At 50.7% G+C, this 144,179-nt stretch overlaps 2 protein-coding genes across 3 annotated transcripts; one reads left to right on the plus strand and one right to left on the minus strand.

Annotated features, from left to right (window-relative positions):
- Positions 1-1,672: 1,672 nt before the first annotated feature.
- LOC144487658 (maestro heat-like repeat-containing protein family member 1) lies at positions 1,673-83,155 on the minus strand. 2 transcript variants are annotated; one of them, XM_078205739.1, is made up of 27 exons: positions 83,108-83,155; positions 79,878-80,177; positions 63,460-63,605; positions 62,233-62,364; positions 61,313-61,475; positions 58,825-58,923; positions 55,219-55,370; positions 52,919-53,059; positions 50,998-51,090; positions 46,455-46,533; positions 41,499-41,612; positions 40,924-40,997; positions 37,532-37,654; positions 36,463-36,573; positions 33,618-33,762; positions 29,698-29,735; positions 29,176-29,317; positions 23,883-23,935; positions 23,589-23,702; positions 22,274-22,393; positions 21,569-21,691; positions 16,612-16,758; positions 12,063-12,185; positions 7,939-8,018; positions 2,072-2,207; positions 1,841-1,936; positions 1,673-1,726 (listed from the first exon to the last, which is right to left on the minus strand). In XM_078205739.1, exons 2-27 carry the CDS (start codon positions 79,897-79,899, stop codon positions 1,688-1,690), a joined length of 2,805 nt encoding a protein of 934 aa, XP_078061865.1. In that variant the 5' UTR covers positions 79,900-80,177; positions 83,108-83,155; the 3' UTR covers positions 1,673-1,687. The 2 variants fall into 2 exon arrangements, with proteins under 2 accessions (XP_078061865.1, XP_078061864.1); XM_078205738.1 differs by lacking the exon at positions 83,108-83,155 and adding an exon at positions 14,210-14,236 and having other exon boundaries at positions 79,878-80,040.
- Positions 83,156-88,493: 5,338 nt separating this feature from the next.
- On the plus strand, positions 88,494-115,029 carry LOC144487659 (testis-specific serine/threonine-protein kinase 5-like; the record flags this gene model as incomplete). The annotated part of the gene is made up of 6 exons (XM_078205742.1): positions 88,494-88,694; positions 96,358-96,465; positions 98,147-98,349; positions 105,769-105,824; positions 113,860-113,989; positions 114,914-115,029. Coding segments are annotated over exons 1-6 (814 nt in total), but the record flags the coding sequence as incomplete, so codon positions are not given.
- Positions 115,030-144,179: the final 29,150 nt, after the last annotated feature.

The following is a 144,179-nucleotide window of genomic DNA, read 5'->3' on the forward strand; positions in this document are numbered from 1 at the left end:
AATTTCAGTACAGGTACGATGGGGGTAGCCCATTCTGAAATCTATACTGGCCAAATGTTTACGTTCTGCCTTGACTTTTTGATGCAAGGCACAAGGCACTGGGTGAACTCTGTGAAACTCTGGGCTGTCATCTGGATCCGTGTAAATTTTATCCTCGACTCCTCAAACTCTGCTTCATTCATTTTGAAAAATCTTGGGGCTTTTAAAAAAAACTTCTTGTAAACTACCATCAGATATCCTGAAGGTGTCGAGCAAATGTAATTTTATTTGACATAACTAATCTCGTCCCATGGGACTGGGCCCCTGGCCTTTTTGTGACAATGATCGGTAGTTGAGTAGACTGATGCTGTTCAGTGTTTTCTCCGTATATGTGGCCAGTTTAGCTGGTGTTTTATTTCACTTTCAAGGTTGAAATCTGCCTCGAGGTTATTTAAATGTTTGCTCCCCTGTGCTGGTGACAGAAGCACTGGTATCTACTTCCATGCCCAATGCACACCCATTTACCCAGAGTACCATTGCTATAGCATCTGATTTTACTCCCTCTAGATTATGTTCTGGAGTCCAGGCTTCGTTTTGTTTAAGCCAGGTGAATTCTGGCTCGGGTGTGGCCTTTCCAATTGCAGCCAAAGCAAAGAAAATCCCGGAATTTACATTTTCCTGGGGGAGATCTCCCCCGCACCTGTAACATTCAGCAGAAATTCTGGTTTGTTGATCAAATTTCTGTGTCTCTGGCCCCTGCCTTGCTTGTTGAATTTCTGTTCTGTCCTGTGCACTCAACTCTGTCCTCCCAACTTGCCAAAGTTTTTGCACCATAGCTGATTCACCGCACCTGTATGCACACACTATAACTCGAGAGCGCCTCTCTCTGCACTCTCAATCGCCTGAGCTATTTCCATGGCTTCCGCTAAGGAAATCTTATCTTCTGCCAGCAGCTTTCCCACACGCCCCAAACCAATCTGTCTCGCAGCAGGTCATTCAGTGATGGTCCAAATTCACATGGCTCTGCCAATTTTCTTGCCGTGTATGTTGCAATCACCTCTCCTGGATTCCTTAGAGTAGAGTTAAACTTAAAACGCTGCATGATGATAGACTGTCTGGGGATACAACAATCCTTTAACCAAGTTACGAGCTGGTCAAAGGACTTGTGCCGGAATTTTACGCCTCACCCACCTGAGGCTCCTAAGATCCCGCCCGCGGCCAACAGAGAATGCCGTTCTGCGAGCCTCGGAATCAGGGCGAGCGTGCCGGTAAAAGTCCGGCTTTGGTATCCAGAGTTTCTGGGGATGTTAAATTTCTAATGAGATTATATGCCTGAGGTCCACATACTGAAAACAGAATGACCTTTTGTTGCTTATCTTCACGTGTAATTTCATTGGCGGAAAAAGAAATAACGGAGTTTTTCAATACACTGAACCCAGCATCGAGTCTTTGGGTCAAAAAGATTGATTTTCCCAAAAAGGGGCAGGATGTTCTATACAGAATAGGCTGGACCTTTCTCCCCTCAAGTCCAGGACTACAGTCCCATTTACCTCGTCGCCAGTGTAATAACAGTGAGGCAAGTAAAAAATAACAGAACTGTTTATCTGAACCAAATGTGTACAAGAGACAAGGAGGATAATAACCACCTTACTCCTCAACTCCTGGGGGGCCAGCGCTCAACAGCCACTCCGCGCTCTCGAACCCGTGCTCAACCACTGCGTTGCATACTCTGCTGCATTACCACGTGCTGAGTGTCAGAAATCACAAATTATTCCCCTTTCCTCAGTGGATGGGACAGGAATCTTCATTCCGGACCCAGTACGTTCGATTTCAGCGTCTCCCACCCTCCTCCGTGCTTTACCTTAAAGACCACCTGGAGGCCGTCTGGACTGATGTCCTGGATGAGGATCTGTTTCAGAAGCTCCTGCAGTGCACACAGCGTCTCCATGTAGAGGATCTGACAAGAGAAAGCAACACAGGTTAAAGTTCACCTTCTGCTGGCTCACTGACCCTCCGAGCCCCGGGATCAGAGAACAGGGCCAAGCCTGCTCAGACTGAGCGGTCCACAGAACTGCCCGCTATCTCCAGTTACCTCTCTCTCCTTCACATCCATACCGCTCTCCTCTTTACTCTTGTCAATTCCCAGAGGCGGAAGTCCAAACACGCTGTCCAGGCAGGTTTTAATCAGCTCAAACATGTCAGCCTCACTCAGTACAGGATCCAGCTTCCTGAACCTCAGGTCAAGGAGAACGGGAGTGATGGATTAGGGTGGCACGGTGGTTAGTGCTGCTGCCTCACAGCGCCAGGGACCCAGGTTCACTGTCTGTGTGGAGTTTGCACATTCTCCCCATGTCTGCGTGGGTTTCCTCAGGTTTCCTCCCACAATGGAGTTTAACTTAGACAAATTGGGAGTTTAATTTAGACAAATGCGAGGTAATGCATTTTGGTAGATTGAACCAGAGCAGGACTTACTCAGTTAATGGTAGGGCGTTGGGAAGAGTTACAGAATGGTAGGGTGTTGGGGAGAGTTACCGAACAAAGAGATCTAGGGGTACATGTTCATAGCTCCTTGAAAGTGGAGTCACAGGTGGACAGAGTGGTGAAGAAGGCATTCGGCATGCTTGGTTTCATCGGTCAGAACATTGAATACAGGAGTTGGGACGTCTTGTTGAAGTTGTACAAGACATTGGTAAGGCCACACTTGGAATACTATGTGCAATTCTGGTCACCCTATTATAAAAAGGATATTATTAAACTAGAAAGAGTGCAGAAAAGATTTACTAGGATGCTACCGGGACTTGTTGGATTGAGTTATAAGGAGAATAGACTGGGACGTTTTTCTCTGGAGCGTAGGGGGCTGAGGGGTGACCTTATAGAGGTCTATAAAATAATGAGGGGCATAGACAAGATAGATAGTCAATATCTTTTCCCAAAGGTAGGGGAGTCTAAAACTAGAGGGCATAGGTTTAAGGTGAGAGGGGAGAGATATAAAAGTGTCCAGAGGGGCAATTATTTCAGGGATTAGCTTAGGGGATTTAAATAAAAAGGGCAACATGGACAAGTTGGGCTGAAGGGCCTGTTTCCATGCTGTAAACCTCTATGATTCTCTGACTCTAATCCGAAAGATGTGTAATTTGGGTAGACTGACCATGGGGTTACAGGGATGGGGGGGCGGGTCCTGGATGGGATTCTCTTTCCGAAAGTCAGTGCGGACTCGATGGGCCGGGTGGCCTCCTTCTGCACCGTAGGGATTCTGTGATAGCATCCGGAATGGGAAAGGAGAAAAGAGCTCATTCTGAAGCATTAGGAAAATAAAAGCAGTTTTAATGGATTTATTTACATAGTTTGAGGTGGGTTTAATTTAATGTTTGTGTGCCTGGAAGGGACCTATAGCTAGATTCATGCTGGACAAGGGTGTTTGTATGTGTGGGGGTTGGTTAAGTCTCAACTGGGATTCTGTTGTGCTTAGAAAGTGTTAGGGCTTGACAAACAAATCTGGTAGCAGAGTGTTGCTTAGCAATGGGGTATTGGTTAGGAACAGGTGACTCACTTCCCAGGAGGGAGAACTTTCTTAGTTTTACCTAGAAGCCAGGGCAGTTACAGCCAAATCACAGAGCAGTGAACAGCTCTTAACTCTACCTGAAGAAGCTGGACAGAACAAAGAACAGTACAGCACAGGAAACAGGCCCTTCGGCCCTCCAAGCCTGTGCCGCTCCTTGGTCCAACTAGACCAATCGTTTGTATCCCTCCATTCCCAGGCTGCTCATGTGACTATCCAGGTAAGTCTTAACGATGTCAGTGTGCCTGCCTCCACCACCCTACTTGGCAGCGCATTCCAGGCCCCCACCACCCTCTGTGTAAAAAAACATCCCTTTGATGTCTGAGTTATACTTCGCCCCTCTCAGCTTGAGCCCGTGACCCCTCGTGATCGTCACTTCCGACCTGGGAAAAAGTTTCCCACTGTTCACCCTATCTATACCCTTCATAATCTTGTACACCTCTATTAGATCTCCCCTCATTCTCCGTCTTTCCAAGGAGAACAACCCCAGTCTACCCAATCTCTCCTCATAGCTAAGACCCTCCATACCAGGCAACATCCTGGTAAACCTTCTCTGCACTCTCTCCAACGCCTCCACGTCCTTCTGGTAGTGCGGCGACCAGAACTGGACGCAGTACTCCAAATGTGGCCTAACCAGCGTTCTATACAGCTGCATCATCAGACTCCAGCTTTTATACTCTATACCCCGTCCTATAAAGGCAAGCATACCATATGCCTTCTTCACCACCTTCTCCACCTGTGTTGCCACCTTCAAGGATTTGTGGACCTGCACACCTAGGTCCCTCTGTGTTTCTATACTCCTGATGACTCTGCCATTTATTGTATAACTCCTCCCTACATTATTTCTTCCAAAATGCATCACTTCGCATTTATCCGGATTAAACTCCATCTGCCACCTCTCCGCCCAACTTTCCAGCCTATCTATATCCTGCTGTATTGCCCGACAATGCTCTTCGCTATCCGCAATTCCAGCCATCTTCGTGTCATCCGCAAACTTGCTGATTACACCAGTTACACCTTCTTCCAAATCATTTATATATATCACAAATAGCAGAGGTCCTAGTACAGAGCCCTGCGGAACACCACTGGTCACAGACCTCCAGCCAGAAAAAGACCCTTCGACCACTACCCTCTGTCTCCTATGGCCAAGCCAGTTCTCCACCCATCTAGCCACTTCTCCTTGTATCCCATGAGCCTTAACCTTCTTAACCAACCTGCCATGTGGGACTTTGTCAAATGCCTTACTGAAATCCATATAGACGACATCCACGGCCCTTCCTTCATCAACCGTTTTTGTCACTTCCTCAAAAAACTCCACCAAATTTGTAAGGCACGATCTCCCTCTTACAAAACCATGCTGTCTGTCACTAATGAGATTGTTCCGTTCTAAATGCACATACATCCTGTCTCTAAGAATCCTCTCCAAGGGAGTTGCAAAAGATGCAGGTTTCCTAAAGAACAAGATACAGTCCAGATAACCAGGGAATTGGGATATAGAGTTTCTTAAAAGGTCTGGAGTTAAACAAAACACAGGAAACTCGGGACAAGAACAGTGGGGCAGCATGGTGGCACAGTGGTTAGCACTGCTGCCTCACAGCACCAAGGACCCAGGTTCAATTCCCGGCTTGGGTCACTGTGTGGAGTTTGCACATTCTCTGTGTGTCTGCGTGGGTTTCCTCCAGGTGCTCCGGTTTCCTCCCTTGGTCCAAAAGATGTGCTGGTTAGGTACATTGGCCATGCTAAATTCTCCCTCAGTGTACCCGAACAGGCGCCAGAATGTGGCGACTAGGGGATTTTCACAGCAACTTCATTGCAGTGTTAATGTATGCCTATTTGTGACACTAATAAAAAAACTTTAAACTTTAAAAGTAAAGTCACAGAGTTGAAAAGGTGAGAGAGGCCAGAAAGATATCTGCAGTAGTGCTAAGGTCTGAGAGACATTATTTGAAGTAATCGAGTGAATCAGTGACTGGATCGCGGAGAGTTCGTGCAGAAGCCTTTGAAACAAAAAAAATCCGGAAAGGGATTGCTGTAAAATCCCGGAGTGGATTCACTGGTAAAAGTGGAGCGGAAGTTTTGTTCAAAAGAGTGATTTGGAAAACCTCAACATGAATTTCGGAATGCAGAGCACTAAGGGAAAGCATTATTGGGGGAAGATTTTAAAGCGTGCTTTTGGGAGTGGTCTTTGGAAACTTATGTGACAATCATCTGGGGAATTCTGAGGAGGGATCCACAGGCATTCACATGGGATTGCAGAGTGAACAAAGAACAAAGAAAATTACAGCACAGGAACAGGCCCTTCGGCCCTCCAAGCCTGCACCGACCATGCTGCCCGACTTAACTAAAACCACCTACCCTTCCGGAGACCATATCCCTCCATTCCCATCCTATTCATGTACTTGTCAAGATGCCCCTTAAAAGTCACTACCGCATCCGCTTCCACTACCTCCCCCAGCAACGGGTTCCAGGCACCCACCACCCTGTATAAAAAATCTGCCTCGTATATCTCTTTTAAATCTTGCCCCTCACACCTTAAACCTATGCCCCCCCCCCCCCCCCCCGCCGAGTAATTGACTCTTCCACCCTGGGAAAAAGCTTCTGACTATCCACTCTGTCCATGCCTCTCATAATCTTGTAGACTTCTATCAGGTCGCCCCTCAACCTCCATCGCTCCAGTGAGGACAAACCAAGTTTCTCCTCATAGCTAATGTCCTCCATACCAGGCAACATCCTGGTAAATCTTTTCTGTACCCTCTCCAAAGCCTCCACAATGTTCTGCTAGTGTGGTGACCAGAATTGAACACTATATTCCAAGTGCGGCCTCACTAAGGTTCTATAAAGCTGCAACATGATTTGCCAATTTTTAAACTCAATACCCCGGCCAATGAAGGCAAGCATGCCGTATGCCTTCTTGACTACCTTCTCCACCTGCATTGCCACTTTCAGTCACCTGTGTACCTGTACATCCAGATTCCTTTTGCCTATCAATACTCTGAAGGGTTCTGCCATTTACTGTATATTTCTTATCTGTATTAGACCTTCCAAAATGCATTACCTCACATTTGTCCGGATTAAGCTCCATCTGCCATCTCTCCGCCCAAGTCTCCACTATATCCTGCTGTATCCTCTGATGGTCCTCATCGCTATCCACAAATCCACCAGCCTTTGTGACTTCTGCAAACTTACTGATCAAACCAGTCACATTTTCCTCCAAATCATTTATATATATATTACAAACAGCAAAGGTCCTAGCACTGATCCGTGAGGAACACCACTTGTCACAGCCCTCCATTCAGAAATGCACCCTTCCACTGCTACCCTCTGTCTTCTTTGACCGAGCCAGTTTTGTATCCACCTTGCTAACTCACCTCTGATCCCATGCGACTTCACCTTCTGCACCAGTCTGCCATGAGGGACCTTGTCAAAGGCCTTACTGAAGTCCATGTAGACAACATCCACTGCCCTACCCTCATCAACCATCTTCGTCACTTCCTCGAAAAACTCGATCAAGTTCGTGAGACACGACCTCCCCTTCACAAAACCATGTTGCCTCTCACTAATACGTCCACTTATTTCCAAGTGGGAATAAATCCTGTCTCGAAGAATCCTCTCCAATAATTTCCCTACCACTGATGTAAGGCTCACCGGCCTGTAATTATCTGGATTATTCTTGCTACCCTCCTTAAACAAAGGAACAACATTGGCTATTTTCCAATCCTCTGGGATCTCCCCCGTAGCCAGTGAGGATACAGTGGAGAGTGTATTTAAACACAAGCATCTTGTGTGTGTCATAGGGACTGTATATGTCAATGGAACCACTATAGCTTCAAATGTACTTTGCCATCGCTGTTAATCTTAAAATCTGTGTGCATTTGTTAAACTGAGGAGGCGAGTAAAGGAGTATTATATGATAATCCACTTTTCCACATATTTAAGAGGCGGCTGAATATAGCACTTTGGGCAAATGGGATCAAAGGTTATGGGGAGAAAGCAGGATTAGGCTATTGAGTTGGATGATCAGCCATGACGGTAAAGAATGGCGGAGCAGGCTCAAAGGGCCGAATGGCCTCCTCCTATCTTCTATGTTTCATTAAACGTTTTCTGTTGTTGTGAAAAAATAATTAACTGGGATAACAAAACTCCACCACATTGGGAAGCCGATATTACCCAAGTGGAACATTAGTGATGTTTCAGCCTGGGCGGGGGCTGGGGAGGGGTGTGAGGGACGCACCCAAACCCCACCATCCAAACCCCACCATCCAAACCACAAATCCCCTCCGGTCACCAATCCCTCCCAAACCGGGCCAAATTCCATTGCCTCTGGTCCAAAGCCCAATGACCCCCACGATACAAATCCCAAATCCCCCCCCCCCCACCAATTTCCAGAGTTGAAAGGATACAGCAGATGGGAGCAGGTGATCATGGCCTGCTGTCGGATAGGCGTTCGCAAAACATCCATCGTCTCCAACTTGATCAAATCCTGCATTGGAAAGCAAGGTGGAAAAGATTAACATAGCAACAGGCAGAATCGTCTAACCAGCGAGCGCGCGGCGCACCGTGTGACACGCGGCGAGTGCACTCCATACTGTTTAACACACGGTGAGTGCCGTCTGTACTGCAGGGACCAGGCTAAAGCAGGATGAGCAGCTAGGGGCTAAATTAAAAAGCAGAAACTCAAAGGTCACAATCTCTGGATACTGCCCAAGCCAAACTGCTGCTGGATAAATCCGGTCACAAGGTTAAATGCGAGGCTAGGTCAGTGTGGGAGGAATGGGATTTGATTCATTGGGAACTGCAGCAGGGCTGGACACAGTGGGAGTTGTATCACTGCGATGGTGTTCACTTGAACCGTGCTGGGACCAGTCCTCTGCCGAAGGATGAAGCTAGCGTGGTGGAGAGGGCTTTAACAGAAGAGTGGGAGCAAGGAATGTATAGCTTGGGAAGATGTAATATATTAAATAGAGCAGGCAAGGCCTAAGAGCCACGAAGGGACAGAGAGCCGGAGAGTGTCTCAGCAGGAAAGAGCAGACACTGCAAAATAAGTAAAAATACAGAACCACAAACACTGACTGAATTCATGCAGCATTCATAATAAAACAAATAAATTGACAGTGCAACTAGATAGAAATAGAGATGATCTGACAGGCAACTCAGAGACATAGCTGCAGGGTGAGAGAGATTGCAACCTGATTACCAAAGGGGACACAGCATTGAGGAAGGACAGGAAACTAGGAGAAGATGGAGGGGTGGCTCTGTTAATTAATAATGGTATCAGTGCAATAGAGAGTGAGAGAGAGAGGACTTTAGTTCTGGAGATCGAAAGGAGATGAGAAATCGTAAAAGAAAGAAGTCATAAATTCATAAGATATAGGAGCAGAATTAGGCCATTCGGCCCATCGAGTCCGCTCCGCCATTCGATCTTGGCTGATGTGCTCCTCATCCCCATTTTCTGCCTTCTCCCCATAACCCTTCAACCCATTACCAATTAAAATTCTGTCTAACTCCTCCTTAAATTTACTCACTGTCCCAGCATCCACCGCACTTTGGGGCAGCGAATTCCACAGATTCACAACCTTTGGGAGAAGTAGTTTCTCCGCAACTCTGCTTTAAATTTGCTGCCCTTTATCCCAAGACTATGACCTCTCGTCCTAGAAGGCCCAGTGGGAGTGGTCTACAGGCCCCTCAACAGTAACTACAAGCTAGCAAAAAGTGTACAGGAAGAAATATTGGGGCTTGTGATGAAGAGCTGGCAGAGTTCAAGGGTGACTTTAATCTACATATAAACTGGAAAAATCAGATTGGCAGTAGTAGCCTGGATGAGAAGTTTATAGGATGTTTTTGAGATAGTTTCTTAGAGCAGCACATTCTGGAACCATCCAGGGGGCAGCTTATATTATATTTGGTATTGTGTAATATTACAGGATTAAGGAGCAGTACGGTGGCACAGTGGTTAGCATTGCTGCCTCACAGCGCCAGGGACCCGGGTTCAATTCCCGGCTTGGGTCACTGTCTGTGTGGAGTTTGCACGTTCTCCCCGTGTCTGCGTGGGTTTCCTCCGGGTGCTCCGGTTTCCTCCCACAGTCCAAAGATGTGCGGGTTAGGTTGATTAGCCGTGCAAAATTGAGCCCAGTGTCAGGGGATTAGCAAGGTAAATATGTAGGGTTACGGGGATGGGGTCTGGGTGGGATTGTGGCCGGTCCAGACTCGATGGGCCGAATGGCCCCTTTCTGCACTGTAAGATTCTATTCTATGAATTAATGACCTCAGAAGAAAGACATCCTTAGAAAGCAGCAACCACAATATGATTGAATTTTATATTCAGGTTGAAAGGGAAAAGAATGGGTCTAAAGCTAGTATTTTAAATGAGGACAACTATGTGGGCATGAGAGCTGGAGTTAACTGAAGTGAACTGAGATACTGGGCTAGGGGATCGATCAATAGAGAAACAGTGACCTCGAAGAGGACTTTTCAGAATTGGTGCATTCCCACCATGTGATCTTCAGGTTAGATCACCACCAATTAACTCTCCTCCTCAAAGGGGATGTTCATCTGGGACTATAGCGACTTTATCTTCATTCCAACTATAAAGAGAAGCTCGAAAGGGACAGACCCACCATCAGGAGTTAACTAAAGAAGTTAAGCAAAGCAGCAAACTTATGGAAAAGGATATAACTGTTCAAAGGTGAACAGCAGGTCAGATGATTGGTCAGAATGTGAGGAACGGCAGAGAATGACTAAAATGTTAATAAGGAGGAAGAAATTAGAGTGGGAGAGGAAGCTCACTGAAAACGTAAAAACAGATAGCAAGAGTTTCCACAGGAATTTTTAAAAAAAGACTGAATGCTGGTTCTCTCGAGAGTGGGAATAGGAAGTTAATGGTGGATAATAAGGAAATGGTGGATGAATTAAACAAATATTTTGTTTCTGTTTTCAGTACAGAGGATACAAAAACATTGCAGTAATAAAGTATAAAGTAAGGCTGCACTAAAATAACACTGCAATGAAGTTACTGTGAAAATCCCCGAGTCGCCACACTCCGGCACCTGTTCAGGTACACGGAGGGAGAATTTAGCACGGCCAATACACCTAACCTCCGACTGTGGGAGGAAACCGGAGCACCCGGAGGAAACAGACACGGTGAGAACATCCAAACTCCACACAGACAGTGAATCCAAGCCGGGAATCAAACCCGGGTCCCTGGCGCTGTGAGGCAGCAGAGCTAACCACTGTGCCACCATGCCGCCCACATGGCTAGGGAAGCGATAATGAGCAAACTGATGGAACTGTGGCTGACACATCTCCAGGTCCTCATTCTTGGAATTTAAAAGAGGTGGAATTCTCGGAAGGAGTGATATACACTGAGGGTAAAAGGGAACAGGTGGATGTACTGTACTTGGCATATGATAAGGTGACACATTAAAGGCTATTGGATACAGGTACACCATTTAGGACGGTGAGGAGACATTTCTTCACCCAAAGAGTGGTGAGTCTGTGGAATTCATTACCACAGGAAGTAGTTGATGCCAAAACACTGAATGTATTGAAGAGGCGGCTGGATATAACACTTGGGGCGAATGGGATCAAAGGTTATGGGGAGAAAGCAGGATTAGGCTATTGAGTTGGATGATCAGCCGTGATCGTGATGAATGGCGGAGCAGGCTCGAAGGGCCGAATGGCCTCCTCCTGCTCCTATCGTCTATGTTTCTATTCAGGAAAATAAAGGCTCCTGGTATAGATGGTAACGTATTAGTATGAATAGAAGATTGGCTGGTTGGCAGAAAACAGTGTGCATAAATGGGTCACTTTCTGATTGGCAGAACGTGACGAGTGGAATCCCCAGGGTCTGTGCCTCAACCTTTTACAATTTAACTCAATGACGTGGATAAGGGGAGTGAAGTCTTGGTAGATAGATAAATGTGCAGATGACACACAAAGACAGGTAGGAAAGTATACAGTGAAGAGGAGATAGGGAGATTGCAGATGGATAGAGATAGGCTGAGTGAGTGAGAAAATTTTAACAGATGGAGTACAATGTGGGAAAATGTCTCCGCCTCAGAAGGCAGTGGAGGTGGGAGTCACTGGATATTTTCAAGGCAGAGGTAGATAGATTCTTGTTAGGTAAGGGGATCAAAGGTTACCGGGGGGGTAGAAGGGAACCTGGAATCCGAAACACAAACAGGTGAGACATGATCTTATTAAATGGCGGAGCAGACTCGAGGGGCCGAATGGCCGAATCCTGCTCTTAATTCATATGTATGTTTTGATGAGGAAGTCGGGAGAGGAGCAGCGAGTGGGAGGAAAGCAGAAAGCGTTACTCAGTCAGAAAGAGGATTTTTAGGCCAATTAGGTTAAGGTGTCAATGTAAAATTTCTGTTTCACTGATGGGAAAGTCCTTTCCGATTTACACATCCTCCTGCCTGCAGTCAGGAGCCCATTAGCAGCTGTTAATGAGGGAGTGCCAGATAACGCAGCATCGCAAAGCCCTGCATCTCCAATAACTCTCACACACTCGCTCCTCACTCACCTGCATGTACATCAGCAGCTCCCCCTTGCGACTGAAGTTAAAGGAATGGTTGTTTTCGTTGGCACAGATCGCCCTGGCAACCAGCGAGATGGTCTTCATCAGACTGAGTTTAATGGTCAGGTCCTGATGCAGCAGAAAGATCACAACCGGGAGGTCAATAAACACCAGCCAATGGTTAGTGCAGCAGCCATGGAGTTACCAGCAGGAGAGACGGGTTAGTGAGGCGAGTGGGAGAGTCAGCGAGAGCTCGGCGCAGTAAATATCACCGGAACGGGGTGCCCAGACCGGCAGGACGGCACTTCCAGCTCAAAGGGGAAACACAGAAAGTCGGGGTGAAGATCCCATTCCCGAGGCTCATGGAATTCAGGCCAACACTTCCGTACAGCACTGAGGGAGCGCCGCACTGTCAGAGGGTCAGCGCTGAGGGAGCACCGCACCGTCAGAGGGTCAGTGCTGAGGGAGTGCTGCACTGTCAGAGGGTCAGTGCTGAGGGAGTGCTGCAGTCAGAGGGTCAGTGCTGAGGGAGTGCTGCACTGTCAGAGGGTCAGCGCTGAGGGAGCGCCGCACTGTCAGAGGGTCAGTGCTGAGGGAGTGCTGCACTGTCAGAGGGTCAGCGCTGAGGGAGCGCCGCACTGTCAGAGGGTCAGTACTGAGGGAGTGCCGCACTGTCAGAGGGTCAGTACTGAGGGAGTGCCGCACTGTCAGAGGGTCAGTGCTGTGGGAGTGCCGCACTGTCAGAGGGTCAGTGCTGAGGGAGCGCCGCACTGTCAGAGGGTCAGTACTGAGGGAGTGCTGCACTGTCAGAGGGTCAGCACTGGGGCAGTGCTGCACTGTCAGAGGGTCAGCACTGAGGGAGTGCCGCACTGTCAGAGGGTCAGTGCTGAGGGAGTTCTGCACTGTCAGAGGGTGAGCGCAGAGGGAGCGCCGCACCGTCAGAGGGTCAGTGCTGAGGGAGTGCCGCACCGTCAGAGGGTCAGTACTGAGGGAGTGCCGCACTGTCAGAGGGTCAGTACTGAGGGAGTGCCGCACTGTCAGAGGGTCAGTGCTGAGGGAGTGCCGCACTGTCAGAGGGTCAGTACTGAGGGAGTGCCGTGCCGTCAGAAGTGTGTTTTCTGAATGAAACTTTTATCAATAATCAACACCAGTACCTTAGCTGGTTTAAGACAGTGCTGATTGCGGGATCTGGCTGTGTACCCCATATTCCAACAGTGACTACATTTCAAAAAGGATTTTATTGGTTGTAAGGTGCTCTAGGACATCCTGAGGTTCTGAAGGGCGCTATATAAATGTAATCTAACAAAACAAAATGCTTATTTCGAACACCTCTGTAAAATCCTCCCATTAACTTTCAGTGCTCCAAGGGAACAATCCCATTGCCTTGGCTTTAGACGGTTAAGGAGCTGGTGGTGGTGGGGGGTGGGGGGGCGGTTGGGGCACAATGGACCAAATGGCCTCTTGTCCAAGACTCAATGAGATCAGGGAATGGGAGTGAAACACGGACACATCCTTCTTACCAGGAGGAGTCAAGAATCATGGTGCAAAGTTTGGGGGGGGGGGGTGGAATAACGATGGGTGAGAGGCACCAGTCACAGCTGTTTGGCCTCCCACTATGCCTTCGAAAAAGGGACCAAATGGCCTCCACCTGCCCCTTTAACTTCTGAGGGGCTGAATGGTGTCCTGGGCCTTATGGGAATAGGGCCTGGATGGGATTGTTTTCAGTGGAGACTCAATGGGCAGAATGGCCTCCTCCTACACTGTCGGGCTTCTATGATTCCCGCCATCATCCCAGGCACTGACGGAGGTTCTCTTAGAATGCGATTGGGTAGGGGACGAGACCAGTGGACACCTTGTTTTGTATTTCCAGAATGTTCTGTTCTGAATTTTGACCCTTCATGCAGATTCGGTAATGATCACACAGGGGTCATGGGTCAGGCGGATGCACCACAGGGGTCATGGGTCAGGCGGATGCTCTGAGTGCAGCAGTACACACTGAGCTCACAGAATTCCAATTGGACAGAGCCCGGGATTTTACACACAGATTAGCTAGATTGAGAAAGAGACAGAGAGACCGATATCCTCCACCGAGTGAGGTCAGGAGAGGAGGAGAGAGAGAGAGCAAACAGGTCAGGTCAGGTCATATCCTTTACCTTGGTCTCAACTTTAATCCCCAGAACCTGTGAGATAAGTGAAAGCAAATCAGAAAATCCCCAAACAACATTTCCTCACAACCCGATAACTAAATAACCTAACACTCAGATCCCCATCAAACACTCCCAGGACAGGTACAGCACGGGGTTAGATACAGAGTAAAGCTCCCTCTACACTGTCCCCATCAAACACTCCCAGGACAGGTACAGCACGGGGTTAGATACAGAGTAAAGCTCCCTCTACACTGTCCCCCATCAAACACTCCCAGGACAGGTACAGCACGGGGTTAGATACAGAGTAAAGCTCCCTCTACACTGTCCCCATCAAACACTCCCAGGACAGGTACAGCACGGGGTTAGATACAGAGTAAAGCTCCCTCTACTCTGTCCCCATCAAACACTCCCAGGACAGGGACAGCACAGGGTTAGATACAGAGTAAAGCTCCCTCTACACTGTTGCCATCCGTTTTTTAAATCATGGTTGATCATCAAATTCAATATCCTGATCCCCGCCCACTTCCCCCCATATCCCTTGATGCGTTTCGCCCCAAGAGCTATATCTAATTTCTTCTTGAAATCACACAACGTTTTGGCCTCAACTACATTCTGTGGCAGTGAATTCCACACATTCACCACCCTCTGGGTGAAGAAATTTCTCCTCACCTCAGTTCTGGAAGGTTTACCCCTTATCCTCAAACTATGACCCCGAGTTCTTAACTCCCCCACCACTGGAAACATTCTGAATCTACCCTGTCTAACCCTGTTAGAATTTTGTAAGTTTCTATGAGATCCCCTCTCACTCTTCTAAACTCCAGAGAATATAATCCGAACCGGCTTAATCTCTCCACATTTGACAGACTTGTCATCCTAGGAATCAGCCTGGTAAATCTTCGCTGTACTCCCTCTATAGCAAGGACATCCTTCCTCAGATAAGGACACCAAAACTGCACACAATACTCCAGGTGTGGCCTCACCAACACCCTATACAATTGCAGCAAAACATCCCTATCCCTATACTCAAATCCTCTCGCTATGAAGGCCAACATACCATTTGTCTTTTTTACTGCCTCCTGTACTTGCGCGCTACTTTCAGCGACTGATGGACGAAGACACCAAGGTCTTACTAAGTATCCACCCTCTCTCAATTTACACACATTCAAGTAACAATCTGTCTTCCTTTTATTGCTACCAAATTGGATAACCGTACATTTATCCACATTATACTGCCTCTGACATGCAGATGCCCACACACACAGCCTGTCCAAATCATGCTGAAGCATCTCTGTATCCTCCTCATAGCTCATCCTCCCACCCAACTTTGTATCATATGCAAATTTGGAGATAATACATTCAGTTCCCTCTTCCAAATCATTAATATATAACGTGAACAGTTAAGGGTACTAGCATAGATCTCTGCCGAATCCCACTAGTCACTGACTGCCAATCAGAAAACGATCAACTTATGTCAACTCTTTGCTCCTATCTGCTAACCAGCTTTCTATCCATCTCAAGACAGTACCTGCAATCCCATGTGCTTTAACTTTATATAGTGATCTGTTATGTGAGACCTTGTCGAAAGCCTTCTGAAAGTCTAAATAAACCACATCCACTGGTTCTCCTCAATCAACTCTAGTTACATCCTCAAAAAATTCTAATCAAATTATATACAGAGTAAAGCTCCCTCTACAGTGTCCCCGTCAAACACTCCCAGGACAGGTACAGCACGGGGTTAGATAGAGAGTAAAGCTCCCTCTACACTGTCCCCATCAAACACTCCCAGGACAGGTACAGCACGGGGTTAGATAGAGAGTAAAGCTCCCTCTACACTGTCCCCATCAAACACTCCCAGGACAGGTACAGCACGGGGTTAGATACAGAGTAAAGCTCCCTCTACACTGTCCCCATCAAACACTCCCAGGACAGGTACAGCATGGGGTTATTTTTTTTAAATTCATTCATGGGACATGGGCTTTGCTGGCTGGGCCAGCATTTATTGCCCATCCCTAGTTACCCTTGAAGCTGAGTGCCTTGCTTAGGTATTTCAGAGGGTATTTAATAGTCACCCACATTGCTGTGGCTCTGGAGTCACATGTAGGCCAGACCAGGTAAGGAAAGCAGATTTCCTTCCCTCAAGGACATTAGTGAACCAGATGGGTTTTTTTGACAATGCTTTGCATTGGGACATCTCCAGCCTGACAGTCACTGTGTGGACAGGGACCGCAAGACCTCTGGTCACCTGCAACAATCAGAATCTCCAGCAATAATCCTGCCCAAGAATGGGAAAAATCCTTCCCCTCTCTCTCCCTGCCCAAAGTCTCCCAACCGGATCAGCTCATCAAGTCTGGGCGAAGGGATTGTGCGGAGTTGGTCTCACACGCTTTGTGGTCCTCCCAGCTTCCTACCTTAGTATTGAAGTGGTTGAGGACTGGTTTGATGACATCTTTTTCAATCCGAGCTAGAATCAGTTCCTCAGGAGCGTAGAGTGTCAGGAACCCGTAACAAAGGATCAATGTACTCTTCGCTTTCTCCACATCAACATCCGACTTGTCCTGAGGATCCAATCAAAGGAGCAGTTCCATTACATAGCGGGTCAGCGGGGCTGCACTTCCTGCTCAGAGGCCCAGCCCCCCTCCCCCCCACCGAGGCAGGCTCAGCCCCCCCGAGGGAGGGTCCACGCCGAGGGAGTGCTGCAGTGTTGAAAAGTTGGTACTTTGGGAGCGCTGCACTGTCAGGGGGCAGCGCTGAGGTTGAAGAGCGCTCAGAGGGAGAGAGCGTGTGATTATTGTGCACATTGATACCAATCACATTGGGAGGTAGAGGGATGGGGTCCATTTCGCAGAGTTCCGGGAGGGAGGAAATTGACAACCAAGATCTGGGAAGCAGTAATGGGTGGCTTCCCGCTGCTACCTTACGCGAGTGAGCACTGAACTCAAGAGGATACAGCAGCAAAACGTGCGGCTGCAGAGATGGTGCAGGAAGGAGGCTTTAAGGTTGCTGGCTCACTGAGCAGCTCTGGGGGAAATGGGACCCCATACAGATTGGGTGGATTGTACCTGAATAAATAGTTCCCGGGGGAGGGGAGGGGCAAGTTCCTCGTGTTTTGGGGCGAGGGGTGGAGATAGGGCAGAATGGGGAGGGGGCAGTACCAGGCCATTTGGTGTTGTCGGAGGGACAGCGGTGACACGGGATTTGGGAGTGCCACAGGAGGTGAGGGAGTTGTGGACATCTGGCTCGCTGAGCTGAGAGATTGGGACTCTTAACTGCAGAGTTTTTACATGAACAAAGACCCACCCACTTTTCACCTGGGGATATCAGCCCTCAAAGATGGGTCAGTTATGCCATACTCGCCAGGTGAGGATTTAAAGGGACCTCACCCCATGAGCCAGAGTTCTGCGGCAGCCATTATGTCCTCAGAGTTCATAAGCCACAGTTTGGGGAAGCCCTGATTAAAAATGCGAAAGTTTACGCTGGATGTAATGTCCTAACTACGTTAAGAGTTTGTGGGTTTTAACAAAAAGATGTGGATTGCACACGTACATTCAAACTAACAACAACGGATTTGTTCCGAGATCTCTGGCCTGTACAGAGTACAAACTGAAACTAAAACAGCCTGTGCAACACCCTAATGACATCACCATCCAATCATCAGCTCTTAAAGCAATCTGCAACCACTTACATATATAATATCCCTCCCCCTTTACTTCTGTGGTCATGATGACAAATCACTATAATGTTATACACAGAATCAATGATACTCTAGTCACATTACCATGCATCATTAATCATTATACTCTGTCAATAAGAAAGTCAATCAGGAGGATGTATAATTCTCTTTGCTTGTATATGCCATTCTGGAATTTGGCTGTCCTGGACCCTAGTAGTACGATTTGAAACTCCAGTAGATAACTCTTCTCTTGGAACTAATTCTGCATCATTCTCACACGGTATAATAGCAAAGACACAATCATCAGGCAACTCAGATTCAACTAAGTCTTTGTAGTAGTATTCACAACACAAGGGACTAAAGAAATTGGTACATCTGGAGATGATTTGGAGAAATAATTTTGAGATTACTACAATTGGTCAGCATGGCATCATCAATCTAGTTCCTCTTTGGTTTGAACCAGGTAAGAAAATGGACTTGTTTTTGCTAAAACTATGGCTGGTACCCATTTCTCACTCTTGGCACAATTATGCGCTAACACTCGAACTCCTTGTTGAAATGAGTGTTGTTTTGTCCTCACTTCTCGTCTAACAATTTGAGATTGTTGTTGACACTATCTATGAAGTTTCCAGAGGTAATAACAAATCGAATGTAGCTCTCAACTTTCTCTTTAAGAGTAATATTGCAGGTGAACTTTGGGTAGTCACGAGTAGTGTTTCTAAAAGATACCAACTTGATGACAAACATTGTTCTTTTGAAACTTTAAAAGAATGTTTCGAGGATTGTACAATTCTTTCAGCTGATCCACTGGTTGATGGATGAGAAGGTGTAGATGACTATTAGGCTTCATCTTAAGTTTCACTTGAACTCCCTTCATTGGTGCAAGTGTCTCTTCAAATATACTCTTGTATTTGTCCAGAAGGTGTGGGGCATGATTGGCATTGACAAACCTGTTGACAGTACTCCAGTTAAGTTTCATCTTCTCCAACCACCATCTTCCAAACGTGGTCCACGGGAAATTACCACAGACCACATGGAGAGGCAACTCCGCTGTCCATTCACTCAACTCTACATTGTGCCATTAAAAGATTACATTGTGGTCAATCTTGTCTGTTATATGTCCTCAAAATCACACCAGCTCATTTTAAAGGAAGATGTTGGTATGTACTCTCAGGAATTAGAGACAGCAACACCAGTATCAAACTCCACCCTAATAGATTGTCCATTGAACTTCAGAATCACCCAGAATCTATGTTAGTCATGGCTAAGACATTCAGTTGAAGCTCTTCATTGTATCTCTGGACATTCTTTTCTTCTATGTTGTAAATTCTTTCTTGAAGGTACCCAAATTCCTCTTCTGAATATTCTTCTCAGGGGAAACTGGTCTAGCCCAACAAGCTTTTGCAATGTGACCCAGTTTGCCACAATTCTTGCAGTGACTATCCTTGCTCCAGCATTCACTCGCTGAATGGTCCACATTGGCACATCATTGACGTGCCGGTTGCTGTGTTGACCTCTTATGGGCAGTTCCCAACTTGTGGATCTTCATTCCTGCACCAAACCTCTTTAGCACCCAGTTCCATCGACACTGCGATTTCTACAGCTGTCTTTAAAGTCAAAGCATGTTCAGTCAGCAAACTTCTTTGGATAGTCTCATTTTGAAGACCACAAACTAGACGATCCCGAAGAGTATCTTCTAATGATTCAAACTCACAATAGTGTGCTAGCCATTTTTGAAAATTCATTTGAAGGACACAGGTGTTGCTGGCGGGCCAGCATTTATTGCCCATCCCTAGTTGCCCTTGGAGGGCAGTTGAGAGTCAACCACATTGTTGTGGCTCTGGAGTCACATGTAGGCCAGACCGGGTAAGGATGGCAGATTTCTTTCCCTAAAGGACATTAGTGAACCAGATGGGTTTTTCCAACAATCGACAATGGTTTCATGGTCATCAGCAGATTGTTAATTCCAGATTTTTAAAATTGAATTCAAATTCCACCACCTGCCGTGGCAGGATTCGAACCCGTGTCCCCAGAACATTAGCTGAGTTTCTGGATTAATAGTCTAGTGATAAAGCCACTAGGCCATCGCCTCCCCCTAGTTGGAGGTTGCCACAAACTGAACAATGTTTTCGCCTTCCACTGGATTCCTTTGCTGGAACCTGAACCGTTCTGCGATAATCACTGGCTTTGGAGAGTAATCTCATCAAGGATCTTTGTGAAGTCTTTGTCATATTTGGTTTCTGGCTTTGTTGTAAGAACCAAGCACTGGAGCAAATTGTGCTGAGAAAAGCTGGAACAAGCAACTCATTCGCAATCTTATTCGCTTGTACAAAGTACTGAAGCCGCACAGGAACTCCAACCTTTTCATTTTCTTCATTGAGGGGACTCAGAGATCCTCATCAATGCATCATTTCTCTGTGGACACTGGCAACTCGAGACTGCTCAGTATATATTTTTTAAATCACTGTCTTCCCAGTGCTCCCTGGAGAACATTAATTTGATGCATTTTTTTTCAAATGGCCCGAGTCATACAGTAAAGCATTCCTCTTTTCAAATACGCCAGACACTTCCTGGGATCTCACCCTTCCCTGATCAGAAAAAAAAACTCTTAAAACCACACAGAGCTTTTCCTTACTAGATCTTCCTCCATTGGTACTTCAATCCTGTCGTTGCTTCTCCCCAACCTTCCAATATGCAAAGTGTAAGGAACCGCAATGTTTCTATTTTCTACTTAGGATCTTTTCTCGATGAAACAAAATCCCGACTTGTCGCCAGTATTCTTCTTGTAATGTCCTATGTTCGTGATTGTGGGTTTTAAGCAAAAGAAAACGTGTAGTTTACACACAGACTGTGTAAGAGCTCTTGCCTGTACAGAGGACAAATTGAAACGAAATCAGCAGCCTGTGCAACACCCTAACGACATCACCATTAAAGCAATCTGCAACCACTTAAATATATGACACTGGAAAATGCAGGAGGTCTGGCAACCTCCGCAGAGAGAAAGAGTTAAAGTTTCGAACCTGGTCACTCTCCTTCAGAGCTCAGAACCATTATCTCAGAATCTTCACCATGCAGAAGGAGGCCATTTGGCCCATCAAGTCTGTTCTGGCTCTCTGAAAGAGCATTCTGCCTTGTTTCACTCCCCTGCCTTATCCTCCGTAACCCTGCACATTCTGTCTTTTCAGATAGCAATCCCACTCGCTTTCTAATACCTCAATCAAACCTGCCTCCTCCACCCTGTCAGGAGGTTTGTTCCAGACTCCACCACCCTCTGGGCAAAAACATTTTCCTGACATCACTTCTACTCCTTTTACCCATTCCATTCTTTTAAATCTATACCCTCTAGTTCTTGATGATCACTTGAGGGGGATCAGTTTCTCATTATTTACCCTGTCAATACTCTGATGTGATGGGCTCAATGGCTTTTTCTATAATTCAATTGGCTTGCCTGCGTGTGCGTGCATGGGGGGGGAGGGGGGGGTGTATTGGGAGGAGTTGCATAGCTTGTCAAATCCGAGCTATGACCCAGTTGTGCGAGTTCCTGGTTTGGGGGCCCGGGGATGTTTGGGGTCCTGGCTGATGCCTTTGGGGGTGGGGGGGTTATATGATAGGAACAGGAAGATGGCAGGCTGGTGCAGGAATAGCCAGGTGCAATGAATAGAAAGCTCCCAGCCCTGAGCTCAGGCTGCCCTTACCTTGAGAAGCTGGAAGAGGCTGGGTGACTTCTTCAAGATGTCGGACTTGCCAAAGTCCTCCAGCTTCGCCAGTGTATCGTCCAGGTGAGTCTTAGCACAGAATCCAATGCAGATGGCGACCCCCTACAGCAAGAAACCAAACTCTATCAGATACAGCAAACTGGCATTTCTATCAGGCCCATCTCAGTCTGGGCACATCACAGCCACTGGGCAGCACGGTGGCACAGTGGTTAGCATGTTGCTTCACAGTGCCAGACACCTGGGTTCAATTCCAGCCTCAGGTGACTGTGCGGAGTCTGCACGTTCTCCCCGTGTCTGCGTGGGTTTCCTTCAGGTGCTCCGGTTTCCTCCCACATCCCTCCAGGCTCCCGAGTCACTCACTATCCTGACTTGAAAATATATCGCCGTTCCTTCACTGTCGCTGGGTCAATATCCTGGAACTCCCTCCCTAACAGCACTGTGGGTGTACCAACACCAATAGGCAGCTCACCACCACCTTCTCAAGGTGAGGGATGCAGAATAAATGTTGGTCTGGCTAGGAACAACCACACCGTCCAGCCCCGACTGAGAGGCTGGATCGGATCGTGAAGGCTTTCATCCTGAACTGTGTCCCGGGTACTGCCCAGTGAGGGAGGATCTCCCTCTGCTACCCTGCACCCACCAAAACCACCAGCCTGCAGCAGACATTGCTCTGGGGTCTCTCACCTCTCTCTCCAGGGGTTCGGTGTGCCGTACTGTCTGCAGGATCTCCATCAGCTGTTTCCTCACCACATCGATATTCCGAGATTGCCGTAGTACCACACCGGCACACTTGTACAGGAAGCCCTGTCAGGGAGGGGAAGGAATCCATTAATAACTGACTGGAACCATGGCAACGCTCCCCCCTAAACACTATTGATCCCCCCCCCCCCTCAGAACTAACACCCAAACAGCCAAAGAGGAGTAAGTACCTCACCCTATAATCTGTAAACAGTGTGTCTGTGAAGTGGTGTGACCTGCTCTTCAGCAATCCTTGTTAAAAATAAATCCCTGACACTCAATCTAAAATCAACACACAATTTATTTATCTAACAGTGAACAAATTAACTAAACTATTAACAAACCGAATAAATCCCTTCTATTAACTATTCCCAAATAAAACAAGATTCTAATGGTACGCTGTTCAAATAAATACAATTCCCACTCATTAACAAAATAGAATTGAGTCATCTCTAAATTACAACCAGGTTTTGTATCTTCCGGAATATTCTGGGCCTTCTCTGTTGATTCTTCTGTCTGGAACTTCTTTCTTCTTTGGTACCTTTGCTATCTAGATGGTGCTTCTCTAAGACGTAGGTGAAGCTATGAGAGCCAGCGATTCTCTCTCTCTCAAGTTAAAGGCAAGGCATCGCAGGGAGCAATAAGGGTTGGACATGAGCCGAAAAAAAGTGGCAGAGCACGAAGAAAAGGGGACATGTCCTCTCTCTGTCCGACCCCAAAAATAACAGAGCTGTTCGCTCTGGCAGGTGTCAGTTGCTCTACTTCTTTGTCCCACTGCCCCCTCCTTTTATACCCATGATGACATATCAATATTTCCCACAATAGGATTGGTTCTGGGTTGTCAAAACCATCAGATTTAAATTTAATAGTTTTTGGTACCCAAGTGCCTGATTCAAATTGATTGGCTAAATTCAAAAGCCTGTTGTCTTGGTAACACTGCTGCTTGGCCTTTCGATATAAATGTTTCAGTTTGGGCTCTGTGTACTTGCATTTCTAAATCTCTAAGCACAGAAAAAGCAGCACCTTTTAACGGGACCATGCAAAGCTACCGCCCCCCCACCCCAACCCCGCCCCGAGTATAACACCAAATTCTAACTTCCTACCTCCCAATCTCCAATTACTCTACCCAACAATAGTGCACGAGGAGGGACACCTCCCGTAACAGAAATGGGCGCCGAGATAAATCCCGTGCTCCCAAGGGATGGGGATATCCAGAGACCGCCCGCTCCTCTCAGAGCTCCGCCTGCTCCCACAGTCTCACCTTCTCCTGGGGGTGGCTGTTGTAGCTGCTGAGGTGTTTGGTCATCTCCTCACTCAGTTGGCTGCTCCATATTTCATCGCTGAGATTTACGGCTTCGAGACTCTTGGACAGGAACTGGGAGGGGAGAAAGCACTCACTCACTATTAATGACCCGGGGGAGGGGGAGGGGGGGGGGGGGGGGGGGCGCATCGAGGTGGACAGAGCTTGGGAGAAATATCCCTGGGGATCAAACACACTGTCACCTCGATGACCTGCCACTGATATGTCCAAGTCAGAATTCGCTCACTCACTCACCAATAGCAGCCTGTCCTCCCACTGTCTCTGGGGTAAGGAATCCTCGGAATTCTCTGCAAAGAACAAACACTGGTCAGCAAAAGGCCGGAAAACGTCATTCGAGGGAACAGGGAATGGTCAGTCTGGAGGAAGTAGGAAAATGAGGAATGCTCATAAGTATCCAACAGTTTGTTACTGCCTCACAGCTCCCGATCTGGAACTCTCAAAACCTCCAGCCCTGACCCACCACCATCATTCACCCCAACCTCTGCCAACTCTCTCCCCAAACCGCGTCCCCTTGAGCTGCTCCACATATCAACATCCCAACAGCAGGAGGCCATTCGGCCCCTCAAGTCTATTCTGCCAATCAATGAGGGATCTGGGGGTACTGGAACATTAATCAGGAAAATTTAGTCTGCAGGAGCAGCGAGTGATTCGGAAGACAAATGGCATGTTGGTGTTTATTGTAAGGGAAATGGAATATAAAAGTAGGAAGTTTTACTGCAGCTGGACAGAGGTTTGGGCAGAGCACATCTGGAATAATGGGGGCAGTTTTGGTCTCCTTATTTAAGAAAGGATCTAACTGCGTTAGAAACAGTTGGGAGAAGAATTAGAGCAAGATATTGGGATCAGGGGCTTAGCTCATCAGGAAACGTTTGACAGGTTGGGTCTGTATTCAGTTTAGAAAAGTTCTTTTTCCATTTATGAAATCTGGGTGTCGCTGCCTGGTCAGCAATTATTGCCCATTTCTAATTTCCCTTGAGACGGGGAGGGTGAGCTGCCTTCTTGAGCCGCTGCAGTCCATGTGGTGTAGGTACACCCACAGTGCTGTTAGGGAGGGATTTTGACCCAGCAACAGTGACGGAACAGTGATATATTTCCAAGTCAGGATAGTGAGTGACTCGGAGGAGAATCTCCAGGTGGTGGTGTCCCCAGGTATCTGCTGCTATAGTCCTTCTAGATGGAAGTGGTCTGGAGCGCTGCACAAAGGCCGGCGGCGCGAGGTGAGAATTGCTTCACACTGACAGCTTCCACTTCACACTCCTCTGTCACTCCACGTCATTACCTGCCATGAGTGTGACAGCCATTTATACCAAGGCAACATTTGACAGAGTCTGGCACAAAGGAGCCTGAGCGAGACTGGAATCAATGGATATCAGGGGGCAAACACTCCACTGGTTGCAGTCATACCTGGTACATAGGAAGGTGGTTGTGGTTGTGGAGGGTCAGCCACCTCAGCTCCAGGACATCTCTGCAGGAGTCCCTCAGGGGAGTGTCCTAGGCCCAACCATCTTCAGCTGCTTCATCAATGACCTTCCCTCCATCATAACGTCAGGAATGGGGAAGTTCGCCACTGATGGCACAACGTTCAGCATCACTAATGATCCTCAAAGACCGATGCAGTCCATGTCCAAACGCAGTAAGGTCTGGACAATATCCAGTCTTAGGCTAACAAGTGGCAAGTATCATTCATGCCACACAAGTGCCAAGCAATGACCACCACCAACAAGAGACAACCTAACTGTAATGTCCCATCGTGGGTTTTTACAGGAAAAGATAGCTTGGCTTGCACACGGCGATTCAAACAAACACATAACAGGTTTTATTGAAGAGCTGCTCTTTGTTCTGCATTAGAATACAAAATGGAAAGCAAAACAGCACCCTGAGCATGCACCCTAATGGCATCAAATCATGTGATCAGCTCTTAAGGCAACCTGCAACCCTTTTAAATGTATAACACTAACCATCACCCCTTGACAACCTCCCTTGACATTCAATGTCATTACCATTGCTGAATCCATAATCAACATCCTGGGGGTTACCATTGACCAGGAACTAAACTCAGCCACAGTATTTATATGGCTAGTTATCAGAGTAGGTCGGAGGCTGGGAATACTGCGGCGAGTAACTCACCTCCGACTTCCCAAAGCCTGTCCACCATCCACAAATCAGGAGTGTGATGGAATACTCCCCCGCTTGCCTGGATGGGTGCAGCTCCAACAACACTCAAGAAGCTCGACACCATCCAGGACAAAGCAGCCCTGCTTGATTGACACCCAAACCAGCAAAAATCCACTCCCTCCACCACCGACACACAGTGGCAGCCGTGTGTACCATCTACGAGGTGCAGTAACTCCCCAAGGCTCCTTAGGCAGCACCTTCTAAACCCACAACCACTTCCATCTAGAAGGACAAGGGCAGCAGATACCTGGGAACACCACCACCTGGAGATTCCCCTCTGAGTCACTCACTATCGTGACTTGGAAATGTATCGGACACTCCTTCACTGTCGCCGGGTCAAAATCCTGGAACTCCCTCCCTGGGAGGTGTATGTACATCTCAGCATTTCAAGGCGGCAGCTCACCAGCACCTTCTTAAGGGGCAATTAGGGATGGGCAATAAATGGTGACCAGCCAGCGACACTCACATCCCATGATAATGAATTTTAAAGACGAATCGGATTAACGATGGAAAGATGTTGGCCAATTCAGAGAGAGAATTTCAACTGGATGTGCCCACAGAAAGCTCCAGCCTAGACAGCATGCCAGCTTTCTAACTAATGCCACCTCCACATTCTTCCATAGAACAAAGAAAATTACAGCACATCAACAGGCCCTTCGGCCCTCCAAGCCTGCACCGACCATGCTGCCTGACTTAACTAAATCCCCCCTACCCTTCCGGGACCATATCCCTCTATTCCCATCCTATTCATGTACTTGTCAAGATGCCCCTTAAAAGTCACTACCGTATCCGCTTCCACTATCTCCCCCGGCAACGAGTTCCAGGTAGCCACTACTCTGTGTAAAAAATCTGCCTCGTACATCTCCTTTAAACCTTGCCCCTCGCACCTTAAACCTGTGCCCCCTAGTAATTGACTCATTGCTATCCGCAAATCCACCAACCTTTGTCTCGTCTACAAACTTACTAATCAACCCAGTTACATTTTCCTCCAAATCATTTATATATATATATATATATATATATAAACAGCAAAGGTCCCAGCACTGATCCCTGAGGAACATCACTTGTCACAGCCCTCCATTCAGAAATGCACCCTTCCACTGCTACCCTCTGTCTTCTTTGACCAAGATGTGGAGATGCCGGCGTTGGACTGGGGTAAACACAGTAAGAAGTCTTACAACACCAGGTTAAAGTCCAACGGGTTTATTTGGTCGCAAAAGCCGCTAGCTTTCGGAACACCGTTCCTTCAACCTTCTTTGACCGAGCCAGTTTTGTATCCACCTTGCCAGCTCACCTCTGATCCCATGCGACTTCACCTTCTGCACCAGTCTGCCATGAGGGACCTTGTCAAAGGCCTTACTGAAGTCCATGTAGACAACATCCACTGCCCTACCCTCATCAATCATCTTCGTCACTTCCTCGAAAAACTCGATCAAGTTCGTGAGACACGACCTCCCCTTCACAAAATCATGTTGCCTCTCACTAATATGTCCACTTATTTCCACGTGGGAATAAATCCTGTCTCAAAGAATCCTCTCCAATAATTTCCCTACCACTGATGTAAGGCTCGCCGGCCTGTAATTACCTGGATTATTCTTGCTACCCTTCTTAAACACAGGAACAACATTGGCTATTTTCCAATCCTCTGGGACCTCACCTGAAGAAGGGGCTTAAGGCTCCGAAAGCTTGTGGCTTTTGCTACCAAATAAACCTGTTGGACTTTAACCTGGTGTTGTTAAACTTCTTACTGTGTTTACCCCAGTCCAACGCCGGCATCTCCACATCATGACCTCCCCTGTAGCCAGTGAGGATACAAAGATGTCTCTCAAGGCCCCAGCAATTTCCTCCCTTGCCTCTCTCAGTATTCTGGGGTATATCCCATCAGGCTCTGGGGACTTGTCTACCTTAATGTTTCTCAAGAACCCCAATACCTCCTTTTTGATCTCAACATGACTCAAACTATCTACACATCCTTTCCCAGACACATCATCCATCAAGTCCTTCTCTTTGGTGAATACTGACAGAAAGTACTCATTTAATACCTCGCCCATTTCCTCTGGCTCCACGCATAGATTCTCTCCCTTGTCCTTGAGTAGGCCAACCCTCTCCCTGGCTATCCTCTTGCTCTTTATATATGTATAAAAAGCCTTGGGATTTTCCTTAATCCTGCTGGCCAATGCTTTTTCATGACCCCTTTTAGCCCTCCTTACTCCTTGCTTAAGTTTCTTTCTACTTTCCTTGTATTCCACACTTGCTTCGTGTGTTCCCAGCCTCCTAGCTTTGACAAATGCTTCCTTTTTCTCTTTGACTAGGCTCACAATATCTGTCGTTATCCAAGGTTCCCAAAACTTGCCATACTTATCCTTCATCCTTACAGGAACGTGCCGGTCCTGAATCCTTATCAACTTACACTTGAAAGCCTCCCACATGCCAGATGTTGATTTGCCCTCAAACATCTGCCCCCAATCTACATTCTTCAGTTCCTGCCTAATATTGTTGTAATTAGCCTTCCCCCAATTTAGCACCTTCACTTGAGGACTACACTTATCTTTATCCATCAGTACCTTAAAGCTTACTGAATTGTGGTCACTGTTCCCGAACTGCTCCCCTACTGAAACATCGACCACCTGGCCGGGCTCATTCCCCAATACCAGATCCAGTATGGCCCCTTCCCTAGTTGGACTATCTACATACTGTTTCAAGAAGGCCTCCTGGATGTCCTTACAAACTCTGCCCCATCCACACCCCTAGCACTAAGTGAGTCCATCGATATAGGGGAAATTAAAATCTCCCACCACAACAACCCTGTTACTTTTACACCTTGCCAAAATCTGCCTACATATCTGTTCCTCAATCTCCCGCTGGCTGTTGGGTGGCCTATAGTAAACCCCCAACATTGTGACTACACCCTTCCTATTCCTGAGCTCTACCCACATTGCCTCGCTGTATGAGCCTTCCGAGGTGTCCTCCCGGAGTACAGCTGTGATATTCTCCCCTGTAACTGTAGTAAATATTTCCACGTCAGGTATCGATCCAATTAGAACCATAGAAAAGTTACAGCACAGAAGGAGGCCATTCGGCCCATCTTGTCCATGCCAGCCCGAGGACATCCACGTACCCTTTCCGATCCCACCTTCCTGTACCCGGCCCATAGCCCTGTCGCTTACTGCACTCAAGGTGAAGATCCAGGTAGGAGTTTAGGGTCTCTGCCTCCACCACCAACTCCCTTTGGATAGTGAATATTCCCAGCTCGCTGTGAACTGTGGGAGAATTCCCCACACTGATTCCTGGTGTCCTTCTTCCACCCTGAACCAATCAGGATTGGCAGTGCCTGAGGAGGGGGGTCCTGTACCTTCCAAGTGTTGAATGAGAGGGGGGAGTTCCTCATTCCAGACTTTCCCCACTCGGGGGTGGACGATGGGAGCGGTGACCTGCAGCAACCTCAGTGCCGGGACTCCACGACCCCTCCCCCGGTACGGGAAGGAAGAGACCACCTGCCAAAGACGGGAGGAGAGCGGCGTTAGAGCAATGTACATCACAGTATTAAATCACAGTGGGGGATTGGGGAGGGCGATTGGGCCAGCAAAATCCCTGGATCCAGAGGGGCAGCACTGCAGCCAGGCAGCTCAGAGTAAAATAGGACACAGAGGGAGAGGGGAGCGTTGGGGTGGGGGGGGGGTGGGGGATGGGTGGGTGGTGGGGTGCGTGGGTGGGGGGGGGGGGGTGCCTGGGGAGGGGGGCGGGGGGAGACAGACACAGGAAAGAGCCTAAATCCCCTCACCCAACCCAGAGTTTGCTTTCTCATGGACTTTCAGAACATTAACGTTGCTCGGCAGAAAGATGGAGGACAGTGTCCAGACAGAGGCTCACTTACCATTAACCGAGTCAGCAGCGCCTGAGGACTGGGCAGATCTAAAACCGGAGGAAAAATAAACAGAGGATCAAACTTTTAACATTGTTCCTCTGACCAGCAACTACAATCCACACAAACTTCACCACAGTCACTCTGTATCAACTCCGCCCCACTTGATGTCAGAGAGTCATCTGCACCTATCTGTTACTGTACTGTAAATACTATGTAATTCCAGAAAGGCTGATGTTGGTTCGATTCTAGGTGACTGTCAGTGCCCATAGCAACGTAACCATTCAAGAATTAAACCCCACCAGGGAAGAGGAGAAGACGGGTAGAAACAAAAGAGAATTCTTTGTGTTTGTTATTGGGTTTCCTTTCTGGGCATGCTGAAACTCTTTGCAGCGCTGTTTCATGGCAGGAATTCAAGGAATGAATGAAACCATCTGTGAAATCACATTGAGGCTGGGTAGAGAGAACAAGGGAACTGCTGCACCATAAGTCTGCGTTCACGTTTATACGTAAAGTTTATTTTCAACCACTTGTGCCCTATCACAGGCTTAATGACTTTGTGAAAATCCAATTGGGGCTGCAATTATAAACCTTCCAATCAAACCTGTCACTGAGACTACAAACCCCAGACTCACTGTACAATTAATACACTCTCAGATTTCACATATCACAACACCAGGTTAAAGTAAAACAGGTTTATTTGGAACCACGAGCTTTCAGAGCATTGCTCCTTCCTCAGGTGAGTGGCATTCACTACCTGATGAAAGAGATAGTGTTGGGCAAGTTAATGGGGCTAAAGGTAGACAAGTCTCCTGGTCCTGATGGAATGCATCCCAGGGTACTAAACAGATAGAACATAGAACATAGAACATTACAGCGCAGAACAGGCCCTTCGGCCCACGATGTTGCACCGACCAGTTAAAAAAAAAAACTGTGACCCTCCAACCTAAACCAATTTCTTTTCGTCCATGAACCTATCTACGGATCTCTTAAACGCCCCCAAACTAGGCGCATTTACTACTGATGCTGGCAGGGCATTCCAATCCCTCACCACCCTCTGGGTAAAGAACCTACCCCTGACATCGGTTCTATAACTACCCCCCCTCAATTTAAAGCCATGCCCCCTCGTGCTGGATTTCTCCATCAGAGGAAAAAGGCTATCACTATCCACCCTATCTAAACCTCTAATCATCTTATATGTTTCAATAAGATCCCCTCTTAGCCGCCGCCTTTCCAGCGAAAACAATCCCAAATCCCTCAGCCTCTCCTCATAGGATCTCCCCTCCATACCAGGCAACATCCTGGTAAACCTCCTCTGCACCCTCTCCAAAGCCTCCACATCCTTCCTGTAATGTGGGGACCAGAACTGCACACAGTACTCCAAGTGCGGCCGCACCAGAGTTGTGTACAGTTGCAACATAACGCTACGACTCCTAAATTCAATCCCCCTACCAATAAACGCCAAGACACCATATGCCTTCTTAACAACCTTATCTACTTGATTCCCAACTTTCAGGGATCTATGCACACATACACCTAGATCCCTCTGCTCCTCCACACTATTCAAAGTCCTCCCGTTAGCCCTATACTCAACACATCTGTTATTCCTACCAAAGTGAATTACCTCACACTTCTCCGCATTAAACTCCATCCGCCACCTCTCGGCCCAACTTTGCAACCTGTCTAAGTCTTCCTGCAAACTACGACACCCTTCCTCACTGTCTACCACACCACCGACTTTGGTGTCATCAGCAAATTTGCTAATCCACCCAACTATACCCTCATCCAGATCATTAATAAATATTACAAACAGCAGTGGCCCCAAAACAGATCCCTGAGGTACACCACTTGTAACCGCACTCCATGATGAATATTTACTATCAACCACCACCCTCTGTTTCCTATCCGCTAGCCAATTCCTGATCCAATTTCCTCGATCACCCCCAATCCCATACATCTGCATTTTCTGCAGAAGCCTACGATGGCGGGAGAAATAGCAAATGCACGAGTGTAATTTACCAAAATTCACTGGACTCTGGGGGTGGTTCCCGCAGATTGGAAAACAGCAAATGTGACGCCACTGTTTAAAAAAGGAGGTAGACAAAAGGTGGGTAACTATAGGCCGGTTAGCTTAACTTCTGTAGTAGGGAAAATGCTTGAATCTATCATCAAGGAAGAAATAGCGAGACATCTGGATATAAATTGTCCCATTGGTAAGACGCAGCATGGGTTCATGAAGGGAAGGTCATGTTTGACTAATTTGGTGGAATTCTTTGAGAACATTACATGTGCAGTGGACAATGGGGAACCTGTGGATGTGGTGTATCTGGATTTCCAGAAGGCATTTGACAAGGTGCCGCACCAAAGACTGCTGCATAAGATAAAGGTGCACGGTGTTACGGGTAATGTATTAGCATGGATGGGGGATTGGTTAACTAACAGAAAGCAAAGAGTGGGGGTAAATGCGTGTTTTTCTGGTTGGCGATCAGTGACTAGTGGTGTGCCTCAGGGATCAGTGTTGGGACTGCAGTTATTTACGATTTACATAGATGATATGGAGTTGGGGACCAAGTGTAGTGTGTCAAAATTCACAGATGACACTAAGATGGGTGGAAGAGCAAAGTGTGCAGAGGACGCTGAAAGTCTGCAAAGGGATATAGATAACCTAAGTGAGTGGGCGAGGGTCTGGCAGATGGAGTACAATGTTGGTAAATGTGAGGTCATCCATTTTGGTAGGAATAACAGCAAAATGGACTATTATTTAAATGGTCAAAAATTGCAGCATGCTGCTGTGCAGAGGGACCTGGGTGTCCTTGAGCAGGAATCTCAAGGAGTTGGTTTGCAAGTAATTAAGAAGGCAAATGGAATTTTGTCCTTCATTGCTAGAGGGATGGAGTTTCAAAACAGCGAGGTTATGTTGCAGCTGTATAAGGTGCTGGTGAGGCCACACCTGGAGTACTGTGTACAGTTTTGGTCTCCTTACTTGAGAAAGGATATACTGGCACTGGAGGAGGGGCAGGGGAGATTCACTAGATGGATTCCGGAGTTGTTTCCACTGGTGGGTGAAACTAGAACTAGGGGGCATGGCCTCAAAATAAGGGGAAGCAGATTTAGGACTGAGTTGAGGAGGAACTTCTTCACACAAAGGGTTGTGAATCTGTGGAATTCCCTGCCCAGTGAAGCAGTTGAGGCTACCTCATTGAATGTTTTTAAGGCAAGGATAGATAAATCTTTGAACAGTAAAGGAATTAAGGGTTATGGTGAGTGGGCGGGTAAGTGGAGCTGAGTCCACGAAAAGATCAGCCATGATCTTATTGAATGGCGGAGCAGGCTCGAGGGGCCAGATGGCCTACTCCTGCTCCTAGTTCTTATGTTCTTGTTATCCGAAAGCTTGTGATTCCAAATAAAGCTGTTGGACTTTAACCTGGTGTTGTGAGACTTCGTACTGTGGCCCACCCCAGTCCAACGCCGGCAACTCCACATGATCAGGTATTTATCAATGTGAGATACCCTGCAAACAGAACTCCCCATCAAACACTCCCAGGACAGGGACAGCACTGGATTAGATACAGAGTAAAGCTGCCCCTAAAGTTTATTTATTCGTGTCACAAGTTGGCTTACATTAACACGGCAATGAAGTTATGGTGAAAATCCCCTAGTCGCCACACTCCGGTGCCTGTTCGGGTACACTGAGGGAGAATTTAGCATGGCCAATGCACCCTAACCAGCACACCTTTCAGACTTTGGGAGGAAACCCACGCAGACATGGGGAGAACGTGCAGACTCCACACATAGTGACTCAAGCTGTGAGGCAGCAGTGCTAATCACAGCGCCACCCCACTGTCCCCATCAAACACGTATAAACTAATTGATTTGTGACAGCCCCACATTTGATCCCGATTGAGCCCCGACACAATCCCAAACGCACAAACCTTTCTCCTGGGAATTGGGAAGCAATCCATGACTGTTAGTTTGCTCTTTTTTTGCTCCCAGGAAGGCCAGGCTGCGACACACAGGAGCGAGGGCATTGAGATACTGCACCGGGATCACAAACTGCAGCAGGAATGGCCACAGAACCTGTGCAGAGAGAGAGAGAGAGAGAGGACAGTGCGGAGTGAGGAGAAACATCCAGTGTTATCGCAATTGTAAATATAGTCAGATACTTAGGTGAACAATATTGCTTAATTAACTGTCCAATCCATCGTGCAAACAGCCTCCCATCCATTGACTCTGTCTACACTTCCCGCTGCCTCAGCAAAGCAGCCAGCGTAATTAAGGACCCCACGCACCCCGGACATTCTCTCTTCCACCTTCTTCCGTCGGGGAAAAGATACAAAAGTCTGAGGACACGTACCAACCGAGTCAAGAACAGCTTCTTCCCTGCTGCTGTCAGACTTATGAATGGACCTACCTTGCATTAAGTTGATCTTTCTCTGCACCCTAGCTATGACTGTAACACTACATTCCGCACTCTTTCGTTTCCTACTCTATGAATGGTATGTTTTGTCTGTATAGTGCGCAAAAAACAATACTGTATACTAATACATGTGACAATAATAAATCAAATCAAGGATTGCAATCTTACTTCACCAGCCAATTAACATGGAGCTAACAGAATTGTCTCCAGGGCAAGGTGGTATGTTCAGACACAACCCTGCTTCTCATCTGCCCCAGTCAGTGGAAAGAGTGAAAAATCCCACTCAGCAGACTTGAACACCATTCAATAGCACTGGGGGAGCGCCGCACTGTCAGAGGGTCAGTACTGGGGGAGCGCCGCACTGTCAGAGGGTCAGTACTGGGGGAGCGCCGCACTGTCAGAGGGTCAGTACTGAGGGAGTGCCGCACTGTCAGAGGGTCAGTACTGGCGGAGCGCCGCACTGTCAGAGGGTCAGTACTGAGGGAGCGCCGCACTGTCAGAGGGTCAGTACTGAGGGAGTGCCGCACTGTCAGAGGGTCAGTACTGAGGGAGTGCCGCACTGTCAGAGGGTCAGTGCTGAGGGAGCGCCGCACTGTCAGAGGGTCAGTACTGAGGGAGCGCCGCACTGTCAGAGGGTCAGTACTGAGGGAGTGCCGCACTGTCAGAGGATCAGTACTGGGGGAGTGCCGCACTGTCAGAGGATCAGTACTGGGGGAGTGCCGCACTGTCAGAGGGTCAGTACTGGGGGAGTGCCGCACTGTCAGAGGGTCAGTACTGGGGGAGTGCCGCACTGTCAGAGGGTCAGTGCTGAGGGAGTGCCGCACTGTCAGAGGGTCAGTACTGGGGGAGTGCCGCACTGTCAGAGGGTCAGTACTGGGGGAGTGCCGCACTGTCAGAGGGTCAGTACTGAGGGAGTGCCGCACTGTCAGAGGGTCAGTACTGAGGGAGTGCCGCACTGTCAGAGGGTCAGTACTGGGGGAGTGCCGCACTGTCAGAGGGTCAGTACTGAGGGAGTGCCGCACTGTCAGAGGGTCAGTACTGAGGGAGTGCCGCACTGTCAGAGGGTCAGTACTGAGGGAGTGCCGCACTGAGGGTCAGTGCAGAGGGAGTGCCGCACTGTCAGAGGATCAGTACTGGGGGAGTGCCACACTGTCAGAGGGTCAGTACTGGAGGAGTGCCGCACTGTCAGAGGGTCAGTACTGGGGGAGTGCCGCACTGTCAGAGGGTCAGTACTGGGGGAGCGCTGCACTGTCAGAGGGTCAGTGCCGAGGGAGTGCCGCACTGTCAGAGGGTCAGTACTGGAGGAGTGCCGCACTGTCAGAGGGACAGTACTGGAGGAGTGCCGCACTGTCAGAGGGTCAGTACTGGGGGAGTGCCGCACAGTCAGAGGGTCAGTACTGAGGGAGTGCCGCACTGTCAGAGGGTCAGTACTGAGGGAGTGCCGCCCTGTCAGAGGGTCAGTGCTGAGGGAGTGCCGCACTGTCAGAGGGTCAGGACTGAGGGAGTGCCGCACTGTCAGAGGGTCAGTACTGAGGGAGTGCCACACTGTCAGAGGGTCAGTACTGAGAGAGTGCCGCACCGTCTGAGGGTCAGTACTGAGGGAGTGCCACACTGTCAGAGGGTCAGTACTGAGAGAGTGCCGCACTGTCTGAGGGTCAGTACTGAGAGAGTGCCGCACTGTCAGAGGGTCAGTGCTGAGGGAGTGCCGCACTGTCAGAGGGTCAGTACTGGGGGAGTGCCGCACTGTGGGGTATTGGAGATATTACATTGAGACTATCTCAGTCGGAAGTTACTGATCCCAAATTTCAATTCGTCGAACTGTGGAAGTATATTAAATATAATCTCGGAGAAGAAAATTAAATTTGTGACGGGTGAAATATTTGGTGGATAAAAGCAAAATACCGCGGATGTTGGAATCTGAAACAAAAACAGTAAAATGCTGGAAAATCTCAGCAGTCTGACAGCATCTGTGGAGAGAGAATAGAGCCAATGTTTGGAGTCCGGATAACCCTTCGACAGAGCGGAGATATTTGATGGATATATTTCTCATTTTCCAGCCAGAAAATTGGATTAAAAAGCTGAATCAATGAACACGCTTGTGCGTAACACATCCGCTCTGTTAGCAGGAGAGTTCTCCCTGGCCTGAGAGAGTCTTGAGCTCTGTAAATGTAACAATCTCTCTGGTCACATGACTAACATCTCCTTGTGGGATCTTGCTGTGCACCGATTGACTGCGACTTTACCCACATTGCAACAGTGACATCATTTAAAATGCCTCATTGCACACGGATACTCTGAGGGTGCGACGGGCGCTACGGAAACGCAATTTAAATACTGAATGTTGAGAGCTCATTACTGACTTTCTCCATCTTCTTCACAGTGGTGGTGAGTAGGTTCAGGATATTGTCACACATGTTTCGCAGGTTCTCGTCGGTAACCTCGTCCGGGTCGTAGCTGCGAGGTTTGGGTGTCTGGAGAAGAGGCAAAGAGGCGTCCAATCAATAAACACCCCCACAGAGCGGGGGGCGAGCTGGGGAAAGAGAGGCAAGGCAGCTGAACCTGATCAAATTCAGACAGTGTCCAGCAGGGGTCAGCAACGCGCTGTGCTGAATTTATCCCCTCACCCCCCAGATCAGCCAGTGACCGATTCCGTGTGCCCTTTGCCCTGTCACCTCCCCCACCCCCGCCCCACAGCAGCTTCCAACCCTACCCACCCCCCTCTCCAGACACACAGCGGCTCCCAACCTGACCATTCAGCCCATCATATCCATGCTCTCCAATCAATCTTACTGCCCCTGCTCATCCCCCATGATGTGGAGATGCCGGCGTTGGACTGGGGTAAACACAGTAAGAGTTTTAACAACACCAGGTTAAAGTCCAACAGGTTTATTTGGTAGCAAATGCCATTAGCTTTCGGAGCGCTACTCCTTCATCAGATGGAGTGGGAAATCTGCTCCAGATATCAGATATCCATCCCATCTGACGAAGGAGCAGGGCTCCGAAAGCTAATGGCATTTGCTACCAAACAAACCTGTTGGACTTTAACCTGGTGTTGTTAAAACTCTTACTGTGCATTCCCCATGACCCAGAAACATTACCAATATTTACCAAATGCCCTTTGAAGAGTTCTAATTGAATCTGCTCCCTTCCACACCGTTCCTCAGATCACAACAACCCACCTTCTCCCAATCACAACCCAGCGAGTCCACGGATATTACAACCCCCCACCCCCCACAACTCCATCGTGAGTATCCTGCAGCATCACCGTCAAAATTAGTTATCATTGCTGTTTGTGGGATCTTGCTGTGCACAAATTGGCTGCCACGTTCCTGGCATGACGAGGGTGACTATACTGAACGCGCTGTGCTGGTGTTGGGGCGGTAAGGAAGGAGAATTCTCCCTGCGGCAGGAATTTGAAGGGTCTCTTACCCCTGGCTCACAGGGCAGCGCGCACTGCCGAATGATAAACTCGATCATTGCCTCGCCTCCTTCCAGCTCCAGATAATCGTGGTGAGCCATGGCACTGATCACCTGAGCCACCATCCGCTTCACCTGCCGAGAGAGAGAGAGAGAGAGACCGCCATTACTCTCACACTGAAACCTCCTGCAGAATCGGGCAATGATGGCACCATGGTAATGTCACTCGAATAGGAGGCCTCAGGCCTGGGCTAATGCTCTGGGGACACAGATTCAAATCCCACCACATGTCACCTGTTTCTGAAACAGGAGGTCTCGATGGGCCCAAGGCTTCCATTTGAGAGCCTGCAAGGTGCCCACTTTACCTCCGATCACCTCGCACTGGCAACGTATCTCAGAGATCTGAGCGGCAGTGAAGCTAGCTGCTTCAGGCTGTGACTGTGCAGTCGGAACACAGTCGGATGCTGCTGTCAATACAAACTGACTGTCTCACAATGAATTTCAGCACTACTGTCATGTTAGATACGTGGGCTAAACAGTGGGGCGGCACAGTGGGTTAGCACTGCTGCCTCACAGTGCCAGGGACCTGGGTTCGATTCCCGGCTCGGGTCACTGTCTGTGCGGAGTTTGCACGTTCTCCCCGTGTCTGCGTGGGTTTCCTCCGGGTGCTCCGGTTTCCTCCCACACTCCAAAGATGTGCGGGTTAGGTTGATTGGCCAAGCTAAATTGCCCTTAGTGTCAGGGGCATTAGCAGGGTAAATGTGTGGGGCTACGGGGATAGGGCCTGGGTGGGATTGTGGTCGATGCAGACTCAATGGGCCGAATGGCCTCCTTCTGCACTGTCGGGATTCTATGGTTCCAAAGACTGGAGGATCATATCAAGCAGCATGCCCTTTCGCTGTTCGCAATGGGCGAAGTACAGACAGTACCCATCAGTCCACACTTGCAAAACTCAAAACACATGTTCAACATTGGCTAAACATCAGTTGGGGTTACAGTGCGGCTCATTTATACCTGTTACAAGCTTCATACATTCACACACACTGAGCTCTGTCCTTGGCAGACAGATGGAACATGCATACACATTGCGCCTTTTTCGACTAAATAAATTTAGGTATTATCACTAGACTATTAATCCAGTAACTCACCTAATGTTCTGGGGACCCGGGTTCGAATCCCAGCCACGGCAGATGGTAGAATTTGAATTCAATAAAAAATACCTGGATTTAAGAATCACCATGAAACTATTGTCGATTGTTGGAAAAACCCATTTGGTTCACTAATATCCTTTAGGGGAGGAAATCTACTGTCCTTACCCTGGTCTGGCCTACATGTGACTCCAGGGCCACAGCAATGTGGTTGACTCTTAACTGCCCTCTGAAATGGCCGAGCAAGCCACACGGTTCAAGGGCGACTAGGGATGGGCAATAAATTCTGGCCAGCGACACCCATGTCCCATAAATGAATAAAAAAAGTGACAACCATTCCCTGGTTCACACTCCATGACAACACTTCCACCAAGAGTCCATTCGCCAACAAGTCAGCACTCTTATATAAATTAGTGTTCCCTTTACAATTTGTTATTTAATGCAAAGTGCCCTGATGAGTGCAAGACAAAAAGCTTCGACAACATTTGCCTTTCTTCAACTAAATACTCGTGCATCTTTTAATTGACTCATCGCTTCAGGCTTTTCTCCACTAAACTGCATCGGCCATAGGTCAGCCTCATTCCACCCAAAGTCCCCCTCAAGTTGATACTTCTCAATCCCTCTCCATGTTTTTGTCAATTAGAGGTAAGATAAGTGAGTGTGGGGGAGGCAGGATGAATACAGGTTGTCTCTAGTCTGGAAGGAGAGGGTTAGTTGGAGAAGTTCGTTTTCATTTGCTTTCATTCCATAGAGAAGTACACAGCAGCTGTGGTTGCTATTCCCTTTAGTCTAGGGGGTTATGGGGTCATTGGAAAGCACTTGTTGAATAATCCCGAGTGTGCTAATAGTTACACTACCAACATAACATAAGAAATAGGAACAGGAGTAGGCCATCTGGCCCCTCGAGCCTGCTCCGCCATTCAATAAGATCATGGCTGATCTTTTTGTGGACTCAGCTCCACTTACCCGCCCGCTCACCATAACCCTTAATTCCTTTACTGTTCAAAAATTTATCTACACTTACCTTAAAAACATTCAATGAGGTAGCCTCAACTGCTTCACTGGGCAGGGAATTCCACAGATTCACAACCCTTTGTGTGAAGAAGTTCCTCCTCAACTCAGTTCTAAATCTGCTCCCCCTTATTTTGAGGCCATGCCCTCTAGTTCTAGTTTCACCTGCCAGTGGAAACAACTTCCCTGCTTCTATCTTATCTATTCCCTTCATAATCTTATATGCTTCTATAAGATCTCCCCTCATTCTTCTGAATTCCAATGAGTATAGTCCCAGTCTACTCAGTCTCTCCTAAGCCAACCCTCTCAACTCTGGAATCAACCTAGTGAATCTCCTCTGCACCCCCTCCAGTGCCAGTATATCCTTTCTCAAGTAAGGAGACCAAAACTGTACTCAGTATTCCAAATGTGGCCTCACCAGCACCTTATACAGCTGCAACATAACCTCACTGTTTTTAAACTCCATCCCTCTAGCAATGAAGGACAAAATTCCATTTGCCTTCTTAATTACCTGCTGCACCTGCAAACCAACTTTTTGTGATTCATGCACAAGGACACCCAGGTCCCAGAATTAGAGATAATCAGTCCAGCTCCTAACACGGTTAAATTACACTCACTGGAAGCGACATACACGGGAACCCTTTCTCTGCAAAAAGGAACATGTTCAAGCCTTGCATCTATTCTGAATTACCCGGTGGTTTGGAGAGGTGATAGTTTCCCCGTTGCTGTCTCCACAGCAACACCTCAGTCAGAGTTGACTTGCCAGCCAATCAGTACCCTTTTCTCTGATAGTATAAATTGTTGTGGTTGTTTGAAATTTGGCATTTTTGTGTTTGTCCTGATGAGTGCAAGAGGAAAAGTTTCGGCAACATCTGTCTTTTTTGAAAAATAAAGATGCGTTAGGCTAGATAGAGGCAGCGGATTTCCGTTGGTGGGGGAGGAGGGGGGGGTGGAGACAGATTAAAGTGGAGCCATTCAGGGAGTGTTTGGAGGCACTTAATCACACCAAGAGGAGTGGAAATCTGGAACTCACTCCTTCAAAATCCCGGGATTGTTGGGGATTTGTTGGAGTTTTCAAAACAGGAGACGTTTAAATCCAGCTGAAGGAGGACGCTGATTTTGGAGCAAAGACTGGCAAATGGGTTAGCCGGGAAACAAGTGACAGATCGAGGGGCTGAATGGGCTCCTTTTCATCCTGATAGAAAGAGGCCGCTCAGCGTGGGAAGGGTTGAGTACGCGGCTTACCTTGTTGTTGTTATCCTGGATAGTGAACTTCATACCGGTGAGTATCAGACACCTCTTGCTCTCCAGCTGGGGAGCTGAAAGATAGACAAGGAAGATCAATCATCTCCTACTAGAACATAGAACAGTGTGGCACAGGAACAGGCCCTTCAGCCCACAATGCTATCCTGTCTGAGAGTGCCACATTCCAAAACTACATTAGAAGGGGATCAATCATTCCCTCCCGACCTTTCGGAACTGGATTGATAATGACAGAAGTCAGTAAAGAACCAGGGAATAAGGCAGTGGCGCAGTGGCACTGTCACTGGACTAATCCAGAGACCCAGGGTAATGCTCCGGGACCCAGGTTCAAATCCCACCACGGCAGATGGTGAAATTTGAATTCAAAAAAGAAATCTGGAACTAAAAGTGACAACCATGAAACCATTGTCGATTGTTGGAAAAAACCATTTGGTTCACGAATGTCCTTTAGGGAAGGAAATCTGCCGTCCTTACCCGGTCTGGCCTACATGTGACTCCAGAGCCACAGCAATGTGGTTGACTCTCAACTGCCCTCCAAAGTAATACACAATACTTACACACAGAGTTGATGAGGTGTTTGAGCACAGTCAGCGTTCCAATACGGATTCTCTCATTATGAACTTCCAACTTCTGGAGCAGGAAGGCGATAAGCCTGTCGGTGTAGGCCCGGGCTGTGGGAGGGAAGGGGGGGTGAGGGGGAGAAAGCAAGAGGGAGAGTGAGACAGAGAGAGACAGCATAACCTCCTTGCTCTTATACTTTGTGCCTCTATTAGAATATAAGAACTAGGAGCAGGAGTAGGCCATCTGGCCCCTTGAGCCTGCCCCGCCATTCAATAAGATCATGGCTGATCTTTTTGTGGACTCAGCTCCACTTACCCGCCCGCTCACCATAACCTTTAATTCCTTTACTGTTGAAATATTTTTCTATCCTTGCCTTAAAAACATTCAATGAGGGAGCCTCAACTGCTTCACTGGGCAGGGAATTCCACAGATTCACAACCCTTTGTGTGAAGAAGTTCCTCCTCAACTCAGTCCTAAATCTGCTTCCCCTTATTTTGAGGCCATGCCCCCTAGTTCTAGTTTCACCCGCCAGTGGAAACAACTTCCCTGCTTCTATCTTATCTATTCCCTTCATAATCTTATATGTTTCTATAAGATCTCCCCTCATTCTTCTGAATTCCAATGAGTATAGTCCCAGTCTACTCAGTCTCTCCTCATAACCAACCCTCTCAACTCCGGAATCAACCTAGTGAATCTCCTCTGCACCCCCTCCAGTGCCAGTATATCCTTTCTCAATTAAGGAGACCAAAACTGTACACAGTACTCCAGGTGTGGCCTCACCAGCACCTTATACAGCTGCAACATAACCTCGCTGTTTTTAAACTCCATCCCTCTAGCAATGAAGGACAAAATTCCATTTGCCTTCTTAATTACCTGCTGCACCTGCAAACCAACTCCTTGAGATTCCTGCACAAGGACACCCAGGTCCCTCTGCACAGCAGCATGCTGCAATTTTTTACCATTTAAATAATAGTCCATTTTGCTGTTATCCCTACCAAAATGGATGAGCTCACATTTACCAACATTGTACTCCATCTGCCAGACCCTCGCCCACTCACTTAGACTATCTATATCCCTTTGCAGACTTTCAGGGTCCTCTGCACACTTTGCTCTGCCACCCATCTTACTCTCATCTGTGAATTTTGACACACTGCACATGGTCCCCAACTCCAGATCATCTATGTAAATCGTAAACAATTGCGGTTCCAACACTGATCCCTGAGGCACACCACTAGTCACTGATCGCCAACCAGAAAAACACCCATTTACCCCCACTTTTTGCTTTCTGTTAGTTAACCAATCCTCTATCCATGCCAATACATTACCCGTAACACCGTGCACCTTTATCTTCTGTAGCAGTCTTTGGTGCGGCACCTCGTCTAATGCCTTCTGGAAATCCAGATACACCACATCCACAGGTTCCCCATTGTCCACTGCACGTGTAATGTTCTCAAAGAATTCCACCAAATTAGTCAAACATGACCTTCCCTTCATGAACCCATGCTGCGTCTTACCAATGGGACTATTAACAAAGCCCAGAATACTATTTGCTTTATTAAGTGCTTCCTTCCCCCTACCCTGTCTTATGATTTATTCACATATTTCCTTTTATTCTCATTTTTTCAGAGGATGTGAGCATCCGGGTTCCAGAGAATTAACCTGGACAGTCTGGATTACCAGCCCAGTGACAATACCGCTCCATCACCATCTCCCCACTAACACACACATCCCTCTCTCCTGCACCCCCATCTTTTGAGTCAAACCCCTTATTTTATATCATCTCTCCATGTTCTTCCTACCAACATCGGCCGGGACATCGGCCGGGACATCGCGGGATCGGGGACACCGGCCGGGATCGGGGACATCGCGGGATTGGGGACATCGCGGGATTGGGGACATCGCGGGATTGGGGACATCGCGGGATTGGGGACATCGCGGGATTGGGGACATCGCGGGATTGGGGACATCGCGGGATTGGGGACATCGCGGGATTGGGGACATCGCGGGATTGGGGACATCGCGGGATTGGGGACATCGCGGGATTGGGGACATCGCGGGATTGGGGACATCGCGGGATTGGGGACATCGCGGGATTGGGGACATCGTGGGATTGGGGACACCAGCCGGGATATCGCGGGATTGGGGACATCGCGGGATCGGGGACATTGTGGGATCGGGGACATTGTGGGATCGGGGACATTGTGGGATCGGGGACATTGCGGGATCGGGGACATTGCGGGATCGGGGACATTGCGGGATCGGGGACATTGCGGGATCGGGGACATTGCGGGATCGGGGACATTGTGGGATCGGGGACATCGCGGGATCGGGGACATTGCGGGATCGGGGACATTGCGGGATCGGGGACATTGCGGGATCGGGGACATTGCGGGATCGGGGACATTGCGGGATCGGGGACATTGCGGGATCGGGGACATTGCGGGATCGGGGACATTGCGGGATCGGGGACATTGCGGGATCGGGGACATTGCGGGATCGGGGACATTGCGGGATCGGGGACATTGCGGGATCGGGGACATTGCGGGATCGGGGACATTGCGGGATCGGGGACATTGCGGGATCGGGGACATTGCGGGATCGGGGACATTGCGGGATTGGGGACACCGGCCAGGATATCACGGGATCGGGGACACCGGCCGGGACATCCCGGGATTATGGAGACGGCAGAAGTTGGAACAGGATTATAGAGTAATTCCCATGTTTGAATCAGGGTCAGTGACTCACCCACACAAACGCGATTCTAAAAGGACTGAATCACCCTGAGCGCTCTCTCACACAAACACATGATTATCACTGCCTCCCTCTCTCCCCGCCAACCTCGGCAACTGTGTTGTCTCTAAATTAGCAACCAGAATTATGAATAAATTATACTTCCAACCACCGGATCCCCAACAGACTCCACTTCCTGACCAGAGTATCTGTTGTAATATAGGAAACCTGGCAGCCAATTTGTACACAGTAAGAGTTTTAACAACACCAGGTTAAAGTCCAACAGGTTTATTTGGTAGCAAATACCATTAACTTTCGGAGCGCTGCGCCAATTTGTGCACAGCAAGATCCCACAAACAGCAGCCAGGTTGAGGGATAAATATTGGTCAAGGCACTAAACAGAACTTCCCTGCTCTCTTTCAAAATAGAAGAAAATTACAGCACAGGAACAGGCCCCTCGGCCCTCCAAGCCTGCACCGACCATGCTGCCTGAGTTAACTAAAACCCCCTACCCTTCCGGGGACCATATCTCTCCATTCCCATTCTATTCATGTATTTATCAAGACGCCCATTTAAAGTCACTGTCGTATCTGCTTCCATTACCTCCCCTGGCAGCGAGTTCCAGGCATCCACCCTCTGTGTAAAAACTCTGCCTCGTACATCCCCTTTAACCTTGCCCCTCGCACCTTAAACCTACGCCCCCCAGTAATTTTCTTTTCGAGCCTGGGAAAAAGCTTCTGACTATCCACTCTGTCCATGCCTCTCAATCTTGTAGACTTCTATCAGGTCACCCCTCAACCTCCGTCGCTCCAGTGAGAACAAACCAAGTTTCTCCAATCTCTTCTCATAGCTAATGCCCTCCATACCAAGCAACATCCTGGTAAATCTTTTCTGTACCCTCTCCAAAGCCTCCACATCTTTCTGGTAGTGTGGCCACCAGAATTGAACACGATATTCCAAGTGCGGCCCAATCAAGGTGAGTTTGGGATCCTTTACATGCCCCAGGGCCTCTGTTTAATACCCCACCTTTGACAGTGCGGCACTCCCTCGGTGCTGCACTGGGAGCTCTCACTTGGATACAAACAAGGAGCAGTAGGCCATCCGGCCCCTTGAGCCTGCTCTGTCTTTAATAAGATCAAGGCTGATTTGATAGTAACATCAAATCTGCAGCCTGCCTACCCAATAAACCCCCTTGCTTACCAAGAATCTATCCATCTCTGCTTTAAACACATCGAAAGACTTTGCTTCCAGCACCTCTTCAGGAAGTGAGTTCCAGAGACTCCCCACCCTTTGGGTGAAGACCTTCACCTCATCTCCATTTTAAATATTTTTAAACAATGACCCCGAGTTCTGGATTGTGGGTTCAAGCCTCTGGTGTGGACCTTAAACCAACAACTTTCTGACCATCGTTGGTTGTACAGAGCTTGGGTTTTGCTAAAAGAGAGACATACTGTCAAAGTTTTTCATCTGACACTCATCAGGACAAACACAAGAATGCCAAATTTCAAAGAATCACAATTTATACTAAAGGAGAAAAGGATGCTGATTGGGTTGTCACATGGACCGGCCAAGGAGAAAGCAACGGGCAACTATAGGTTCCCCAAGTTCCCCAGTAATTAAAAAAGGAACAAGGTTTGAACATATTCTTTTTGTTTGCGGAGAATGAGTCCCTCTGCACGAATGCACGTCACTTTCAGCGAGCGTAATGAGCCACATTATGAGATTAACTGATTATCTTAATTTGGTTGTTGGTGAAGCTATTAGCACACTCAGGACTGTTCAGCAGGTACTGCCCAATTGTGAAATCACATCTAGCAGTAGATAGTTTGTTTTGGGTTTTCCAGACACGGGCTGTTGGAGTTAGGTCTGTACTTTCCCCATCATGGGCAAACAAAGGAATATTCTGAATTAAAGATAAAATACTCCAGATGCTGGAAATCAGAAATAAAAGAAATGCCAGAAAAACTCAGCAGCGTCTGTGGAGAGAGAAACCGAGTTAACGTTCCGAGTCGGTACGACTCTTCAACGCAGAGACCTATTGCAGGTGATACATTAACTTGGTTAACTCCAACACTGTTTCTGATGAGCGTAAGACAAAAAGGTTCTGGAACGTTCTCTCCATTCAACCACCTTCTGACCCAGAGGCAAGAGAGGGCATGTGACCCACTGAGCCAGGGGAGTGGGGGCAGCAGATTCGCGTGCCCAGCCCGAGATGCCCTTACCCAGTACGGTGAAACAGCGAAGAACTTCATTGTGATTCTTGACTGCCATGTGATTAGTGTAATCCAGCGGGGCGCACACCTGCAGAGAGAGAGAGAGAGAGAGAAACTGGTGTCAGCTCTGGAAAGCCCCATCGTCTTGGGACCCGCTGTGCCATGAAGGGGGACATGCAGACCCTGTACCCCATACACAGTAGCGAGTGCAGGGTACTGCCCCTTCACCCTGTGGTCAAAGTTCCAAACCAACCCAGATTGACGAGCATTATACAGTGTCTCTCAGTCCGTGCCTGGGGTTGTAATATATACAGTGTCTCAGTCCATACCTGGGGTTGTAATATATACAGTGTCTCAGTCCATACCTGGGGTTGTAATATATACAATGCCCCGTGTGTGCAAGATTCAGGGCACAACATCAATCTGGCAAAATCCTCTTAGCGGAGGGGCAAAGATATTGTTCTATAAATGCCCACATTCTCCACTTTGATTTTGTGGGTGACACGGTGGCACAGTGACTCATGGCGCCAGGGACCCGGGTTCGATTCCTGGCTTGGGTGACTGTCTGTGTGGAGTTCGCATGTTCTTCCCATGTCTGCGTGGGTTTCCTCCGGGTGCTCCTGTTTCCTCCCACTGTCCAAAGATGTACGGGTTAGGTGGATTGGCCATGCTAAAATTAACCCTCAGTGTCAGGGGATTAGCAGAGGTAAATATGTGGGGTTATGGGAATAGGGCCTGAGTCGGCGCAGACTCGATGGGCTGAATAGCCTCCTTCTGCACTGTAGGGATTGTATGAAAAGGTGAAATGAATACTAAAATTAACAAAAGACTGGTTAGGCTTCAGCCAGAGTAGCATGTGCAATTCTGGTCGCTACATTTTAGGAAGAATGTTAAGGATTTGGAGATAGATTTCACTGGAATAGTGCCGGACGTGGGAGGAGGCTCATTATACAGACAGGCTGGAGGGGTATCGAGTATAAAATCAGGCAAGTTATGCTGAACAGTTACAAAGCTCCGATTAGGCCACAACTAGAGGGTTGAATCCAGTTTGGGTCACCCCCTGGGGTAAGCTGCAGAGGAGATGGCTCCAGGATGTGGAAAGTTAGCTCCAAGGTCAGGTTGAAGAATCTGGGGTGGTTCACCTTGGGACAAAGGAGATTGAGGGGGAATGGACAAGAGTGGATAAGGAGCAGCTGTTCACCTTAGTTAAAGGCCAGTCACAAGGGGACATAGGTTCAAGATGATTGGACAGCACGGTAGCACAGTGGTTAGCACTGCTGCTTCACAGCTCCAGGGACCTGGGCTCGATTCCTGGCTCGGGTCACTGTCTGTGTGGAGTTTGCACATTCTCCTCGTGTCTGCGTGGGTTTCCTCCCACAGTCCAAAGATGTGCGGGTTACATAAGAACATAAGAAATAGGAGCAGGAGTAGGCCATCTAGCCTGCCCCGCCATTCAATAAGATCATGGCTGATCTGACGTGGATCAGTACCACTTACCCACCTGATCCCCATATCCCTTAATTCCCTTACCGATCAGGAATCCATCCATCCGCGCTTTAAACATATTCAGCGAGGTAGCCTCCACCATCTCAGTGGGCAGAGAATTCCAGAGATTCACCACCCTCTGGGAGAAGAAGTTCCTCCTCAACTCTGTCTTAAACTGACCCCCCTTTATTTTGAGGCTGTGTCCTCTAGTTTTAACTTCCTTACTAAGTGGAAAGAATCTCTCCGCCTCCACCCTATCCAGCCCCCGCATTATCTTATAAGTCTCCATAAGATCCCCCCTCATCCTTCTAAACTCCAATGAGTACAAACCCAATCTCCTCAGCCTCTCCTCATAATCCAAACCCCTCATCTCCGGTATCAACCTGGTGAACCTTCTCTGCACTCCCTCCAATGCCAATATATCCTTCCTCATATAAGGGGACCAATACTGCACACAGTATTCCAGCTGCGGCCTCACCAATGCCCTGTACAGGTGCATCAAGACATCCCTGCTTTTATATTCTATCCCCCTCGCGATATAGGCCAACATCCCATTTGCCTTCTTGATCACCTGTTGTACCTGCAGACTGGGCTTTTGCGTCTCATGCACAAGGACCCCCAGGTCCCTTTGCACGGTAGCAGGTTTTAATTTGTTTCCATTGAGATAGTAATCCCATTTGTTATTATTTCCTCCAAAGTGTATAACCTCGCATTTATCAACGTTATACTCCATTTGCCATATCCTCGCCCACTCACTCAGCCTGTCCAAATCTCTCTGCAGATCTTCTCCATCCTCCACACGATTCACTTTTCCACTTATCTTTGTGTCGTCTGCAAACTTCGTTACCCTACACTCCGTCCCCTCCTCCAGATCATCTATATAAATGGTAAATAGTTGCGGCCCGAGTACCGATCCCTGCGGCACGCCACTAGTTACCTTCCTCCAACCGGAAAAACACCCATTTATTCCGACTCTTTGCTTCCTGTCAGATAGCCAGTCCCCAATCCACTTTAACACACTACCCCCAACTCCGTGTGCCCTAATCTTCTTCAGCAGCCTTTTATGGGGCACCTTATCAAACGCCTTTTGGAAATCCAAAAACACCGCATCCACCGGTTCTCCTGGGTTAGGTTGATTGGCCATGCTAAAATTGCCCCTTAGTGTCCTGAGATGCGTAGGTTAGAGGGATTAGCGGGTAAAGGTGTAGGGATATGGGGGTAGGGCCTGGGTGGGATTGTGGTCGGTGCAGACTCGATGGGCCAAATGGCCTCTTTCTGCACTGTAGGGTTTCTATGATTCTATGAGGGGCGGGGGGTTTAGGGGGGATGTGAGGAAAAGCTTTTTACGCAGAGGGTGGTGACGGTCTGGAATATACACTCTTGTCCATTCCCCCTCAATTTCCTTTGTCCCAAGGTGTGGGAGGGTGATGGAGGCGGGATGCCTCACATCCTTTAAAAAGTATCTGGATGAGTACTTGGCACGTCATAACATTCAGAGCCATGGGCCAAGTGCTGGTAAATGGGATTAGGAGGGCAGGTCAGATGTTTCTAATGTGTTGGTGCAGACTCGATGGGCTGAAGGGCCTCTTCTGCACTGTGTGATTCTATGATTGGATAGAGTTGAACAGGATGATGACAGATTTGGATAAAATAGACAAATAAAATCTCTTCCGATTGGCTGCCGGTGCTAGGACAGGGGGATAGAGAAATGGGCAAGAGTTGCAGGGGGCATGAAGAAGATTTTTTTTAAAAACGCACTGAGTGGTCTTAACCTGGAACCCACTGCCCAGGAGGGTCATCGGGGGGCGGAGCTGAACAATAATTTCAGCATTAGATTGGATGGGTACTCAAGAGAAGTAAGGTTACAGGGAGAGAGATTGATCGAATTTCTCCAGCTATAAGCTGGGGTTGTTTTCCTTTCGAGAGAAAATTAAGAGGTCATTTGATGGAGGTGTTGAGGGGTTTGATAAGAGTAAATAAGGTGAGAATGCCTCCACCGGCAGAGGACACAGACTGAAATTAATTAGCGAGAGGGTGAAGGGAATGAGGTGAATGTTAACTCCAGCTGTGAGCTGGTCAGTCCATGCCGGATCAGTGCCTCCCGACAGATGCCGCTCTCAAAACTCTCCAAATTTTACTCTGGAATCGGGATCGTTTTCCCACACTGCGACCCACAAAAGTCCAGGGCCTGTTCATCTCAGGGTAACTTTTGAGGCCAGAGATGTTTATGTTGGGGAAGCGTAGAGAGATTTCAGAATCTACATGGACTGTCAGGAGTTGGGGTACAGACCAGCCAATTTCACATGATCGTTCCTCTTCATTCCACAGTCTAGGCCAGGCAGAGGGAATGATTACAAAGCAAGATGCCACAAGGCAGACAGCAGCCAGCAGGTCAAACCAACTATCTGGGAGAATATCACCTGGGGGTGTAATATACAGTGTCTCTCAGTCCATACCTGGGGGTGTAATATATACAGTGTCTCAGTCCATACCTGGGGGTGTAATATATACAGTGTTTCAGTCCGTACCTGGGGGTGTAATATATACAGTGTGTCTCAGTTCGGATCTGGGGTGTAATATATACAGTGTGTCTCAGTTCGTACCTGGGGGTGTAATATACAGTGTCTCAGTCTGTACCTGGGGGTGTAATATATAGTGTCTCAGTCTGTACCTGGGGGTGTAATATATACAGTGTTTCAGTCCGTACCTGGGGGTGTAATATATACAGTGTGTATCAGTTCGTACCTGGGGGTGTAATATATATACAGCGTCTCAGTCCGTACCTGGGGGTGTAATATACAGTGTTTCAGTCCGTACCTGGGGGTGTAATATATACAATGTGTATCAGTTCGTACCTGGGGGTGTAATATATATACAGCGTCTCAGTCCGTACCTGGGGGTGTAATATACAGTGTTTCAGTCCGTACCTGGGGGTGTAATATACAGTGTTTCAGTCCGTACCTGGGGGTGTAATATACAGTGTTTCAGTCCGTACCTGGGGGTGTAATATACAGTGTTTCAGTTTGTACCTGGGGGTGTAATATATACACAGCGTCTCAGTTCGTACCTGGGGGTGTAATATACTCAGTAGATTGTCGATCTGTGTCTCCAGTACACGACTGCCCATGTCCACCGCAGCATCCAGAACATGACACAGACTCTGGGGGTGAAACATTGATATTTATTTTCTCGTTAAAGAGAATCACAACATACTTCTCCCCCCCCCGAATACCACCCGTTTTAAAAATGGAGCAGTTCTCAGAAACACCTACCCTCTGCATGGCATGCGCTCCCGATACCATTCCCCCCCCACCCTTGAACCCCCCCACTTCAAACCCCTCGGCAGGCACTTACTAACTCATTGTCCCAGTGACGGTGACCATAAATGTCAGATTGTCTGGTTCACTATTGTCCTGTCGGGAAGGAAATCTGCCATCCTTACCCGGTCTGGCCTACATGTGACTCCAGATTCTTAACACACAAACGTCCCTCTAATTTTTACTTATTTGATCGTGGGATATGGGCCAAGCCAGCATTTGTTACCCAGCCCTCATTACCCTTCAACTGAGTGTCTCACTCGGCCATTTCAGAGCGCAGTTAAGAGTCAAAGACAGCGCTGTGGGTCTGGAGGCACATGTCTGAAGTCAGCAGACCGGGTAGGAATGGCAGATTTCCAGCTTTTATGAATTGAATTGACATTCCAGATAAATTAAAATTTAAATTCCACCAGTTGCCATGTGGGATTTGAACTTGTGTCCCGAGCGCATCAGACTGGGGCTCTGGATTAATGATAGTGACACTGACAGTGACTAATCCACTCACCATCCTGACTTGGAAATATATCGCTGTTCCTTCACTGTCGCTGGGTCAAAATCCTGGAACTCCCTCCCTAACAGCATTGTGGGTGTACCTACACCTCAGGGACTGCAGTGGCTCAAGAAGGCAGCTCACCAGCACCTTCTGAAGGGGCAATTAGAATCATAGAATCCCTACAGTGCAGAAGGAGGCCATTCGGCCCATTGCGTCCACACAGACCACAATCCCACCCAGGCCTTATTACCATAACCCCTCATATTTACCCTGCTAATCTCCCTGACGTAAAGGGGCAATTTAGCATGGCCAATCCACCTAACCAGCATATCTTTGGACTGTGGGAGGAAACCGGAGCATCCGGAGGAAACCCATGCGGACACGGGGAGAACGTGCAGACTCCACACAGACAATGACCCAAGGCCGGAATTGAACCCGGGTCTCTGACGCTGAGAGGCAGCAGTGCTAACCACTGTGCCACCGTGCTGCCCTTTTAGGGATTTATTCCCCATTAGGGATGGGAAATAATTGCTGATCTAGCCAGCGACGCCCACATTCCATCAATGAATAAAACCAACTGAGTACATAAATAGTGAGGTTATACTTCAGTCGTACAGGGCATTGCTGAGTCCACATTTGGAGTACTGTGCACAGTATTACTCACCACGTGTTGGAAACAGCTCAGAGAAGGATGACTCAGTTCATACCTGGAATGGGTGAGGTGTGTTACAAGGAAAGGCTGGACAGGCAACGTTTGTATCCTCTGGCGTTTTGAGGTGACTTGATTGAAACCCTTAAGTACCTGAGGGGGTGTTGACAGGGTGGGTGTGGAGAGGATGCTTCCTCTTGTGGGAGAATCTAGAACGAGGGCTCACTGTTTAAAAATAAGGGATTGCCCGTTTAAGACAGAGGAGAAACTTTCTCAGAGGGCGGACAGTCTCTGGAATTCTTTTCCTCAAAAGGCAGAGTCTGGGAATCTTTTTAAGGCAGAGCTGGATAGATTCTCGATTAACGATGGTCAGCAAGAATGTGGGGTTGAGGTTACAACCAGATCAGCCATGACCTTATAGAATGACGGAGCAGGCTCGAGGGGCCGAGTGGCCTCCTGATTTATATGTTGTTATGTATCTTGTTGCCTGGTTAGGCAGGGGAGAGGGAGATTTCGAGCTGTTTGTTACCTGGGTGACGTGGAAGTGGTCCGAGTGCTTCCTGTAGAGAGCCAGGATCCCGGGGATGAGCTTGGGCAACTGCTCCTCCAGCTTGTCGTGAGGCATCAGGTACGCCATCTGGCCAATCGCATCCACCACACTCGTCCTCAACTGCAACAGGGGAGAGTGTGAAAACATTGCCCACAGAACGACACCTCGACCAAGAGGGGAAGTCAGCGCAAAAACAGAAAAACTGATGGCTCCGGCACCATCTCGAGTCCCAGGAGACTAAGGAAATTTGTCATGTCAGCTACGACTCTCACCAACATTTACAGATGCACCATAGGAAGCATTCTTTCTGGTTGTATCACAGCTTGGTGTGGCTCCTGCTCTGCCCAAGACTGCAAGGAACTACAAAAGGCCATGAATGTAGCCCAATCCATCACGCAAACCAGCCTCCCATCCATTGACTCTGTCTACACTTCCCGCTGCCTTGGCAAAGCAGTCAGCATAATTAAGGACCTCACGCACCCCGGACATTCTCTCTTCCACCTTCTTCCATTGGGAAAAAGATACAAAAGTCTGAGGTCACGTACCAACCCACTTAAGAACAGCTTCTTCCCTGCTGCTGTCAGACTTTTGAATGGACTTTCCTCGCATTAAGTTGGTCTTTCTCTACACCCTAGCTATGACTGTAACATTACATTCTGCACTCTCTCATTTCCTTCTCTATGAATGGTATGCTTTGTCTGTATAGCGCGCAAGAAACAATACTTTTCAATATATATTAATGGGACAATAATAAACCAAATCAAGTCAAATGCTGGTAAATCTCAGCAGGTCTGACAGCATCTGTGGGGAGAGAATAGAACCAACGTTGAGTCTGGATGACCCTTCGATTCGAAACGTTGGTTCTTTTCTCTCCCCACAGATGCTGTCAGACCTGCTGAGTTTTTCCAGCATTTTCTGGTTTTGTTTCAGATTCCAGCGTCTGCAGTATTTTGCCTTTTTCTAGAGAAAGTTGGTGACTTGGAATCAAAGGTCAGTCAGTCTCTGCAACAACAACACAGCATGGGGTTAGACACACGGTAAACACCTCAATCAAATCCCCCCCTCAGCCTGGAGAACAGATCCAGCTTCCCATCCTCGTACGTAAAGTTTCTCATCCCTGGAAGTATCCTTGTAAAACCTCACCTGCACTCCCTCCAATCAATTCACATCCTTCCTATAGTGTGGCGTCCAGAACTGTACACAATATTCCAGCTGTGGTCTAACTAGCGTCTTGTATAAATTCAGCATAACCTCCTTGCTCATGTATTCTGTGCCCCTATCAATAAAGCCCAGAATACTGTATGCTTTAACTGCTCTCGCCACCTGTTCTGCCACCTTCAATGATCTGTACACATATACGCCCAGCTCCCTCTGCTCCTGCACCCCCTTCAGAATTTTACCCCGTATTTTATATTGTCTCCCATATTCTTTCTACCAAAACGCATCACCTCTCACTTCTCCACATTAAACTCCATCTGCCACCTATGTGGGTGGCGCAGTGGTTAGCACTGCTGCCTCACAGCACCCGGGACACGGGTTCGAGTCCCGGCTTGGGTCACTGTCTGTACGGACTTTGCACATTCTCCCCGTGTCTGCGTGGGCTTCCTCCGGGTGCTCCAGTTTCCTCCCACAGTCTGAAAGACATGTTGGTTAGGGTGCATTGGCCGTGCTAAATTCTCCCTCAGTGTACCCGAACAGGCGGAGTGTGGCGACTCGGGGATTTTCACAGTAACTTCATTGCAGTGTTAATGTAAGCCTTACTTGTGGCACTAATAAATAAACATTAAGTGCCCACTCCACCGACTTGTCTCTGGAGGTCCATCATTGTCGTCCTCACAATTCACAACAGAGCTGGAGTTTCTACCATCCCTACACTCTCTATTGTTGCCCAAGGAGAAAGGAAGGAGAGATAGAAACACAATCATTGGTCAAATCAGGGAGCAAAAAACAAAAATTCAAGTTCCAGTGAGCAGAATTGAAAAGGGGCGGGGAGACGGGATCACAGCTGGATCCATGGGTTTCTGGAATTTAGCAGCAGGTCCGAGAAACATCGAAACCCTCCCCCTCCCCCATTCCCTTGTACACTCCCCCTCACCCCCACAGACCCCTCCCCCTCAACTCCCCCACCAACCTCTCCCCTTCACCCACCACCTCACCCCCCGGTCCCCACCGCCCTCCCCCATCCCCCTGCACACTCCTCCTCATCCCGTTCCCTCCCAACTCCCCCACCCCCACCAATCTCTCCCCTTCATGTCCCATTTCCCTCCCCCCCCCCTCACCTTGGTCTCTTTGTGTTGCAGCCACACATTGAAGAGAATCTCGTACGAGGCGTAGATCTCACTGGAGAAGGCGTCCTTCCTGACCGTGGGGTCCGGGGCTTTGTCCAGGTTGGCCAAGTACTCCAGGATACTCTCACTGAAATGTCCCAGAGCTGCAACCCCGACAACGGGCAAAGGAATGGGGACAAATTAGCCCAGCCCTGAATAATAATCAATAAACATCCAGAGGTATTGTGCAGTCACTATGGCCCATTCGGCCCATCCATGCCAGCTCTCTGCAGAGCAATCCACTCAGTCTCTCAATCTCATGCTCTCCGCAAAACTCTGCTCAATCAAATTACTTTTCAAAATCCTTCATCATCGCTGCTTCCATCACCGCGTAGGCAGTGAATTCCACTCATTAATATCACACAAAAAGCCCAAATATAACAAACCTTTTTCTGTACTCAATCCAGTTCACCAACCACACTACCCTATACTGTCCCCATCTCACACTCCCAGGACAGGTACAGCACAGGGTTAGATACAGAGTAAAGCTCCCTCTACACTGTCCCCATCAAACACTCCCAGGACTGGTACAGCATGGGGTTAGATACAGAGTAAAGCTCCCTCAACACTGTCCCCCATCAAACACTCCCAGGACAGGTACAGCACGGGGTTAGATACAGAGTAAAGCTCCCTCTACACCGTCCCCATCAAACACTCCCAGGACAGGGACAGCATGGAGTTAGATACACAGTGAAGCTCCCTCTACACTGCCCCTGAAAACACTCTCAGGACAGGTACAGCACGGGGTTAGAGACAGAGTAAAGCTCCCTCTACACTGTCCCTGGAAACACACCCAGGTCAGGTACAGCACGGGGTTAGATACAGAGTAAAGCTCCCTCTACACTGTCCCTGGAAACACTCCCAGGTCAGGTACAGCACGGGGTTAGATACAGAGTAAAGCTCCCTCTACACTGTCCCCCATCAAACACTCTCAGGACAGGGACAGCACGGGGTTGGATACAGAGTGAAGCTCCCTCTACACTGTCCCCCATCAAACACTCCCAGGACAGGTACAGCACGGGGTTAGATACAGAGTAAAGCTCCCTCTACACTGTCCCCCATCAAACACTCCCAGGACAGGTACAGGGCGGGGTTAGATACACAGTGAAGCTCCCTCTACACTGTCCCCATCAAACACTCCCAGGACAGGTACAGCACGGGGTTAGATACAGAGTGAAGCTCCCTCTACACTGTCCCCATCAAACACTCCCAGGACAGGTACAGCACAGGGTTAGATACAGAGTAAAGCTCCCTCTACACTGTCCCCATCAAACACTCCCAGGACTGGTACAGCATGGGGTTAGATACAGAGTAAAGCTCCCTCAACACTGTCCCCCATCAAACACTCCCAGGACAGGTACAGCACGGGGTTAGATACAGAGTAAAGCTCCCTCTACACCGTCCCCATCAAACACTCCCAGGACAGGGACAGCATGGAGTTAGATACACAGTGAAGCTCCCTCTACACTGCCCCTGGAAACACTCTCAGGACAGGTACAGCACGGGGTTAGATACAGAGTAAAGCTCCCTCTACACTGTCCCTGGAAACACACCCAGGTCAGGTACAGCACGGGGTTAGATACAGAGTAAAGCTCCCTCTACACTGTCCCTGGAAACACTCCCAGGTCAGGTACAGCACGGGGTTAGATACAGAGTAAAGCTCCCTCTACACTGTCCCCCATCAAACACTCTCAGGACAGGGACAGCACGGGGTTGGATAGAGAGTGAAGCTCCCTCTACACTGTCCCCCATCAAACACTCCCAGGACAGGTACAGCACGGGGTTAGATACAGAGTAAAGCTCCCTCTACACTGTCCCCCATCAAACACTCCCAGGACAGGTACAGGGCGGGGTTAGATACACAGTGAAGCTCCCTCTACACTGTCCCCATCAAACACTCCCAGGACAGGTACAGCACGGGGTTAGATACAGAGTGAAGCTCCCTCTACACTGTCCCCATCAAACACTCCCAGGACAGGTACAGCACAGGGTTAGATACAGAGTAAAGCTCCCTCTACACTGTCCCCATCAAACACTCCCAGGACAGGTACAGCACGGGGTTGGATACACAGTGAAGCTCCCTCTACACTGTCCCCCATCAAACACTCCCAGGACAGGTACAGCACGGGGTTAGATACAGAGTAAAGCTCCCTCTACACTGTCCCCCATCAAACACTCCCAGGACAGGTACAGCGCGGGGTTAGATACACAGTGAAGCTCCCTCTACACTGTCCCCATCAAACACTCCCAGGACAGGTACAGCACGGTGTTAGATACACAGTGAAGCTCCCTCTACACTGTCCCCCATCAAACACTCCCAGGACAGGTACAGCGCGGGGTTAGATACACAGTGAAGCTCCCTCTACACTGTCCCCATCAAACACTCCCAGGACAGGTACAGCACGGGGTTAGATACAGAGTGAAGCTCCCTCTACACTGTCCCCATCAAACACTCCCAGGACAGGTACAGCACAGGGTTAGATACACAGTGAAGCTCCCTCTACACTGTCCCTGGAAACACTCCCAGGACAGGGACAGCGCAGGGTTGGATACACAGTGAAGCTCCCTCTACACTGTCCCCATCAAACACTCCCAGGACAGGGACAGCGCGGGGTTGGATACACAGTGAAGCTCCCTCTACACTGTTCCCATCAAACACTCCCAGGACTGGTACAGCACAGGGTTAGATACAGAGTAAAGCTCCCTCTACACTGTTCCCATCAAACACTCCCAGGACAGGGACAGTGCGGGGTTGGATACACAGTGAAGCTCCCTCTACACGTCCCCATCAAACACTCCCAGGACAGGTACAGCACGGGGTTAGATACACAGTGAAGTTTCCTCTACACTGTCCCCATCAAACACTCCCAGCACAGGTACAGCACGGGGTTGGATACACAGTGAAGCTCCCTCTCCACTGTCCCTGGAAACACTCCCAGGACAGGGACAGCGCGGAGTTGGATACACAGTGAAGCTCCCTCTACACTGTCCCCATCAGACACTCCCAGGACGGATACAGCACGGGGTTAGATACAGAGTAAAGCTCCCTCTACACGTCCCCATCAAACACTCCCAGGACAGGTACAGCACGGGGTTAGATACAGAGTAAAGCTCCCTCTACACTGTCCCCATCAAACACTCCCAGGACAGGAACAGCACGGGGTTGGATACACAGTGAAGCTCCCTCTACACTGTCCCCCATCAAACACTCCCAGGACAGGTACAGCACGGGGTTAGATACAGAGTAAAGCTCCCTCTACACTGTCCCCATCAAACACTCCCAGGACAGGTACAGCACGGGGTTGGATACACAGTGAAGCTCCCTCTACACTGTCCCCATCAAACACTCCCAGGACAGGTACAGCACGGGGTTGGATACACAGTGAAGCTCCCTCTACACTGTCCCCATCAAACACTCCCAGGACAGGTACAGCACGGGGTTGGATACACAGTGAAACTCCCTCTCCACTGTCCCCATCAAACACTCCCAGGACAGGGACAGCACGGGGTTGGATACACAGTGAAGCTCGCTGTGCCCATTACAGATCAATCTCTTACCATTGGTGAAGACAGATTTCATTGTGTCCTGCTTTGCCATTCCCAGCATTGGCAGCATTGTTCCCAGGATGGCAGTCAGGAAGGGCACCATTCCGTACACTGAGGAACAAACCCAACAGTCAGCACAGCACCAACTAAACACTACAACTCTTCGTGTGTCCAGAAATACGGAAACTAACTGGCCCAATTTTGAGCGTGGTGCAGGGAGAGAGAGCACTTGATTGTTTTTAATTAATTGCCCATCCCTAATTACCCTCGAGAAGGTGGTGAGCTGCCTCCTTGAGCCACTGAATCCATGTGGTGTAGGTGCACCCACAGTGCTGTTAGGGAGGGAGTTCCAGGATTTTGACCCAGTCACAGTGAAGGAACGGCGATATATTTCCAAGTCAGGATGGTGAGTGACTCGGAGGGGAATCTCCAGGTGGGGGTGTTCCATTTACATCTGCTGCTCTTGTCCTTCTAGATGGAAGTGGTCGCGGGTTTGGAAGGTGCTGTCTAAGGATCTTTGGTGAATTGCTGCAGTGCATCTTGTAGATGGTACACACTGCTGCTACTGAGCGTCGGTGGTGGAGGGAGTGGATGTTTGTAGATGTGGTGCCAATCAAGTTTTGTCCTGGATGGTGTCAAGCTTCTCGAGTGTTGTTGAAGCTGCACTCATCCAGGCAAGTGGGGAGTATTCCATCACACTCCTGACTTGTGCCTTGTAGGTGGTGGACAGGCTCTGGGGAGTCAGGAGCTGAGTTACTCACCGCAGTATTCCCAGCCTCTGACCTGCTCTTGTAGCCAGTGTGTTTATGTGGTGAGTCCAGTTGAGTTTCTGATCAATGGTAACCCCACGGATGTTGACAGTGGGGATTCAGTGATGGTTACATTATGGAATGTCAAGGGGCGATGGTTAGAGTGTCTCTTATTGGTGATGGTCATTGCCTGGCATTTGTGTGGCACGAATGTTACTTCCCACTTGTCAGCCCAAGCCTGGATATTGTCCAGATCTTGTTGCATTTGTACACGGACTGCTTCAATATTGAGGAATCGCGAATGGTGCTGAACAGTCACATGCGAATTTTGGAAACGGCACGGCAGTGGGATGGATTAGATGGCTCAATGACATAAGCAGAATGGGCTGAATGGCCTCCTTGTGTTCTGTATCATTCGATGAACTCCATTCAATAAAAAGCAAGGCACATGATTAGTTTAGAGGGGAGGGGAGGAGTGAGAGCCATGGAGTCCCACTCGCTGAGTGTGTGGAGCTGTCAGAGGATAAAAGGCGGCCACAGAAATCACTGGGCTCTGAGTTTCATTAACCCGGACGATTCTATCAGTAACCAAATTGGCGTGGATATGAGATTATCACAATGCACAGTTCCGTAACTCCCTGTCAAGAGTGTTCGCCCCGTCTACGAGGCCCTGACATCACCACGAGCAACAGAGGGCTGGCCAGCTATTCAGTCACAGTGGCATCACAGAACAGACCAATCCCATTCTGATTTCCAGCAGGAACACGCGGGCCCAATAGCACGCACAGTGCAGAAACACGCACAGAGCATTCTGTTACTGGCAAGCCCCCAGCCCAGAGGCACAGCTGCCCTCCGCCCCCCCACCCCTCCTCCCCCAGCCCAGGAGGCACAGCTGCCCCCCCCCCCCTCCTCCCCCAGCCCAGAGGCACAGCTGCCCTCCGCCCCCCCCCTCCCCCAGCCCAGAGGCACAGCTGCCCCCCCCCCCCCCCACCCCCTCCTCCCCCAGCCCAGGAGGCACAGCTGCCCCCCACCCCCCCCTCCCCCAGCCCAGGAGGCACAGCTGCCCCCCGCCCCCCCCCTCCCCCAGCCCAGGAGGCACAGCTGCCCCCCCCCCCTCCTCCCCCAGCCCAGAGGCACAGCTGCCCTCCGCCCCCCCCTCCCCCAGCCCAGAGGCACAGCTGCCCTCCGCCCCCCCCCTCCCCCAGCCCAGGAGGCACAGCTGCCCTCCGCCCCCCCCCTCCCCCAGCCCAGAGGCACAGCTGCCCTCCGCCCCCCCCCTCCCCCAGCCCAGAGGCACAGCTGCCCCCCACCCCCTCCTCCCCCAGCCCAGAGGCACAGCTGCCCCCCACCCCCTCCTCCCCCAGCCCAGAGGCACAGCTACCCCCCCCCACACCCCCCCCCCCCCAGCCCAGAGGCACAGCTGCCCCCCACCCCCTCCTCCCCCAGCCCAGAGGCACAGCTGCCCCCCACCCCCTCCTCCCCCAGCCCAGAGGCACAGCTGCCCCCCACCCCCTCCTCCCCCAGCCCAGAGGCACAGCTACCCCCCCCCACCCCCCCCCCCAGCCCAGAGGCACAGCTGCCCTCCGCCCCCCCCCCCCTCCTCCCCCAGCCCAGAGGCACAGCTGCCCCCCACCCCCCCTCCCCCAGCCCAGAGGCACAATAAAGCTGGCACCGTGGATAGTAGCCCCCCTTCAAACCCCCGGGCGCTGGGAGGGAACAAACAAGGAACTTTCTAGAATCAAAGACCTCACCATTGGCTGTGGAGAGATTGGCCAGAGTGTGAACCACAAAGTAGTGAGGTAGGATCCCGGGCTGGAACTTCTGCAGAATCTCCTCCATCACCTCATTGATGAACCTGCAGCCCAAAGCCACGAGCAGCTTACTGGCAGCTTCCTGCCAGTCCCGGAACACCTCCTGAGAGAGAGAGAAAACAGCGCACGGGTAAACAGAGAGAGAGAGAGAGAGACCCCCGCCCAGCCCCCCGGCTGTCGGGAAGGCAGCCTGAACAGCCCACATACTCTCTCCACCATCACTGCACAGTGCCCGTGTCAACGCAACCAACCTCACTGCTGAACTACCTGCTTTACAGCAACTCGGAGCAGGAGGAGGCCATTCAGCCCCTCGAACCTGCACCGCCATTCATTACGATCATGGCTGATCTCATCTCAGCCTCAACTCCACTTTCCTGTCCGTCCTCCATAACCCTCCAACCCATTAAAAACCTATTTACCCGCTCCTTAAACTGACTCAATGTCCCGGCATCCACCGCCCTCTGGGGCAGTGAATTCCACAGATTCACCGTGCTTTGAGAGAAGTCATTTCCCTTCCTCTCTGTTTTAAACCTTATCCTAAAACAATGACCTCTTGTTCTGGATTGCCCCACAAGAGGAAACATCCTCTCCAGGTCTACTTTGTCAATCCCCTTTTTCACCTTATATAGCTCAATCGCACGGGGTCCAGGGTCAGGTAGCCAATTGGATACAAAATTGGCTTGATGACAGAAGCCAGAGGGTGGTTGTAGAGGATTGTTTTTCAAACTGTTTTTCAAACCCCGGCTGACTATGATGAACCCCATGTTTGAACAGCCAATCACACAGGCAGAAAGGGCACTTTGGCAGTTGCAGTGTTCTTGTACTGTGGACATGGGAGATTGGTCAAGGTGGCAAACTACCTTCGATCTGGTCATCTCTTCTGAAGCCAAGGAGATGACCATCCTGGCCAGCGATTGTTCCAGCTGGTCGATGGTTTCCTTGACGATGGCCTCCATGCTGTGGAGAATGATGATGCGATGAACCTGGACCAGCTGCAGAGACAGAACGGAGATTTGCTGGAGGGAATTAAAATCACATTCGCAAAGAAACGGTGCCCATTGGTGGATGGATCGAGAGGCAGAGGGCAACGGGTTAGGCCGATTGGTAAAAGTAGCAATGGCGACATGAGGAGAAACATTTCTACACAGCAACTGGTCAGGATCTGGAATACACTGTCTGAGAGTGTGGTGGAGACAGATTCAATTGTGGCTTTCAAAAGAGAATTGTGTCAGTTTTAAGTTTATTTACTGATTCACAGGATGTGGGAGTCGCTGGCAATGCCAGCATGTGCTACTCATCAACTGAGTGGTAGAGGGCAGTTAATCGTCAACCACATTGCTGTGGGTTTGGAGTCACATGTAGGCCAGACCGGGTAAGGACGGCAGATTTCCTTCTCTAGAGGACATTAGATGGGTTTTTACAACAATCGATTCATGGTCACTATTCCTGAGACTAGCCTCTGAATTTATGAATTGAATTGAACTTCCCCCAGCTGCTGTGGTGGGATTTGAACACTGCTTGTTCAGAGTATTTGCCTGGGCCTTTGGATTTTCACTGCACCACCATCACCCCATGTGCAGGATTACAGGCAAAAAGCGGCAGAGTGGGATTACCGGAGTTGCTCTTGCAGAGAGCTAACACAGGCACAATGGGTCGAAGGGCCTCTTTCTGTGCCAAAACCATTCCACAATGTTTTTTTATTCATTCATGGGCATTGTGGCTGGACCAGCATTTATTGCCCATCCCTAGTTGCCCTTGAAACTGAGTATCTCGCTCGGCCATTTCAGAGGGCAATTGAGAGTCAACCAGATTGCTGTGGCTCTGGAGTCACATGTAGGCCAGACCGGGGTAAGGACGGCAGATTTCCTTCCCTGAGTGAATCAGATGGGTTTTTCCGACAATCGACACTGGTTTCATGGTCATCAGTAGATTCTTAATTCCAGATATTTTTTTATCGAATTCAAATTCCACCACCTGCCGTGGCGGGATTGGGATTGGAGCCAGTGCAGTTTGTATTAAACAGGACAGTGTGTGTTGGAGGCTGGGGAACGCTATCTGACACGCGAGGCGCAGGCTCTGTGACCTACCTTGCTGTGCTTGGTGAGGTACGAGTGACAGGCCAGGAGGACCAGCCTGGGATGATGGTAGCCCAGTTCCCGAAGGGCCTGAGAGACTTCCTGTCGGACAGACTCATCCTTATCGAATGCTGCGTCAATCAGTGCTATAGAGAACACTGCGTAGAGAAAATCGGAGAATTCATTAACCCAGCAAATACCTCCCTCATCACTCCAACACCCATTTAAATCACACCTCAGAACATCCCAGCGCTGCTCAGGAGTGATTCTCAAACTCTGACACCATGTGGAGATATTGAAGAAGACGATTAAAACCTACTCAAAGAGGGAGGGAGAACCTAAAAGCAGGACAGCGGGGGTTCCCCCCCCCCAGTGAGGCTGCTCACGAGACTGTAACTAGGGGAGCGCAGAGATCCGGGGGGGGATTGTGGGCCTGGAGGAGATGAGAGAGTTGAAGTGATGAGGGGGCCAGAGTCACAGATTACTACAGTGCAGAAGAGGCCCTCCAGCCTATCGAGCCTGTATTGACACATGAAAGGCCCTGAACTCCCACCTAATCCCACTTGCCAGCACTTGGCCCATAGCCTTGAATGTTATGGCAGGTGAACAACTCATCCAGGTATCTTTTAAAGGATGTGAGGCATCCCGCCTCCACCTCCCTCCCAGGCAGCGCATTCCAGACCCTCACCACCCACTGGGTTAAAAAGCTTTTCCTCAAATCCCAAACAAATCTTCCACCACTCACTTTCAACTTGTGTCCCCTTGTAACTGACCCTTCAACTAAAGGGAACAGCCACTCCCTATCCACACCCCTCATAATCTGGAACACCTCAATCAGGTCGCCCCTCAGTCTTCTCTGCTCCAATGAAAACAACCCAAGCCTATCCAACCTCTCTTCATAACTTAAATGCTCCGTCCCAGGCAGCATCCTGGTGAATCTCCTCTGCACCCCCTCCAGTGCAATCACATCCTTCCTATAATGTGGCGACCAGAACTGCACACAGTGCTCCAGCTGTGGCCTCACCAAAGTTCCATACAACTCCATCATGACCTCCCTGCTTTTATAATCTATACCCCGATTGATAAAAGCGAGCGTATCACATGCCTTTTTCACCATCCTATTTACCTGACTTTCCACCTTCAGAGATCTGTGGACAAACACGCCAAGGTCCCTTTGTTCTTTGGAACGTCCCAGGAATAACTCTGTACAGGGAGTGAGGAAGGAAGATGCGACTGACCACTTCGACCCCAGTGTCAGACTGCCTGAGGGATCCTGCGCTCAGCCCAACATTCTCTCCCTTCAGTCCGATTGGCCGAACGGCTCACATGACCCTCTGGAAACTCCCCACCCACCCCCCCGGCAACTGGATTCCCCATCGAGATTCTCACTGCCACTCGATCCAACTAACTCCTCTTTGAACTGTCGTTACTGCAATGCACAGCAAGAGCCCACTATAAGATCAATGATGAGGCAATTCACCAAAGGTCCTTAGGCAGCACCTTCCAAACCCACAACCACTTCCAACTAGAAGGACATGGGTAACAGATACATGGGAATACCTGCAAGTCCCCCTCCAAGCCACTCACCATCCTGACTTTGGAAATATATCGGCCGTTCCTTCGCAGTAGCTGGGTCAAAATCCTGGAATTCCCTCCCTAACGGCATTGTGGGTCAACCCACAGAACATGGACTGCAGCGATTCAAGAAGGCAGCTCACCACCACCTTCTCAAGGGCAACTAGGGATGGGCAATAAATGCTGGCCAGCCAGCGACACCCATGTCCCACAAATGAATAAAAAGAAAACAATCTGATCTCCATGGTGTGGCTCGGGACAGCAGGGGGAGATCATGGCCTCTCTCTGGTTATGAGGGGGTCAGAACAGCCCCTGGAATTGTCACCTCCGCTGTGGGGACAGGGGGAGGGCGGAAGGTGAGAGGCAGAGGCAGGGGGATTGGGAGGGGGCGAGAGCGCCGCTTCCTGCTGGAGGCAACAGTGAGTTAACCATAGACTGACAGAGAACTGCTGACAACTTCCTCTTGGGCAAGGAGGGGCAAGAGAGTTTAGTCGGTGGAACCTGTTCCCTGCCCATTCTGTACCGAGTGAGTGAGCAGAGGTAGCGGAGACACTGTCAATAACTGTCCCTGCACCCAATCCAACACAGACTCTCTCTCACTCAGAGTCACCCCTGCGGCCCGCGCCAGCACCCAGCACACTGACAAAGATTAGTCCCTGCTCCAATTTGATAATCTCAAGAGCTTTCTTTCCAAACCCCTTCATAAACAAGTCGCCTCCCCCAGCCCCTCCCCGCCCCCTCCACCAGCCCCGCCCCCGTCGCCGCCTCCAGCCCCTCCCCGCCCCGTCGCCTCCTCCAGCCCCTCCCCGCCCCCGTCGCCTCCTCCAGCCCCTCCCCGCCCCGTCCCCTCCTCCAGCCCCTCCCCGCCCCGTCACCTCCTCCAGCCCCGTCGCCTCCTTCAGCCCCTCCCCGCCCCCGTCGCCTCTTCCAGCCCCTCCCCGCCCCCGTCGCCTCCTCCAGCCCCTTCCCTGTCCCCTCCTCCAGTCCCTCCCCACCCATTCCCGCCCCTGTCCCCTCCTCCAGCCCCTCCCGGTCTCGGTAACCTCCTTCAGTCCCCACAACCCTCCCTATCACTGTAACCTCCTCCAGTCCCTACAATCCTCTCTATCTCAGTCACCGCCTCCAATCTCTACAACCCTCCCTATCACTGTAACCTCCTCCAGTCCCTACAATCCTCTCTATCTCAGTCACCGCCTCCAATCTCTACAACCCTCCCTATCTCTGTAACCTCCTCCAGCCTTAATGAACATCATCCAGTGGGTCTGACTTCCATCATTATGAAGTGCTTCGAAAGGTTAGCTGTGCTACGAATCAATTTCGGCCTCCCAGATTGCCTGGATCCACTACAGTTTGCCTACTGCCACAACAGGTCTACAGCAGACGCCATCTCCCTGGCCCTACACTCAACCCTGGAACACCTAGAGTCATAGAGGTTTACAGCATGGAAACAGGCTCTTCGGCCCAACTTGTCCATGTCGCCCTTTTTTTTAAAACCCCTAAGCTAATCCCAATTGCCCGCATTTGGCCCATATCCCTCTACACCCATCGTACCCATATAACTATCTAAATGACAAAATTTAAAGACAAAATTGTACCCGCCTCTACTACTATCTCTGGCAGCTTGTTCCAGGCACTCACCACCCTCTGTGTGAAATAATTGCCCCTCTGGACACTTTTGTATCTCTCCCCTCTCACCTTAAACCTATGCCCTCTAGTTTTAGACTTCCCTACCTTTGGGAAAAGATATTGACTATCTAGCCGATCTCTGCCCCTCATTATTTTATAGACCTCTATAAGATCACCCCTCAGCCTCCTACGCTCCAGAGAAAAAAGTCCCAGTCAATCCAGCCTCTCCTTATAACTCAATCCATCAAGTCCCGGTAGCATCCTAGTAAATCTTTTCTGCACTCTTTGTAGTTTAATAATATCCTTTCTATAATAGGGTGACCAGAATTGCACACAGTATTCCAAGTGTGGCCTTACCAATGTCTTGTACAACTTCAACAAGACATCCCAACTCCTGTATTCAATGTTCTGACCGATGAAACCAAGCATGCCGAATGCCTTCTTCGCCACTCTGTCCACCTGTGACTCCACTTTCAAGGAGCTATGAACATGTACCCCTAGATCTCTTTGTTCTGTAACTCTCCCCAACGCCCTATCATTAACTGAGTAAGTCCTGCCCTGGTTCAATCTACCAAAATGCATCACCTCACATTTGTCTAAATTAAACTCCATCTGCCATTCATCAGCCCAATGACCCAATTGATCAAGATCCTGTTGCAATTGGAGATAACTTTCTTCACTGTCCACTATGCCACCAATCTTGGTGTCATCTGCAAACTTACTAACCATGCCCCCTATATTCTCATCCAAATCATTAATATAAATGACATATAACAGTGGACCCAGCACTGATCCCTGAGGCTCACCGCTGGTCACAGGCTTCCAGTTTGAAAAACAATTCTCTACAACCACCCTCTAGCTTCTGTCAAGAATGCCTTGAAGAACGGGGCGGCACGGTAGCACAGTGGTTAGCACTGCTGCTTCACAGCTCCAGGGACTTGGGTCCGATTCCCAGCTTGGGTCACTGTCTGCGTGGAGTTTGCACATTCTCCTCGTGTCTGCGTGGGTTTCCTCCGGGTGCTCCGGTTTCCTCCCACAGTCCAAAGACGTGCGGGTTAGGTTGATTGGCCATGCTAAAATTGCCCCTTAGTGTCCGGAGATGCGTAGGTTAGAGGGATTAGTGGGTAAAATATGTCGGGATATGGGGGTAGGGCCTGGGTGGGATTGTGGTCGGTGCAGACTCGATGGGCCGAATGGCCTCTTTCTGTACTGTAGGGATTCTATGATTTCTATGAACGTCCTACGCCGGTATCTCCACATTCTGTCAAGAAGCCAATTTTGTATCCATTTAGATACCTCACCCTGGATCCTGTGAGATTTAACCTTATGCAACAACCTATCATGCGATACCTAGATAACAAACATCAGGTTTCTATTCATTGACTACAGCTCAGCCTTTAACACCATTATTCCTACAAACCTCATCTCCAAACTCCGTGGCCTGGGCCTCAGCACCTCCCCCTGCGACTGGATCCTGAACTTCCTAACTCACAGACCACAATCAGTAAGGATAGGCAACAACACCTCCTCCACAATCATCCTCAACACCGGTGCCCCACAAGGCTGTGTTCTCAGCCCCCTACTATACTCCTTATACACCAATGACTGTGTGGCCAAATTCCCCTCCAACTCGGTTTTCAAGTTTGCTGATGACACCACGATAGTGGGTCGGATCTCAAACAATGACGAGACAGAGTACAGGAATGAGATAGAGAATCTGATGAACCAGTGCGGCAACAATAATCTCTCCATCAATGACAACTAAACAAAGGAGATTGTCATCGACTTCAGGAAGCGTAAAGGAGAACATGCCCCTGTCTACATTAACGTCCCTTTGCAATAAATGCCAACATCCCTTCTACCTTTTTTATTACATGCTGCACCTGCATACCGACTTTCTGTGATTTATGAACACAGACACCCAGATCCCTCTGCCTGGGTGCATTTTGAATCTGCTTTCCATTTAGGTAATAATTTGCCTTTCTATTTTTTTCTGCTAAAATGGATAACCTCTCACTTATCCACATTAAACTCCATCTGACAAAATTTGGCCCATTCTGCTAGCCTATCTATATCTGTCTGTAAAATCTTTATATCCTCTTCACTGCCTCTTTCCCACCTATTTTAGTATCATCTGCAAATTTTACGATGTTACACTCTGTCCCTGCTTACAGATCATTTATATAGATTGTAAACAGTTGAGGTCTGCTTCGCACCGCTAGTCACTGATTGCCAATCAGAAAAAGACCCATTTATGCCAACTCTTTGCTTCCTATCTGCTAACCAGCTTTCTATCCATCTCAAGACATTACCTGCAATCCCATGTGCTTTAACTTTACACAGTAGTCTGTTATGTGAGACAAACAAAGAACAAAGAACAGTACAGCACAGGAAACAGGCCCTTCGGCCCTCCAAGCCTGTGCCGCTCCTTGGTCCAACTAGACCAATCGTTTGTATCCCTCCATTCCCAGGCTGCTCATGTCACTATCCAGGTAAGTCTTAAACGATGTCAGCGTGCCTGCCTCCACCACCCTACTTGGCAGCGCATTCCAGGCCCCCACCACCCTCTGTGTAAAAAACATCCCTCTGATATCTGAGTTATACTTCGCCCCTCTCACCTTGAGCCCATGACCCCTCGTGATCATCACCTCCGACCTGGGAAAAAGCTTCCCACTGTTCACCCTATCTATACCCTTCAAAATCTTGTACACCTCTACTAGATCTCCCCTCATTCTCCGTCTTTCCAGGGAGAACAACCCCAGTTTACCCAATCTCTCCTCATAGCTAAGGCCCTCCATACCAGGCAACATCCTGGTAAACCTTCTCTGCACTCTCTCTAACGCCTCCACGTCCTTCTGGTAGTGCGGCGACCAGAACTGGACGCAGTACTCCAAATGTGGCCTAACCAGCGTTCTATACAGCTGCATCATCAGACTCCAGCTTTTATACTCTATACCCCGTCCTATAAAGGCAAGCATACCATATGCCTTCTTCACCACCTTCTCCACCTGTGTTGCCACCTTCAAGGATTTGTGGACCTGCACACCTAGGTCCCTCTGTGTTTCTATACTCCAGATGACTCTGCCATTTATTGTATAACTCCTCCCTACATTATTTCTTCCAAAATGCATCACTTCGCATTTATCCGGATTAAACTCCATCTGCCAACTCTCCGCCCAATTTTCCAGCCTATCTATATCCTGCTGTATTGCCCGACAATGCTCTTTGCTATCCGCAAGTCCAGCCATCTTCGTGTCATCCGCAAACTTGCTGATTACACCAGTTACACCTTCTTCCAAAACATTTATATATATCACAAGTAGCAGACCTTTAGACCTTATCGAAAACCTTCTGAAAGTCTAAATAAACCACATCCACTGGTTCTCCTCGGTCAACTCTACTTGTTACATCCTCAAAAAATTCCAATAGATTCGTCAAGCATGATTTCCCTTTTGTAAATACATGCTGACTTTGTCCGATTATATCATGGAATCCCTACAGTGTAGAAGGCGGCCATTCGACCCATCGATTCTGCATCGATCACAATCCCACCCATCTCTATCCCCATAGATTCATGTATTTACCCTGCTAGCTCCCCTGACACTAAAGGGCAAATTAGCATGGCCAATCAACCTAACCAGCATACCTTTGGACTGTGGGAGGAAACCAGAGCACCTGGAGGAAGCTCAACAGACATGGGGAGAACACGCAAACTCCACACAGACAGTGTACCAAGCCAGGAATCGAATCCAGGTCCTTGGCGCTGTGAGGCAGCAGTGCTAACCCACTGTGCTACGGTGCCGCCCACTGCTTTCCAAATGCCGAGTTATGAAATCCTTGATAATAGACTTAAGCAACTTCCCCAATACCGACGTTAGGCTCACTGGTCTATAGTTCCCTGTTTTCTCTCTACCTCCCTTTTTGAATAGCGGGCTTATATTAGCTCCCCTCCAATCTGTAGGAACTGTTCCAGAATTTTGGAAAATAACCACCAATAGATCTACTATTTCCAGGACCACTTCCTTAAGTACTCTGGGATGTAGATTATCAGGACCTGGAGATTTTTCAACCTTCAATCCCATCAATTTCCCCAAAACCATTTCTCTACTAATGCTGATTTCCTTCAGCTCCTCACTAAAACAAGTTTCTCTCAGAACTTACAGTACATTTTTCATGTCTTCCTTAGTGAAGATTGAAGCAAAGTACAAATTTAATTCCTCAACCATTTCTTTATTCCCCTTTATGAATTCTCCCGTTTCTGACTGGAAGAGGCCTACATTCATTTTTGTCAATCTTTTTCTCTTTACATACCTATAGAAACTTTTAGTCAGTTTTTATGTTCCCTGCTAGCTTACTTTCATACTCGATTTTTACCTTAATCAATCCTTGGTCCTCCTTTGAATTTTAAACTGCTCCCAATCCTTAGGCCTATTGCTTTCTCTTACCAACTTGTTTGCTGCTTCCTTGAATCTAATGCTGTCTCTAATTTGCCTTCTAAGCCATGATTTGGCCACAATTCCCCGACCACTCTTGTGCCAAACAGGAATAAACAACTTCTGGAGTTCACCAATTCGAACTTTAAATGCCTGCCATTGTCAGTCCACTGTCCTTCCTTTCAGTAACCTCCTCCAGCCCCTACAACCCCCTCCCTATCTCTGTAACCTCCTCCAACCCTGACAACTCCCTCCCTATCTCTGTAACCTCTGTAACCTCCTCCAACCCTGACAACTCCCTCCCTATCTCTGTAACCTCCTCCAGCCCCCTCCCTATCTCTGTAACATCCTCCAGCCCTGACCACCCCCTCCCTATCTCTGTAACCTCCTCCAGCCCCTACAACCCCCTCCCTATCTCTGTAACCTCCTCCAGCCCCTACACCCCTCCCTATCTATGTAACCTCCTCCAGCCCCTACAACCCCCTCCCTATCTCTGTAACCTTCTCCTGCCCCTACAACCCCCTCCATATCTCTGTAACCTCCTCCAGCCCCGACAACTCCCTATCTCTGTAACCTCCTCCAGCCCCGACAACTCCCTATCTCTGTAACCTCCTCCAGCCCCGACAACTCCCTATCTCTGTAACCTCCGCCAGCCCCGACAACTCCCTATCTCTGTAACCTCCTCCAGCCCCCTCCCTATCTCTGTAACCTCCTCCAGCCCCTACAACCCCCGCCCTATCTGTAACCTCCTCCAGCCCCTACACCCCTCCTTATCTCTGTAACCTCCTCCAGCCTCTACAACCCCCTCCCTATCTCTGTAACCTCCTCCAGCCCCCTCCCTATCTCTGTAACCTCCTCCAGCCCTGACAGCCCCCTCCCTATCTCTGTAACCTCCTGCAGCCCCCTCCCTATCTCTGTAAGCTCCTCCAGCCCCCTCCCTATCTCTGTAAGCTCCTCCAGCCCCCTCCCTATCTCTGTAACCTCCTCCAGCCCCCTCCCTATCTCTGTAACCTCCTCCAGCCCCCTCCCTATCTCTGTAACCTCCTCCAGCCCCCTCCCTATCTCTGTAAGCTCCTCCAGCCCCCTCCCTATCTCTGTAACCTCCTCCTGCCCCTACACCCCTCCCTATCTATGTAACCTCCTCCAGCCCCTACAACCCCCTCCCTATCTCTGTAACCTTCTCCTGCCCCTACAACCCACTCCCTATCTCTGTAACCTCCTCCAGCCCCGACAACTCCCTATCTCTGTAACCTCCTCCAGCCCCGACAACTCCCTATCTCTGTAACCTCCTCCAGCCCCCTCCCTATCTCTGTAACCTCCTGCAGCCCCTACACCCCTCCCTATCTATGTAACCTCCTCCAGCCCCTACAACCCCCTCCCTATCTCTGTAACCTTCTCCTGCCCCTACAACCCCTTCCCTATCTCTGTAACCTCCTCCAGCCCCGACAACTCCCTATCTCTGTAACCTCCTCCAGCCCCGACAACTCCCTATCTCTGTAACCTCCTCCAGCCCCCTCCCTATCTCTGTAACCTCCTCCAGCCCCGACAACTCCCTATCTCTGTAACCTCCTCCAGCCCCCTCCCTATCTCTGTAACCTCCTCCAGCCCCTACACCCCTCCCTATCTATGTAACCTCCTCCAGCCCCTACAACCCCCTCCCTATCTCTGTAACCTTCTCCTGCCCCTACAACCCCCTCCCTATCTCTGTAACCTCCTCCAGCCCCGACAACTCCCTATCTCTGTAACCTCCTCCAGCCCCGACAACTCCCTATCTCTGTAACCTCCTCCAGCCCCGACAACTCCCTATCTCTGTAACCTCCTCCAGCCCCCTCCCTATCTCTGTAACCTCCTCCAGCCCCTACAACCCCCGCCCTATCTGTAACCTCCTCCAGCCCCTACACCCCTCCTTATCTCTGTAACCTCCTCCAGCCTCTACAACCCCCTCCCTATCTCTGTAACCTCCTCCAGCCCCCTCCCTATCTCTGTAACCTCCTCCAGCCCTGACAGCCCCCTCCCTATCTCTGTAACCTCCTCCAGCCCCCTCCCTATCTCTGTAAGCTCCTCCAGCCCCCTCCCTATCTCTGTAAGCTCCTCCAGCCCCCTCCCTATCTCTGTAAGCTCCTCCAGCCCCCTCCCTATCTCTGTAAGCTCCTCCAGCCCCCTCCCTATCTCTGTAACCTCCTCCAGCCCCCTCCCTATCTCTGTAACCTCCTCCAGCCCCCTCCCTATCTCTGTAACCTCCTCCAGCCCCCTCCCTATCTCTGTAACCTCCTCCAGCCCCCTCCCTATCTCTGTAAGCTCCTCCAGCCCCCTCCCTATCTCTGTAAGCTCCTCCAGCCCCCTCCCTATCTCTGTAAGCTCCTCCAGCCCCCTCCCTATCTCTGTAACCTCCTCCTGCCCCTACACCCCTCCCTATCTATGTAACCTCCTCCTGCCCCTACAACCCCCTCCCTATCTCTGTAACCTCCTCCAGCCAACCCCCTCCCTATCTCTGTAACCTCCTCCAGCCCCGACAACTCCCTATCTCTGTAACCTCCTCCAGCCCCGACAACTCCCTATCTCTGTAACCTCCTCCAGCCCCCTCCCTATCTCTGTAACCTCCTCCAGCCCCTACACCCCTCCCTATCTATGTAACCTCCTCCAGCCCCTACAACCCCCTCCCTAGCTCTGTAACCTTCTCCTGCCCCTACAACCCCCTCCCTATCTCTGTAACCTCCTCCAGACCCGACAACTCCCTATCTCTGTAACCTCCTCCAGCCCCGACAACTCCCTATCTCTGTAACCTCCTCCAGCCCCGACAACTCCCTATCTCTGTAACCTCCTCCAGCCCCGACAACTCCCTATCTCTGTAACCTCCTCCAGCCCCCTCCCTATCTCTGTAACCTCCTCCAACCTCTACAACCCCCTCCCAATCTCTGTAACCTCCTCCAGCCCCCTCCCTATCTCTGTAACCTCCTCCAGCCCTGACAGCCCCCTCCCTATCTCTGTAACCTCCTCCAGCCCCCTCCCTATCTCTGTAACCTCCTCCTGCCCCTACACCCCTCCCTATCTATGTAACCTCCTCCTGCCCCTACAACCCCCTCCCTATCTCTGTAACCTCCTCCAGCCCCGACAACTCCCTATCTCTGTAACCTCCTCCAGCCCCGACAACTCCCTATCTCTGTAACCTCCTCCAGCCCCCTCCCTATCTCTGTAACCTCCTCCAGCCCCTACACCCCTCCCTATCTATGTAACCTCCTCCAGCCCCTACAACCCCCTCCCTAGCTCTGTAACCTTCTCCTGCCCCTACAACCCCCTCCCTATCTCTGTAACCTCCTCCAGACCCGACAACTCCCTATCTCTGTAACCTCCTCCAGCCCCGACAACTCCCTATCTCTGTAACCTCCTCCAGCCCCGACAACTCCCTATCTCTGTAACCTCCTCCAGCCCCGACAACTCCCTATCTCTGTAACCTCCTCCAGCCCCCTCCCTATCTCTGTAACCTCCTCCAACCTCTACAACCCCCTCCCAATCTCTGTAACCTCCTCCAGCCCCCTCCCTATCTCTGTAACCTCCTCCAGCCCTGACAGCCCCCTCCCTATCTCTGTAACCTCCTCCAGCCCCCTCCCTATCTCTGTAAGCTCCTCCAGCCCCCTCCCTATCTCTGTAACCTCCTCCAGCCCCCTCCCTATCTCTGTAAGCTCCTCCAGCCCCCTCCCTATCTCTGTAAGCTCCTCCAGCCCCCTCCCTATCTCTGTAACCTCCTCCAGCCCCCTCCCTATCTCTGTAACCTCCTCCAGCCCCCTCCCTATCTCTGTAACCTCCTCCAGCCCCCTCCCTATCTCTGTAAGCTCCTCCAGCCCCCTCCCTATCTCTGTAACCTCCTCCAGCCCCCTCCCTATCTCTGAAACCTCCTCCAGCCCCCTCCCTATCTCTGAAACCTCCTCCAGCCCCAACAACTCCCTCCCATCAGAGAATCACAGAATTGTCACAGCAAAGGAGGAGGCATTTCATTCCCTTTTAATGTTTCGATTGAAGCTGCCTCCACCACACCCTCAGGAAATGCATTCCACACCTTAACCACTCGCTGGGCAAAGAAATATTTTCTCATCACATTTGTGTCTTTTGTAATCACTTTGGTCCTCTTGAACTAGAGCGATTTATGAGCAGGAACAAATTTCAACCTATCGACTCGGAGCGACGCACCGGCCGGAGGGTCAGTGCCGAGGGAGCGACGCACCGGCCGGAGGGTCAGTGCCGAGGGAGCGACGCACCGGCCGGAGGGTCAGTGCCGAGGGAGCGACGCACCGGCCGGAGGGTCAGTGCCGAGGGAGCGACGCACCGGCCGGAGGGTCAGTGCCGAGGGAGCGACGCACCGGCCGGAGGGTCAGTGCCGAGGGAGCGACGCACCGGCCGGAGGGTCAGTGCCGAGGGAGCGACGCACCGGCCGGAGGGTCAGTGCCGAGGGAGCGACGCACCGGCCGGAGGGTCAGTGCCGAGGGAGCGACGCACCGGCCGGAGGGTCAGTGCCGAGGGAGCGACGCACCGGCCGGAGGGTCAGTGCCGAGGGAGCGACGCACCGGCCGGAGGGTCAGTGCCGAGGGATCGACGCACCGGCCGGAGGGTCAGTGCCGAGGGAGCGACGCACCGGCCGGAGGGTCAGTGCCGAGGGAGCGACGCACCGGCCGGAGGGTCAGTGCCGAGGGAGCGACGCACCGGCCGGAGGGTCAGTGCCGAGGGAGCGACGCACTGGCCGGAGGGTCAGTGCCGAGGGAGCGACGCACCGGCCGGAGGGTCAGTGCCGAGGGAGCGACGCACCGGCCGGAGGGTCAGTGCCGAGGGAGCGACGCACCGGCCGGAGGGTCAGTGCCGAGGGAGCGACGCACCGGCCGGAGGGTCAGTGCCGAGGGAGCGACGCACCGGCCGGAGGGTCAGTGCCGAGGGAGCGACGCACCGGCCGGAGGGTCAGTGCCGAGGGAGCGACGCACCGGCCGGAGGGTCAGTGCCGAGGGAGCGACGCACCGGCCGGAGGGTCAGTGCCGAGGGAGCGACGCACCGGCCGGAGGGTCAGTGCCGAGGGAGCGACGCACCGGCCGGAGGGTCAGTGCCGAGGGAGCGACGCACCGGCCGGAGGGTCAGTGCCGAGGGAGCGACGCACCGGCCGGAGGGTCAGTGCCGAGGGAGCGACGCACCGGCCGGAGGGTCAGTGCCGAGGGAGCGACGCACCGGCCGGAGGGTCAGTGCCGAGGGAGCGACGCACCGGCCGGAGGGTCAGTGCCGAGGGAGCGACGCACCGGCCGGAGGGTCAGTGCCGAGGGAGCGACGCACCGGCCGGAGGGTCAGTGCCGAGGGAGCGACGCACCGGCCGGAGGGTCAGTGCCGAGGGAGCGACGCACCGGCCGGAGGGTCAGTGCCGAGGGAGCGACGCACCGGCCGGAGGGTCAGTGCCGAGGGAGCGACGCACCGGCTGGAGGGTCAGTGCCGAGGGAGCGACGCACCGGCCGGAGGGTCAGTGCCGAGGGAGCGATGCACCGGCCGGAGGGTCAGTGCCGAGGGAGCGACGCACGTTGAGACATTAAACTGAGGTGCCTTCAGCCTCTGGCTGGTGTACATGATCCCAAGGTCATAGACTGCAATGTGTCCCCGAGTGAGAAACATATCGCTGTTCAGATCTGCATTGCTGTCTGAATTCCACTGGATTTCCAGTGTTCCTGCATTTCCACTGGAACTATTCCTCTGTCCTCTTGGGCCGGACACTGGGGAAATCCCACTGTTCTCTAAATAATGCCTGTGGTGAAATCCATTCACTCCCCCCTGAAGGGACAGGCAGAGCATCAGTGTTACAGAATAAAAGCAAAATACTGCAGATGCTGGAATCGGAAACAAAAAGGGAATCAGTGGAGACAGATTCGAACTAACGTTTGGAGACTGGGTGACGATGTGGTCACACGGACTGAGATTTTCCAGCATTTTCTGTTTCTCCATCAGTTTAAGGGGATGTGAAAGATGGTGCGTTTCACCACCAGCTCAATGAGGGGATGGATAATGGCAGCTTTCTTACCCAGGATCCTCCACAGGAATGAAACCACTCCATCCGCCATCATGGAAGCTGCGTGATATGGTGGAAAGGGCCAGAGGAGGCAGACCCCAGCAGGGGAAGGGGGGGGGGTGGTGAGGGAAGGGTCAGGAGGTGTAACCAGGGGTGTTAATTGATGGCAGGGTGGGTAGGCGAGGGAGTGAATAGACAGACAAACTTGAATACACATTTTAAATTTGCTGCATTGACAATGGTTTCAATTATTGAGTAAAATAGTCGAGAGCGATACACTCAGATGGTCCACCGCTGTAATTCCAGGGATGAAGGGGTTTACAGCAAGGTTTAAACAGGTCGGGGCTGTACCCATTGGATAAGAACGAGAGGCGACCTCATTCAAACAGATAACATTCTGAGGGGCTTTAACAGGGTGCATGCTGGGAGGGTGTCTCCCCTCGTGGGGGAGTCTCGAACTAGGGGTAAAAATGGGGTGGGGGGGGGTTGTCCCATTGAAGACGGAGCTGAGGAGGAAACTCTCCTCCCGGAGGGGGTTTTGAGAGTCTGTGAAACTCACTTCCCCGAGAGCAGCGGGGGCTGCGGGTCAGTGAATATGTTCGAGATGGAGTGAGACACAATTCCGACCGAGCGCGCGGTCGCGGGACAGATGTGAAGGCGGAAGGGAAGATCAGCCATGGTCTTACTGGCTGGCACAGCAGTCCCGAGGGGTCAAATGGCTTCTCCTATCTCGGATTGCTGGCTTGCAGTCAAGGTCAGCTGCTCTGTTCAGTTTATTTATTAGTCACAAAGCTTACATTAACACTGCAATCAAGTTAGTGTGAAAATCTCTAAGTCGCCACACTCCGGCGCCTGTTCGGGTTCACTGAGGGAGAATTTAACATGGCTAATGCACCTAACCAGCAATTTTTTCAAACAGTGAGGAAACCGGAGCACCCGGAGGAAACGCACGCAGACAAAGAACAAAGAACAAAGAAAATTATAGCACAGGAACAGAATCTTCGGCCCTCCAAGCCTGCACCGACCATGCTGCCCCTCTTAACTAAAAACCCCTACCCTCCCGGGGACCGTATCCCTCCATTCCCATCCTATTCATGACACGGGGAGAATGTGCAAACTCCACACAGACAGTGACCCAAGCCGGGAATCGAACCCGGGACCCTTGCGCTGTGAGGCAGCAGTGCTAACCACTGTGTCACCGTGCCGACCGAGTTGACCCTGTTAAGGGCAGGAACAGTTGGTATTTGTACAGCCTGTTATCACACCTCACTATCACATCTCTCCGCACCGTCACAATGGGAGACTGGGAGGGCAGGCGACATTCGCAACAGGATTAGCAATAGCTCACTTTGCACCATTGTCTCACTCAAATCACAGCACAATTGGGTAACTGGTTTCAGGTAACACCTGTGCTCTGGTTAATGCCGCGTTTGGCATTAACTGGAGTGCCGCACTGTCAGAGGGTCAGGACTGAGGGAGTGCCGCACTGTCAGAGGGTCAGGACTGAGGGAGTGCCGCACTGTCAGAGGGTCAGGACTGAGGGAGTGCCGCACTGTCAGAGGGTCAGTACTGAGGGAGTGCCGCACTGTCAGAGGGTCAGTACTGAGGGAGTGCCGCACTGTCAGAGGGTCAGTACTGAGGGAGTGCCGCACTGTCAGAGGGTCAGTACTGAGGGAGTGCCGCACTGTCAGAGGGTCAGGACTGAGGGAGTGCCGCACTGTCAGAGGGTCAGGACTGAGGGAGTGCCGCACTGTCAGAGGGTCAGGACTGAGGGAGTGCCGCACTGTCAGAGGGTCAGGACTGAGGGAGTGCCGCACTGTCAGAGGGTCAGGACTGAGGGAGTGCCGCACTGTCAGAGGGTCAGGACTGAGGGAGTGCCGCACTGTCAGAGGGTCAGGACTGAGGGAGTGCCGCACTGTCAGAGGGTCAGGACTGAGGGAGTGCCGCACTGTCAGAGGGTCAGGACTGAGGGAGTGCCGCACTGTCAGAGGGTCAGGACTGAGGGAGTGCCGCACTGTCAGAGGGTCAGGACTGAGGGAGTGCCGCACTGTCAGAGGGTCAGGACTGAGGGAGTGCCGCACTGTCAGAGGGTCAGGACTGAGGGAGTGCCGCACTGTCAGAGGGTCAGGACTGAGGGAGTGCCGCACTGTCAGAGGGTCAGTGCTGAGGGAGTGCCGCACTGTCAGTCAGAGGGTCAGTGCTGAGGGAGTGCCGCACTGTCAGAGGGTCAGTGCTGAGGGAGTGCCGCACTGTCAGAGGGTCAGTACTGAGGGAGTGCTGCACTGTCAGAGGGTCAGTGCTGAGGGAGTGCCGCACTGTCAGAGGGTCAGTGCTGAGGAAGTGCCGCACTGTCAGAGGGTCAGTACTGAGGGAGTGCCGCACTCTCAGGGGGTCAGTGCTAAGGGAGTGCCGCACTGTCAGAGGGTCAGTACTGAGGGAGTGCCGCACTCTCAGGAGGTCAGTGCTGAGGGAGTGCCGCACTCTCAGGGGGTCAGTACTGAGGGAGTGCCGCACCGTCAGAGGGTCAGTACTGAGGGAGTGCTGCACTGTCAGAGGGTCAGTGCTGAGGGAGTGCCGCACTGTCAGAGGGTCAGTACTGAGGGAGTGCCGCAGTGTTGAAGCAGCCTGCAACCTTCTCACTCAGCGCTAAGTGATTCCACGGGGATGTGGTGAGACAGAAACATTTTTCACTCACAACACAGGAGCTGTTGGGGATGACAGACTGACACACACACACACACGGAGGACAGATGGAATAAAGCTCTCACCTTCTGTGTAGTTTGTTCCCATTCTGAAACCTCATTAACATGGAGTATTTATTTTCAATTCCTTCTTCATTCAGTTCAAAGTTCTCTTCTAATTAATTCTCTCGATGTTGAATGTGCAGCTTTCGGCCGGTTGCTGTGATTTTTCGTCTGGCCTTTTTGCAGGTCCCCAGACACAATCTCCCTCAGTAATATCTAACGCAGAGTCGTGTCAGGCCCACAGCCTGAGACTGCACAGCATCAACAGCACACTGCTCCCGAGGCCTGCTCAGATCAGCTCACACCGCTGCTGCTCTCTGCAAACTGACCAGAATAAAGCACATTGACACAAGCTCCTCTCCAATCCCGCATCCTCTCCTTCCCGTGTGTCTGACAGCTTCTCCCACACAAACACACCCAGCCTATCACTAGCCTCAGCACTCCATTACACCCCACACACCGTCCCTTTCACCCAGCCCTGCACAGCCTCTCAGGTACATCACACCCTCCCTCTCACACCCGACCCCCACCACCCCCATTCCCTCACCACCTCAGCTCCCCCCCACTCCCTCGCCCCCCCTGCCGCCGCCCTCTCCCTCCCCCCCGCCCACCTCTCCCTCCCCCCCGCCCTCTCCCTCCCCCCCGCCCCCCTCTCCCTCCCCCCCCGCCCCCCTCTCCCTCCCCCCCCGCCGCCCTCTCCCTCCCCCCCCCGCCGCCCTCTCCCTCCCCCCCCGCCGCCCTCTCCCTCTCGCCGCTGCCGCCGCCCCCCCACCACTCCCTCTCGATAGAACCATACAATCCCGACAATGCAGAATGAGGCCATCCGGCCCATCGAGTCACACTGACTCTCCCAAAGAGCATCTTACAAAGACGCACACCCCTGCCCTATCCCCTGTAACCTCAGACATTCATCATGACCCATTCACCAGGCCTGCACATCATTGGAGTGTGGGAGGAAACCGGAGCACCCGGATGAAACCCATGCAGACACGGGGAGAACATGCAAACTCCACACAGACAGTGACCGAAGCCGGGAATCGAGCCCGGGTCCCTGGCGCTGTGAGGCAGCAACGCGCCACTCTATCTATCTCCACAGCCCCCCACCCCCAATCGCTATCTACCCTTCTTTCTCTCACTCACTAGTCACAGAGTCATACAGTGAGGAAAAGGCCCTTCAGCCCATCGAGTCTACATTGACAACTACCACCAATGGCGTGCTAGCCCCATATCCTTGACTGTTTTGATATTTCAAGTGCTCAAATATTTTTTTAAAGGTTTGTTAGGTTTCCGGTCTCCACTACCTTCCCAGGCAGTGCATTCCAGATTCCCACCACCCTCTGAATGAAAACATTTCTCAAATCCCCTCTGAATCTCCTGCCCCTCACTCTCAAACAATGCCCCCTCGTAACTGACCCCTCAACCAAGGGGGACACAACCCACCCTGTCCATACCCCTCATCATCTTATCCACCTCAATCATGTCCCCCCCCCCTTAGCCTTCTCTGCTCTAAAGAAAACAATCCAAGCCTATCCTTATCGCTCAAATGCTTTACCCCAGGCAGAATCCTCCTCTGTACCCCCCATCACATCCTTCCTATAGTGAGGTGATTAGAACTGCACACAGTACTCCCGCTGTGGCCTAACCAACATTCTGTACAACTCCAACATTACCTCCTTGTTCTTGTAATTTATACCACGACTGGTGAAAGCACGGGTCCGATACGCCTTCTTAACTATCCTATTCACCTTCAGGAATCTGTGAATAATTATTCCAAGATCCCTCTGTTCCTCTGAGCTTCCCAGTGTCCTGCCATTCATTAAATACTCCCTCACCTTGTTTCTTCTTCAAAAGTGCATCACCTTGCTCTTATCAGGGTTAGAATCATAGAATCCTACAGTGCAGAAGGAGGCCATTCGGCCCATCAAGCCTGCACCGACCACAATCCAGGTTCTATCCCCATACATTTACCCTAGCTAGTCCCCCTGACACTAAGGGGCAATTTAGCACAGCCAATCCACCTAACCCACACGCACATCTTGCACTGGTTAAACACCATCTGCCACTGCTCTGCCCATCTGATCAACCTATCTATATCTTCCTGTAACCTATGACTATCTTCTTCACTATTAACCACCCTACCAGTCATAGTGTTGTTTGCAAACTTTCTTAACATTCCCCTCACATTATCATCTCTATCATTTATGTATATAACAAACAATAAGGATCCCAGTACTGATCCTTGTGGTACACCACTGGACACCGGCCTCCGGTCACTCAAACAGCCTTCTACCACTACCCTTTGTGTCTTATTACTAAGCCAGTTTCTGACCCATCTATCCATCCCTCTTTCTCTCACTCACTCTCGCTGTCTTCCTCTTAGTCTCTGGATAAAAGCAAATTACTGCGGATGCTGGAATCTGAAACCAGAAGAGAAAATGCTGGAAAATCTCAGCGGGTCTGGCAGCATCTGTAAGGAGAGAAAAGAGCTGACGTTTCGAGTCCAGATGACAATTGACAAAGAGTTGTCTGGACTCTCAATGTCAGCTCCCTCCTCTCCCCACAGACGCTGCCAAACCCGCTGAGATTTTCCAACATTTTCTCTTTTGGTTCCCTTAGTTCCCCTTGTCCATATCCTTCCCTCCCTCTATCTCTCTCCCTCTATTTCTCACTCACTCACTCCCTCTATCCCTATATCTCTCCACTAACTCCCTCTCAAACTCTCTCACCCCCTCTCACTCCACCATATATTTCTCCCTCTGTTCTCTCACTCACTATCCCTTTTCCTCCATTTCTCACCTCACTATCCCCTTTTCCTCCCTCCCTCCATTTCTCTCACTCCCTCTCTCGCTCTATTTCTGTCTCCCCTCACCATCCCCCTCTCTCTCCCCCCTCATCTCTCTATTTCTCTCCCCCTCCCTCTCCCCCCCTCTCACTCTCCCCCCCTCTCACTCTCCCCCCCCTCTCACTCTCCCCCCCCTCTCTCCCCCCTCTCACTCTCTCTCTCCCCCCTCTCACTCTCTCTCTCCCCCCCTCTCACTCTCACTCTCCCCCCCTCTCACTCTCACTCTCCCCCCCTCTCACTCTCTCACTCTCCCCCTCTCACTCTCACTCTCCCCCCTCTCACTCTCACTCTCCCCCCTCTCACTCTCACTCTCCCCCCCTCTCACTCTCCCCCCCTCTCACTCTCACTCTCCCCCCCTCTCACTCTCCCCCCTCTCTCTCTCCCCCCCTCTCTCTCTCTATTTCTCTCTCACCTCTGCTTCCAGTGCCTTCACTTCGCCTCGCGAACACGGGTCACGTGATGTTTCTGGTCACGTGTGGGTCACACTGGGCTGAGTCGCTGAGTTGTGCGCATGCTCACTCTCACTGTGACCATTGCGGGAACCGCCATCTTTCAGACAGGCAAAGCACAGCGCCCCCTGCGACTGGGAGGAGTAACAACACAATTATCTCCTTCCCTCCATCACCCCCACTCCCTCCATCACCCCCACTCCCTCCCTCCTCCCTCCATCACCCCCACTCCCTCCATCACCCCCACTCACTCCCTCCATCACCCCCCACTCCCTCCATCACCCCCACTCACTCCCTCCTCCCTCCATCACCCTCACTCCACCACCCCCACTCCCTCCATCACCCTCACTCCCTCCATCACCCCCACTCCCTCCATCACCCCCACTCACTCCCTCCTCCCTCCATCACCCCCCACTCCCTCCATCACCCCCACTCACTCCCTCCTCCCTCCATCACCCTCACTCTCTACTCATACCTTCACTCCTTCCTTACACCCTCACTCCCTCCATTACTGCCTCACATCTTCACTAACTCCCCCCTTCCTTCCTTCCCTCATCACTCCATCCCTCACACTTTCATTCTTCCCTCATTCTTTCACTCCATTCTTCCCTTTATTTCTCATTCTCCCATCTCCTCGCTCACTCCCTCATCTTTTCTCACTCCCTCCATACCGCTTCACTGCCTCATCCCTTCTCACTCTATCCATCCGTCATTCTGTCACTTTCTGATTCCCCCTCACTCAACTGCACTCCCGCCATTCCTCACTCACTCACTCACTCAAAGCCCACCAATGCCTCTACTTTCTCGGGGGGCTAAGGAAATTTGGCATGTCCGCTATGACTCTCACCAGCTTTTACAGATGCACCATAGAAAGCATTGATCATAGAAATAGATCATAGAAATCCTACAGTACAGAAAGAGGCCATTCAGCCCATCGAGTCTGCACCGACCACAATCACCATTTTTTCTGGTTGTATCACAGCTTGGTATGGCTCCTGCTCTGCCCAAGACTGCAAGGAACTACAAAAGGTTGTGAATGTAGCTCAATCCATCATGCAAACCAGCCTCCCATCCATTAACTCTGTCTACACTTCCCGCTGCCTCGGCAAAGCAGCCAGCATAATTAAGGACCCCACACACCTCAGACATTCTCTCTCCCACCATGATCTTATTGAATGGCGGGGCAGGCTCGAGGGGCTAGATGGCCTACTCCTGCTCCTATTTCTTATGTTCTTATGTTCTTATGTTCTACTGTGCGGAAAAAGATACAAAAGTCTGAGATCACGACCCAACCGACTCAAGAACAGCTTCTTCCCTGCTGCTGTCAGACTTTCGAATGGACCTACCTCACATTAAGTTGATCTTTCTCTACACCCTAGCTATGACTGTAACACTACATTCTGCACCCTCGCCTTTCCTTCTCCCCTATGCACTCTATGACAATATGCTTTGTCTGTATAGCGCACAAGAAACAATACTTTTCATTCTATCATAGAATCCCTACAGTGCAGGGGGCCATTTAGTCCATGGAACTTGCACTGACAACAATACTACCCAGACCCTATTCCTGTAATCCTACATATTTACCCTGCTAGTCCCCCTGACACAAAGGGGCAATTTAGCATGGCCAATCAACCTAACTCGCACATCTTTGGACTGTGGGAGGAAACCGGAGCACCCGGAGGAAACCCACGCAGACACGGGGAGAATGTGCAGACTACGCACAGACAGTGATTCGAGGCTGGAATCGAACCCTGGTTTGTGGAGCTGTGAGGCAGCAGTGCTAACCACTGTGCCAGCGTGTTGCCCATTTGATTTATTATTGCTACTTGTATCCCTCACACCTCCTAACCCAAGCAGCATTTCTGAAGCTTTCACCTGGTATTAACCAGAATAGCCTCAGCATGAACCTCTAACACCTAAGCCCTAACACATGTATTGACAGCAGTGCGATGTTGTGCCAATGTTATAGAACCCCGGTAGAAGGAGGCCATTTGACCCATTGAGTCTGCACCGAGTCTCTGAAAGAGCGTCTTACCCAGGCCTAATCCCCCCCGCCCTAACCATTTCCCATGGTCAATGCACCCTAACCAGCACGTCTTTCGGACTGTGGGAGGAAACCGGAGCACCCGGAGGAAACCCACACAGACACGGGGAGAACATGCAAACTCCACACAGTGACCCAAGGTCGGAATTGAACCCGGTCCCTGGCGTTGTGAGGCAGCAGCGCTAACCACTGTGCCACCGTGCTATATTTATGGAAATGTGATGTATGCTGGTTATACTAGTTTCTTCTCATCAATAAATAGTTAGTTATTTGGAGAATGACCAGCGGCTGGGTGCAGGAAGTGGGTTTGAGGGAAGGACAGGGAGGTACTGAGGCAGAGGTGTTTGCAGAGGGATTTACAAAGTATGGAGTCTTGCTAGCTTGGGGCACAACTAGCAGCTGGAGGGAGGGATTGAGGGAGGAAGGGATTGAGGGAGGGAAAGAGTCGGATTGAGGGTGGGAGGGTTTGAGGGAGGGAGTGAGGGTGGGAGGGAGGCACGGAGGCATAGGGTTTGAGGGAGGGCGTGAGTAAGGGTGGGAGCGAGGGAGTGAGAGAGGGGGTGAGTGAGGGTAGGAGGGAGTGAGGGAGGGAGTGAATGAGGGAGATAGTGAGTGAGTGTGGGAGAGATTGAGTGAGGGAGGGAGTGAGTGACGGTGGGAGGGTTTGAGGGAGGGAGTGAGTGAGTGTGGGAGGGAGGGAGTGAGTGAGGGAGGGAGTGAGTGAGGGTGGGAGGGAGTGAATGAGGGAGGGAGTAAGCGAGGGAGGGAGGGTTAGAGGGAGGGAGTGATTGAGGGTGGGAGAGTTTGAGGGTGGGAGGGAGTGAGTGAGGGAACTATAGAACATAGAACATTACAGCGCAGTACAGGCCCTTCGGTCCTCGATGTTGCGCCGACCAGTGAAACCAATCTAAAGCCCAAATGATGTGGAGATGCCGGTGTTGGACTGGGGTAAGCACAGTAAGAAGTTTAACAACACCAGGTTAAAGTCCAACAGGTTTATTGGTAGCACAAGTCACAAGCTTTTGGAGCGCTGCCCCTTCATCAGGTGAGTGGGAGTTCTGTTCACAAACAGGGCATATAGACACAAACTCAATTTACAAAATAATGGTTGGAATGCGAGTCTTTACAGGTAATCAAGTCTTAAAGGTACATACAATGTGAGTGGAGAGAGGGTTAAGCACGGGTTAAAGAAATGTGTATTGTCTCCAGACAGGACAGTTAGTGAGATTTTGCAAGCCCAGGCAAGTCGTGGGGGTTACAGATAGTGTGACATGAACCCAAGATCCCGGTTGAGGCCATCCTCATGTGTGCGGAACCTGGCTATCAGTCTCTGCTCAGCGACTCTGCCCTGTCGTGTGTTGTGAAGGCCGCCTTGGAGAATGCTTACCCGAATATCAGAGGCTGAATGCCCGTGACCGCTGAAGTGTTCCCCAACAGGAAGAGAACACTCTTTCCTGGTGATTGTCGAGCAGTGTTCATTCATCCGTTGTCATAGCGTCTGCATGGTCAAGTGAGCGAGGATGAGTGAGCGAGGGTGAGTGAGGGTGTGAGGGAGGGTGTGAGTGAGGGTGAGTGAGTGCGAGGGGGGGTGAGTGAGTGCGAGGGTGGGTGAGTGAAGGTGAGTGAGGGTGAGTGAGTGTGAGGGTGAGTGAGTGAGCATGAGTGAGTGCGAGGGGGGTGAGTGAGTGCGAGGGGGGTGAGTGAGTGCGAGGGGGGTGAGTGTGTGCGAGGGGGGTGAGCGAGTGCGAGGGTGGTGAGTGAGTGCGAGGGGGGTGAGTGAGTGCGAGGGGGGGTGAGTGAGTGCGAGGGGGGTGAGTGAGTGCGAGGGGGGTGCGGAGTGCAAGGGAGGTGAGTGAGTGCGAGGGGGGTGAGCGAGTGCGAGGGTGGTGAGTGAGTGCGAGGGTGAGTGAGTGCGAGTGGGGTGAGTGAGTGCGAGGGGGTGAGTGAGTGCGAGGGGGGGTGAATGAGCGCGAGGAGGGTGAGTGAGTGCGAGGGTGAGTGAGTGCGAGGGTGAGTGAGTGCGAGAGGGGTGAGTGAGTGCGAGGGGAGTGAGTGAATGTGAGAGGGGTGAGTGAATGCGAGGGGGGTGAGTGAGTGCGAGGGGGGTGAGAGTGCGAGGAGGGTGAGTGAGTGCGAGGGGGATGAGTGAGTGCGAGGGGGGTGAGTGAGTGCGAGGAGGGTGAGTGAGTGCGAGGGTGAGTGAGTGCGAGGGTGAGTGAGTGCGAGAGGGGTGAGTGAGTGCGAGGGAAGTGAGTGAATGTGAGAGGGGTGAGTGAATGCGAGGGGGGTGAGTGAGTGCGAGAGGGGTGAGTGTGTGCGAGAGGGGTGAGTGAGTGCGAGGGGGGTGAGTGAGTGCGAGTGGGGTGAGAGTGCGAGGGGGATGAGTGAGTGCGGGGGGGGTGAGTGCGTGCGAGGATGAGTGAACGAGGGTGAGTGAGTGCGAGGGGGCTGAGTGAGTGCGAGGGGGGGTGAGTGAGTGCGAGGGGGGTGAGCGATTGCGAGGGGGGTGAGGGAGTGTGAGGGGGGTGAGTGAGTGCGAGTGGGATGAGAGTGCGAGGGGGGTGAGTGAGTGCGAGGGTGAGTGAGTGCAAGGATGAGTGAACGAGGGTGAGTGAGTGCGAGGGGGGTGAGTGAGTGCGAGGATGAGTGAACGAGGGTGAGTGAGTGCAAGGGGGCTGAGTGAGTGCGAGGGGGGTGAGTGAGTGCGAGGGGGGTGAGTGAGTGCGAGGGGGGTGAGTGAGTGCGAGGGGGGTGAGTGAGTGCGAGGGTGAGTGAGTGCAAGGATGAGTGAACGAGAGTGAGTGAGTGCGAGGGGGGTGAGTGAGTGCGAGGGGGGTGAGTGAGTGCGAGGATGAGTGAACGAGGGTGAGTGATGGTGAGTGAGTGTGAGGGGGGTGTGACAGGGGGACGGTCTGAGTGAGGGTGAGGACGGGCCGCAGTAATCGATAACCATCGCGTTGAGATGTGAGACAAAGACTGGAGCGTAGAAGCTCAGCAAGATTCCTGTTCTAGAATGTTCCATTGGTCCAAAAATACACAGGCCGGAACCCTGTGTGCTGTTAGAAAGAAAAAGAGAATTTGGAAACCAGAAAGCAGCACAAACTGATGAAGGGGGAAGAGAGCCTGAACTCAAACCGTCTGAATAAACCCTCAATGGGACCCCAGCATTCCTCACTATCCATATGATTCAACTCGACCTTTGTGCCCGAGTTAAAATCCCCAATGATGAATTGAGTGATTTGCTCTTTCCTCCACCTTCTCCTCTCTCTCTCGTTCTTGCCTTCATACCTCCCAAGGCACAAATGTCCAAGCGTGTGATGCTCGGTGTGGATGAGGCTAACGTGGATGAGGTCGGCGAGTGCAGGCAGCGGGGCTACCTGCTGACCCCGAAGAAGATTGGTTCCGGATCCTTCTCCAGGGTTTACCTGGGAGTGCCCACCCAGGAGAAGATCAGCTGCAACTTCCGATTGGCTGTTGGACTCCGCAGCAAAAAAGACAACATGGTGAGTTTCATTTTCCTCGCTGGCTCGGCCAGATTTATTACCCATCCCTAATAACCCCTTGAGAAGGTGGTGGTGAGCTGCCTTCTTGAAATGCTGAGGTGTAGGTACACCCACAGTGCTGTTAGGTGGGGTATGGCAGGATTTTGACCCAGCGACTGTGAAGGAACTGCGATATATTCCCAAGTCACGAGGGGAACATCCAGGTGGTGGTATTCCCATGCGACTGCTGTCCTTCTCCACAGTCACAGGTATGGAAGGTGCTGTCGAAGGAACCTTGGTGAGTTCTTACAGTGCGGCACAGTTGTTAGCACTGCTGCCTCCCAGCGCCAGGGACCCAGGTTCGATTCTGGCCTTGGGTCAGACACTGTCTGGTGGAGTCTGCACATTCTCCCTGTGTCTGCGTGGGTTTTCTCCGGGTGCTCTGGTTTTCTCCCACACTCCAAAGATGTGCAGGTTAGGTGGATTGGCCATGGTAAATGCATGGGGTTATTTGATTTGATTTATTATTGTCGCATGTATTAACATACAGTGAAAAGTATTGTTTCTTGCGCGTTAGACAGACAAAGCATCCCATTCATAGAGAAGGAAAGGAGAGAGTGCAGAATGTCGTGTTACAGTCATAGCTAGGGTGTAGAGAAAGATCAACTTAATGCAAGGTAAGACAGCAGCAGGGAAGAAGCTGTTCTTGAGTTGGTTGGTACGTGACCTCAGACTTTTGTATCTTTTTCCCGACGGAAGAAGGTGGAAGAGAGAATATTTGGGGTGCGTAGGGTCCTTAATTATGCTGGCTGCTTTGCCGAGGCAGCGGGAAGTGTAGACAGAGTCAATGGATGGGAGGCTGGTTTGGGGAAAGGGTGGGGTGGCGGGCCTGGATGCGATGCGCTTTCAGACAGTTGGCGCAGACTTGATGGGCTGAATGGCCTCCTTCAGAACTATAGAGATTCTATGGTTCTATCTAGAATACGAGAGTAGGCTTGCAGCAAAAATAAAAACTGACCGCAAAAGCTTCTATAGATATGTGAAGAGATAAAGACTGGGGAAGACAAATGTAGGTCCCTTACAGTTAGAATCAGGTGAATTCATAATGGGCAACAAAGAGATGGCAGACCAGCTGAACAAATACTTTGGATCTGTCCTCACCAAGGAGGACACAAATAACCTTCCAGAAATACTCGGAGGAACTGAAGGAAATCCTTATTAGTCAGGAAATTGTATTGGGGAAATTGCTGGGATTAAAACCGGATAAGTCCCCAGGTCCTGATGCTCTGCATCCCAGAGCACTCAAAGAAGTGGCCCCAGAAATAGTGGACACATTGGTGATCATTTTCCAGCATTCTATAGACTCTGGAAGAGTTCCAGTGGATTGGAGGGTAGCTAATGTAACCCCACTTTTTAAAAAAGGAGGGAGAGAGAAAATGGGGAATTATAGACCTGTTAACCTGACATCAGTGATGGGAAAATGCTGGAGTCAATTATTAAGGATGTAATAACTGAGCATTTGGAAAGCGGTGACAGGATTGGTCCAAGTCAGCATGGAGTCACTAAAGGGAAATTGTGTTTGAGAAATCTTCTGGGATTTTTTGAGGATGTGACCAGTAGCGCGGACAAGGGTGAACCAGTGGATGTTGTGTATCTGGACTTTCAAAAGGCTTTTGACAAGTTCCCACACGAGATTAGTGAGCAAAATTAAAGCTCGGGGTATTGGGGGTAATGTATTGACGTGGACAGAGAACTGGTTGGCAGACAGGAAGCAGAGAGTGGGAATAAACAGGTCCTTTTCAGAGTGGCAGGCAGTGACTAGTCGGGTACCGCAGGGTTCAGCGCTGGGACCCCAGCTATTCACAATATACATTAATGATTTGGACAAAGGAATTGAATGCAATATCTCCAAATTTGCAGCCGACACAAAGCTGAGTGGCAGTGTGTGCTGTGAGGAGGGTGCTGTGAGGAGGATGCTGAGAGGCTGCAGGGTGACTTCGACAGGCTGGCTGAGTGAGCAAATACTTGACAAATGTAATATAATGTGGATAAATGTGAGGTTATCCACTTTGGTGGCAAAAACAAGAAGGAAGATTCTTATCTGAATGGTGGCAGTTTAGGAAAAGGGGAAGTGCAACGTGACCTTTATTCAAGAGGTGGCTGGTTATATTCAGGAGGCGGCTGGATCTAGCACTTGGGACGAATGGGATCAAAGGTTATGGGGAGAAAGCAGGATTAGGCTATTGAGTTGGATGATCAGCCATGATCGTGATGAATGGTGGAGCAGGCTCGAAGGGCCAAATGGCCTCCTCCTACTCCTATCTTCTATGTTTCTGTGTTTCTATGACTTGGGTGTCATGGTGGAACAGTTGCTGAAGGTTGGCATGCAGATGTAGCAGGTGGTGAGGAAAGCTAATGGCATGCTGGCCTTCATAGCAAGAGGATTTGAGTATAGGAGTAAGGATGTCTTGCTGCAGTTGTACAGGGGCTTGGTGAGGCCACACCTTGAGTATTGTGTGCAGTTTTGGTCTCCTTGTCTGAGGAAGGACATTCTTGCTATTGAGGGAGTCCAGCGAAGGTTCACCAGACTGATTCCCGGAATGGCAGGACTGACATATGAAGAGAGACTGGATCAATTGGGCTTGTACTCACTGGAATTTAGAAGAATGAGGGGGAATCTCATAGAAACATATAAAATCCTGATGGGACTGGAGAGGATAGATGCGGGCAGAATGTTCCCGATGTTGGGGAAGTCCAGAACAAGGGGTCACAGTCTAAGAATAGGGGGTAAGGCATTCAGGACTGAGATGAGGAAGAACTTCTTCACTCAGAGAGTTGTGAACCTGTGGAATTCTCTACCACAGAAAGTTGTGGGGGCCAGTGATGCGCGATATTACTCACGAGGCTTGAGATGCTCAAGGAAATAAAGGCTTTTATTTACTATTACAACGAAGCTACCATATATAGTACACGATCCCAGACTGAGGGGTCCCAGACAGAGCAGTGACCTTTATACCTCTCCCAGGAGGCGGAGCCCGACTGGGATGTACCATAATAACTATAATACAGGTAGAACAGCCCAACCCTAACCCCAACAGTAACAAGTAGAACAACCCAACCCTAACCCCAACAGCAACATATATACAGACTCGTAGTACTGGCCAGACCCTGGCTCAGTACTACCTAGTGGGAACCAACAATGGTTCACCACAGCCAGTTCGTTAGATATGTTCAAGAGGGAGCTGGACGTGGCCCTGGCGGCTAAAGGGACCAAGGGGTCTGGAGAGAAAGCGGGAGTGTGATACTGAAAATGCATGATCAGCCATGATCACATTGAATGTTGGAGCAGGCTCGAAGGGCAGAATGGCCTCCTCCTGCCCCTATTTTCTATGTTTCTATCTTGTAGGTGGTACACACGGCTGCTGCTGTGCATCAATGGTAGACTGAGTGAATGTTTATGGATGGGGTGTCAATCAAATGGGCTGTTCTCCAAATGTTCATATCCTGCCCATGGCTGTGCCCATGATCATGTCCACCTGTGCTTGGACCAGCAAACCACACCCACTGAGCTGGGTGAGATCCTAAATGAATATTTCTCATCAGTATTTACTATTGAGAAAAGCATAGATGTTAGGGAACTTGGAGAAATAAATAGTGATGTCTTGAGGAGTGTACATATTACAGAGAAGGAGGTGCTGGAAATCTTAAAGCGCATCAAGGTAGATAAATCCCCGGGACCTGATCAAGTGCATCCCAGGACACTGTGGGAGGCTAGGGAGGAAATTGCGGGTCCCCTAGCCGAGAGATTTGAATCATCGATAGTCACGGGTGAGGTGCCTGAGGGGCGGTACGGTAGCACAGTGGTTAGCACTGCTGCTTCACAGCTCCAGGGTCCCGGGTTCGATTCCCGGCTCGGGTCACTGTCTGTGTGGAGTTTGCACATTCTCCTCGTGTCTGCGTGGGTTTCCTCTGGGTGCTCCGGTTTCCTCCCACAGTCCAAAGATGTGCGGGTTAGGTTGATTGGCCAGGTTAAAAATTGCCCCTTAGAGTCCTGAGATGCGTAGGTTAGAGGGATTAGCGGGTAAATATGTGGGGATAGGGCCTGGGTGGAATTGTGGTCGGTGCAGACTCGATGGGCCGAATGGCCTCCTTCTGCACTGTAGGGTTTCTATGATTTCTATGATTGGAGAGTGGCAAATGTTGTGCCTTTGTTTAAAAAGGGCTGCAGGGAAAAGCCTGCAAACTACAGGCCAGTGAGCCTCACATCTGTGGTGGGTAAGTTGTTGGAAGGTATTTTGAGAGACAGGATCTATAGGCATTTAGAGACGCAAGGACTGATTAAGGACAGTCAGCATGGCTTTGTGAGTGGAAAATCATGTCTCACAAATTTGATTGAGTTTTTTGAAGAGGTAACCAAGAAGGTAGATGAGGGCAGTGCAGTTGATGTTATTTACATGGACTTTAGCAAGGCCTTTGACAAGGTACCACATGGTAGGTTGGTGCATAAGGTTAAATCTCACAGGATCCAGGGTGAGGTGCGTGGATGCAAAATTGGCTTCATGACAGAAGCCAGAGGGTGGTTGTAGAGGGTTGTTTTTCAAACTGGAGGCCTGTGACCAGCGGTGTGCCTCAGGGATCGGTGCTGGGCCCACTGTTATTTGTCATTTATATTAATGATTTGGATGAGAATATAGGAGGCATGGTTAGTAGGTTTGCAGATGACACCAAGATTGGTGGCATAGTGGACAGCGAAGAACGTTTTCTCCGATTGCAGCGGGATCTTGATCAATTGGGCCAGTGGGCTGACGAATGGCAGATGGAGTTTAATTTAGATAAATGCGAGGTGATGCATTTTGATAGATTGAACCAGGGCAGGACTTACCCAGTTAATGGTAGGGCGTTGGGGAGAGTTACAGAACAAAGTGATCTAGGGGTACATGTTCATAGCTCCTTGAAAGTGGAGTCACAGGTGGACAGAGTGGTGAAGAAGGCATTCAGCATGCTTGGTTTCATCGGTCAAAACATTGAATACAGGAGTTGGGACGTCTTGTTGAAGTTGTACAAGACATTGGTAAGGCCACACTTGGAATACTGTGTGCAGTTCTGGTCACCCTATTATAGAAAGGATATTATTAAACTCGAAAGAGTGCAGAAAAGATTTACTAGGATGCTACCGGGACTTGGTGGATTGAGTTATAAGGAGAGGCTGGATAGACTGGGATATTTTTCTCTGGAGCATAGGAGGCAGAGGGGTGATCTTATAGAGGTCTATAAAATAATGAGGGCCATAGACCATCTAGATAATAAATATATTTTCCCAAAGGTAGGGGAGTCTAAAACTAGAGGGCATTGGATTAAGGTGAGAGGGGAGAGGTCCAAAAGTGTCCAGAGGGGCAATACTTTCACACAGAGGGTGGTGAGTGTCTGGAACAAGCTGCCAGAGGTAGTAGTAGAGGCGGGTACAATTTTGTCTTTTAAAAAGCATTTAGATAGTTACATGGGTACGATGGGTATAGAGGGATATGGGCCAAATGCGGGCAATTGGGATTAGTTTAGGGGTTTAAAAAAGAAAGGGTGGCATGGACAAGTTGGGCCGAAGGGCCTGTTTCCATGCTGTAAACCTCTATGATTCTATGACTCTATGATTTGATTTGATTTATTATTGTCACATGTCACATGTATTCCGGGGATGGCGGGACTGATGTATGAGGAGAGATTGACTAGGTTAGGATTGTTTTCACTGGAGTTCAGACGAATGAGGGGGGATCTCATAGAGACTTATAAAATTCTAACAGGACTAGACAGGGTAGATGCAGGGAGGATGTTCCCAATGGTGGGGGGACTCCAGAACCAGGGTTTAACACAGATATCAGAAGGACATATTTCACACAGAGGGTCGTGGGGGCCTGGAATGTGTTGCCGGGCAAGGTGGTGGAGGCGGACACACTGGGAACGTTTAAGACTTATCTAGACAGCTATATGAACGGAGTGGGAATGGAGGGATACAAAAGAGTGGTCTAGTTTGGACCAGGGAGCGGCGCGGGCTAATTGTTCCTTGTTTCTCGTTTCAAGGCTTCATTCTATGATCATCTTGCTGGTGCCAGTACAGAGCGAGACTGCGGATAGTTGGGAACCTGTCTCGGGGGCAGGGAATTCATATGGTGTTCGTGGAAGTGGAAATGACTAGGGTTGGGAAGCATTTTCCGATCAGGGCCATTGTGATCTCCTGGACTCGTTTCGATCGCCTCAGGGGGTCGGAGAGGAATTTCCCAGATGTTTTTTCCCCATATTGGCCCTGGGGTTTTTCACTCTGGGTTTTCACCTCTCCCTGGAGATCACATGGTCTGGAATGGGGGGGTGGGGGTGAGTTAATAGGTTGTAATGAACAAAGCATCGTAGCTGTGAGGGACAGCTCGGTGGATAGGATATTGGTATGTAGATAGGCTGGAAAATTGGGCGGGGATCCTGGATTCAGGATTCAATCCTGGACCGGGGAGCGGCGCGGGCTTGGAGGGCCGAAGGGCCTGTTCCTGTGCTGTATTGTTCTTTGTTCTTTGTTCTTTGTTCAGTCACAGTCTGAGGATTCAGGGTAGACCATTTAGGACGGAGGTGAGGAGACATTTCTTCACCCAAAGAGTGGTGAGCCTGTGGAATTCATTACCACAGGAAGTAGTTGATGCCAAAACATTGAATGTATTCAAGAGGCGGCTGGATATAGCACTTGGGGCGAATGGGATCAAAGGTTATGGGGAGAAAGCAAGATTAGGCTATTGAGTTGGACGATCAGCCATGATTGTAATGAATGGCGGAGCAGGCTTGGAGGGCCGAATGGCCTCCTCCTGCTCCTATCTTCTATGTTTCTATGTATTGTGAAAAGTATTGTTTGTTGTGCGCTATGCAGACAAAGCATAGCATTCATAGAGAAGGAAACGAGAGAGTGCAGAATGTAGTGTTACAGTCATAGCTAGTGTGTAGAGAAAGACCAACTTAAATTGAGGTAGGTCCATTCAAAAGTCTGATGGCAGCAGGGAAGAAGCTGTTCTTGAGTCGGTTGGTACGTGTCCTCAGACTTTTGTATCTTTTTCCTGACGGTGGGAGAGAGAATGTCCGGGGTGCGTGGGGTCCTTAATTATGCTGGCTGCTTTGCCGAGGCAGCGGGAAGTGTAGACAGAGTCAATGGATGGGAGGCTGGTTTGTGTGATGGATCGAGCTACATTCACGACCTTTTGTAGTTTCTTGCGGTCTTGGGCAGAGCAGGAGCCATACCAAGCTGTGATACAACCAGAAAGAATGCTTTCTATGGTGCACCTGTAAAAGTTGGTGAGCGTCGTAGCTGCCTTTCAAATGAGGCCTTGTCTCCGGTCCCGGGGTGGCGGGGCGGGGGTGGGGGGGCAGGGGGGGTGGTGGTGGGGAGGTGGGTGGCAATGATCTCAGCATCACTTAAAAAAAGGAGCTGGATACTTTCCAAGCAACATCACAACAATGGACGATGTGGTCTTTGGCGCATTGCCACTTGTGGGATCTTACTCTGCGCAGAGTGGCTTGCCCAGTCCTCAGTAAAAACTGAAATACAAATCAGCGGCCGGGAAGTATTCTGGGATGCCCTCAGGTTGTGACAGGTTTTGATTTGGTGGAGAGAAGCTAACAAACCACTTCCTGATGTCGTTCCCCACTCACTCAGCAGGTTGCAATCAAGATCATTCCGATGTCTCAAACTGTGCAGCAACATTCTCGACGGTGCCTTTCCCGAGAGATCAACGCTCTGCAGACAACCTACAAACACCCAAATGTGGTAGGAAACATTCCTTACCATTGATAGAGACCCTCTTGCTACCAAGCTCTGAACCAGACCTGGTTCAGGGGAGAATGTACTGTCCTTTTAAGAATGATGGTTCAGGAGAGAATGTACTGTCCCTTTAAGAATGGTGGTTTAGTAGAGAATGTACTGTCCCTTTAAGAATGCTATCAGATACTGAGGGGAACCCCAGAGTGGATGCTGAGAGGAGGTTTCCCCTCGTGGGGGAGGTGTCTGTAACTAGGGGGATGCAGTTTAGTAATGAGGTCTCTCCCAGTGAAGAGGGAGCTGTACAGGAATATCTTTCTCCCTGAGGGTTGTTCGTCTGTACACGTCACCTCCACGGAGAGGCGGCTGGGTCTTTGCACATTTTCACGGCTAACTCAGAGAGATTCCTGATCTGCAGCAGAGTGGGTAAGGGGAGACTGACAGCAAAGTGGAGTCAAGGCCACTCAGATAGACCATGACCATACTGAAGGGCAGAGCAAGCTCGATGGGCTGAATGGCCTCCTGTGTTATTGTGTCTGCAGCAATGTCCTGGATCAGATCCTCCTCCAGGCTGCAGTGTCCTGGGGTTCATGTCCCTGAGGATGTGAAAGGCAATATGTCAATGCATATCCCCCCCTCCCCCACCGACTATCCAGTGACAATGTCCACCCACCACTGGAAAAGCCCCATGAGGCCCCCATGGTCAATAAGCCCACTGACACTCAGTCACTGGGCTCCTGTTGATGGTGTCTTCAGCACATTGGTTTGGGGAGGTCAGGCAAAGGAGATTAAATAAGAAAATATTAACTCTCTCCCTCCCTCCCTCTCTCTAACTCTCACCGTCTCTCTCTCTCCCTTTCTCCTTCCTTCTCATCTCTCTCTCTCCCTCTCTCACTAACTTTCATTCCCTCCCTTCTCCCCCAATTTCTCCTTCCTCCTTTCCCCTTCATCTCTATCCCTCTCCTTTTCTTCCAATCTCCCTCTAACCTCCCATTATCTCTCTCTCCTCTCCTCTCCTTCACTCTCTCTTGCTCTCTTTTCCTTTCTCTCCTCTCTCCCCCTCCTCTGTCCCCTTCTCTCACTCTGTCTCTCTCCCTCACCCTCCCTCCCCAACTTCTCGCTCTCTCTCTGCCGCCCTCTCTCCCTCTCTCTCTTTGCCTTGTCCCTCTCCCCCCTCTTTCTTTTTCCCCCACCCTCTCTCCCCAACTTCTCTCTCTCTCTCCTTGCCCCTCTCTCTCTGCCCCTCTCTGTCTTTCTCCGCCTCCACTCTCTCTCTGCCCCCCTCTCTCTCTCTCCCCCCTCTCTCTGCCTCCACCCTCCCTCTCTCTCTGCCTCTACCCTCTCTCTCTCTGCCCCTCTCCCTCTCTCCCTCTCTCTCTACCTCCACCCTCTCTCTCTGCCCTCTCTCTCTCTCTGCCCTCTCTCTCTCTGCCCTCTCTCTCTCTCTGCCCTCTCTCTCTCTCTGCCCCCTCTCTCTGCCCCCTCTCCGTCTCCCTTTTATTCTCTCTCTCTGCCCCTCTCTCTCTCCTTCTCCCTCTGCCCCTCTCTCTCCCCCTCTCTCTCTCTCCCTCTGCCCTCTATCTCTCTCCCTCTCTCTCTCTCCCTCTGCCCTCTCTCTTTCTCCCTCTCTTTCTCTCCCTCTGCCCTCTCTCTCTCTCCCTCCCTTTCTCTCCCTCTGCCCCTCTCACAGATCCAGTTGTATGAAACTTTCCGTTCTCCATCGCGGCTTTACTTGGTTCTGGAGTTGGCGTCTCGGGGTGATTTGCTCGAGCATATTAACCGCATTTCCGATAGGAAGATGGCGCTCGGTCTCCAGGAAGGAGAAGCTAAAAATCTCTTCCACCAACTGGTGGGAGCCGTCCTGCATTGCCACAACAAACACATCGTGCACAGGTACCCAGAGAGGGAGGGGGCAGTGAGACCTCCACACCCACCCACGCCAACCTCCCACAACCCAACCGCCCCCCCCCCCCCCCACCTCCCCCCCCCCCCCCCCCGAACCTTAAGGAGATCCTTTTCAGTACTCAGCAACAATATATTCCGGTGATAAAGAAGGGCTGAAAGAAAAGGGATAACCAGCCGTGGATAACGAAGGAAATTAAGGAGAGTATTAAATTGAAGACCGATGCGTACAGAGTGGCCAAAAATAGTGGAGAATCGGAAGATTGGGAAAACTTTAAGAAACAACAAAGAACGACTAAGAAAGCGATAAAGAAAGGAAAGATAGGTTATGAAGCTAGGCTAGCTCTAAATATAAAAAATGATAGTAAAAGCTTTTACAAATATATAAAAAGGAATAGAGTGGCAAGAGTGAATGTTGGACCCTTGGAGGACGAGAGGGGGGATTTAATAGTGGGAAATGAGGAAATGGCTGAAACTTTAAATAAGTTTTTTGTGTCGGTCTTCACGGTGGAAGACACAAATAGTTTACCGAATATTAACGATAGAGGGTTGGTAGGAGGAGAGGTACTCAATACAATTAATGTTACCAGGGAGGCAGTGCTGGGTAGACTAACGGGACTGAAGGTGGACAAGTCCCCGGGCCCGGATGGAATGCATCCCAGGGTACTGAAAGAAATGGCTGAGGTAATAGCGGATGCGTTAGCGGTTATTTATCAAAATTCGTTGGATTCTGGGGTAGTGCCGGCGGATTGGAAAACAGCTAATGTTATGCCGCTGTTTAAAAAAGGAAATAGACAAAAGGCAGGTAACTACAGGCCGGTAGCTTAACGTCTGTAGTTGGGAAAATGCTGGAATCCATAATTAAAGAAGAAATAGCAGGCCATCTGGATAAGAATGGTTCGATTAAGCAGACGCAGCATGGATTCATGAGGGGAAAGTCGTGCTTGACGAACTTGTTGGATTTTTATGAAGATGTGACTAGTGCGGTTGACGGAGGGGAACCGGTGGATGCGGTGTTTTTGGATTTCCAAAAGGTGTTTGATAAGGTGCCTTACAAAAGGTTGCTGAAGAAGATTGGGTCACACGGAGTTGGGGGTAGGGTGTTAGCGTGGATTGGGGATTGGCTATCCGACAGGAAGCAGAGAGTCGGAATAAATGGGTGCTTTTCTGATTGGCAGATGGTAACTAGTGGCATGCCGCAGGGATCGGTACTGGGGCCTCAACTATTTACCATTTATATAGACGATCTGGAGGAGAGGACTGAGTGTAGGGTAACAAAGTTTGCAGACGACACAAAGATAAGTGGAAAAGTGAATCGTGTGGAGGGCGTAGAAAGTCTGCAGAGAGATTTGGACAGGCTGAGTGAGTGGGCGAGGATAGGAAGGGTAGGATTAGAGAACCGTGGATAACCAGGGAAATTGAGGGACTGGTCAAAAGGAAAAGAGAGGCGTTTGTTAGGTCCAAGCAGCTAAAAACGGAGGGAGCTCTGGAGGAGTATAATGAAAGTAGGAAAATACTCAAACGGGGAATTAGAAGAGCAAAAAGGGGTCACGAAATGTTCTTGGCAGACAGGATTAAGGAGAATCCCAAGGCATTTTATTCATACGTTAGGAACAAAAGGGTTGTTAGGGAAAAAATCGGACCTCTCAGGGACAAAAGTGGGGACTTATGCTTGGAGCCCAAAGAGGTAGGGGAGATCCTAAATGAATACTTTGCGTCGGTATTCACTAAGGAGAGGGATGTGTTGACTGGGAGTGTCTCGGAGGGGAGTGTTGAACCGTTGGAGAAAATCTCCATTACAAAGGAGGAAGTGTTAGGTTTGTTAGAGAATATAAAGACTGACAAATCCCCAGGGCCTGATGGAATCTATCCAAGGCTGCTCAGGGAGACGAGAGGTGAAATCGTTGGGCCTCTGACGCAAATCTTTGTCTCGTCATTGGACACAGGTGAGGTCCCAGAGGATTGGAGGATAGCCAATGTGGTCCCGTTATTTAAGAAGGGTAGGAAGGATAACCCGGGTAATTATAGGCCGGTGAGCTTGACGTCCGTGGTGGGGAAGTTGTTGGAGAAGATTCTTAAAGATAGGATGTATGCACATTTAGAAAGGAATAAACTCATTAACGATAGTCAACATGGTTTTGTGAGAGGGAGGTCATGCCTCACGAACCTGGTGGTGTTTTTTGAAGAAGTGACCAAAATGGTTGACGAAGGAAGGGCCGTGGATGTTGTCTATATGGACTTTAGTAAAGCATTTGACAAAGTCCCTCATGGTAGGCTAGTGAAAAAGGTTGGATCCCATGGGATAAAGGGGGAGGTGGCTAGATGGGTGGAGAACTGGCTTGGTCATAGAAGACAGAGGGTGGTAGTGGAAGGGTCTTTTTCCGGCTGGAGGCCTGTGACTAGTGGTGTACCGCAGGGCTCTGTATTGGGACCTCTGCTGTTTGTGATTTATATAAATGATCTGGAAGAAGGAGTAACTGGGGTGATCAGTAAGTTTGCGGACGACACAAAACTGGCAGGACTTGCAGATAGTGAGGAACATTGTCAGAGGCTACAGAAGGATATAGATAGGTTGGAAATGTGGGCAAGGAAATGGCAGATGGAGTTCAATCCTGATAAATGCGAAGTGATGCATTTTGGTGGGAATAATGTAGGGAGGAGCTACACGATAAATGGAAGAACCATAAAGGGTGTAGAGACGCAGAGGGACCTGGGTGTGCAAGTCCACAGATCTTTGAAGGTGACGTCACAGGTGGAGAAGGTGGTGAAGAAGGCATATGGCATGCTTGCCTTTATAGGACGGGGCATAGAGTATAAAAGTTGGGGTCTGATGTTGCAGATGTATAGAACGTTGGTTCGGCCACATTTGGAATACTGCGTCCAGTTCTGGTCACCACACTACCAGAAGGACGTGGAGGCTTTGGAGAGAGTACAGAGGAGGTTTACCAGGATGTTGCCTGGTATGGAGGGGCTTGGTTATGAGGAGAGATTGGGGAAACTGGGGTTGTTCTCCTTGGAAAGACGGAGGATGAGGGGAGACTTAATAGAGGTGTATAAAATTATGAAAGGCATAGATAGGGTGAACGGTGGGAAGCTTTTCCCCGGGTCGGTGGTGACGTTCACGAGGGGTCATAGGTTCAAGGTGAAGGGGGGGAGGTTTAACACAGATATCAGAAGGACATATTTCACACAGAGGGTCGTGGGGGCCTGGAATGTGTTGCCGGGCAAGGTGGTGGAGGCGGACACACTGGGAACGTTTAAGACTTATCTAGACAGCTATATGAACGGAGTGGGAATGGAGGGATACAAAAGAGTGGTCTAGTTTGGACCAGGGAGCGGCGCGGGCTAATTGTTCCTGGTTTCTCGTTTCAAGGCTTCATTCTATGATCATCTTGCTGGTGCCAGTACAGAGTGAGACTGCAGATAGTTGGGAACCTGTCTCGGGGGCAGGGAATTCATATGGTGTTCGTGGAAGTGGAAATGACTAGGGTTGGGAAGCATTTTCCGATCGGGGCCATTGTGATCTCCTGGACTCGTTTCGATCGCCTCAGGGGGTCGGAGAGGAATTTCCCAGATTTTTTTTCCCCATATTGGCCCTGGGGTTTTTCACTCTGGGTTTTCGCCTCTCCCTGGAGATCACATGGTCTGGAATGGGGGGGGTGGGGGTAAGTTAATAGGTTGTAATGAACAAAGCATCGTAGCTGTGAGGGACAGCTCGGTGCATAGGATATTGGTATGTAGATAGGCTGGAAAATTGGGCGGGGATCCTGGATTCAGGATTCAATCCTGGACCGGGGAGCGGCGCAGGCTTGGAGGGCCGAAGGGCCTGTTCCTGTGCTGTACTGTTCTTTGTTCTTTGGATCTGGCAGATGGAGTATAACATTAACAAATGCGAGGTTATTCACTTTGGAAGAAATAATAGCAAATTGGATTATTATCTAAATGGAAAGAAATTACAACATGCTGCTGTGCAGAGGGACCTGGGGGTCCTTGTGCATGAGACGCAAAAACTCAGTCTGCAGGTGCAACAGGTGATCAAGAAGGCAAATGGGATGTTGGCCTATATCGCAAGGGGGATAGAGTATAAAAGCAGAGATGTCTTGCTGCATCTGTACAGGGCATTGGTGAGGCCGCAGCTGGAATACTGTGTGCAGTATTGGTCCCCTTATTTGTGGAAGGATATATTGGCCTTGGAGGGAGTGCAGAGAAGGTTCACCAGGTTGATACCAGAGATGAGGGGTGTTGACTATGAGGAGAGACTGAGCAGATTGGGTTTGTATTCATTGGAATTTAGAAGGCTGAGGGGGGATCTTATAGAGACCTATAAGATAATGAAGGGGCTGGATAGGGTAGAGATGGAGAGATTCTTTCCACTTAGAAAGGAAACTAGAACTAGAGGGCACAGCCTCAAAATAAAGGGGGGTCAGTTTAGGACAGAGTTGAGGAGGAACTTCTTCTCTCAGAGGGTGGTGAATCTCTGGAATTCTCTGCCCACTGAAGTGGTGGAGGCTACCTCGTTGAATATGTTTAAATCACGGAGAGATGGATTCCTGATCGGTAAGGGAATTAGGGGTTATGGGGATCAGGTGGGTAAGTGGAACTGATCCACTTTGGATCAGCCATGATCTTATTGAATGGCGGGGCAGGCTCGAGGGGCTGGATGGCCTACTCCTGCTCCTATTTCTTATGTTCTTATGTTCTTATGAACCCCACCCAAACACCATTCACACCCTCCACCTTGATGGGGACAGTGTAGAGGGAGCTTTACTCTGTATCTAACCCCGTGCTGTACCTGTCCTGGGAGTGTTTGATGGGGACAGTGCAGAGGGAGCTTTACTCTGTATCTAACCCAGTGCTGTACCTGTCCTGGGAGTGTTTGATGGGGACAGTGCAGAGGGAGCTTTACTCTGTATCTAACCCCGTGCGGTACCTGTCCTGGGAGTGTTTGATGGGGACAGTGTAGAGGGAGATTTACTCTGTATCTAACCCCGTGCTGTGCCTGTCCTGGGAGTGTTTGATGGGGACAGTGTAGAGGGAGCTTTACTCTGTATCTAACCCCGTGCTGTACCTGTCCTGGGAGTGTTTGATGGGGACAGTGTAGAGGGAGCTTTACTCTGTATCTAACACCGTGCTGTACCTGTCCTGGGAGTGTTTGGTGGGGATGGTGTAGAGGGAGCTTTACTCTGTATCTAACCCCGTGCTGTGCCTGTCCTGGGAGTGTTTGATGGGGACAGTGTAGAGGGAGCTTTACTCTGTATCTAACTCCGTGCTGTACCTGTCCTGGGAGTGTTTGATGGGGACAGTGTAGAGGGAGCTTTACTCTGTATCTAACTCCGTGCTGTACCTGTCCTGGGAGTGTTTGATGGGGACAGTGTAGAGGGAGCTTTACTCTGTATCTAACCCCGTGCTGTACCTGTCCTGGGGCAGCATGGTGTCACAGTGGTTTGCGCTGCTGCCTCACAGCACGAGGGACATGTGTTCAATTTCTGTCTCATTCTCCCGGTGTCTGCGTGGGGTTTTCTTCGGGTGCTCTGATTTCCTCCACAGTCCAAAGATGTGTAGGTTCGGTGGATTGGCCATGCTAAATTGCCCCTTAGTGTCCCACAGTGTGCAGTTAGCTGCTCAATGGTCAATGTGCGAGGCTACAGGGATAGGATAGAGGAGTAGGCCTGTGTAGGAGTGGGCCTGTGTAGGAGTGGGCCTGTGTAGCAATGGGCCTGTGTAGGAGTGGGCCTGTGTAGGAGTGGGCCTGTGTAGCAATGGGCCTGTGTAGGAGTGGGCTTGTGTAGGAGCAGGCCTGTGTAGGAGTGGGCCTGTGTAGCAATGGGCTTGTGTAGGAGTGGGCCTGTGTAGCAATGGGCCTGTGTCGCAATGGGCCTGTGTAGGAGTGGGCCTGTGTAGGAGTGGGCCTGTGAAGCAGTGGGCCTGTGTACGAGCAGGCCTGTGTAGGAGTGGGCCTGTGTAGCAATGGGCTTGTGTAGGAGTGGGCCTGTGTAGGAGTGGGCCTGTGTAGCAATGGGCCTGTGTAGGAGTGCGCCTGTGAAGCAATGGGCCTGTGTAGCAATGGGCCTGTGTAGGAGTGGGCCTGTGTAGCAATGGGCCTGTGTAGGAGTGGGCCTGTGTAGGAGTGGGCCTGTGTATCAATGGACCTGTGTAGCAATGGGCCTGTGTAGGAGCGGGCCTGTGTAGCAATGGGCCTGTGTAGGAGTAGGCCTGTGCAGGAGTGGGCCTGTGTAGGAGTGGGCCTGTGTAGGAGTGTGTCAGTGAAGCAATGGGCCTGTGTAGCAATGGGCCTGTGTAGGAATAGGCCTGTGTAGGAGTGGGCCTGTGTAGTAGTGGGCCTGAGAAGCAATGGGCCTGTGTAGCAATGGGCCTGTGTAGGAGCGGGCCTGTGTAGCAATGGGCCTGTGTAGGAGTAGGCCTGTGTAGGAGTGGGCCTGTGTAGGAGTGGGCCTGTGTAGGAGTGGGTCTGTGAAGCACTGGGTCTGTGTAGGAGTAGGCCTGTGTAGCAATGGGCCTGTGTAGGAGTGGGCCTGTGTAGGAGTGGCCTGTGAAGCAATGGGCCTGTGTAGGAGTGGGCCTGCATAGCAATGGGCCTGTGTAGGAGTGGGCCTGTATAGCAATGGGCCTGTGTAGGAGTGGGCCTGTGAAGCAATGGGCCTGTGTAGCAATGGGCCTGTGTAGGAGTGGACCTGTGTCGCAATGGGCCTGTATAGGAGTGGGCCTGCGTAGGAGTGGCCCTGTGTAGCAATGGGCCTGTGTAGGAGTGGGCCTGTGTCGCAATGGGCCTGTGTGGGAGTGGGCCTGCGTAGGAGTGGCCCTGTGTAGCAATGGGCCTGTGTAGGAGTGGGCCTGTGAAGCAATGGGCGTCTGTAGGAGTGGGCCTGTGAAGCAATGGGCCTGTGTAGGAGTGGGCCTGTGTAGGAGTGGGCCTGTGTAGCAATGGGCCTGTGTAGCAATTGGCCTGTGTAGGAGTGGGCCTGTGAAGCAATGGGCCTGTGTAGGAGTGGGCCTGTGTAGGAGTGGGCCTGTGTAGCAATGGGCCTGTGTAGGAGTGGGCCTGTGTAGGAGTGGGCCTGTGTAGCAATGGTCCTGTGTAGGAGTGGGCCTGTGAAGCAATGGGCGTCTGTAGGAGTGGGCCTGTGTAGCAATGGGCCTGTGTAGTAGTGGGCCTGTGTAGGAGTGGGCCTGTGTAGCAATGGGCCTGTGAAGCAATGGGCCTGTGTAGTAATGGGCCAAGGAGTTTGCAGTGTCGGGATTCTATGGTTCTATTCTAGGCTGGAAGGTTTGATGGGCTTACTGGATCAGTGAGGTGTAAAGGTTATGTTCACAGTGCTGGGGTTATTTAGTTTGAGAAACTGTGTGGATTTACTATCCGTGTGTGATATATACTGAACAATTCTTTCATAGAGATCTGAAATGTGAAAATATTTTACTGGATGAGAGAGGATCCCTCAAGCTGACAGGTAAGAGATTGGGAATAAGCCATGCCATGTTGATAAGGATGTGTCTGATTGGCTGGTATGGTTACAATGGGCTCAGAAACCAGAGGGTTGCCCCAGTGTCCTGGGTATTCATCTATCCCTCAGCTAACATCAGTCAAACACAGAACCTCTGGGTCATTCTCACCTTGCTGTCTGCGGGAGCTTACTGTGCACAAACTGGCTGCAAATTTCCTGCACTGACTACATTTTGGGCGGCACGGTAGCACAGTGGTTCACACTGCTGCCTCACAGCGCCAGGGACCCAGGTTCGATTCTGGCCGTGGTCACTGTCTGTGTGGAGTTTGTACGTTCTCCCCGTGTCTGCGTGGGTTTCCTCCGGTGCTCCCGGTTTCCTCCCACAGTCCAAAGATGTGCGGGTTAGGTGGGTTGGCCATGCAAAATTGACCCTAGTGTCAGGGGGATTAACAGGGTGAATGTGTGGGTTATGGGAATAGGGCCTGGGTGGGATTGTGGTCAGTACAGACTCGATGGGCCGAATGGCCTCCTTCTGCACTGTAGGGATTCTATGATTTGATTCTATGAATCTTTATGAATTGTAATGAGTTTTGAGGTGTCCTGAAGAGAGGCAGGTTCATTCCCCCCATCCCCGCACTGCAGGAAGGCGTCAGAGAAAAGATTCTGTGGAGTGAGTGGGAAGCTGAGTGAAAGCTATAAGGGCTTTGGCTCACAGGGCTTAGGCAGAAAGGGCGAGCAGGGGTGAGTTTAATTCATTTTTGCTGTTTCTACCTGATACTGGCAAGGTATCTAGAGGGGATGGGTGTGCAGGCAGTGCAATGTTCCTCTTGCACTATGATTGAGGTGAGGGACGATGACAGTGTCCCTGCTGATTACACCTGTGGGAAGTGCACCCATCTGCAGCTCCTCCAAAACCGTGTTAGGGAACTGGAGCTGGAGTTGGATGAACTTAGGATCATTAGGGATGCAGAGATGGCCATAGACAGAAGCTTTAGGGATACAGTTACTCCGAGGAATGAAAATAGATGGGTGACGGTGAGAGGGGCTGGGAGGAAGCAGTCCGTGCAGGGATCCCTGGTGGTCGTTCCCCTTAGCAACAAGTATTCCGCTTTGGATACGGTTGAGGGGGACGACATACCAGTGGTGAGCCGCAGTGAGAGGATCTCCAGCACTGTGTCCGTCTCTGTGGCTCGGGAGGGTAAGGGGCAGAGCGGGAGGGCAATAGCTATTGGGGACTCGTTAGTTAGAGGGATAGATAGGAGGTTCTGTGGCAGCAAAAGAGACTCACGGATGGTATGTTGCCTACCGGATGCCAGGGTCCGTGACGTCTCGGACCGTGTCTTCCGGATTCTTAAGGGGGAGGGGAAACAGTCACAAGTCGTGGTACACATTGGTACCAACGACATAGGTAAGAGAAGGGACGGGGATTTAAAACAGGAATTTTGGGAGCTGGGCTGGAAGTTGAGAGCCAAGACAGAACATGTGGTCATCTCTGGTACGTTGCCGGTGCCACGTGATAGCGAGTTGAGGAACAGGGAGAGAGTGCAGTTAAACATGTGGTTGCAGGGATGGTGTAGGAGGGAGGGTTTCAGATACGTGGATAATTGGAACACATTCTGGGGAAGGTGGGACCTGTATAAACAGGACGGGGTGCACCTGAACCAGAGGGGCACCAATATCCTGGGAGGGAAATTTGATACGGCTCTTCAGGGGGGTTTAAACTAATTTGTCAGGGGAGTGGGAAAAGGAGTTGTAGTCCAACAGTCAGTGCTGAGGGTGGTGAGGTATTGGGGAAGGTATCAGGGTCAAGGGTGGGTACCGGTAGACAGGAAGGTGGGTTGAAGTGTGTCTACTTCAATGCAAGGAGCATCCGGAACAAAGTAGATGAACTTGGGGCGTGGATTGGTACTTGGGACTACGATGTTGTGGCCATTACGGAGACGTGGGTAGAACAAGGACAGGAATGGTTATTGGACATTCCGGGGTATAGATGTTTCAGTAAATGTAGGGAAGCTGGTAAAAGAGGTGGAGGAGTGGCATTGTTAATCAAGGATAGTCTAACGGCTGCGGAAAGGCACTTCGAGGGGGATCTGCACACTGAGGTAATATGGGCTGAAGTTAGAAATAGGAAAGGAGCGGTCACGTTGTTAGGAGTTTACTATAGGCCCCCAAATAGTAATAGAGATGTGGAGGAAGAAATTGCTAAGCAGATTATGGATAGGTGTGGGGGTCACAGGGTAGTTGTCATGGGGGACTTTAACTTTCCAAATATTGATTGGAACCTTTGTAGGTCAAATAGTTCGGATGGGGCAGTTTTTGTGCAGTGTGTGCAGGAGGGTTTCCTGACACAATATGTGGATAGGCCGACAAGAGGTGAGGCCACATTGGATTTGGTAGTGGGAAATGAACCGGGCCAAGTGTTAGATTTGGTTGTGGGAGAGCACTTTGGAGATAGTGACCACAATTCGGTGTCTTTTGTTACTGCAATGGAGAGGGATAGGGCCGTACGGCAGGGCAAGGTTTACAATTGGGGGAGAGGTAATTATGATGCGATTAGACAAGAATTAGGGGGCATAAGATGGGAACAGAAACTGTCAGGGAAAGGCACTAATGAAAAGTGGAACTTTATCAAGGAACAAATACTGGGTGTCCTTGATAGGTATGTCCCTGTCAGGCAGGGAGGAAATGGCCGAGTGAGGGAACCATGGTTCACGAAAGAGGTGGAATGTCTTGTGAAAAGGAAGAGGGAAGCTTATGTAGGGATGAGGAAACAAGGTTCAGATGGCTCGATTGAGGGTTACAAGTTAGCAAGGAATGAGCTGAAAAAGGGGCTTTGGAGAGCTAGGAGGGGACATGAGAAGTCCTTGGCGGGTCAGATCAAGGAAAACCCCAAGGCTTTTTACTCTTATGTGAGGAATAAAAGAATGACCAGGGTGAGGTTAGGGCCGGTCAAGGACAGTAGTGGGAACTTGTGTATGGAGTCAGTAGAGATAGGCGAGGTGATGAATGAATACTTTTCTTCAGTGTTCACCAAGGAGAGGAGCCATGTTTTTGAGGAAGAGAAGGTGTTACAGGCTAATAGGCTGGAGGAAATAGTTGTTCGGAGGGAGGATGTCCTGGCAGTTTTGAATAAACTGAAGGTCGATAAGTCCCCTGGGCCTGATGAAATAAGAACAAAGAACAGTACAGCACAGGAAACAGGCCCTTCGGCCCTCCAAGCCTGTGCCGCTCCTTGGTCCAACTAGACCAATCGTTTGTATCCCTCCATTCCCAGGCTGCTCATGTGACTATCCAGGTAAGTCTTAAACGATGTCAGCGTGCCTGCCTCCACCACCCTACTTGGCAGCGCATTCCAGGCCCCCACCACCCTCTGTGTAAAAAACATCCCTCTAATATCTGAGTTATACTTCGCCCCTCTCACCTTGAGCCCGTGACCCCTCGTGAACGTCACTTCTGATCTGGGAAAAAGCTTCCCACCATCCACCCTATCTATCCCCTTCATAATTTGTACACCTCTATTAAATCTCCCCTCATTCTCCGTCTTTCCAGGGAGAACAACCCCAGTTTACCCAATCTCTCCTCATAGCTAAGACCCTCCATATCTTAATGTATTCTAGGATTTTTTGGGAGGCAAGGGATGAGATTGCAGAGCCTTTGGCTTTGATCTTTGGGTCCTCATTGTCCACGGGGATGGTGCCAGAGGACTGGAGAGTGGCGAATGTTGTTCCTCTGTTTAAGAAAGGGAATAGAAATGACCCTGGTAATTATAGACCGGTTAGTCTTACTTCGGTGGTTGGTAAATTGATGGAAAAGGTCCTTAGGGATGGGATTTACGACCATTTAGAAAGATGCGGATTAATCCGGGATAGTCAGCACGGATTCGTGAAGGGCAAGTCGTGCCTCACAAATTTGATAGAATTTTTTGAGGAGGTAACTAAGTGTGTTGATGAAGGTAGGGCAGTTGATGCCATATACATGGATTTTAGTAAGGCGTTTGATAAGGTCCCCCATGGTCGGCTTATGATGAAAGTGAGGAGGTGTGGGATAGAGGGAAAGTTGGCCAATTGGATAGGTAACTGGCTATCTGATCGAAGACAGAGGGTGGTGGTGGATGGAAAATTTTCGGACTGGAGGCAGGTTGCTAGCGGAGTGCCACAGGGATCAGTGCTTGGTCCTCTGCTCTTTGTGATTTTTATTAATGACTTAGAGGAGGGGGCTGAAGGGTGGATCAGTAAATTTGCTGATGACACCAAGATTGGTGGAGTAGTGGATGAGGTGGAGGGCTGTTGTAGGCTGCAAAGAGACATAGCTAGGATGCAAAGCTGGGCTGAAAAATGGCAAATGGAGTTTAACCCTGATAAATGTGAGGTGATTCATTTTGGTAGGACTAATTTAAATGTGGATTACAGGGTCAAAGGTAGGGTTCTGAAGACTGTGGAGGAACAGAGAGATCTTGGAGTCCATATCCACAGATCTCTAAAGGTTGCCACTCAAGTGGATAGATCTGTGAAGAAGGCCTATAGTGTGTTAGCTTTTATTAACAGGGGGTTGGAGTTTAAGAGCCGTGGGGTTATGCTGCAACTGTACAGGTCCTTGGTGAGACCACATTTGGAATATTGTGTGCAGTAGTGGTCACCTCACTGTAAGAAGGATGTGGAAGTGCTGGAAAGAGTGCAGAGGAGATTTACCAGGATGCTGCCTGGTTTGGAGGGTAGGTCTTATGAGGAAAGGTTGAGGGAGCTAGGGCTGTTCTCTCTGGAGCGGAGGAGGCTGAGGGGAGACTTAATAGAGGTTTATAAAATGATGAAGGGGATAGATAGAGTGAACGTTCAAAGACTATTTCCTCGGGTGGATGGAGCTATTACAAGGGGGCATCACTGTAGGGCTCATGGTGGGAGATATAGGAATGATATCAGAGGTAGGTTCTTTACGCAGAGAGTGGTTGGGGTGTGGAATGGACTGCCTGCGGTGATAGTGGAGTCAGACACTTTAGGAAGATTTAAGCGGTTATTGGATAGGCACATGGAGCACACCAGGATGATAGGGTGTGGGATAGCTTGATCTTGGTTTCAGATGAAGCTCGGCACAACATCGTGGGCCGAAGGGCCTGTTCTGTGCTGTACTGTTCTATGTTCTATTCACCAGAATGGTCCCTGGGATGAGGAATTTGAGACATTTCGATAGATTGGTGAAGTTGGCTCTGTCCTCCTTGGAGAAGAGGAGGCTGAGAGGGGATCGGATAGAGGTTCAAAATAATAAAGGGTCTGGACAGTAGACAGGGAGAGACTGTTCCCACTGGTGAAAGGATGGAGAATGAGCAGGACAGATTTCACATCATGAGCAAAGGAAGAAAAAATAAGAGAAAGGACATTTTTACACAGTGAGTGGTTAAGGTCTGGAATGCACTGCCCGAGAGGCAGCTTCAATCGAGACATTCAAAAGGGAATTAGACCGTTATCTGAAAAGGAAGAATGTGCAGAGTTATGGGGAGAAGGCAAGAGAGTGGCACTAAGTGAGTTGCTCACTCGGAGAGCTGGTGCAGATATGATGGGCTGAATGGCCTCCTATGGTTAACAATTCTGTGCATTCAACAGCACTACTTTCGAATAGTGACCACCGGTTTGTTTACATCTAACAGGAAGCACACAGAGTAAAAGATGGCAGCTCTGACAGTGCGGCACTCCCTCAGCACTGACCCTCTGACAGTGCAGCACTCCCTCAGTACTGACCCTCTGACAGTGCGGCACTCCCTCAGTACTGACCCTCTGACAGTGCGGCACTCCCTCAGTACTGATCCTCGGACTGTGCAGCACTCCTTCAATACTGACCCTCTGATAGTGCGACACTCCCTCAGTACTGATCCTTTGACTGTGCGGCACTCCCTCAGCACTGACCCTCTGACAGTGCGGCACTCCCTCATACTGACCCTCTGACAGTGCGGCACTCCCTCAGTACTGACCCTCTGACAGTGCGGCACTCCCTCAGTACTGATCCTCGGACTGTGCAGCACTCCTTCAATACTGATCCTTTGACAGTGCGGCACTCCCTCAGTACTGACCTTCTGACTGTGCAGCACTCCCTCAGCACTGACCCTCTGACAGTGCAGCTCTCCCTCAGCACTGATCCTCTGACAGTGCGGCACTCCCTCAGTACTGACCCTCTGACAGTGCGGCGCTCCCTCAGTACTGACCCTGGTTGTGGTGAGCTGAGTGCTCAGACTGAAATCATGGAATGAACTCTCTTCTGAAGAATATTCTGGAAAATAAACATTCTGCTGCTGACATTTATAAAATGCCTTTAATATAGAAAAACATTCTGAGGCATTGGGCAGGACGGTAATCAAACACAACACTGAGCTATTTAAGTTTTAAATTTAGTTTTTAGTGTCACAAGTAGGCTTACATTCACACAGTAAGTAGCCTCACAACACCAGGTTAAAGTCCAACAGGTTTATTTGTAATCACGAGCTTTCGGAGCGTTGCTCCTTCATCAAGTGAATGGAGGTTAGTTCACAAACACAGCATGTATCGGCAAAGGCTCAATCGTCTATATATACCGTGTTTGTGAATCCAATTCTCCGCTCACCTGGTGAAGGAGCAGCGCTCTGAAAGCTCGTGATACCAAATAAACCTTTTCAAACATTAACACTGCCTTTTAGTTACTGTGAAAATCCCTGTTTTGTCTGTAAGGAGACATTAGGTCAGGTGTCGGGAAGTTTGGTCAAGGATAAGGATTTGACGGAGTGTCTTCAAGGATTAAAGCGGATAAACGAGGCAGAACACTGGAACTGGGGCATTTAAAATATATATATATATGGGATGTGGGCGTCGCTGGCTCGACCAGCATTTATTGCCAATCCCTAATTGCCCCTTCAGAAGGTGCTGGTGAGCTGCCTTCTTGAGCCGCTGCAGTCCCTGAGGTGTAGGTACACCCACAGTGCTGTTAGGGAGGGGTTTTGACCCAGCGCCAATGAGGGAACGATGATATATTTCCAAGTCAGGTTGGTGAATGGCTTAGAGGGGAATCTCCAGGTGGGGGTGTTCCCAGATATCTGCTACCCTTGTCCTTCGAGATGGAAGTGGTCTTGGGTTTCGATGGTGCTGTCTAAGGAGCCTTGGTGAGTTGCAGAGCTTGGGGCCTGGGGCAGATGAAGGCACGTCCACCAATGATAGATAATCAGAGATGCTGTAGAGGCCAGAATTAGAGGAGCGCAGATATCTCTGAGGGTTGTGGGGCTGGAGGAGATTACAGCGATGGAGAGGGGGGGGTGTTGGGGGGGGTGGTGGAGTGTGGCCATGGAAGGATTGGAAAACTAAAATAATAACATTGCCTGACCAGGAGCCAGTGTACGTCAGCGAGGACAGGGGTGACCGGGGAACGAGACACTGGCAGCAATTGGAAATGTTGGGTGGTGAAATTTTATCTGAGGGAGAATGCAAGGTGTGTCGATAGGGACTTGGGGGCCTGTTACACACCTACCCCAGATAGGACAATGCCGAGGAATGCTGGACAGGAGATCAGGATGAATAGGAGACCAATCAACACCCAATCATATCAAATTATCCACCCCCCCCCCCAGCCTCCACCACTGCCTTTTACTGGGATCCTGTTATCATTAACCTGTTTGTTTTCTCTGGGATTGTGTGTTGTGTCTGCCGTGAGGATTCCATTACTGGGAACGGCACGGTGGCACGGTCGTTAGCACTGCTGTCTCATAGCGCCAGGGACCCGGGTTCGATTCCTGGCTTGGGTCACTGTCTGTGTGAAGTTTGCACGTTCTCCCGATGTCTGTGCGGGTTAGGTGGATTGGCCACGGTAAATTGTCCCTTAGTGTCAGGGAGTTAGTCGGATAAATAAATAGGGTTATGGGGATGGGGCCTGGGTGGGATTGTGGTCGGTGCAGACTCGATGGGCCGATTGGCCTCCTTCTGCACTGTGGGATTCTATGAATCTCCGACTGCCAACACCACCCTCCCTCTCCCTCCCCATCCCCCACGATTCTGGTGCTGTTGTTAATCGGACCGCGGTTGTCACTCCTCAGATTTTGGTTTGGCCACCCGATGCCGGAAGAATGGGATGATGAGCACCTTCTGCGGTTCAATGCCATACACGGCACCGGAGGTCCTCCAAGGCCAGAAGTATAAAGGAGAGCACGCAGACATATGGAGCATGTAAGAGAAACACCACAACATCATCGTCTCTTAATCCCTGGCATCCCACTCTCCACCCCCCCCCCCCCCCCCCCCCCCCGTCCCCACCCCACCCCAACACCCCTTCTCTCTGCAATATCTGTCAATATCTGTGGGTGGCATGGAAGCACAGTGGTTAGCACTGCTGCCCCACAGCGCCAGGCACCCGGGTTCAATTCCTGACTTGGGTCACTGTCTGTGCGGAGTCTGCACATTCTCCCCGTGTCTGCGTGGGTTTCCTCCGGGTGCTCCGGTTTCCTCCCACACTCTAAAGATGTGCAGGTTAGGTTGATTGGCCATGGAAATTGCTGCCTCAGAAAAGCAGCCAGCATAATTAAGGACCCCATGCACCCCGGACATTCTCTCTTCCCCCTTCTTCCGTCGGGAAAAAGATACAAAAGTCTGAGGTCATGTACCAACCGACTCAAGAACAACTTCTTCCCTGTCAGACTTTTGAATGGAGCTACCTCGTATTAAGTTGATCTTTCTCTCCACCCTAGCTATGACTGTAACATTCTGCACTCTCTCCTTTCCTTCTCTATGAACGGTATGCTTTGTCTGTATAGCGCGCAAGAAACAATACTTTTCACTGTATGCTAATACACGTGACAATAATAAATCAAATCAAATCTTAGTGTTGGGGGACAAGGAGGGTAAATACATGGGGTTATGGGGATAGGGCCTGGATGGGATTGTGGTCGGTGCAAACTCAATGGGCCGAATGGCCTTCCCCTGCACTGTAGGATTCTATGTTTCTGTATTATTTCTGGTTCCCTCTGCCCTCAGAACCTGCAGCATTGACTCACCGATCACTGCAATCTCTCCTGTCCCAATTGCAAAGTGTTTTAGCTTTCTGCCACTATCACTCATTCAGTTAATTTCTCTCCCTCTCTCTCCCTCCCTCAGGGGTGTTATTCTGTACGCTATGGTCACTGGAAAGCTTCCCTTTACTGAATTCCAACCCAGTAAGCTGCTGGAGGAGATAAAAAGTGGCGTCCTGTATCACGAGCGCTTGTCAACAGGTAACTAACTCCTGCTTCAGCCCTTTGATTATTGTAAATGGATCAGCCAGTACCTCATGGCATTGCCGATGGGGGAGTTCCAGCCTAGGTGGGAGTGGCAGGGGCAGGGGGGGAGGGGGGGGGGGTTCGGATTCTCCTGCTCTATTGCGGTCACATCTGACAGAAACATCATTCCTCAGGAAATTCCCGAGAGAGGTGGGGTTAGTGACTGAATTAATTTCCCCCCTTTTAAAGTTGCACACTCGGGTCACTGTCTGTGTGGAGTTTGCACGTTCTCCCCATGTCTGCATGGGTTTCCTCCCACAGTCCAAAGATGTGCTGGTTAGGTTGATTGGCCGTGCTAAATTGACCCTAGTGTCAGGCGGATTAAGTGGATAAATATGTGGGGTTACGGGGATAGGGCCTGGTTGGGATTGTGGTCGGTACAAACTCGATGGGCCAAATGGCGCCCTTCTGTACTGTAGATTCGATGATTCTGTGACCTCCTCCTTGCTATCTGCACCATTAATTCCTTCCTATTTCTAATGGAGGTTGTCTATGTCAACTCGTCACACTGTAATTACTTCCTCCTACCAGAGGTGGTGTTGCATTGCCTGTACCGGCGGGAAGTTGTTATCAGACTGTGAGCAGTTCACTTTATTCAATCTCAGGACATTGCTGGGAGTGGCAGCAATTATTGCCCCATCCCTCATTGCCCTTCATTGAGTGGCCATTTCAGGGGTGTGGGTCTGGAGTCACATATCAATGAGATTAAGTAAGGCTATCTCTCCCAAAAGGATATTTGTGAAACATTTGGGATTGCTGCCTCACAGCGCCAGGGACCCGGGTTCAATTCCCGGCTTGGGTCACTGTCTGTGTGGAGTTTGCACATTCTCCCCGTGTCTGCGTGGGTTTCCTCCGGGTGCTCCGGTTTCCTCCCACATTCTAAAGATGTGCGGGTTAGGTTGATTGGGGGGTCATGCTAAATTGCCCCTTAGTGTCAGGGGGATTAGCAGGGTAAATGTGTGGGGTTACGGGAATAGGGTCTGGGTGGGATTGTGGTCGGTGCAGACTCGATGGGGTGAATGGCCTCCTTCTGCACTGTAGGATTCTATGATTTGGGATTTTAAGCTGCAAAGCTCCCGAGCCAGTGTAATCATGGCTGTGTCTTGAGAATTAATGTGAGCAATTGCCTGGAGCATTACCTTGTCACCCCATACCCCAGGGGTCGGATGTTCCCCAGTGGACTGCTTATTGTACATTAAGTATAAACAGTTGCTTGGATGTGCCAAAACTGAATGTCACTGAAAAGAGAAACGTGCTGCTGAAGCTTTTCACCTTCCATTCATCAGGACAAACACAAGAATGTCAAACAACTACAGGAGAAAAGGTTGCTGATTGGTTGGAAAGTTGACTCTGATTGGCCAAGGCAGTACCATGGACAAAGCAAAGGCAAATTATAGGCTCCTGGGTAACTCAGAAAAAAGTGCAAGACTTGGACATATTCCTTTTGTTTGCAGAGAATGTGTTCCTGTGTTCCTGTGTGTTGCATGATTAACTAACTGAGATCTGGCGACTTGTGAAATCCAGTCTCACATGGAGTTACTGAGATACCCACAGATCTGTAAATAAACTAGATTTTACAATGGTAGCCACCTTAGGCATGATGTGGAGATGCCGGCGTTGGACTGGGGTAAACACAGTAGTCTCACAACACCAGGTTAAAGTCCAACAGGTTTATTTGGTAGCAAAAGCCACTAGCTTTCGGAGCGCTGCTCCTTCATCAGGTGAGTGGGAGTTCTGTTCACAAACAGGGCACATAAAGACACAAACTCAATTTACAAAATAATGAATAATGATTGGAATGCGAGTCTTTGCAGCTAATCAAGTCTTAAAGGTACAGACAATGTGAATGGAGAGAGCATTAGCACAGGTTAAAGAGATGTGTATTGTCTCCAGACAGGACAGCCAGTGAGACTTTGCAAGTCCAGGCAAGTTGTGGGAGTTACAGATAGTGTGACATGAACCCAAGATCCCGGTTGAGGCCGTCCTCATGTGTGCGGAACCTGGCCATCAGTTTCTGCTCAGTGACTCTGCGCTGTCGTGTGTTGTGAAGGCCGCCTTGGAGAACGCTTACCCGAAGATCAGAGGCCGAATGCCCGTGACCACTGAAGTGCCCCCAACAGGAAGAGAACAGTCTTGCCTGGTGATTGTCGAGCGGTGTTCATTCATCCATTGTCGTAGCATCTGCATGGTTTCCCCAATGTGCCATGCCTCGGGACATCCTTTCCTGCAGTGTATCAGCTGGACAATGTTGGCCGAGTTGCAAGAGTATGTACATGGTACATACTCTTGCATTTAGATAGTTACATGGGTAAGATGGGTGTAGAGGGATATAGGCCAAATGCGGGCAATTGGGATGAGCTTAGGGTTTAAAAAAAGGGGCGGCATGGACAAGTTGGGCCGAAGGGCCTGTTTCCATGCTGTAAACTCTGTGACTCTATGATTTTATGAGTGACCCAAGCTGGGAATCGAACCTGGTTCTCTGGCGGTGTGAGGCAGCAGTGCTAACCATTGTGCCGCTCTGCCCTGCGCCGTGCCCCCATGCGAATGTGGGCTGTTTGCGTACGGTCCGCACTCTGCCTATTACGAGTAACTGAAGGAACATGCTGTTTGATTTGACCAGCCCCTCACTGGGACATGTGGCCTTAGTACCTGGCATCACACTGGCTCTGAAATTCATGCGACACGGCTGCCCAGAACATGTCTCAACAATATTTGAAGTTGAACTTTACTCTGTTCTCTGGGTGCATTCCAATTTGCTTTAATAAATTAAACAGGAGCCAAGCTGAGCAGTTGAACCCCAAAATTATCGGCCAAAACCTTTGATGACGTAACGGGTATGAATGGAACTCCAGGTAGCTGTGGTAATGGAGGGGTGACATCATCACAAAACTCCTGATTCAATTAAAAATATATGTTCTTTCATGAGATGTGGCGTCACTGGCAAGGCCAGCATTTGTTGCCCATCAGTTGAGTGGCTTGCTCGGTCGTTTTAGAGGACAGTTAAAAGTCTGGAGTTACATGTAGGCCAGACCAGGTAAGGATGGCAGATTTCCTTCCCTAAAGTGTTTTGACTTGGGTTTAGGTCTTGGTTGGGCTTTCTTTAGGGTTTGCCAGTTAGCCTAAGGTCGCTACCATCAGAAAAGGCGTTCTTGTTTATTTACAGATCTGTGTTCATCTCCACACTGGACAGTACCTGCAGCAAGCCTCCGGATCTCAGTTATTTAACCCTGTAAGAAGTCTCTCAACACCAGGTTAAAGTCCAACAGGTTTATTTGGAATCACGAGCTTTCGGAGCACTGCTCCTTCATCAGGTGAGTGATGATGATGAGTGACTCAGCTGATGAAGGAGCAGTGCTCCGAAAGCTCGTGATTCCAAATAAACCTGTTGGACTTGAACCTGGTTTTGAGAGACTTCTTACTGTGCCCACCCCAGTCCAACGCCGGCATCTCCATGTCATGATTTAATCCTGTGACATTGCATCATCAGTGCTCTTGATCTGAACCATTTACTCTATATAAGGGATGTTGGGGCAATATTCAATGGCAGTTAGCATGTCTCTCTTAGCTTCATATTCCAGATATATGAATTGAAGTTAAATTCCACCAGCTGTCACTGTGGGATTTGAACCCTTGATTAGTCCAGCTCTATGGATTACGAGTATCATGATATTGCTGCTTGCCTTGCCTCTATGGTCTCCTCCATTGCATGGATAGCCAAGAGATTTGAATGTGAGCCACAGGCCAGCAGGCGATCCAGTGAGACACAAAGGGCTCTGTCCGAAAGGATGACAAGGTGGGAATGAATTATAGAATCCCTACAGTGCAGAAGGAGGCTATTCGGCCCATCCAGCCTACACTGATCACAGTCCCACCCAGGCCCTATCCCCATAACTCCATGTATTTACCCTGCTAATCCCCTGACACTAAGGGACAATTTAGCACGGCCAATCCACCTAATGCGCACATCTTTGGAGTGTGGGAGGAAACTCTCACAGATACAGGGAGAACGTGCAGACTCCACACAGACAGTGATCCAAGCTGAGAATCGAACCCAAGACTCTGGCACTATGAGGCAGCAGTGCTCAATGCTATGAGGCAGCAGTGCTCAATGCTATGAGGCAGCAGTGCTCAATGCTATGAGGCAGCAGTGCTCAATGCTATGAGGCAGCAGTGCTCGGCGCTATGAGGCAGCAGTGCTCAATGCTATGAGGCAGCAGTGCTCAGTGCTATGAGGCAGCAGTGCTCAGTGCTATGAAGCAGCAGTGCTCGGCACTATGAAGCAGCAGTGCTCGGCGCTATGAGGCAGCAGTGCTCAATGCTATGATGCAGCAGTGCTCAATGCTATGAGGCAGCAGTGCTCAGTGCTATGAGGCAGCAGTGCTCAGTGCTATGAAGCAGCAGTGCTCGGCACTATGAAGCAGCAGTGCTCGGCGCTATGAGGCAGCAGTGCTCAATGCTATGATGCAGCAGTGCTCAATGCTATGAGACAGCAGTGCTCAGTGCTATGAGGCAGCAGTGCTCAGTGCTATGAAGCAGCAGTGCTCGGCACTATGAAGCAGCAGTGCTCGGCGCTATGAGGCAGCAGTGCTCAATGCTATGAGGCAGCAGTGCTCGGCACTATGAGGCAGCAGTGCTCGGCACTATGAGGCAGCAGTGCTCGGCACTATGAGGCAGCAGTGCTCGGCACTATGAGGCAGCAGTGCTCGGCGCTATGAGGCAGCAGTGCTCAGTGCTATGAAGCAGCAGTGCTCGGCACTATGAGGCAGCAGTGCTCAGTGCTATGAGACAGCAGTGCTCAGTGCTATGAGGCAGCAGTGCTCGGCGCTATGAAGCAGCAGTGCTCAATGCTATGAGGCAGCAGTGCTCAATGCTATGAAGCAGCAGTGCTCAGTGCTATGAAGCAGCAGTGCTCAGTGCTATGAGACAGCAGTGCTCGGCGCTATGAAGCAGCAGTGCTCAGTGCTATGAGACAGCAGTGCTCAATGCTATGAAGCAGCAGTGCTCAGTGCTATGAAGCAGCAGTGCTCAGTGCTATGAGACAGCAGTGCTCAATGCTATGAAGCAGCAGTGCTCAGTGCTATGAGACAGCAGTGCTCGGCGCTATGAGGCAGCAGTGCTCAGTGCTATGAGACAGCAGTGCTCAGTGCTATGAGACAGCAGTGCTCAGTGCTATGAGGCAGCAGTGCTCAGTGCTATGAAGCAGCAGTGCTCGGCGCTATGAAGCAGCAGTGCTCAGTGCTATGAAGCAGCAGTGCTCAGTGCTATGAGGCAGCAGTGCTCGGCGCTATGAAGCAGCAGTGCTCAGTGCTATGAGACAGCAGTGCTCAGTGCTATGAGACAGCAGTGCTCAGTGCTATGAGGCAGCAGTGCTCAGTGCTATGAAGCAGCAGTGCTCGGCGCTATGAAGCAGCAGTGCTCAGTGCTATGAAGCAGCAGTGCTCAGTGCTATGAAGCAGCAGTGCTCGGCGCTATGAGGCAGCAGTGCTCGGCACTATGAGGCAGCAGTGCTCGGCACTATGAGGCAGCAGTGCTCAGTGCTATGAAGCAGCAGTGCTCGGCGCTATGAGGCAGCAGTGCTCGGCACTATGAGGCAGCAGTGCTCGGCACTATGAGGCAGCAGTGCTCAGTGCTATGAGGCAGCAGTGCTCGGCACTATGAGGCAGCAGTGCTCGGCGCTATGAGGCAGCAGTGCTCGGCACTATGAGGCAGCAGTGCTCAGTGCTATGAGGCAGCAGTGCTCAGTGCTATGAGGCAGCAGTGCTCAGTGCTATGAGGCAGCAGTGCTCAGTGCTATGAGGCAGCAGTGCTCAGTGCTATGAGACAGCAGTGCTCGGCGCTATGAGGCAGCAGTGCTCAGTGCTATGAGGCAGCAGTGCTCAATGCTATGAGGCAGCAGTGCTCAATGCTATGAGGCAGCAGTGCTCAGTGCTATGAGACAGCAGTGCTCAGTGCTATGAGGCAGCAGTGCTCAGTGCTATGAGGCAGCAGTGCTCAGTGCTATGAGGCAGCAGTGCTCAGTGCTATGAGGCAGCAGTGCTCAGTGCTATGAGACAGCAGTGCTCAGTGCTATGAGACAGCAGTGCTCGGTGCTATGAGACAGCAGTGCTCAGTGCTATGAGACAGCAGTGCTCAGTGCTATGAGGCAGCAGTGCTCAGTGCTATGAGACAGCAGTGCTCAATGCTATGAAGCAGCAGTGCTCGGCACTATGAGACAGCAGTGCTCAGTGCTATGAGGCAGCAGTGCTCAATGCTATGAAGCAGCAGTGCTCGGCGCTATGAGGCAGCAGTGCTCAATGCTATGAAGCAGCAGTGCTCGGCGCTATGAGGCAGCAGTGCTCAATGCTATGAGGCAGCAGTGCTCAGTGCTATGAGGCAGCAGTGCTCAGTGCTATGAGGCAGCAGTGCTCGGCGCTATGAGGCAGCAGTGCTCAGTGCTATGAAGCAGCAGTGCTCGGCGCTATGAGGCAGCAGTGCTCAATGCTATGAGGCAGCAGTGCTCAGTGCTATGAGGCAGCAGTGCTCAGTGCTATGAGGCAGCAGTGCTCAGTGCTATGAGGCAGCAGTGCTCAGTGCTATGAGGCAGCAGTGCTCAATGCTATGAGGCAGCAGTGCTCAGTGCTATGAGGCAGCAGTGCTCAATGCTATGAGGCAGCAGTGCTCAGTGCTATGAGGCAGCAGTGCTCAATGCTATGAGGCAGCAGTGCTCAGTGCTATGAAGCAGCAGTGCTCGGCGCTATGAGGCAGCAGTGCTCAATGCTATGAGGCAGCAGTGCTCAATGCTATGAGGCAGCAGTGCTCGGCACTATGAGGCAGCAGTGCTCGGCGCTATGAGGCAGCAGTGCTCAATGCTATGAGGCAGCAGTGCTCAGTGCTATGAGGCAGCAGTGCTCAATGCTATGAGACAGCAGTGCTCAGTGCTATGAGACAGCAGTGCTCAATGCTATGAGGCAGCAGTGCTCAGTGCTATGAGACAGCAGTGCTCAATGCTATGAGGCAGCAGTGCTCAGTGCTATGAGGCAGCAGTGCTCAATGCTATGAGGCAGCAGTGCTCAGTGCTATGAGACAGCAGTGCTCAGTGCTATGAGGCAGCAGTGCTCAATGCTATGAGGCAGCAGTGCTCAATGCTATGAGGCAGCAGTGCTCAATGCTATGAGGCAGCAGTGCTCAGTGCTATGAGGCAGCAGTGCTCAATGCTATGAAGCAGCAGTGCTCAATGCTATGAGGCAGCAGTGCTCAATGCTATGAAGCAGCAGTGCTCAGTGCTATGAGGCAGCAGTGCTCAGTGCTATGAAGCAGCAGTGCTCAATGCTATGAGGCAGCAGTGCTCAGTGCTATGAAGCAGCAGTGCTCAATGCTATGAGGCAGCAGTGCTCAGTGCTATGAGACAGCAGTGCTCAATGCTATGAGGCAGCAGTGCTCAATGCTATGAGGCAGCAGTGCTCAGTGCTATGAGACAGCAGTGCTCAGTGCTATGAGGCAGCAGTGCTCAATGCTATGAGGCAGCAGTGCTCAGTGCTATGAGACAGCAGTGCTCAGTGCTATGAGGCAGCAGTGCTCAGTGCTATGAAGCAGCAGTGCTCAGTGCTATGAGACAGCAGTGCTCAATGCTATGAGACAGCAGTGCTCAGTGCTATGAGGCAGCAGTGCTCAGTGCTATGAGACAGCAGTGCTCAGTGCTATGAGGCAGCAGTGCTCAGTGCTATGAGACAGCAGTGCTCAGTGCTATGAGGCAGCAGTGCTCGGTGCTATGAGGCAGCAGTGCTCAGTGCTATGAGACAGCAGTGCTCAGTGCTATGAGGCAGCAGTGCTCAATGCTATGAGGCAGCAGTGCTCAGTGCTATGAGACAGCAGTGCTCAGTGCTATGAGGCAGCAGTGCTCGGTGCTATGAGGCAGCAGTGCTCAGTGCTATGAGACAGCAGTGCTCAGTGCTATGAGGCAGCAGTGCTCAGTGCTATGAGACAGCAGTGCTCAGTGCTATGAGACAGCAGTGCTCAGTGCTATGAGACAGCAGTGCTCAGTGCTATGAGACAGCAGTGCTCAGTGCTATGAAGCAGCAGTGCTCAGTGCTATGAGGCAGCAGTGCTCAGTGCTATGAGACAGCAGTGCTCAGTGCTATGAGGCAGCAGTGCTCAGTGCTATGAGACAGCAGTGCTCAGTGCTATGAGGCAGCAGTGCTCAGTGCTATGAGGCAGCAGTGCTCAGTGCTATGAGACAGCAGTGCTCAATGCTATGAGGCAGCAGTGCTCAATGCTATGAGACAGCAGTGCTCAATGCTATGAGGCAGCAGTGCTCAATGCTATGAGGCAGCAGTGCTCAATGCTATGAGACAGCAGTGCTCAGTGCTATGAGACAGCAGTGCTCAATGCTATGAGGCAGCAGTGCTCAATGCTATGAGACAGCAGTGCTCAGTGCTATGAGGCAGCAGTGCTCAGTGCTATGAGGCAGCAGTGCTCAGTGCTATGAAGCAGCAGTGCTCAGTGCTATGAGACAGCAGTGCTCAATGCTATGAAGCAGCAGTGCTCAGTGCTATGAGACAGCAGTGCTCAGTGCTATGAGGCAGCAGTGCTCGGCGCTATGAGGCAGCAGTGCTCGGCGCTATGAGGCAGCAGTGCTCGGTGCTATGAGGCAGCAGTGCTCGGTGCTATGAGGCAGCAGTGCTCGGTGCTATGAGGCAGCAGTGCTCAGTGCTATGAGGCAGCAGTGCTCGGTGCTATGAGACAGCAGTGCTCGGCGCTATGAGGCAGCAGTGCTCGGTGCTATGAGGCAGCAGTGCTCAGTGCTATGAGGCAGCAGTGCTCGGTGCTATGAGGCAGCAGTGCTCGGCGCTATGAGGCAGCAGTGCTCGGTGCTATGAGGCAGCAGTGCTCAGTGCTATGAGGCAGCAGTGCTCGGTGCTATGAGGCAGCAGTGCTCAGTGCTATGAGGCAGCAGTGCTCAGCGCTATGAGGCAGCAGTGCTCAGTGCTATGAGGCAGCAGTGCTCGGTGCTATGAGACAGCAGTGCTCAGTGCTATGAGACAGCAGTGCTCAGTGCTATGAGGCAGCAGTGCTCAGTGCTATGAAGCAGCAGTGCTCGGTGCTATGAGACAGCAGTGCTCAGTGCTATGAGGCAGCAGTGCTCAGTGCTATGAGGCAGCAGTGCTCAGTGCTATGAGACAGCAGTGCTCAATGCTATGAGGCAGCAGTGCTCAATGCTATGAGACAGCAGTGCTCAATGCTATGAGACAGCAGTGCTCAATGCTATGAGACAGCAGTGCTCAGTGCTATGAGGCAGCAGTGCTCAGTGCTATGAGGCAGCAGTGCTCAGTGCTATGAGGCAGCAGTGCTCAATGCTATGAGACAGCAGTGCTCAATGCTATGAGACAGCAGTGCTCAGTGCTATGAAGCAGCAGTGCTCAGTGCTATGAGACAGCAGTGCTCAGTGCTATGAGACAGCAGTGCTCAGTGCTATGAGACAGCAGTGCTCAGTGCTATGAGACAGCAGTGCTCAGTGCTATGAGACAGCAGTGCTCAATGCTATGAAGCAGCAGTGCTCAATGCTATGAGGCAGCAGTGCTCAGTGCTATGAAGCAGCAGTGCTCAGTGCTATGAGGCAGCAGTGCTCAGTGCTATGAGGCAGCAGTGCTCGGTGCTATGAGACAGCAGTGCTCAGTGCTATGAGACAGCAGTGCTCAGTGCTATGAGACAGCAGTGCTCAGTGCTATGAGACAGCAGTGCTCAGTGCTATGAAGCAGCAGTGCTCAGTGCTATGAAGCAGCAGTGCTCAGTGCTATGAGACAGCAGTGCTCAGTGCTATGAGGCAGCAGTGCTCAGTGCTATGAGACAGCAGTGCTCGGTGCTATGAGGCAGCAGTGCTCAATGCTATGAGACAGCAGTGCTCGGTGCTATGAGGCAGCAGTGCTCAATGCTATGAAGCAGCAGTGCTCGGCGCTATGAGGCAGCAGTGCTCAGTGCTATGAAGCAGCAGTGCTCGGCGCTATGAGGCAGCAGTGCTCAATGCTATGAGGCAGCAGTGCTCAGTGCTATGAGGCAGCAGTGCTCAGTGCTATGAGGCAGCAGTGCTCAGTGCTATGAGGCAGCAGTGCTCAGTGCTATGAGGCAGCAGTGCTCAATGCTATGAGGCAGCAGTGCTCAGTGCTATGAGGCAGCAGTGCTCAATGCTATGAGGCAGCAGTGCTCAGTGCTATGAGGCAGCAGTGCTCAATGCTATGAGGCAGCAGTGCTCAGTGCTATGAAGCAGCAGTGCTCGGCGCTATGAGGCAGCAGTGCTCAGTGCTATGAGGCAGCAGTGCTCAATGCTATGAGGCAGCAGTGCTCGGCACTATGAGGCAGCAGTGCTCAATGCTATGAGACAGCAGTGCTCAATGCTATGAGGCAGCAGTGCTCGGCACTATGAGGCAGCAGTGCTCGGCGCTATGAGGCAGCAGTGCTCAATGCTATGAGGCAGCAGTGCTCAGTGCTATGAGGCAGCAGTGCTCAATGCTATGAGACAGCAGTGCTCAGTGCTATGAGACAGCAGTGCTCAATGCTTTGAGGCAGCAGTGCTCAGTGCTATGAGACAGCAGTGCTCAATGCTATGAGGCAGCAGTGCTCAGTGCTATGAGGCAGCAGTGCTCAATGCTATGAGGCAGCAGTGCTCAGTGCTATGAGACAGCAGTGCTCAGTGCTATGAGGCAGCAGTGCTCAATGCTATGAGGCAGCAGTGCTCAATGCTATGAGGCAGCAGTGCTCAATGCTATGAGGCAGCAGTGCTCAGTGCTATGAGGCAGCAGTGCTCAATGCTATGAAGCAGCAGTGCTCAATGCTATGAGGCAGCAGTGCTCAATGCTATGAAGCAGCAGTGCTCAGTGCTATGAGGCAGCAGTGCTCAGTGCTATGAAGCAGCAGTGCTCAATGCTATGAGGCAGCAGTGCTCAATGCTATGAAGCAGCAGTGCTCAGTGCTATGAGGCAGCAGTGCTCAGTGCTATGAAGCAGCAGTGCTCAATGCTATGAGGCAGCAGTGCTCAGTGCTATGAAGCAGCAGTGCTCAATGCTATGAGGCAGCAGTGCTCAGTGCTATGAAGCAGCAGTGCTCAGTGCTATGAGGCAGCAGTGCTCAGTGCTATGAGACAGCAGTGCTCAATGCTATGAGGCAGCAGTGCTCAATGCTATGAGGCAGCAGTGCTCAGTGCTATGAGACAGCAGTGCTCAGTGCTATGAAGCAGCAGTGCTCAGTGCTATGAGACAGCAGTGCTCAATGCTATGAGGCAGCAGTGCTCAGTGCTATGAGACAGCAGTGCTCAGTGCTATGAGGCAGCAGTGCTCAGTGCTATGAGACAGCAGTGCTCAGTGCTATGAGGCAGCAGTGCTCGGTGCTATGAGGCAGCAGTGCTCAGTGCTATGAGACAGCAGTGCTCAGTGCTATGAGGCAGCAGTGCTCAATGCTATGAGGCAGCAGTGCTCAGTGCTATGAGACAGCAGTGCTCAGTGCTATGAGGCAGCAGTGCTCGGTGCTATGAGGCAGCAGTGCTCAGTGCTATGAGACAGCAGTGCTCAGTGCTATGAGGCAGCAGTGCTCAATGCTATGAGACAGCAGTGCTCAGTGCTATGAAGCAGCAGTGCTCAGTGCTATGAGGCAGCAGTGCTCAGTGCTATGAGACAGCAGTGCTCAGTGCTATGAGGCAGCAGTGCTCGGTGCTATGAGGCAGCAGTGCTCAGTGCTATGAGACAGCAGTGCTCAGTGCTATGAGGCAGCAGTGCTCAGTGCTATGAGACAGCAGTGCTCAATGCTATGAGGCAGCAGTGCTCAGTGCTATGAGACAGCAGTGCTCGGCGCTATGAGGCAGCAGTGCTCAGTGCTATGAGACAGCAGTGCTCAGTGCTATGAGACAGCAGTGCTCAGTGCTATGAGACAGCAGTGCTCAGTGCTATGAGACAGCAGTGCTCAGTGCTATGAGGCAGCAGTGCTCAATGCTATGAGGCAGCAGTGCTCAATGCTATGAGGCAGCAGTGCTCAATGCTATGAGACAGCAGTGCTCAGTGCTATGAGGCAGCAGTGCTCAGTGCTATGAGGCAGCAGTGCTCAGTGCTATGAGACAGCAGTGCTCAATGCTATGAAGCAGCAGTGCTCAGTGCTATGAGACAGCAGTGCTCAGTGCTATGAGACAGCAGTGCTCAATGCTATGAGGCAGCAGTGCTCAATGCTATGAGACAGCAGTGCTCAATGCTATGAGGCAGCAGTGCTCAATGCTATGAGGCAGCAGTGCTCAATGCTATGAGACAGCAGTGCTCAGTGCTATGAGACAGCAGTGCTCAATGCTATGAGGCAGCAGTGCTCAATGCTATGAGACAGCAGTGCTCAGTGCTATGAGGCAGCAGTGCTCAGTGCTATGAGGCAGCAGTGCTCAGTGCTATGAGACAGCAGTGCTCAGTGCTATGAGGCAGCAGTGCTCGGCGCTATGAGGCAGCAGTGCTCGGCGCTATGAGGCAGCAGTGCTCGGTGCTATGAGGCAGCAGTGCTCGGTGCTATGAGGCAGCAGTGCTCGGTGCTATGAGGCAGCAGTGCTCAGTGCTATGAGGCAGCAGTGCTCGGTGCTATGAGACAGCAGTGCTCGGTGCTATGAGGCAGCAGTGCTCGGCGCTATGAGGCAGCAGTGCTCGGTGCTATGAGGCAGCAGTGCTCAGTGCTATGAGGCAGCAGTGCTCGGTGCTATGAGGCAGCAGTGCTCAGTGCTATGAGGCAGCAGTGCTCAGCGCTATGAGGCAGCAGTGCTCAGTGCTATGAGGCAGCAGTGCTCGGTGCTATGAGACAGCAGTGCTCAGTGCTATGAGACAGCAGTGCTCAGTGCTATGAGGCAGCAGTGCTCAGTGCTATGAAGCAGCAGTGCTCGGTGCTATGAGACAGCAGTGCTCAGTGCTATGAGGCAGCAGTGCTCAGTGCTATGAGGCAGCAGTGCTCAGTGCTATGAGACAGCAGTGCTCAATGCTATGAGGCAGCAGTGCTCAATGCTATGAGACAGCAGTGCTCAATGCTATGAGACAGCAGTGCTCAATGCTATGAGACAGCAGTGCTCAGTGCTATGAGGCAGCAGTGCTCAGTGCTATGAGGCAGCAGTGCTCAGTGCTATGAGGCAGCAGTGCTCAATGCTATGAGACAGCAGTGCTCAATGCTATGAGACAGCAGTGCTCAGTGCTATGAGACAGCAGTGCTCAGTGCTATGAGACAGCAGTGCTCAATGCTATGAAGCAGCAGTGCTCAGTGCTATGAGGCAGCAGTGCTCAATGCTATGAGACAGCAGTGCTCAGTGCTATGAAGCAGCAGTGCTCAGCGCTATGAGGCAGCAGTGCTCAGTGCTATGAGGCAGCAGTGCTCGGTGCTATGAGACAGCAGTGCTCAGTGCTATGAGACAGCAGTGCTCAGTGCTATGAGACAGCAGTGCTCAGTGCTATGAAGCAGCAGTGCTCAGTGCTATGAGACAGCAGTGCTCAGTGCTATGAGACAGCAGTGCTCAGTGCTATGAGACAGCAGTGCTCAGTGCTATGAGACAGCAGTGCTCAGTGCTATGAGGCAGCAGTGCTCAGTGCTATGAGACAGCAGTGCTCAATGCTATGAGACAGCAGTGCTCAGTGCTATGAGACAGCAGTGCTCAGTGCTATGAAGCAGCAGTGCTCAGTGCTATGAGACAGCAGTGCTCAGTGCTATGAAGCAGCAGTGCTCAGTGCTATGAGACAGCAGTGCTCAGTGCTATGAGACAGCAGTGCTCAGTGCTATGAGGCAGCAGTGCTCAGTGCTATGAGACAGCAGTGCTCAATGCTATGAGACAGCAGTGCTCAGTGCTATGAGGCAGCAGTGCTCGGTGCTATGATGCAGCAGTGCTCAGTGCTATGAGGCAGCAGTGCTCAGTGCTATGAGGCAGCAGTGCTCAGTGCTATGAGGCAGCAGTGCTCGGTGCTATGAAGCAGCAGTGCTCAGTGCTATGAGGCAGCAGTGCTCAATGCTATGAGGCAGCAGTGCTCAATGCTATGAGGCAGCAGTGCTCAATGCTATGAGGCAGCAGTGCTCGGCGCTATGAGACAGCAGTGCTCGGCGCTATGAGACAGCAGTGCTCAGTGCTATGAGGCAGCAGTGCTCAGTGCTATGAAGCAGCAGTGCTCAATGCTATGAGACAGCAGTGCTCGGCGCTATGAAGCAGCAGTGCTCAGTGCTATGAGACAGCAGTGCTCAATGCTATGAGACAGCAGTGCTCAGTGCTATGAGGCAGCAGTGCTCAGTGCTATGAGACAGCAGTGCTCAATGCTATGAGGCAGCAGTGCTCAATGCTATGAGACAGCAGTGCTCAGTGCTATGAGGCAGCAGTGCTCAGTGCTATGAGGCAGCAGTGCTCAGTGCTATGAGACAGCAGTGCTCAATGCTATGAGACAGCAGTGCTCAGTGCTATGAGACAGCAGTGCTCAGTGCTATGAGACAGCAGTGCTCAGTGCTATGAGGCAGCAGTGCTCAATGCTATGAGACAGCAGTGCTCAATGCTATGAGGCAGCAGTGCTCAGTGCTATGAGGCAGCAGTGCTCAATGCTATGAAGCAGCAGTGCTCAGTGCTATGAGGCAGCAGTGCTCAGTGCTATGAGGCAGCAGTGCTCAATGCTATGAAGCAGCAGTGCTCAGTGCTATGAGGCAGCAGTGCTCAATGCTATGAGGCAGCAGTGCTCAGTGCTATGAGGCAGCAGTGCTCAATGCTATGAGACAGCAGTGCTCAATGCTATGAGGCAGCAGTGCTCAGTGCTATGAGGCAGCAGTGCTCAATGCTATGAAGCAGCAGTGCTCAGTGCTATGAGGCAGCAGTGCTCAGTGCTATGAGGCAGCAGTGCTCAATGCTATGAAGCAGCAGTGCTCAGTGCTATGAAGCAGCAGTGCTCAGTGCTATGAAGCAGCAGTGCTCAATGCTATGAGACAGCAGTGCTCAGTGCTATGAGGCAGCAGTGCTCAATGCTATGAGACAGCAGTGCTCAATGCTATGAAGCAGCAGTGCTCAGTGCTATGAGGCAGCAGTGCTCAATGCTATGAAGCAGCAGTGCTCAGTGCTATGAGGCAGCAGTGCTCAGTGCTATGAGGCAGCAGTGCTCAATGCTATGAAGCAGCAGTGCTCAGTGCTATGAGGCAGCAGTGCTCAGTGCTATGAGACAGCAGTGCTCAATGCTATGAAGCAGCAGTGCTCAGTGCTATGAGGCAGCAGTGCTCAGTGCTATGAGGCAGCAGTGCTCAATGCTATGAAGCAGCAGTGCTCAGTGCTATGAGGCAGCAGTGCTCAGTGCTATGAGGCAGCAGTGCTCAATGCTATGAGGCAGCAGTGCTCAGTGCTATGAGACAGCAGTGCTCAGTGCTATGAGACAGCAGTGCTCAATGCTATGAGGCAGCAGTGCTCGGCGCTATGAAGCAGCAGTGCTCAGTGCTATGAGGCAGCAGTGCTCAGTGCTATGAGGCAGCAGTGCTCGGCGCTATGAGGCAGCAGTGCTCAGTGCTATGAGACAGCAGTGCTCAGTGCTATGAAGCAGCAGTGCTCAGTGCTATGAAGCAGCAGTGCTCAATGCTATGAAGCAGCAGTGCTCAATGCTATGAGGCAGCAGTGCTCAATGCTATGAAGCAGCAGTGCTCAGTGCTATGAAGCAGCAGTGCTCAATGCTATGAAGCAGCAGTGCTCAATGCTATGAGGCAGCAGTGCTCAGTGCTATGAAGCATAGAACATAGAACATAGAACATAGAACATTACAGCGCAGAACAGGCCCTTCGGCCCACGATGTTGCACCGACCAGTTAAAAAAAAAACTGTGACCCTCCAACCTAAACCAATTTCTTTTCGTCCATGAACCTATCTACGGATCTCTTAAACGCCCCCAAACTAGGCGCATTTACTACTGATGCTGGCAGGGCATTCCAATCCCTCACCACCCTCTGGGTAAAGAACCTACCCCTGACATCGGTTCTATAACTACCCCCCCTCAATTTAAAGCCATGCCCCCTCGTGCTGGATTTCTCCATCAGAGGAAAAAGGCTATCACTATCCACCCTATCTAAACCTCTAATCATCTTATATGTTTCAATAAGATCCCCTCTTAGCCGCCGTCTTTCCAGCGAAAACAATCCCAAATCCCTCAGCCTCTCCTCATAGGATCTCCCCTCCATACCAGGCAACATCCTGGTAAACCTCCTCTGCACCCTCTCCAAAGCCTCCACATCCTTCCTGTAATGTGGGGACCAGAACTGCACACAGTACTCCAAGTGCGGCCGCACCAGAGTTGTGTACAGTTGCAACATAACGCTACGACTCCTAAATTCAATCCCCCTACCAATAAACGCCAAGACACCATATGCCTTCTTAACAACCTTATCTACTTGATTCCCAACTTTCAGGGATCTATGCACACATACACCTAGATCCCTCTGCTCCTCCACACTATTCAAAGTCCTCCCGTTAGCCCTATACTCAACACATCTGTTATTCCTACCAAAGTGAATTACCTCACACTTCTCCGCATTAAACTCCATCCGCCACCTCTCGGCCCAACTTTGCAACCTGTCTAAGTCTTCCTGCAAACTACGACACCCTTCCTCACTGTCTACCACACCACCGACTTTGGTGTCATCAGCAAATTTGCTAATCCACCCAACTATACCCTCATCCAGATCATTAATAAATATTACAAACAGCAGTGGCCCCAAAACAGATCCCTGAGGTACACCACTTGTAACCGCACTCCATGATGAATATTTACTATCAACCACCACCCTCTGTTTCCTATCCGCTAGCCAATTCCTGATCCAATTTCCTAGATCACCCCCAATCCCATACATCTGCATTTTCTGCAGAAGCCTACCATGGTGAACCTTATCAAACGCCTTACTAAAATCCATATATACCACGTCCACTGCCTTGCCCCCATCCACCTCCTTGGTCACTTTCTCAAAAAACTCAATAAGGTTAGTAAGGCACGACCTACCTGCCACAAAACCATGCTGACTATCACCTATCAATTCATTACTCTCCAAATAACTATAAATCCTATCCCTTATAATTTTTTCCAACATCTTGCCGACAACAGAAGTGAGACTCACCGGTCTATAATTCCCGGGGAAGTCTCTGTTCCCCTTCTTAAACAATGGGACAACATTCGCTAACCTCCAATCTTCTGGTACTATACCAGAGGCCAACGACGACCTGAAGATCAGAGCCAGAGGCTCTGCAATCACTTCTCTTGCCTCCCAGAGAATCCTTGGATAAATCCCATCCGGACCAGGGGATTTATCTATTTTCAGACCCTCCAGAATATCCTGCACATCCTCCTTATCAACTGTAATACTGTCTATTCTACTCCCTTGCAACCCAGTGTCCTCCTCAGCTATATTCATGTCCCCTTGCGTGAACACCGAAGAGAAATATTGGTTCAATGCTTCACCAATCTCCTCCGGTTCCACACATAACTTCCCTCTGCCATCTATAACTGGCCCTAAACTTGCCCTAACCAACCTTCTGTTCTTGACATACCTATAGAACGCCTTAGGATTCTCTTTAACCCTATCCGCCAAAGTCTTCTCATGTCCCCTTTTAGCCCTTCTAAGCTCGCTCTTCAACTCCCTCTTAGCCAATCTAAAGCTTTCTAGTGCACTACCCGAGTGCTCACGTCTCATCCGAACATAAGCCTCCTTTTTCTTTTTAACCAACAAAGAAACTTTTTTGGTGCACCACGGTTCCCTAGCCCTACCAATTCCTCCTTGCCTGACAGGGACATACCTATCACAGACTCGCAGTAGCTGCTCCTTGAAAAAACTCCACATGTCGGACGTTCCCAGTCCCTGTAATCTCCTAGTCCAACCTATGTTTCCTAATTCTCTCCTAATAGCCTCATAATTACCCTTCCCCCAGCTAAAACCACTGGCCCGAGGTTCATGCCTATCCCTTTCCATCACTAAGGTGAACGTAACCGAATTGTGGTCACTATCACCAAAATGCACACCAACTTCCAAGTCTAGCACCTGGTCTGGCTCATTTCCCAGCACCAGATCCAATATAGCCTCACCTCTAGTTGGCCTGTCTACATACTGAGTCAAAAAACCTTCCTGCACGCTTTGAACAAAAACTGACCCCTCTAACGAGCTAGAGCTATAACAATTCCAGTCAATATTAGTCAAGTTAAAATCCCCCATAACAATTGCCCTATTACTTTCACTCCTAAGCAGGATTGACTCCGCAATCCTTTCCTCAACCTCTCTAGAACTTTTAGGAGGTCTATAAAAGACTCCCAACAGGGTGACCTCTCCTCTCCTATTTCTAATCTCCGCCCATACTACCTCAACAGATAAGTCCTCATCAAACCTCCTCTCTGACACTGTGATACAATCTCTGACCAATAATGCTACCCCTCCCCCTCTTCTACCTCCTTCCCTACTTCGACTAAAACATTTGAACCCCGGGACCTGCAGCATCCATTCCTGCCCCTGCTCTATCCATGTCTCTGAAATAGCCACAACATCGAAGTCCCAGGTACTGATCCACGCTGCAAGTTCACCCACTTTATTGCGAATACTCCTGGCATTGAAGTATACACATTTCAAACCCTGCTCCACCCCACCTCTGCAATGCCGTGCATTGCAGTCCCCATCCATGCATCCCTCACTTTCAGCCCCACTACTCAGGATCCCTCCCCCCCCCCGAATCAGTTTAAACCTCCCTGCATGGCCTTAGCAAATTTACCCCCCAGGATATTGGTCCCCTTCTGATTAAGGTGTAGACCATCCTTCTCATAGAGGTCACACCTTCCCCAGTACGAGCCCCAATTGCTTAAGTACCTGAACCCCTCCCTCCTGCACCATCCCCTCAGCCATGAATTCAAACCTTCCCTCTCCCTATTCCTCTCTAAACTATCCCGTGGTACAGGCAAGAGTCCAGAGATAACCACTCTGTCAGTCTTGGCCTTTAGTTTCCACCCCAACTCCATAAATCCCTGCCTAATATCCCCTTCCCCTATCCTCCCTATGTCGTGTGTCCCCACATGTACAATAACTTGTGGTTTATCTCCCTCCCCCCTAAGAGTCCTGAATACCCTGTCAGACACATCCCGGACCCCAGCCCCTGGTAGGCAACACACCAACCCTGAGTCCCTACCTTTAGTTCCGACCCTCCTATCTGTCCCCTTAATTGTGGAGTCCCCAATCACAAGGCCCAGTCTTTTACAGCCCCTAACCACCTGAGCTTTCTCACTCGGCTCACCCCCAGAGATCTGCTCTCTATGCTCAGTTGATTCCTCCTCAACTGTAGCCTCCAGCACCGAAAACCTATTATGGAGGGGAACCGCCCCAGGGGATTGTCTTCCCGATTGCTTCTTACCCCTCCTCCTGGCATTGACCCAAGCCTCATTTCTAGGAGTTACTATTTCTCTATAACTCCTATCAACTTCCACCTCCGCCTCCCGAATTATGCGGAGTTCCTCTACCTCCCCCTCCAGCTCCTTTACACGCTCCTCCAGAAGCTGCAATCTAATGCACTTCTTACAACTAAAATCTCCTGAAACACTACTGGATTTCCTCACCACATACATCCCACAGGAGATGCAGCATACTGCCTGAACTGCCATCCCTGAAGCCATTACCAGCAAGAAAAAAAGAAAACAAAAAACTTCCCCACACTTATAATTAGGTTAGAGGAGGATGGAAGGGTGGGATCCTCTACCAGTGTCGAGGATCGGGTATCTCCTCTGCACCAATTTATAGGGCTAGGGGCCCGAGAGAAAAAAAAAACTACTACTGAGGGGGAACCTCCCAGGTAACTGACTTTTAAAGTTAAAATAAAAACCCTTCCCAGACTCCTTTGCTGCCCACTTCTAGTTTTCACTTTAAACTTGAAAAACTGCTGTTAAAGTAAAGGCCAAAAAAATACACACACTAGCTGACTAATTAAATAAATAAACAATTCAATTAATCCAATTAATCTCTTACCAGCACTGCTGCTTTTCAATCACCCCTCTCAGCTTGCTCCAGTGGATCAATGAGGGGGAACCTCCCAGGTAACTGACTTTTAAAGTTAAAATAAAAACCCTTCCCAGACTCCTTTGCTGCCCACTTCTAGTTTTCACTTTAAACTTGAAAAACTGCTGTTAAAGTAAAGGCCAAAAAAATACACACACTAGCTGACTAATTAAATAAATAAACAATTCAATTAATCCAATTAATCTCTTACCAGCACTGCTGCTTTTCAATCACCCCTCTCAGCTTGCTCCAGTGGATCAATGAGGGGGAACCTCCCAGGTAACTGACTTTTAAAGTTAAAATAAAAACCCTTCCCAGACTCCTTTGCTGCCCACTTCTAGTTTTCACTTTAAACTTGAAAAACTGCTGTTAAAGTAAAGGCCAAAAAAATACACACACTAGCTGACTAATTAAATAAATAAACAATTCAATTAATCCAATTAATCTCTTACCAGCACTGCTGCTTTTCAATCACCCCTCTCAGCTTGCTCCAGTGGATCAATGAGGGGGAACCTCCCAGGTAACTGACTTTTAAAGTTAAAATAAAAACCCTTCCCAGACTCCTTTGCTGCCCACTTCTAGTTTTCACTTTAAACTTGAAAAACTGCTGTTAAAGTAAAGGCCAAAAAAATACACACACTAGCTGACTAATTAAATAAATAAACAATTCAATTAATCCAATTAATCTCTTACCAGCACTGCTGCTTTTCAATCACCCCTCTCAGCTTGCTCCAGTGGATCAATGAGGGGGAACCTCCCAGGTAACTGACTTTTAAAGTTAAAATAAAAACCCTTCCCAGACTCCTTTGCTGCCCACTTCTAGTTTTCACTTTAAACTTGAAAAACTGCTGTTAAAGTAAAGGCCAAAAAAATACACACACTAGCTGACTAATTAAATAAATAAACAATTCAATTAATCCAATTAATCTCTTACCAGCACTGCTGCTTTTCAATCACCCCTCTCAGCTTGCTCCAGTGGATCAATGAGCAGCAGTGCTCAATGCTATGAAGCAGCAGTGCTCAATGCTATGAGGCAGCAGTGCTCAATGCTATGAAGCAGCAGTGCTCAATGCTATGAAGCAGCAGTGCTCAATGCTATGAAGCAGCAGTGCTCAATGCTATGAGGCAGCAGTGCTCAATGCTATGAGGCAGCAGTGCTCAGTGCTATGAGGCAGCAGTGCTCAGTGCTATGAGACAGCAGTGCTCAATGCTATGAGGCAGCAGTGCTCAGTGCTATGAAGCAGCAGTGCTCAATGCTATGAAGCAGCAGTGCTCAATGCTATGAGGCAGCAGTGCTCAATGCTATGAGGCAGCAGTGCTCAGTGCTATGAGGCAGCAGTGCTCAGTGCTATGAGACAGCAGTGCTCAGTGCTATGAGACAGCAGTGCTCAATGCTATGAGGCAGCAGTGCTCAGTGCTATGAAGCAGCAGTGCTCAGTGCTATGAAGCAGCAGTGCTCAATGCTATGAGGCAGCAGTGCTCAGTGCTATGAAGCAGCAGTGCTCAGTGCTATGAGACAGCAGTGCTCAGTGCTATGAGACAGCAGTGCTCGGTGCTATGAGACAGCAGTGCTCAGTGCTATGAGACAGCAGTGCTCGGTGCTATGAGACAGCAGTGCTCGGTGCTATGAGACAGCAGTGCTCGGTGCTATGAGACAGCAGTGCTCAGTGCTATGAGACAGCAGTGCACGGCGCTATGAGACAGCAGTGCTCGGCGCTATGAGGCAGCAGTGCTCGGCGCTATGAGGCAGCAGTGCTCAATGCTATGAGGCAGCAGTGCTCAGTGCTATGAGGCAGCAGTGCTCAATGCTATGAGGCAGCAGTGCTCAGTGCTATGAGGCAGCAGTGCTCGGCGCTATGAGGCAGCAGTGCTCAGTGCTATGAGACAGCAGTGCTCGGTGCTATGAGGCAGCAGTGCTCAATGCTATGAAGCAGCAGTGCTCGGTGCTATGAGGCAGCAGTGCTCAATGCTATGAGACAGCAGTGCTCAGTGCTATGAGGCAGCAGTGCTCGGCGCTATGAGACAGCAGTGCTCGGCGCTATGAGACAGCAGTGCTCGGCGCTATGAGGCAGCAGTGCTCAGTGCTATGAGACAGCAGTGCTCAGTGCTATGAGGCAGCAGTGCTCGGCGCTATGAGACAGCAGTGCTCGGTGCTATGAGGCAGCAGTGCTCAGTGCTATGAGGCAGCAGTGCTCAATGCTATGAGACAGCAGTGCTCAGTGCTATGAGGCAGCAGTGCTCAGTGCTATGAGACAGCAGTGCTCGGGGCTATGAGGCAGCAGTGCTTAGCCCTGTGCCACTGTGCCTCCTTCTGTGCTGTAAGCTTCTATGATTCTAATTAAACCTCAGCATCCACAACTTTCAGAGGGAGAAAGAGTTCTAGATTTCCACCATTTTTGTGAAGAAGTGCTGTTGTTTCATTTGAAATTTGGTATTCTTGTGTTTGTCCTGATGAGTGCAAGATGAGAAGTTTCAGCAAACTGTCTCTCTTTTCAGCAGGATTCAAGTTCTGTCGGAAAGATGAAACAGTTTTCCTTCACTCAACCCCTCCCCCACCCGGCACCCTCCTCTGACATTAAAACAAACTCAAGGCCGGAATGTCGGCCTCTTCAGCACCAACCAGACTCACATGAAGACCTTTAAGCTCAGGAGCAATGTGGAAGTGTTCTCCTCCAACCCACCACCTGAAGAGAATCAGACTTGACCCAATGCTCCGCGCGCTGATCTAGAATAGTGTATGTCAATCTGTACTGAATGGAAATACATTCTGTCTTGCTCTCTCTCTATCAGCCATCGAAGGAGCTGCTGTACTAATAAATAAAGTTAACATGACTGATTTTTTAATAAGTTATTCCATGGGACCTGGCCACCATTTATTGCCCTTGAACTAGCAGCTTGCTAGGCCATTTCAGAGTTAACCACATTGCTGTGGCTCTGGAGTCACATATAGGCCAGACCGGGTAAGTACGACAGATTTCCTTCCCAAACGGGAGTCAGTTTTGTTTATTCATGGGCGTCGTTGGCTGGCCAGCATTTATTGCCCATCCCTAGTTGCCCTCGAGAAGGTCGTGGTGAGCTATATTGGTGAACCAGATGGATTTTAACAACAGTTAATGAGGGTTTGATGTCACCATTACTGAGACTGGCTTTCAATTCTCGATTTTTTATTAATTAACTAAATATAGTTTAGGTGCCATAGTGGGATTTGAACCCAAGTCCCCATTAGCCTAGTCCTATAATCATCAAGCCAATTACACTACACCACCGCTTACACAAGAGGGCTATTAGCACCAACACCAGAGACAGAAATTGAATCCATAATGGATTTTAATAAGTCGATAAAGTTGGATACAAGAACTGTGCAGGGGAATGGAACTCGGGAGAGCTCTTTCAGAAGGGAAAGTACCGATGCAATGGGTTGAATGGTCTCTTTCTGTGCTATGTTCTATGATTGAATAACCTTGATTGAGTCCTGGGACATCCTGTGGTATGGTGGCACAGTGATTAGCACCGCTGCCTCACAGCGCCAGAGACCTGGGTTCAATTCCCGGCTTGGGTCACTGTGCAGAGTCGACACGTTCTCCCCGTGTCTCCGTGGGTTTCCTCCGGGTGCTCCAGTTTCCTCCCACAGTCTGAAAGCCGTGTTGGTTAAGTGCATTGGCCATGCTAAATTCTCCCTCAGTGTACCCGAACAGGCACCGGAGTGTGGCGACTAGGGGATTTTCACAGTAACTTCATTGCAGTGTTAATGTAAGCTTACTTGTATCAATAATAAATAACCTTATTAAACTTATCCTGCTATTTAAAACCACTGATCTAGATTCCCGTGATGTATAACAAGCAGAATCTCCAGAGGATTTCCTGTGGCTGCCTCGTTTTCTGATCTCCAGTTAATGTGTGGCGGGGGTTGTGGAATTGGCACCTCAGTGGATCAGTGGTTTTAATCCTCAATGGATTAGTCGAAGACTTGTTATTTATCAATGTGTTTGCTTTCTGAATTGGTTGATTAAGCCTGCCAGGATCTGATCAGTAAGATGCTCCAATGGAATCCTACGGCCCGCCTCGCACTGGGTGAGATCCTCACACATCCCTGGATGCTTCCGGTTGCATCTTTCCTCTTCCAGAAGGTTAAAGTCTTCATGGCCGCTTCCTCAGAGAAGAACCAACATAAAGATATGACTGCCAAAGGTTTGTCTGTTTGCTCTCTACTCTGGAAGCTTGACTGAAGCCAGCTTCCCTCCCGCACCTGTTCCCAGTCTCGTTTCCCCCCCCCCCACCCCCTGTGCCCGCTGACCCACACTGCCCCCCGCTCCCCCCCACCCCCTGTGCCCACTGACCCACACTGCCCCCCGCTCCCCCCCACACCCGTGCCCACTGACCCACACTGCCCCCCGCTCCCCCCCACCCCCTGTGCCCACTGACCCACACTGCCCCCCGCTCCCCCCCACCCCCTGTACCCACTGACCCACACTGCCCCCCGCTCCCCCCCCACCCCCTGTGCCCGCTGACCCACACTGCCTCCCGCTCCCCCCCACCCCGTGCCCACTGACCCACACTGCCCCCCGCTCCCCCCCACCCCCTGTACCCACTGACCCACACTGCCTCCCGCTCCCCCCCACCCCCTGTGCCCGCTGACCCACACTGCCCCCCGCTCCCCCCCACCCTGTGCTCACTGACCCACACTGCCCCCCGCTCCCCCCCACCCCCTGTGCCCGCTGACCCACACTGCCCCCCGCTCCCCCCCACCCTGTGCTCACTGACCCACACTGCCCCCCGCTCCCCCCCACCCCCTGTACCCACTGGCCCACACTGCCCCCCGCTCCCCCCCACCCCCTGTACCCACTGGCCCACACTGCCCCCCGCTCCCCCCACCCCCTGTGCCCGCTGACCCACACTGCCCCCCGCTCCTCCCCACCCCCTGTGCCCGCTGACCCACACTGCCTCCCGCTCCCCCCCACCCCCTGTGCCCGCTGACCCACACTGCCCCCCGCTCCCCCCCCACCCCCTGTGCCCACTGGCCCACACTGCCCCCCGCTCCCCCCCCACCCCCTGTACCCACTGGCCCACACTGCCCCCCGCTCCTCCCCACCCCCTGTGCCCACTGACCCACACTGCCCCCCGCTCCCCCCCCACCCCCTGTGCCCGCTGACCCACACTGCCTCCCGCTCCCCCCTCCTCCTGTGCCCACTGACCCACACTGCCTCCCGCTCCCCCCTCCTCCTGTGCCCACTGACCCACACTGCCCCCCGCTCCCCCCACCCCCGTGCCCACTGACCCACACTGCCCCCCGCTCCTCCCCACCCTGTGCTCACTGACCCACACTGCCCCCCCCCGCTCCCCCCCACCCCCTGTGCCCACTGACCCACACTGCCCCCCGCTCCCCCCTCCTCCTGTGCCCACTGACCCACACTGCCCCCCGCTCCCCCCACCCCCGTGCCCACAGACCCACACTGCCCCCCGCTCCCCCTCCACCCCCCGTGCTCACTGACCCACACTGCCCCCGCTCCCCCCACCCCCGTGCCCACTGACCCACACTGCCCCCCGCTCCTCCCCATGCCCACTGACCCACACTGCCCCCGCTCCCCCCACCCCCGTGCCCACTGACCCACACTGCCCCCCGCTCCCCCCCACCCTGTGCTCACTGACCCACACTGCCCCCCGCTCCCCCCCGTGCCCACTGACCCACACTGCCCCCCGCTCCCCCCCACCCCCTGTGCCCACTGACCCACACTGCCCCCCGCTCCCCCCTCCTCCTGTGCCCACTGACCCACACTGCCCCCCGCTCCCCCCCCACCCCCCGTGCCCACTGACCCACACTGCCCCCCGCTCCCCCCCCACCCCCCGTGCCCACTGACCCACACTGCCCCCCGCTCCCCCCCACCCCCGTGCCCACTGACCCACACTGCCCCCCGCTCCCCCCCACCCCCGTGCCCACTGACCCACACTGCCCCCCGCTCCCCCCCCACCCCCCCGTGCCCACTGACCCACACTGCCCCCCGCTCCCCCCCACCCCCGTGCCCACTGACCCACACTGCCTCCCAGTCAAGTAATAGCTTGATTTTAAGATTCTCATCCCTGTTTTTAAATCTCTCTTAACCTCCCCCCCACCTCCCCCCCCCCCCCCCCCCCCCCAGCTCTCTGGGATCTCTGTGTTCCCTCATTCTGGCGTCCTGATGACTCTAACACTGGCACCGTGCCTTCAGTTGCCCTGAGCTCTGGAATTCTCTCCCGAAATCTCTTTTCTCCTTTCAGAAAACTCACCTCTCTGACCAAATGTCTGGTGGTTCCATATCTCCCCCTCGGGTCACGGTATCTCCCCCTCGGGTCACGGTATCTCCCCCTCGGGTCACGGTATCTCCCCCTCGGGTCACGGTATCTCCCCCTCGGGTCACGGTATCTCCCCCTCGGGTCACGGTATCTCCCCCTCGGGTCACGGTATCTCCCCCTCGGGTCACGGTATCTCCCCCTCGGGTCACGGTATCTCCCCCTCGGGTCACGGTATCTCCCCCTCGGGTCACGGTATCTCCCCCTCGGGTCACAGTATCTCCCCCTCGGGTCACGGTATCTCCCCCTCGGGTCACGGTATCTCCCCCTCGGGTCACGGTATCTCCCCCTCAGGTCACGGGGGAATTTGAACAGAAGGGTGAAAGCTTTAAAACTGGAAGTGTTCAAAGAACAGAGAACAGTACAGCACAGCCTGCGCCGATCATGATGTCTGCCTAAACTAAAACCGAATGCACTTACGGAGTCCGTATCCTTCCATTCCCATCCTATTCAGGTAATCATCTAGATGCCCCTTAAATGCCGCCATCGTACCTGTTCCCACCACCTCCCCGGGCAGCGCGCTCCAGACATTCATAGAATCATAGAATCCCTACAGTACAGAAGGAGACCATTCGGCCCATCGAGTCTGTACCGACCACAATCCCACCCAGGCCCTATTCCCATAACCCTCATTTACCCTGCTAATCCCCCTGACACTAGGATCAATTTAGCATGGCCAATCAACCTAACCCGCACATCTTTTGGACATTCACCACCCTCTGTGTAAAAAAACTTGCCTCACACATCTCCTCTAAACTTTTCCCCACACACCTTAAACCTATGTCCCCTAGTACTTGACTCTTCTACCCTAGGAAAGAGCATCTGACTATTCACTCTGTCCATGCCCCTCATAATCCTGTAAACCTCTATCAGGTCACACCTCAACCTCTGTCGTTCCAGTGAGAACACACCGAGTTCATTCAACCTCTCCTCATAGCTCATCCCCTCCATACCAGATAACATCCTGGTAAACCTCTTCTGTACCCTCTCCAAAGCATCCACATCCTTCTGGTAGTGTGGCGACCAGAATTGTACACTTTTTCTAAGTGAGGCCTAACTAAGGTTCTGTACAGCTGCAGCATGACTTGCCAATTTTTATACTCAATTCCCCAACCGATGAAGGCAAGCATGCCGTATGCCTTCTTGACTACCTTCTCCACCTGCATTGCCACTTTCAGTGATTGGTGGACATGGCAGTAAATTGGGAGAGGGGAGTGTGCAGCGGGATCTGGGTATCCTTGTGCACCAGTCGCTGAAGGTAAGCATGCAGGTGCAGCAGGCGGTAAAGAAGGCAAATGGTATGTTGGCCTTCATTGCGAGAGGTTTCGAGTACAGGAGCAGGGATGTGTTGTTGCAATTATACAGGGCCTTGGTGAGGCCACACCAGGAGTATTGTGTGCAGTTTTGGTCTCCTTTTCTGAGGAAGGATATTCTTGCTCTCGAGGGAGTGCAGCGAAGGTTTACCAGGCTGATTCCGGGGATGGCGGGACTGATGTATAAGGTGAGATTGACTAGGTTAGGATTGTTTTTGCTGGAATTCAGATGAATGACGGGGATCTCATAGAGACTTATAAAATTCTAACAGGACTAGACAGGGTAGATGCAGGGAGGATATTCCCGATGGTGCAGGAGTCCAGAACCAGGGGTCACAGTCTGAGGATTCAGGGTAGACCATTTAGGACGGAGGTGAGGAGACATTTCTTCACCCAAAGAGTGGTGAGCCTGTGGAATTCATTACCACAGGAAGTAGTTGATGCCAAAACATTGAATGTATTCAAGAGGCGGCTGGATATAGCACTTGCGGCGAATGGGATCAAAGGTTATGGGGAGAAAGCAGGATTAGGCTATTGAGTTGGATGATCAGCCATGACCGTGATAAATGCTGGAGCAGGCTCGAAGGGCCAATTGGCCTCCTCCTGCTCCTATCTTCTATGCTTCTATGTACGCCCAGATCCCTCTGCCTGTCAATACTTCTAAGGGTTCTACCATTTACTGTGTTGCTGAACCAGGAGTGGGAGTAGGTTAGTGAATGCAGCAGGGGGTGAATTGGACTCCATGTGAGTCAGAACAAGCCACCTGCAGAGTTCTGGGAACCAAGTTTGGATTTTTTGACTGAGAATCTGTCAACTTCATGATCACTTGTACACGAATCAGATTTTTAATCTTTTGTAGCAGTCATCTCTCAATAATGAGCAGCTGGAAACCAGTCTAGATCTCCCTGCAGCAGAGTAGCTGACAGATTAATCACTCATTGGCGCTCCTGATCTCAACCAGAATCCAATGTCCGTGCAGATGTGGAGCTGACAACTGCCTCTTGTACTGGAAGCCATCCACCCCCCCCGCCCCCCACCCTGCCCCCCCTCCCCGCCCCTGCCCCCCCTTGGAACCGCGTGAGTTGCTGGGCCACTTTAGAGGGCAGTTATGAGTCAACCACATTGTTGTGGATCTGGAGCATGGTAAAATAGGGCTAAGTTATCACGGCTTCATCAAAGGGAGGTCATGTCTGACAAATCTGTTAGAATTCTGTGAGGAGGTAACAAAGAAGTTAGACAAAGGAGAACCAGTGGACGTGATTTATTTGGATTTCCAGAAAGCCTTTGACAAGGTGCCTTACAGGAGGCTGCTAAATAAGCTAAGAGTCAATGGTGTTAGAGGCAAGGTACTGGCATGGTAGAAGATGGGCTGACAGACAGAAGGTAGAGAGTGGGGATAAAGGGGTCCTTTTCAGGGTGGCAGCCGGTGACTAGTGGTGTTCCACAGGGGTCGGTGTTGGGACCACAACCTCTT

This window comes from Mustelus asterias, unplaced genomic scaffold (genome assembly GCF_964213995.1).
Source record: "Mustelus asterias unplaced genomic scaffold, sMusAst1.hap1.1 HAP1_SCAFFOLD_956, whole genome shotgun sequence".
Classification (NCBI taxonomy): domain Eukaryota; kingdom Metazoa; phylum Chordata; class Chondrichthyes; order Carcharhiniformes; family Triakidae; genus Mustelus; species Mustelus asterias.

Coding starts and splice junctions, on each gene's coding strand:
- LOC144487658 (XM_078205738.1), bottom strand. CDS start 79,899: ATGGGAACAAACTACACAGAAG. Junction 61,476..62,232: donor AAGAGATGACCAGATCGAAG/GTAGTTTGCCAC, acceptor TCTCTCTCTCAG/GAGGTGTTCCGGGACTGGCA. Junction 58,924..61,312: donor CAATCTCTCCACAGCCAATG/GTGAGGTCTTTG, acceptor TTTGTTCCTCAG/TGTACGGAATGGTGCCCTTC.